This window comes from Cucumis sativus, chromosome 3, assembly GCF_000004075.3.
Source record: "Cucumis sativus cultivar 9930 chromosome 3, Cucumber_9930_V3, whole genome shotgun sequence".
In the NCBI taxonomy this organism is placed as follows: domain Eukaryota; kingdom Viridiplantae; phylum Streptophyta; class Magnoliopsida; order Cucurbitales; family Cucurbitaceae; genus Cucumis; species Cucumis sativus.
In genome coordinates, this window is record NC_026657.2 from 20,353,441 (window position 1) to 20,497,619 (window position 144,179).

At 33.6% G+C, this 144,179-nt stretch overlaps 8 protein-coding genes and 2 long non-coding RNA genes across 12 annotated transcripts in view; 7 read left to right on the forward strand and 3 right to left on the reverse strand.

The window, feature by feature from the left end:
• The first annotated feature begins 22,936 nt into the window (after positions 1–22,936).
• On the forward strand, positions 22,937–47,657 carry LOC101212593 (pentatricopeptide repeat-containing protein At4g04790, mitochondrial). The gene is made up of 16 exons (XM_011653162.2): positions 22,937–23,290; positions 23,532–23,579; positions 24,303–24,929; positions 26,826–27,005; positions 37,575–37,639; positions 38,058–38,165; positions 38,322–38,435; positions 39,338–39,433; positions 39,557–39,655; positions 44,663–44,782; positions 45,706–45,810; positions 45,922–46,086; positions 46,173–46,303; positions 46,419–46,497; positions 46,931–47,148; positions 47,259–47,657. Exons 1-16 carry the CDS (start codon positions 23,062–23,064, stop codon positions 47,425–47,427), a joined length of 2,553 nt encoding a protein of 850 aa, XP_011651464.1. The 5' UTR covers positions 22,937–23,061; the 3' UTR covers positions 47,428–47,657.
• A 4,167-nt stretch (positions 47,658–51,824) lies between these two features.
• LOC101215402 (transcription factor ILR3) lies at positions 51,825–54,871 on the forward strand. The gene is made up of 5 exons (XM_004151914.3): positions 51,825–52,218; positions 52,871–52,933; positions 53,755–53,832; positions 53,949–54,111; positions 54,221–54,871. Exons 1-5 carry the CDS (start codon positions 52,079–52,081, stop codon positions 54,482–54,484), a joined length of 708 nt encoding a protein of 235 aa, XP_004151962.3. The 5' UTR covers positions 51,825–52,078; the 3' UTR covers positions 54,485–54,871.
• A 2,414-nt stretch (positions 54,872–57,285) lies between these two features.
• On the reverse strand, positions 57,286–62,532 carry LOC101215158 (autophagy-related protein 18f). Its single transcript, XM_004151913.3, is given in 8 exon segments — positions 57,286–58,009; positions 58,154–58,317; positions 58,407–59,122; positions 59,125–59,215; positions 59,301–59,537; positions 59,734–60,168; positions 60,279–60,743; positions 61,479–62,532. Coding segments are annotated over 8 exon segments (2,721 nt in total). The 5' UTR covers positions 61,755–62,532; the 3' UTR covers positions 57,286–57,672.
• Positions 62,533–67,288: 4,756 nt separating this feature from the next.
• Positions 67,289–71,741, forward strand: LOC116402602. Of its 2 annotated transcripts, none has more exons than XR_004215048.1 (3): positions 67,289–68,130; positions 69,077–69,809; positions 70,402–71,741. It is a non-coding gene; the product is annotated as an uncharacterized LOC116402602 (long non-coding RNA). The 2 variants fall into 2 exon arrangements; XR_004215049.1 differs by having other exon boundaries at positions 67,295–68,130; positions 69,077–69,127.
• A 1,802-nt stretch (positions 71,742–73,543) lies between these two features.
• Positions 73,544–80,701, forward strand: LOC116402504. Its single transcript, XR_004214903.1, has 5 exons — positions 73,544–73,965; positions 74,725–74,833; positions 75,736–79,685; positions 79,777–80,034; positions 80,122–80,701. It is a non-coding gene; the product is annotated as an uncharacterized LOC116402504 (long non-coding RNA).
• An 11,861-nt stretch (positions 80,702–92,562) lies between these two features.
• Positions 92,563–97,014, forward strand: LOC101214918 (polycomb group protein FIE1). Its single transcript, XM_004151912.3, is given in 14 exon segments — positions 92,563–92,845; positions 93,308–93,373; positions 93,457–93,579; positions 94,237–94,317; positions 94,412–94,504; positions 94,673–94,748; positions 95,172–95,251; positions 95,324–95,395; positions 96,048–96,107; positions 96,223–96,319; positions 96,439–96,477; positions 96,480–96,501; positions 96,588–96,647; positions 96,745–97,014. Coding segments are annotated over 14 exon segments (1,110 nt in total). The 5' UTR covers positions 92,563–92,668; the 3' UTR covers positions 96,809–97,014.
• Positions 97,015–102,105: 5,091 nt separating this feature from the next.
• LOC101214678 (transcription factor ILR3) lies at positions 102,106–105,093 on the reverse strand. The gene is given in 6 exon segments (XM_004151911.3): positions 102,106–102,711; positions 102,818–102,980; positions 103,096–103,114; positions 103,117–103,172; positions 103,984–104,046; positions 104,690–105,093. Coding segments are annotated over 6 exon segments (702 nt in total). The 5' UTR covers positions 104,830–105,093; the 3' UTR covers positions 102,106–102,450.
• A 16,847-nt stretch (positions 105,094–121,940) lies between these two features.
• Positions 121,941–131,816, forward strand: LOC101214437. Of its 2 annotated transcripts, none has more exons than XM_004151910.3 (7): positions 121,941–122,377; positions 123,114–123,254; positions 123,353–123,718; positions 123,824–124,069; positions 125,102–125,194; positions 125,862–126,062; positions 131,182–131,816. In XM_004151910.3, exons 1-7 carry the CDS (start codon positions 122,030–122,032, stop codon positions 131,395–131,397), a joined length of 1,611 nt encoding a protein of 536 aa, XP_004151958.1. In that variant the 5' UTR covers positions 121,941–122,029; the 3' UTR covers positions 131,398–131,816. The 2 variants fall into 2 exon arrangements, with proteins under 2 accessions (XP_004151958.1, XP_031738764.1); XM_031882904.1 differs by lacking the exon at positions 131,182–131,816 and adding an exon at positions 127,204–127,666.
• Positions 131,817–138,466: 6,650 nt separating this feature from the next.
• Positions 138,467–142,796, forward strand: LOC101212346. The gene is made up of 6 exons (XM_004151981.3): positions 138,467–138,813; positions 140,892–141,032; positions 141,118–141,738; positions 141,834–141,926; positions 142,049–142,249; positions 142,351–142,796. Exons 1-6 carry the CDS (start codon positions 138,478–138,480, stop codon positions 142,573–142,575), a joined length of 1,617 nt encoding a protein of 538 aa, XP_004152029.2. The 5' UTR covers positions 138,467–138,477; the 3' UTR covers positions 142,576–142,796.
• Positions 142,797–143,097: 301 nt separating this feature from the next.
• The window catches only part of LOC101212103 (taxadiene 5-alpha hydroxylase), a 4,937-nt gene continuing 3,855 nt past the window's right edge, over positions 143,098–144,179 (reverse strand). Inside the window, exon 4 of the mRNA XM_004151980.3 lies at positions 143,098–143,676. Within this exon, the coding sequence (XP_004152028.1) occupies positions 143,374–143,676 (303 nt within the window). The 3' untranslated portion in view covers positions 143,098–143,373. The remainder of the gene's footprint in view (positions 143,677–144,179) is intronic.

The window sequence follows — 144,179 nt, forward strand, 5'->3', positions numbered from 1 at the left end:
CTAACTAAAATTTGCAAAAGTTTTCATGTTGGAAAATGTAATAGAATTTTAGGAAAATTAAATCCAAAAGTGGTATTTAATAGCTTTTGCACGTTGGAATAAATTCGAAAGTGAGTATGGTAGACAACTCATAACATGACAAGTGATTACGTAACCAAAATTATTAATTAAATTGGATGGAATTTTTTATGTTACAATTTTTAAAGTATAGAAATTAAATTGTAGTATATTAAAGTTCAATCACTAAATTATTACAAATTTACAAGTATAACAACTTATTACTACCTTTCTATGAAAGTTGACATGATCAGAAGTAATTTTTAAACATTAATATTATTTCATAACCTTAAGTAGAAGTAATTTTTAAACATTTATATCATTTCACAACCTTAACTAGGGGTGTAATTACAGATAATTTTGAGATTGTCAAAATCATTTTTTGTTTTGCTAAAATCACTTTTTCTTTCCGCAATCGTAGCATGAATAAATCTTGGTTTTAGAAAAATACAAATTATTTCAAATAGGTAACGAGTGATTTTTGTTGGATGATTATTGTTCAATCACTCCCAAAATGGTTATCTAATATAGTTTTTATGAAAATATTGTTAGTTTGTCATTTCTGAATTTTCTAATAAAACAAACAACTATATATATATTCCTTTGAATATTTACATATATAAACTTACAGTGAATGATGCATAAAAGAATTTGACAATAAATAAAAAGAAATATATCTTTACAATAATTGTTGATGGTTATTAATTGAATAACTCTAAATTAATTTTTTAACAATCGAAAATCAATTATAAATAGACGAAAATCATTTTAAAAAAATTGAGTACCAAACATAAATTTGATTATTTAAAAAAACATTTTTTTTTTTAATCACTCCTAGTCCTACGTATTACTTGAATGAATGATTTTAAACAGACTCTAATAGGGAAAAAAAAGATAGGAATTAATTTAGATTTGATTGGTGTATTTGTGTTTAAAAGGAAATTGAGTTGTATCCTTATTTAAAACAATGAACTACACCTTTCTTCACCAAACCCAACAAAGACAACGACGGATTTCCTTCTGTCATATTCTGTATGACGTTAATGGTGGAACCCCTCCTTTCGCCCTTTTCCTTTCTTTTATTGCCTTCCATATTCAAAACTCATATACAATTCATCTTCCTTTCCTAATCGTCGGTGCTTATTTATTATTGCTTTAATCATACCGAAATTATCCTTCATCATAAAACTACTAAAATTCTCAATTTTATCACCTGTAAACTGCTTGTATGAATCATTTTTGCATCTCATAAACAGAAAAAAGAAGATAAATTTACTTCTAACAATTTGTATTACATCAGATAAACAGAATAATAGATGTTACTGTTGGAAGTCTACAATTCTATAAACTGGTTGATTTTTTTAATTTTTGTATAAAATTTAAACATATATTTGTATTGAAATTTTGAAGATGGTGTAATGGTAGTAGAATAGGTTGTGGGTTTAAGTTTTCGAATTCTGTGCAACTTCATGCTTTCTTAACCACTAGAGTAGCATGCTCTTACAAAAAGGTTATCTCACCTTAAATTTTTTACTAAAATAAGAAAAAATTAATAGCAATTTCTTTTCATTAATATTTTTTATCTTTTTTTTCACTCTCAAATCTGCTTAAAAGATGTTCATTTTAATTAGTATGTATTTATTTTAATTAATTTTAAAGTTGAGTTATAAGATAACTTTTTCGTTCATTGTCAATTATACTATGTATCTTTCAAACTCTTATCAATATTTTTTACTTTTCATTTTTTTCAATACCTATAAGAAATCGTAATACTTTTATGGTTAATACTTTTATAGGAGTTAACTTTATATCAAGATGGATAGGTATTTTAAAAGAAAAGTAACAATAAAAATTACAGTATATGACCTAAATGGTCTATAGTACATGAATAAGGGTTGAGTACTTTATTTTAGGGACACTATAGTTGTGGCCCGCTTTATAGTTAGTACAAACGATATGATTCTGAATAGTTCATGTGGAGACATGAAAGTGGGGGCATCCTATGTAAAGAGTTCCATGAAATAGTCACTTTTACGTTATAAAACATTGATGATTGTATAAAATTGGTTATTTCAATTATTGATGACCTAAGTAACTTAATCTTAATCATGAGCTAACAATAAACTTTTGTTCATGTGGAGTTATCTTTAGATCTGCATAGGTGAGGACAACTCAACAACACTGGCCTATTAAACCTTCCATTTCAGAGGTAAGATTGGGTGGATATCTAGAAACATTGGGTGCAAGAAGAAATTCACTCCTACCTGCTTTAGGGTTAGTAAATAGGTTGTTCCCTTAAAGACTGAATCTAGGTCTTGAACAAGGGGCTCCACCTTCTCATTGGCCATAGAGAGATTCAGTTTATTGGTTAGACATAAGATCAATTGTTCAATAGTAGATTAGTGGGACTTAAGAAACAAGATGTAATCTAGGGATAGAATGGTATTTTGACCCAATCGAGGTTACGAACAACCTGTAAAGATTAACTTACTAATCATGGTTATGTTAGATGGACACAAACATATTTATAGTGAGAGGAGTGCAACTACAAGACTTTAGTGGAATGACCCGTTAGTTAACGGATGTTGATTAGTTCGGTTTAAAAGAGTTTAATCAGTTAATCTCGGATCATTAGAGCCCATGATCTATTGGTCAATTAGATTCTTCTACTAGCTCATATGGAATGAACTTAGAACAATATATTTGATTAGTTCGAATAGTTTGAATTAGGTAATGAGAGAGAAACTGACATGCAAGTATATGTGACATAGTGGTCAGTTATCAGTTTAGAAATAGAGCTTTTATATTTAAATATGATTAAAAACATCAAAATATGAATGCAAATTCATATTTGGAAGTTAAAACATGATGGAAAATGTCAAAGTTGAAAAAATCAAAATGTTGATTTTTTACTTTGGAAAGTCAAACTTTGACCAATTATATATTCAAATGTGATTTGGATTTCAGAAAAATGAATGCGGATTCATGCTCAGAAGATTGAAATTAGTCAAGAGGAACAAAATGATAAAAAATAAAAAATAAAAAAGTCAAAATGTTGACTTTTTTACTTTAGAAGTCAAAGTTTGACTTTGCCTTGAATGGTCAAATGACCATTTTCCCCTTTAGCTAAAGTTAGTGAAAAAATCCAACATCTTGTTGTATAATCTCATTAACACTTAGTGGGATAAGTGACTGCATGAGATGTAAACACCTAGCCCACTAAATCCCACTAATATATGGTTAATGGAATGTGAGGTGTTGAACTTAGGTAGATTTTCACATGCAATAGTTGCATTGCATCTTTTGTCTATTTAAGGCTAGTTTTACAAAACTGTAAAAACTTTTGAGCAATTTTAATTTTTGACATTAAAAAAAAGTGAAAATTTCACCTAAAGTTATTCCAACCCTAATTTAATTTTCATCTCTCGATTTCTCAATTCCTTCACCCATCGACTCCTACAACCTGGTGTTAAGTCTGGAGAATGACGGGTCAACACTAGTGGTGGTTCCAGATTCGTGTTCATAAGAAGATTACGAGTGTCAAAAAGCTTCAAAGGCATAAGTTTTTCTTAACCCTGATTTCATTTAATTAGGGTAATGCATGTTAAGTTCTAAGTAGTTTGGATGAAATTAGGGTAAAATTGTCAACATGAGCTTAGCTCAACTGGCACCTGTATAAGGGTAAAATTGATCTTGTTTTCTGTCGCGTATGTCTCATTTTCCATCATATTATACATATTAATGTTTCATATAATTCAGAAGTGAGTAATTTAAACTTTTAATTTTATTCTAAATTGGTATCCCTTAACATAAAATTATTGCTACGCCACTGTCTATCGGTGCCTATAGTGATAGAGTATGAAAATTTCCTATATTTTGTATATAAAAAAACATCTAATCTTTTTTTAAAAAAAATGAATTAAGGGGAATTTTTAAAAAATATAACAAACTGGTAAAATATTTACACCACATAGAACAATTTTGACAAAAGGAAAAAGCCCACAATGTGAAATAAAAAAAATACCCCTCGATTAATTGGTCACACACACTCGCGAAAAGCTTCTAATCTAAATGATCGTATAATATAGTCTAAAAGATCGTTTAGATATTGATACATGATCGTTTAGATGTTGATAAACCATCGTTTGAATTTATCACTTATCTATCTATAATAGATAATGATAGTGGTCTATTTGTATCTACTGTGTACCAACATCTAAATGATCTTAATACATAATCTTGTACCAAATCTAAACGGTCTTGGTACACGATCTTGTACCAAATCTAAAAAAATCGTTTAGATATTGATAAACAATCATTTAGATTTATCACTCTCTGTCTATTTAGGATAGAGACAATTGATCGTTTAGATTTTGGTACACGATCGTGTAGTGAAAAAAAAAAAAAAGAAAGAAGATTAGAAATGACGAAGAAAGAATAAATTCTGGAAGAGGCAATAAAGAAATCGCAAACAACAAGAAGTGAAAATATGAAGAAAGAGAAATAATAATATGAAGAAGATGTGCAAGAATTCAATACTCGTCCCGTGAAATTCAATGACAAATATGAAATTTATGAAAATACAATGGTGGCTTCATAGGCTTTTATTTTTTGTTACACGGGCCATAAATATTTTTGGGTTTTGTTCTATATATGAAAATTAACCTTGGATTATAGTTTATGACTAATACAATTTAATGTTTCTTTATGAAAATACTCCATGCAAATTAAAATTCAAATAAGTTTTTTGGGGTGCTGAGTTGATATAGCATGTTTGGAGTTCATATGTTTGAGGAGTTTATATGTCTGAAGAATTCAAATATATGTGTTTGGGGTGTTAAGTTGATATTGCATGTCTAAAGTTCATATGTCTGGAGAGAGTTCAAATGTTTGTGTGAAACCCTAAAATTTCTGAAACTTTTGGAATTTGTCAAGCTTAGTCAAGGACAAGAGAAAATCAAATTTATGGAAAAAGAAGGTAAAATTATTTAGAATTCAGGTTTAGAATTGAGAAAAAGAGAAAAGTTGGAAAAATTGGCTAAGTGTCAAAAGGATGGTTTGGAGGTTATCTAGGCGGCAAAGGAAGGCCAAAGAACCTCCAAAAGTGTGGCATTGAGCGGCAAAGAAGAGGCTTGAAAACCTCCAAGGCTAGGCGTTTAGCATGGAGTTGGCGGCCAAAGTAGTGAAACTAACCTCTAAAGGGGATGCTTAGACGTTTGGAGGGCTAGGCGAGAAGGCTTTGGTAGCTAGCCGTTTGAAACTTGTCATTGGGCGTCCAAGGACCATGCGAGGAAGGCTTTGAGAGGTTAGTTGGGCGTCCAAGCTAGGCGAGATAAGCTCGAAAGAGGTTATCTTGGCATTTAGGTGGCTAGGAGAGGAAGGAAGGTGGCGACGCGAGGAAGAGTTAGAGGTTAACAATGCTAGGCAACCAAGGGTATGTGAGGAGAGGCTATGCGGCCAAGGGCTATGCGAGATGACCTGGAGGTTAGCCATATGAGTAGGACAAGTATGTGACATGTTGTAGGCAAGCGGTGTAAAGTTAATCCAAGTATTATAACCACGTCATCATGCATTTTTGCGACCAAGGAGGACGTGGAGGAGTTTTTGAGGTGTTAACAAGAGCTTAAGAGGTGAGTCTAATCAAGATTAAGTGTCACCTAGCAAGAGACTCTATAAATAGGCCAGCTTCAGCAATGAATTTCTCACAACTCATTCGTGAAAAATCCCTCATTTTGATGTTGAAAGTTCAGAAATTGAGTCTAGTTTATGAGAGAGAGCTACTGTGCATTTTGGATTGAAGGAAGTTTGAATTTTGATCAAGGAAAGGTGAGAATGTCATTTATCGGGTGAATCTAAGCAAGGTGCATTCCAAGTGGGCTACAAGACTCGTCTTTTGAAATTTGATTCTAAAATTTTGAGATAATAAATTTAACTCATTTTAGAGAAACTTTGAAGAATGAAGTTTTATCAAAAGAGTTATGGTTTTTCAAATATAGGTCATGATTCTGGAAGCTAATATGTGTCTGAGTAGTGGCCCTGAGTCATACATGTGTGGGCATGATGGGTGTGCATTTTCTTTATAGAGGTTATTTTGGCCAATTTGGACGCACATGGCAAGACCATGGCACAGTCGAGCGGCAAGGCCATGCGCTCAGGTTGCACGCATGACGTTGTCTTAAGAGGTTAGCGCGGCACATGGTGCGAGGAGAGCACCAACGCGTACTTGCCATGCATGCAAGGGGCATTGGGTAGGTGGCAAGCATGTGTCCGGCATACCTCTTGCGAAGTTAGCACACGGCAGGCCCTAAGGCTATGTACACGCGGCCAACCCCCTACACCATGTCAATGGGCACCAATGGACTGTTTTCATGCTATTTTGGGTTGTCTTGATGTTTTTTGGGAATTCTTAAGGAAGTTTTGGATAATTTCATGTTTAAGAAATTAATTAAGCATAAAATATGAATTTTTTAGGACAAGGAGGATTAGGAGGAATTTCTAAGACCACAATTATATTCAAATGACTGTGAGTAACAAAATGTTTTAAATGTTATTTATTGAACATGATTTCAAGCTCCACACGCAATAGCTTGTGAGTAACACATTGATTCCTAAATGTTATTGTTATATAAGTTTTCAGGCTTTACAAGCAATAACTCATAAAATGATTTGCTAAACATTATCTCAAGTTCTTATATAAGCTATGTTATTGATAAATATTTATTGAATGATATTTTCAAGCTACATTATGGTTTCATGATTCAATGAAATATTTCAAACTTTCGAAGAAATATTTCATGTTTTCAAATGTTTTTTATCTATGCACGAATATTCCATGAGACCTATTGTATACATGTGGTTAACTTCATACTCATGGTACGATTGACGAACCTATTTTTAACTATGGACCATCAGAAATGGTATATTATTATGCCTTAGAGGATGAGGATTAGCTACCCATCGACTGTTTCGTCTTCGAACGAAGGGGTAAATATTGCTTGTGGCTATGGAGGATTGTCTTGGAAAAGTTATGCACATTTTCAAATTTCATGTTATGACTGGTTACTGATAAATGTATTTAAGTTTCAGTTTTATATTAAAATGTTTATGAAAACCTATTTTATAAAATTGTTGCTCACTTAGTATTTCGACTTACTCTTTCAAAATGTTTTCCCACTTTTCAGATACAGATTATGGATCTCTGTGTGCTAAACTTACTGTTGTTATGTCAACTTAGTTTTCTTTATGCAAGAGCATTGGTTTGTTTCAAATGAATAATGTGATTGTTCAAATACTTATATTCATGTTTTGTTCATTATCCATGATTCACTTTATAAAGATTTCAAATGGGACACACTACGTTTTTAAAGTATTTCAAGTTAAAAGAATTTCGTCGTTGATTGTTTCACGTTTACACGTCATGTGTTAGTTGAGATTGTTCTGGAAGTGAACGACTTCAGCTGACATCACGTCACGTCTTGGGACAAGCAAGCAAGTGCCTAGGACAAGGGTGTGACAGTTTGTGTTTGGGAGTGCACAATTGTTTTGTTTGAATTCATATGTTTGTGTTTTGAGTGTAGAATTGAGTTCATATGTAGGGGCATTTTATGCTAATGGTGGCTTTTTTTTTTTAACTATTCATAATCAATTTTTGTGATTACTATTTTTGTTTCAATTTTTTTTTTCAATATCTTTGTTTGAATAAAATATGTCTTGCAATTTTTTAAAAGTTTTTTCTTGCTTTAATCTTTTAATAATGAACAGGAAGAACAATTAACTAACTACATTTTTATGGAAGAATATATATCGTTAAGTAAAGTGGAAAACCAAGGAGAAATCAAAACTTTTGATTCAAAATTCTCGTATTTGGATTTCATTTTCAAGTGTTTAATTTAAAAAATAAGTTATTTTGAAGAAAAAAAATTAAAGTGTATGTACGCCACTCAAAATATATTTTTAAGTGTGTTTAAACAATTTTTAGGAAAAAGAGTTTAAACAAAAGTGAATTTCTTCAAAAACTTTTTTGTTATTTCAATCGAAAGAGATCATTCTTCAACTTCTCTATTGTTGGTTTGTACTTTTCCTTTGCCACCATTGATTTTTTCAATGGAATCTCCCACATCTTAGTGGCTAATACAATATCATTACTTTTTTTTCAACAATTTCACTTGATAGAAAATGCTTTAGAAATTTAGAAAACAAATCTATAATTTATGTTTTTTTTTATTTGTTACTTTTGTTTTGAGTTTTTGTTTTTTTTCTAACTTTTTGCACCAACATTGTGCTACATGCATTTTTTTTCCAAATCCTTAACACCAATTTGATATGTGAATTTATTTTCATATAATATTTCACTTAAAGTATAAAAAATTACAACTACTTATATAATCAACCACTCTACCACATATTTTAACAGTCATATAACATATGAATTGAGCGTGCACAAAAAATAGAACCTGAAATTGGCCATTGAAGTTGGTCATCTTGAGGTGGTTATCGAAGCTTAAAATTGGTTGTCGGAGTTGATGTCATTAGAGTTGTCGAAGATGGATATCAACACCAATAATTGACAGTTGCAGTTTGCATCACAAATGAGGTCGATGAAGATGTCATAGGAGTGCTTGTCAAAGTTTGAAATTGGTTGCCAAAATCAATTGATCGAGTTTTCGTTGGAGCGATTGTCGGATCCTGAAATTGATTGTCATAATTGGTCATCGGAGTTATTATCAGAGCGTTTGACGGAGCCAAGAACTAGATGCTAGAGTTGTCATTAGAGTGATTTTTGGAGCCCGAAATTGACCATAGAAGTTGATCACCAAAATTTCCGTCTGAGACACAAGATTGGTCATCAAAGTTAGGCGCATGCAAGTAGTTGTCGAAGTTGGTTCCCGGAGTGTGGCAATGATACTTGTCGACAATGGCCAATGAATAGAAAACATTATTAAGGTAGCCCATTAGCTAAAGAGTGTAAACCATGTAAAAATCTTGTAAATCAAAGCAGTTTAGTTGTTATAATTATTATTATTTTATCCAAGAATGTTGCCTATTGAATCGAACAACCCTTCAATCACATCCTTTAATGAAAATCATATTCTCTTTTTTATTGTATATCTCTTGTATTGAATTTGTTTGATGGTATTAGAGCATCGGCTCAATGATGATGGCATCCTCCAGTTCAACTCAAGTGAATGAAAGCTTCCTAGTTACGAACAAGAACAATGGTGTGATAGTAAACCCTTGGCATCACCTCTCGGTAATCAAACTGAATGAGTCCAACTATCTCACCTGAAAATTACAAATTCTAATTATAGCATACATTCCTTGGAAGATCATATTCTAAGTGATGTTCAATCAGAGAGAAAAATCCCAAATAATGTGACCATAAAAAGAACTGCAAAAACAGTAGAAGAAAGCTCGAGAAGAAACATAAAAAGATACTCACTAGAACTTGTGGATGATACAGAGTACCATTCATAGATGTCACAAGATCCTTTTCTTTGCTCATGGTTGATGGGTTCAATGAACAAAGATATTGTTACATAGATGGTGGGATGTACCACTACAAGAGAAATCTGGGTAACACTTGAACAAACCTATGCTACTTCAAATACGACAAAAATAATGCAACTAAAAGGCCAACTACAAAGCATAAAGAAAGATGTTAGTCTATTAAAGAATGTATTAAGAGAAGGATTTTATTGGTACTCTAAATGAAGTTGGGTGTTTAATCCTTCTGTAAGAACACATTGTGTACATTCTTTTAGATCTAGGTGCTAATTATGAATCAATTATATCAACTATCTCTGTTAAAACAAAAACAAAATCTTTACAAGAGGTTGTATCACTACTATTGAGTCATGAAAGCCGATTAGAAAAAAACTCTTTAGTAAACATGGATGGAACTCAACCTACGACGAATGTTGTCTCATAAAATATGGATAAGAAACAAAATACTCCTAACAGTGATAAAAGAAATCAAGGACTGTCTCAATGGAATAATTCGTGACAAAATAATGAAAACATAGGAGGTAAAAACAATGCTCGTGGAAATCAAGGCAGAGGAAGAAGGTTTTGGAACAATTCAAAATCACAATGTCAAATCTACAACAAGTTTGGGCACATAACAAGGAAATGTGACTCACTATATAACCCAAATTTCCAAAAATAATTCACTAACAATGCAATACTAAGCCTAGGAAACAATCCACAGAGAATGAAATGAATCAGTAACCTCGACAATCAGAATTAATCTAAAAGCAATCCCTTTCAATATCATAGAATAACACTAATGGATGGTATCTAGACACATGAGCCTTAAATCAATAAATTTTACTCCAAGGACATCTCCATGAAGGCTATATCGATTCTCAGTGGTCAAGACTCATCCCAATCTCAATCCAGCACAGCCCACTCAATCCAACAAAAACAAAGCAACTGCTATAATGACTTCCACTACAACATTTTTCCTAAAATTTGCTATACAAAGCCTATGGCACAATCACTTGGCCATCCATCTCTTTCTACTATTAACAAAATTCTACATGATTGTAATATTCCATCTTCAAATAAAAAATAAAATTTTCACTACTATTAACAAAGCCTAAAATCCATTACACAAAACCTATGGCACAATCACTTAGCCATCCATCTCTTTCTACTATTAACAAAATTCTACATGATTGTAATATTCCATCTTCAAATACAAATAAAATTTTCACTACTATTTGTCATTCTTGTGCTATTGGCAAAAGTCACAAAGTACCTTTCTCTAACTCTAAAACCATATATACAAAACTCCTCGAACTAATAGAATCTGACTTATGGGCTCCTCACACCAACTTTCAAAAAATGGCTTTCAATACTATATAACATTTTTTGACATGTACTCTAAATACACTTGGATATACCCCCTTCAATCCAAATCTTGAACTTCAAATTTTTGTAACCTTTAAATCTCAAGTTGAAAATCAATTCAATACCAAAATCAAAGCCTTACAAACAGATGAAGGAGGAGAATTCATGTTATTCACCAACTTTCTTAAATCAAATGGGATTCTCCATCAATTCACTTACCCACACACAACATAACAAAATGAAGTTGTTGAAAGAAAATATCGTCACATTGTAGACACAAACCTTACACTCCTATCCCACTTCTCCTTACCGTACGATAATGCCTTCTCCAATGCTGTCTTTTTAATAAACAAACTACCATCCAATGTTCTGCGTAAAAAAAAGTTCCTTAGAACTATTTTTTAAAACAAAACTATATTATTCTATTCTTAGAGTATTTGGATGTGTGTGCTTTCCATACTTAAGACCATATAACAATCATAAACTATATCTGAGATCCACCCCATGCACATTCATCGGCTATGGTGTTAACCACAAAAGCTACAAATGCTTAAATCAATCAGGTAAAATCTTTATTTCTAGACATGCCATATTTAATGAACATGTTTTTCCTTTTGCATCAAAAGTCAATCCGCCCAAAGAAAACAACCCAAAATTATCTTTCCCATTAACCATTCCAATACATCAAACCTAACGAATCTCACTCATTCGATTACAGAACAAATTTGAAACAATTCACCCTAATCACAAAGCCTGAATTCCAACCCACATATTATTGGAAAACGAACTAGGGTTAGATGCAGTGCAATTAACATAAAAAAATTTCTCTAACCTTAGAACGTAAACAAATCGTGCATATATAAACAATTAAATCACTAATAAAGATACCTTTGTGCCAACTTATCCATATCAAATTGTCTTTGTTCTTGATAAGAATGATCCTCCAATTCGTATCACCAAAACACTTTGAAATTACAAGTGTTCTCTGACAGTATCCACACACGAATTGGAAATCCAACTCCTCGAATTTAGGTCTACTAGAACCTCACAAAGTGAGAATTTCGACTCTTTTTATTCTCTCTATGTAGAACGAATTTTATGTCTTTTCTTGTATGTAAAATACGACCACTAATGACTTATTTATAGACTTTCTAGGACTTTCTAATAAGCTTAGGACTCTTAATAACCTCTCAATTCTTAAATTGAGCTTAATAACTAAGTTTCCTAATAAGTTTCTAATTCTCCAATTTGACTTAATTATGTTTCCTAATAGGATTCTAATTTTTCAATTGGACTTATTAATTACTTAGCCTAAAGAAAAATTCAACCCAGTTCTTTCATGTGCGACCCGTGAAGTTAATTTAATATGACAATGGACTCATAACTCGTTTTATGATCCATAAGTCATAATTGGTCTCTAGCAAGATATTATGGCTACCCTATTGAATTAAGTAGGTGATCTAATATAGCCTAATATAATTATTATTTTAATCCTTTTATCACACGATATCTATAATTGAATATAAGGCATAGTCAAAGTCACCTTATTTAATTTAATTGCTTTCTCGATCAATAAGCATACTAAAATAATAAATGACATTAATACCCTTATTAATTCATTTATAGCACGATCATGCATTTCCACAATCATGCTTAATCAAGGGGCCTAGAGATATATCTCAATGACAAGAGGGATAAATTTCATCTTTGATTAGTCATTGTCAACTACATAATTCACAACGTATTTGAATACAACCTTTATAATTATCCGGTTAAAGATAACATTTGATTACATTAGAATAGATTAATTCTTGTGTTTGACACTACGATAATCTCAGGTCTAAGAATAAAAAATAATCATTTATTTGAGATTATTTATGACATGTATCTATATAATAATCTCAAAAGAGGTCAGTCCAATTTTTATTCTCTTATAAGAAAATATGATTATAAATAATATCTCTACATATATAATCATTATATGATTACAATTATAACTCATACTATTATTCCCACTGACACTAATGGTTTAAGGACATTTAGAATATAACAACATATTCATTAGTATTATTATACATTAACATGGAATTGAATAATAATAAGAATAATAACTTTTCTTAAATAATTAAACAATAGACTAATTATCCATAAAATTATTGCAGAACAGAGTAAAAAAACATAACATATTGACCCAAACAACTAAATAAATAATAATTGTAGAATGACCACCCAAATTAACATACCTACGCCACCAAATACCTCGTACATTTATCGAAACATTATTCAAACTAATGTTCCTACTACACGAACTTGTACTGTTACAATGCTCATAGTAGGGTTGCAAGATCAAAAATATAGTCACAATTTTTATGGCAAATCAAACTCTAGTGAAAAATTAGCATTAAAATAAGCTTTACTGTCAAATTTTTATTAAATTTTTACAACATTTTAGGAGTAAAAATATATTAAAAGTATTTTTAAAAAATAAAATTACTGTGTTGAGATGAAATTGAAGAAATTTTATTAGATAAAATGAAAACTTTTAATAAATTTAAGATTAAAACAAAAAATAAATAAAAATGCAATCAAAATACACAAAACCGACCATGCTCTAAAATTATAAATGGTAATTATAAACATAATAATACCCATTAGCTACAAGGTGATGATTGATAATAATTAAGCATGATTAGATGAATTAATTATTAGTATATGATGATTAGGCATATATTAAGATAGAGAATCAATATAAGTTGACATAATTTGCTGTAGTTTCAAGCATTGCAGATAAGAGGTCCCAAAAATTTCTATGATTTAAGTGCTTTTCCCAAGATAGAGTTTGGTGTGTGTTTCAAATTTTAAAATAATATTTTTGTTTTTGTTTTTGTTTTTTCTACACAATAAGGAATCCTAAGCCTAACAACCACTTTAGGGAAAAAGAAATGGACTATACTATAAATGTATACATTCATATATTTGTAATTCCATCCACTTCCATTAAATAGTTTGCAATTTGTGACATGATTACAATGTTGAATACGTTAAAAATATATATCTATACACAAATTTAGATATATAGCTTAAAACATTAAACATTATCGGAGTGTTATTCGATTCGATAGCATTTTCTTTTTTTTTTTACAATTAAAACAAATAAATGTAATTAGTGACAAAATTGTGATACACTTAACTAAAATCAAAATTATTATAATTCATTGGTTGATCAAATAAATAAACATTTTGTACAAATTTTTTATTCTTGTGATAGGATTAAATAACTTAATTTAATTAGTTTAGTGCTATAAAAAGATTATACTTTGTTTCCCATTTAAGCAAGGCATTATTTGAGATCATGTTGAACGTTCACCTTGTTTCATCATTTTTATAATTGTTATATAATTCTTTTTATTACATCTTGAAATTACTTGTTTTAATAATTTTTCCACATCATCATTTTTCTTAGGTAAACTCATGGTAGCTTCAGCTACATTTCATTTTAAGATTCACATATACTTTCTCTTAAAAATATTTAATGTATATATTCTCGCAACTTTTATACTAAAATGTAAACTCTTATATATACATTTGATTGATTAAGGTAGACTGTATTTTTCCGTTTGCAAACTACATGTAATGAAAATAAAATAAACAAATAAACCTAACCATGTTTTTAGGTGTTAAGAGTGAAACAAACTAGAGATGATCATAAAAATCAAATGTTAAAGTGGGAATGAAAGAAATATTATAGTGATAGAAGACTATCATTGATAGAATCCAAAAATTTTGCTATAACTTGTAAGTATTTTAATTTATTTTTCTATTTTTAAAAATGACCCTAATACAGATAATAATAATATTTTAAAAAATAGAAAAATGCATCGTTCTATACTATGAATGCTTTCAGAAAAATTGTTATGGATAGTAAAAAAATGAAACTACTTACAAAATATAACCAAAAAAAAAAAATGGTTAAATCACTGCTATATCTTGTAAATAGTTTATTTTTGAAATGGCTTCCCTTTTAATAAATACACATAACTTTAGTATGAGGATAACAATTGTATCCACTAAAATATATATGAGTATATATATGAAAAAAAATGAAAATTGGTACAAAATTGGCAACTTTGAAGAATAGGGGTATATTTGGTATATGCATGTGTTAAATATACTTTGATTTTATTCTTAATTTTCAAAATATATCTTTTCAATATATAAGTTTTCTTATGTATAAATTGAAGTTGGGTGATCTAAATTTGAGAACTTTTGTGCTTGACACATACATGTGTTAGAAAAGCTAAATTCTTGTTGGTAATCTATATCTTTTGAAGAATAAGTTTAAACGTCTCTTAAGTCATTTTTATTTATTATTTTATATAATTATATGATATTTGAAAATAGAAAATAATTTTTAGAAAAATATGAAAAGAAAAAGATAAATTGTTTTATATTTTTGTATTCATAACCATTTCTCTTTTTATAACTGATTATTGACTTACTCGTATTTATTATAAATGTAGTCAATATCAATTTTTTTAAAAAAATCTTTAGGCCATGAATTCATCAATTGGTATTTAAACAATTAATTAATTATTGGTCCGTATTTGGAGAATTTTAGAGTGATTTGTGAATAATTTTTCTTTTTTAAAAAATATTAAAGAAAACGTTTCCTAAATATATAGAATGAAACAAAAATGAAAGATGGCAAAGGAAACAAATTGATACAAATTCACTTATATATATATATAAGGTGCCTAAATAATGGTTCGTCAAAATAATCTCACCAACAACTATAATATTACTTTAACTAATTAATTTTTTGTTACTAAGATGGATTACAAAGAAAATAAATAAAAATATATTAGGAGAGAATATAAAATTAAAGTAATAAGTAATAAAAGGCAAATTATGTTATATATATATATATGAGAAAAATTGGAGTGGTGGTAGATTGGATATGATGTCTTATTATTATGTGGGCCGAAGAGGGCCAAAAATTGAATTGGGGTCAACCTGAACCTCAATTCAAATTCAGCCATATTCAAAAGCGCTAACAAGAAAAACAAGCTCATACCCAAGAATGTACACATTAAAAGGTTTATTTTGCGAAATAGCAAATTTATTTTTAAATTGTTAGAATAGCAAAACTGAAAATTTTGAAAAATAAATAAACGGAACAATGTCTCAAAGGTCTCTACCCAATTCAAAAACAGTTCTAAATACAATTGTTCACCTGAAATTCAAATATCCTGTAATTAAATAACACATCCTCGTTGAAATTGTGCATGTTTAAGTATTCAAAGTCGAAGAGAATTCAGCTTCATTACCTTTCATTTTCGTAGATTCCATCAAATCTTCAAAGTCTTCGATCATTTGTAAAAAAGATTGGAGCTTCAAGTTTCGTTCTTCTCGAAACCTTCAAAGTCTTTGTACATTCAATGCAAATCAAAGAATTTTCTTCTTGTCAACCTTCTTCTTCTCATCAAACTGATTACAACCATCTTCTTCATCAAACCGATTATAGATTCTTTTTGGTTTCACACAAATGTGAGCTTCTTTAACGGATTTTCTTCTTTGCTCATTTAAATTACAACAACAATATATCCACTTGATTTTTAGAAAAGATATAATGTATGTCACAATACCCCAACAACAACAAAGTCAATAAAATCTGACGACTAACAGTGGCTGAAAGTTTTGGCATAATCGGTGAACGAATGCAGACGAAGGAGACTGATGCGGTTGGGTGTGCGACGCGCGAAGGAACAATCGGCACAACAACGCTCGACTTCAGATGAAGTAAACATGCAACTAGCGGCATGCCGCGGAAGAGATGTTTCCTTGCGGCTTAGTTCTCGATCAACATAATGAAGAAAATGGCTACAAAGGTGGAGATATCGACTAGACAAAGAACGCTCGAACGGAGATGGAGGTGTCGGCGACGGCTAGGGTTTGGTGAGAGTGAAGAAGATGATGATGAATAGTAATAATAATATTATTATATTATTATTTTTCCTTAAATAACTTCCTTCTCCTTTTTTTTCTTTTCCAATTTAAATAAAACAAACCTTTTTTTCTCAATTAATTACTTTAAAAAATAAAATATTTATTTTTTATAAATATTTTGGAATATAAATAATTCGAAAATGTTAAATTTATGTTTGCTATTATTTTGGAAATATAAAGATAATTTTAATGTGATTTTAGGGATGATAAAATTTTAAATTCAAATTGTTATTAACAATCACTATTTTTATAAATTTTTAAATCAATTTTAATGTTTCGACGGTTTCCAATCAAAATTTAAAATCTATTTTTAAATAAAAATTATGAAAAATAGATACAAGATATTAACAAGATAATTCTAAAATTTTGAAATTATGTTTGACTTATTTTAGGAAATCAATCAAGTACCACGACTATAGGAGAAGATCAAAATTTTCTTAGAATACTCATATATACATTAAATGCATCATAATTATAGGGGTAAGATATGATTTTAATTTTAACGACCACAACAAAATAAATTGTTAATTACTTGATTTGAAACCTACAAACAAGAAAATCTGGAATAAATTACGTTTAAATCTAGGGGATGTTGATTCAATTAAATTTATTTCGAAAATAAATATTTATTTAATATTTTTACACAACTGAATGATTTGTAAGTACAATGTATTCGTGATTCTGGGTTATATTTCATCATGTTCCATCATTTTAACCCACACAAGTACACTGTATCTATCGGATAAGAATTTTTCTCTATACAAGTAAAATCGGTTAAAAATATAAAAAAGTGAAATTGTTGTATTTATATTTGACATAATTTTAGGGAATGATCTAAAATTTAAATTCAAATTGTTATTAAAACTATATCATGTATTATTTAATAAATTGTACAAAATAACATGTTTAGTTAAGATTTACCAAATTTGAATGTTATTTACAAAATACTGTCAGTTTGTGTTATTTTCAATATCATGTCTCGTTTTTTTAACCTATTGAAATAAATTGTATTTGGAATATGTGAAATCAAGATGTAGTAGGTAATGATACTACATCTTGATGACCAATTTTTTTTAATCTTTTTTTGTGTGTCCCAAATATGTTGATTGGAATATGTTTGTATAATAGATGACTATAAGATTTGAAAGATTGTGGATCACAATTATGATGTATTTGAGACTCTTACCATATGAAAATAAACGTAGATATTAATGTAATTTAAAAACACGTCTCAAAATAATTATTCCTACCATTGGGCACCATAAAACAATTTTTTAAAAATAAAAATCAACCAATTAGCACGATTTTAGGGGAACATAAAATTTTAAATTCAATTTGTTATGAGCAATACGTATTTTGGAGGTATTTAAATACAATATTTAAATTCAATAATTTTATAAATATTTTGAAATATAAATAATCCAAAAATGTTAAATTTATGTTTGTCATTATTTTAGGGATATCAATCCAATAACACGATTTTTGGATAATTTACAAAAATTTAAAATCAATTTTTAAATGGTAGTAAATAATATCTATATAAAATGTTCATAATTTAATGATAATTACATAACAAGATTGCATTTCCGTTATGTTGCAATTTATTCCCTAAAATAATGCTTAACAATTTATTATTATTAATATGATCAATCCGAATATGAACTATATGCATAATTATAGGGAAGATACACCATTTATATGAAGTTGTTATTATATAAAAGGTATAATTTTAAGTAAAATATATTATTTTAAATTCAAAATTTTAAATCTTCCAACGAAACCTACAATTAAGCAATAGGATAATCTGTTATAAATTTAAGGCATGAATCTATAATTTAGTTAAATGAGATCAATAGATAAAATAAATATTTATTTAATATTATTATAAAATTGAATGATATCTAAATACATCGTAATCGTAATTATGTTTTACGGTTCACAAATACATTGTAATTAACAAAATGATATTCATTCTATCAAGGGTAAAATCGGTTGAAAAATTCTCAAAAAATATATACCTTTTACAATTTGGCTAAAAATCAAATTATTTTTTAAGTTTGCTATTTTTCAAACTGCACTCTATTATTTTGTCATTCTCACAAATTTCTCAATAACATAGGGTTGACGAGATAAATAACAAATTAGGAGGTTTATTTCGTAAAAATAACAAAATTATTTTTAAATGGTTAAAATAGTTAAATTGAAAATTCTAGAAAATAAATAAATAGAAAAATGTATGAAATGTCCATACTCAATTAAAAAACTTAGTCCTAAATACAATTTCACCTAAAATCTAAATACCGTGTAATTAAATAACACCCTTGTTGAAATTGTGCACCTTCAGATATTCAAACGTTATCACTGTTCACATCTTGAAACCTTTGAAACTTTTCAAAGTCGAAAAAAATCCAACTTCCCTATCTTCCACTTCTGTAGATTCCATCGAAAAAATCCTACAACTCTTTGTCCTCTTCAAATTTTCAAAGTCTTCAATCAGTTATAGAAAAGATTGGAGCTTCAAGTTTCGTCCTCCTCAAAACCTTCAAAGTTTTCATACATTCGACGCAAATCAAATGATTTTCTTTCGAACCGATTACATATTCTTTTTTGTTTGGCGCAAAGGTAAGCTTCTTCAAGGTTTTCTTCTTCACATTTCTTTTCGTTCGTTTGAACTCTGCTTCTTAAGGAATTTTATTCTCAACATGATTGTACTTCTCAATTGTTGCACGCACATCCGGTGATCTCTGAAATTTTGTTAAGGTCATAATTTAATTGTAGGTTATAAATAGATACATTTGTGAATATAAATTATTTTTTTTATTATTTGATTATCCTTTTAAATTACAACAACAATATGTCCCATTGATTCTAGGATAGATACAATGTAATACATCCAAATACATTGTATTCGAGATCGAACATCAACCACATACCTTGTATTCTACGTATTATATCACGCATACGTAGTGCTTTCCCTTTCCGTCTTCTATCCTCTTTGACCTCTTTCCAAAAGATCTAAAAATTCATATGATTTTAACTCCAAGGGATAATTAAGGAAAACTTCAACAAGATCCCAACAATCACAAAGTCACTAAAATCCGATGATTGACGATGGTTAAAAGTTTTGGTAGAACCATCAAACGAATGATGATGAAGGAGACCGACGCAACTAGGCGTGCAACGCGCGAAGGAACAAGCAACACAAAGGCGTTCAGATTTGGATGAAGTAAAAACGCGTCTAACGACATGCAGTAGGGAAGGTGTTTCATTTCGGCTCCATTCTCCATCAATGGAACATAGGGGATAACTACGAAGGTGGATATCTTGATTGGACAGAGAACACTCGAACAGAGATGGAGGTGTCATCGGCGGCTAGGGTTTGGTGAGAGTGAATAAGATGATAAATAGTGAGATGGATGAAGAAACGGGACTGAGAGGTATATTTAAAATAGTAATAATATTAATAATAATAATAATTATTATTATTCTTTTCCCTTAAATATCTTCCTTTTCCTTTTTTCCAATTTAAATAAAACAAATCATCTCTTCTCAATTAATTCCTTCCGAAATAAAATATTCAAATTTTTTATAAATATTTTAGAATATAAATAATTCGAAAATGTTGAATTTATGTTTGCATTATTTTAGAGATATGGAGCAAATAGCACGATTTTAGGAAATGATAAAAATTTTAATAAAATAAGTGGATAATCATAGTACAATTTTAGGGATGATAAAATTTTAAATTTAAATTATTATTAACAATACATATTTTAGAAAATAAATAATTCTTAAAATTTGAATTTATGTTTACTATTATTTTAAGGATATGATAGTCTAATTCAAAAGGTTATAAAATCTAAATTCAAATTCTTATTAGAAATAAGACAAATATGTATTATGTATTATAAAATAAAATATTAATAAATATTATGGGAAACTTTATTTAACAGAGAGTGATGAAATTATATTAGCCATCAATTTAGTGGTAGCAAAAAAAAAAAAAAATTGAATTCAAATATTTATTACTAGATATATATTATGAATTATAGAAATAAATTGTTAATCAATCGATTGGAAACCTAAAAATCCGAAAATTTGGTATATCCGTTAATAAATTGTTTTTGCAAATACCATGTATCCGTGAACCTGCGATATCCTGCATCATTTTTAACCTATACAAATACACTTTATCTGTTGTAATCGAATTTTCCTCTATAAAAGGGTTAATTCGTTAATAAAAAGTCAAAAAATGTCCACAGCTAGCGGTTTGCCATTAATCTTAATATTTTGGAGATTTGCTATTTTTCAGTTTGTCATCCATTATTTTGCCATTCTCACGGTTATCTCTTTTAGAAAGTTAATTTTCACAAATATAACAAAATACCAAAATATTTACGGTCAAGTAACAAAATCAAAAAATTCATGAAGCTGACAATTTTTTAAATATTATAAATAGTTGATAAAACTATTTAACTTCTACGACTTTTAAAACTCTAAAATAAATTGAATTTAAAGTTTTTATTATTGTAATGAATTTCTTATGACAAAATTGAAAAGACTAATTTCATATTTCTACCCTTACACATTGAATTACCTTTAACTATAATTAATAATTAGATTCAAATAAAAGTTACATAATTAAAACACAATAAAAAATTATTAACCATACTTCACCATTTTATCAATAAAACAACTATAATAGAAAACAAAAATTAATTAAATTAAAAAAACTATGAGCAAATAATGTATTCTTTTAAAATGTTCAAGATTTCCTATTGTTACGTTCTAAAAAAAAATCTTCATGGTTACACAACTCAAACATATCTCATGACAAAATGCATAAGCATATATTTAGATCATAGGTTTACATTCCACCAAAAAAAAAATCTAAGATTACATGATTTAAACATCTATGAAGGAATACATATATATTTTTATATAGAAGTTTTAATTACAACAAAAATGAAAAAAAGAAAAAAGAACATGAGAATGATAAATTGATTTCTTCTTCACATCCTAGTTTTTTTTGTTGTAACTTATGATCAGTTTAAAGGGAATAAAGGAATAAAATATTTATACTAAAATAATTGAAAGAGGAGGAAATTGAAAGATGGAGAGATCGTGTAGAAGAGTTAATAAGAGAGAAGAGGACATGAATATTTGGAAGATAAAAGGTTGAGAAAGATGAAAACAATCAATGTGGAAAGTAGAAGTTTTAATAAGAGAATTAATTAATTAAAGAGAAAAGGTGAGTTTTTTTAGATATGAAGATAATTATTTTTTTACTTTTAGGAAGAAACATTAGAATGGGAGAATAATTAATTAAATAACATAAAGGTAAAATATAGACCATCAAAAGATTGAACAATGATATTAATAAAACAACTTTGAAAAACTAATTTAATTTATCAATTAACTATATTAATTTTTGTATTTAAACGACAAAATTGCCTTATAATGAAAGGACAAAGTTAGAACAAAAAAATGTCTTCTCATCCATGCGTTTATCTATACTATAGAAAAAAAATTAATAGAAATTAAAGAGGTTAGCTTCGTGTGAGTAACAAACTCTATCATCCTCTATTCCCTATGTTACTTATGGAAATAAGAAAAAAACCAAGTAATAAATAATGTTGTCTTCCTATGGAGTATGCATAGCTAGAGCCTAGGGGTGTCAAGAAATTAACTGTATCTTTGCCTCTTTACCCTCTCTTTATATGTATTTGATATTTTTCAAATGAATTTTCATCTTTACATGCTAAATATTGAACTTTTGAAGAAAAAATAGGGAGAAAAAGAATAACAAATTAATGGAATAAAATAGGGTAGAATGAAATGAAGAAATAGTTTATATAGTAAAGAAAGTTGAATAAATGTAAATAAAAAACTAATAGTTTTGGTAACTAATTATATTATAAAAAACAAAATTAAAAATGAAAAGATATTTTACCAGTAAGCTTTCGTAATTAACTATATTATAAAAAGAAATAAGAATTTACCATAAAACCAAAAATTGAATTGAAAGAACCAGCCAAAATCGGAAAGTTGCCCTGGCCGATAAACCCCGAAAACCCAGCTGAGAGCGGTGCAGCTCAATTCGCCGGAGACCGGGAAGTTGCGGACCTCTTGGAATCTGATTCTCCAATGCGTTCCAAACTAAGCTCACTAGTCCGCTCCGCCATCATATCTTCAAAATCTTCACAGAATGCCCAAGATGCCGCTCTTCAAAACTACGTTTCCACTATTGATCCTTTATCTCCCAGCACCTCTCTCTCTAACGCCATCAACTCCCCGACCTCCAAGAAGCTTCCTCAGAACCCCAATTCTGACGTTCAATTTCCTGCTCTCATTCTAGAAGAGTCTTCGGATTCTGGTACGTGTATTGCATTTTATTACTTTGGTTATGTTTACATCATGTTTTTGTTATTTTGGTTAATGTGTCTATAGTTAATCTTCAATCCAGCTTAATTTTGCCGTAGGCTTCGTGGTTTAGTGTTTTGTTGAAGCTGAAAAGAAGTTTTATTTTAATTATATTTCATTTGCATTGAAGGGCATGTGAATGACATTTGATTTGTCTTGTTTTACTTATCCCAAAAGTTCATGTTTTAATGCAGGGGATCCTACGAAGCATCTAGCCAAGGCCATATCTTCCGTTCTGTGCGGTACGTGTCATTGAATGTTTGTTGTAGGAATTCAATCTCAATTTGTTTTAGATTTATTATAACTCATTAGTTACAATTTCCTTCTTTAAGTTGTTAATAACCTAATAAGCATATGGTAAATATTGAAGGTCAACGGCTAAAATATCTAATGAGTTTCTTTGGCTACTAAACGTAGGGTCAGGCAATTGTCCAATCCTCGAAGGTTTGGTCCAGCTCACGTATTAAAAAAAACATGTAGTGCCTTAGAAATTTTAGAGTGTATTCCTCTTGATGTATCTTTCAGCATTAGTCTCTTTTCATTTTACTAGTTTTCTTTAAAAAAAATAGCCACCTTTTGGATCTTACGTTTCAGATTTTTATGTTGTCTATTTCATCATACTGAGAATGAAGGGATGTGAGTAATCGAATTAATTTCCTGTCCAGTTATACAAGCTGATTAAATAAATTCTTATGTAGTAATACGTTCTATAAATTATAATAATTTTGATGATCAAACTGTAAACTAAAAATTTGGTTTCTTACATGGGCAGGTTTCACCATCCTAAACAGGTTTTAAAGTTGCATTTACTATTTATAATTATTTGATTTGTAATTTTCATAGACATTATTTCATATGTTATCGTCTTGTTTTGCCTCCAATTATGAATCTATCTTAATGCAGTTCTCAGTTTTTCTGTTTTCTCCAAGTGAACTGCTTTAGTAACGTATTATTTCCTTTTGCAGAAGGCTCATCTGTTATGTCTCCTGAAGCACAAGGAAATTGTGTTGAAGAATCTTTGGAAAAATTATTAGATATACCATGGTTTTCCATCAAAACAAATCATAGCTTAACATTACATCGCAAAGAAATATCCCGGGAAAGAAAGCATAACTGGGTATTAAAAAATACCCAGAGCGATAGATTTAGACGATTAGTTAGAAGTTGCGCAAACAGGCTGGGGAGTGATGTTACTCTAGAAGTCTTTGGTAAATTGGGACGAGAAACTGGTGTGAAAGAATACAATGCACTAGTAGGCATATGTTTAGAGAAGGCTAAGGCAAGTAAGGACGTGGAGGTTGTATTGGAACAGATTGGGAAGGTTTATCAGCTATTTAAACTAATGAAAGAACAGGGTTTCTCATTAGAAGATGAAACTTATGGCCCAGTGCTTGCGTGTTTAATTGACATGGACATGATGGAAGAATTTAATTTTTTCTGTGAGGCTATAAAAGATGGAAATCCAGGCTCAATATCAAGGTTGGGTTACTATAAGATGTTGTTCTATATTAAAATCAATGATGAAGAAAAAGTTCAGGAGCTTTGTTACCGTGCTACAGTTGATGATGGAGTGGACAAGTTCAGTTTACAAGGTACGGCCAACTGTTTATGGATACACAAACCTCAGCTGCACCTTTTGTCTTCTTGCTCTGAAATAAACAATGGGGAAGTTTTGCTTATCGGGAAACTCTATTTTTGTTTAAGATAATTGTTAAATTGGCGCCAAACCTAGAAGTTTAAGCTGATGGGTTTGGGTAAAGTTAATTATAATTTATACAAATACTTTTAACCATAAGAAATAACCTGTTGATAAAAGCATGAATAACAAGGGATCTTTTTTTGGCTGAGAAATTAGTAGAAAGCTCTCAATCAGCTATAGTAAATAACAACAAGAAATAACTAAATGTCTTGGTTGCAGCCTAAAAGAAATGCATATAGTCAGGTGGCGAGTCTTTGATGTAACATGTACTATGTTTGAGACTTAAGGCTGACGAGTATTATGTATTTTAAGCTTCTCTGATTTGTAGGTCCCGTTTGGTAAGCATTTCATTTTTGTTTTTGGTTTTTGAAAGTTAAGCCTATTTCCTTTCATTTTATTACCATGACATTAATACGTAAGAGTTGCATTTATAGTTAGACTCTAAAAACAAAAATGAGGTTTTTAAAAACTGTTTTATTATTATTATTTTTAATTTTCAAACTTCGATTTTGTTTTTAAAAAAAGGGTAAAAAGTAGATATATCAAAACAACAAATTTAGAGGTGGAAGAGGTGTTTATAGGCTTAATTTGCAAAAATCAAAACAAAAAATGAAATGGTTACCAAAAGGGACCTTAGTATTTATTGTTTTTACGACAAGTTATTTTTTCAAGTTGTTTTTGCAGCAAGTTAAATTTTCAAGTTTGGTTTAGTTACTCCTTAGTTCATTATTTTAAGTTATTCTTTTAAATCTCTCAAAGGCTGGTTTGTAGCCTTGAAATAGGGATCCCCAGGCTGTAAGAGGCATTAGTTCTAAGCGAGTTCTTCAAGAATTCTCTAGATTTTGTTCAAGAAATTAGTTCTACACCAGACTCTCTCCCACCTCTTTCTATACCCTGGAATATTTTAGCTTTCCTTTTGAGAATAGGGTCAGCAATGATATAGGACAATTCTTGGAAATTATATTGAGGTTTAGAGTTCAATTTTGAAGTTGTGATAATTTTAAGGCTTTAGGGACAATCAAACTTGAAGTTGAATTCTTATTTAGCGTTTGCAATGAAAAATAACAAGCTATGTGAAAGAAATTTATAATAGAAGGAACCTATAATAAATAACACCTTTGGCATCCTCCTTGGGCAGCCCATAAAAATTCTTTGAAGTGATTAGAACAGTGTTTTCTCTGTTTAACTATTTCTGGAAAAAGGTTGTAGCTATTGTTTTAAAGATAATGCAGAGTTTAGCACATTTATCAACTGGGTACATACCAAAGGGAATATGACCGAGTTTCCCACTTTCCCACCCTTCGTTACCTGTACGGATAAAATGATAATCTCTCTAGATACTTTTACATATTATATAGTAGCACACACTACTTCTATCCACTCCTTCATCAGGTCAGTTAGTCTTACCAGTCATGATGGATATGATCTTCTACAGGAGTTCAGTAGGTTGTCATGGTTGTTTCATATGATTTCAGTACTTTCTTACACATTAAATAAGAACACACCCACACCCACACCTACACCCACACCCACACACAACTTCTATCTAATCCACTCATTCATCAGATCGGTTAGTCTTATTGGTCATGATGGATATGACCTTCTACATGAGTTCAGTAGGTTATGGATGTCCCATATGGCATAAGCAATTATAAAATTGAAATTTACATTCACAAACTTTTTTTATCAGCTATGTTCATGTTTTTGGTGAGGCATATATCTTACGATGAAATGGATACATTTCAGAGATAAACCTGTTTGGTTAAAAATTTGGAACCTTTGGTTACAGAAAATTATTTGTTGGCACTCTGTGGAAGTGAGCAGAAGAAGGAACTTTTACAGATGCTGGAAGTTATAGACATCACAAAACTTTCGACAACTGTAGTTGCACCTAACATCTTCAAATCCTTAGGGAGGCTATCACTTCACACTTTTGCAGAGAAGTCACTTTTGGCGTTTAAAACTTCTGGTACGTTGATGATTGCCTTAAAATTTTATTGACAATGAATTTGAAGCAGTCATTTCTTTGTTTTGGAGTGTATATTGAATAAAGTCAAATGCATTGATATAGAAATGTTTAGAATTAGTGGACTTGACCCTTAGGGTATTTATGGAAAGATTATGGAAATATTTACCCTAATTCCTAAATCTTTTCATTTTTTATTCCCTTATGTATTACATTTATTCTCCCTCATTATAACTATCGTATAATTCAATTTAGAAAATAATAAAAGAACAACAATATCGTGGTTTTTCTCCCGGTACTCGGGTTTCCACGTAAGTCTTGGTTTCATGTTTATTGCTTTCAATATGGTATTAGAGCAAAGCAACAACAAAACCTTAGAAAACATTTTAGGAGGAGCCTAGACCAAACCAGCCGCTGCCGCCGCCACCATGGACGCCGTCATGAAAAAATTAGTCCTACAACTTCAGGAATCGTCGATCTACACAGTGGGACCACCCTCGTCGCCGTCCGTGCAACCCTCCGGCCAGAATCTCTTTCACTCGCTGCCATCTGTTTGCCTCACCGCCAACCCAATCTCTTCTACTCACTATCGGTTGTCCAACAGTCATACCCTTCTGGACAGTCGCAGCCCCACACACTGCCCATGCTCTCCGATTATGGACAGCCACCACAAAAACTGTCAGATTTGTTCGTTTGCGCGCTGCTATCCGTCGACCCTTATTTATAGTAACGAGATTGATGGTAGATCAAGGGTTGAAGCGGGTGAGTCTTCGGCACATTCCAAACCAACCGAGTTGTCGATGTATTCCAAGAACCCAGTAATTTCGCTCCTCAATTTGCCTTTGAATTATATAACTGACTTTGCTGCTGCCTTTAGTGCTCGATCCTTGACCCATGATAATGAAAAGAATAGTGGAAAACCAATCCTTGTAGCTAGCACTGCAAGAAACAATGGCACACCAAGGATCAGTGTTGGAAACTCCACGATTGTTCCCCACGATGGAAGAAACGTTCCTACAATGACAAACTGAACTTAGAACGTGCCTATGTTAGTGAGATTGCTAACACCTCTTAGTTAATTGGCCCCACTGCAAGCTAAACCAGCTTTCCTACTCTGGGCGCCATTGCTCAGTCAGGTATGCTTCAGTTCCTTGGCCTTATTAGTGTTGATGGGAAGAATCCTGGATTTTAGACTCGTGGGCTACAAATCCTTTAATAGGTTCTTCGGAGCACTTTGTCTCTTATACCCCTTGTGCTGGTAATGAGAAAATCCAGATAGTCGATGACTCTTTAGTCCCGATTGTTGGCAAAGGACAAATAGTTCTCTTCAACGGTCTCTCTCTCCATAATGTTTTGCATATGCTTAAGCTTTCTTACAATTTGTTATCTATCAATAAGATCACTCGTGAGTCGCATTGTAAAGTTATTTTCTTACCTGAATCTGTTTGTTTCAGGACTTGAGCTCAGGGAAGACGATTGAGATTGTCATACATAGCAAGGAACTTTACATCCTTGATGATGATACCTCTGGTAGTAGTATCTCTAGGACTAGTTTACTGCCTTCCTATTTTAGCACTTTTCTAAACATGACTTTATGTTGTGGCATTTTCGGTTGGATCACCCGAACTTTACTTATTTGAAATATTTGTTTTCCCATCTATTTTCTAAAATTGATGTCTCCTTACTATCTTGTGATGTGTGTATTCGGGCAAAACAACATCGAATTTCATTTTCCTCACAACCATATTACCCTTATCCATAGTGACGTTTGTGGTCCTTCCAAGGTCACCACCTCATCTGGGAAATGATGGTTTGTGACTTTCATTGATGATCATAACTGTCTTACCTGGGTCTACCTTATCGCCAATAAATCTGAGGTTTCATCTATTTTCCAAAGCATCTATCACACCATTGAAACACAATTTCATACAAAAATTTCCATTTTTGAAGTGATAATGATCGGGAATTCCTAAACCATAACCTTAGTGAATTCCTAGCCTCCAAGGGGATTGTTCACCAAAACTTGCGTGCCTACACTCCTCAACAAAATGGGGTGGCTGAGCAAAAATACCGTCATCTTCTAGAAGTAGCCCGTTCCCTTATGCTATATACTTCCCTTTCTTCATACTTGTGGGGAGATGCTGTTCTTACAGTAGCTTATTTAATCGATAGAATGCCTTCTCGTATCCTCCACCTTCAAACTCCCTTAGATTGGCTTAAGGAGTCCTATCCTTCTACTCACCTAATTTATGAGGTTCCCCTTCGTGTGTTGGGGTGTACCGCTTATGTCTATAATTTCAGCCCTAATTATACCAAATTTACCTCGGGCTCAAGCATGTGTGTTTGTTGGGTATCCCTTTCATCAGCTCAGTTATAAATGTTTCATCTACCGTCCAGGAAATACTTCGTCACTATGAATGTTACTTTTTGTGAGGTCCGACCCTACTTTTCTGTTAGCCATCTTCAGGAGAAGAGTATGAGTGAAGAGTCCAACTGTACCTTAGAGTTTACTAAACCTAGTCCTAGTACCGTGTCTGACTTCGATCCTCATCTCATTATACTACCCACAAACCAAGTTCTTTGAAAAACGTATTATAGAAGGAATCTTAGAAGGAAGTTGGGTAGACCTAAACATGTGATAGAACACCAAGTAGTGTGTTCTACTAATTTATTAAACAACCAAACTTTTACAGAAAACAGTACTAACACAGTCTTGAAAACAAAGTACAACACAAGAACTAATACAAAGATAAATCAAGTTCAACATAAAACATCAAAACAGTAAAGTACTTCACGATAATGGAAATAACTTGCTACAGACTACAGAAACTGAACACTTTCTGCATTCCCTGCTCTCCAGGAAATTACAGCCCTCCACTTCCAGAAACTGATTAACCACCCCCTCTCTTCCCTTCCTTCTTTCCCTTTTAACTCCCTCCCGTGTAACTAATCGTGGTCCCACCAAGGTGGTCTCCATTTCTTTCTCCATTTCTCTTCTCTTGTTCAGGTGCAACTGCTCCCTTTTTCCTCCTACTAAATTGTAAAATAATTGGTGGTCTATCAACATGTTGAGATTGATTGACATTTCATCAAAGAAAGACTTGACAGTGGAGCATATGCATTCCGTACATCCCTTTGAGCCAACAGGTTGTTGATGTTCTCACCAAGGGGCTTCTCAAACCAAACTTCGACTTTTGTGTTAGCAAGTTGAGCCTCATTGATATTTACGTTCCAACTTGAAGAGGAGTTAGAATTAGTGGGCTTGGCCCTTAGGGGATTTATGGAAAAATTATAGAAATATTTACCCTAATTCCTAAATCTTTTCCTTTTTTATTTCCATGTGTATTCTATTTATTCTCCCTCATTTTACCTATTGTATAATTCAATTTAGAAAATAATAAAAGAACAATAATATTGTAGTTTTTCTCCTGGTACTCGGATTTCCACGTAAGCCTTGGTTTTGTGTCAATAGAAACTAAAATCAATATCTTTTTATCCTTAATTTTTGAAATGGAGAAAGATTGATCAGAAGCTACTTCATTGATGCAAGCTCACTATTCACTATACTTACTATTGACTTTGATCACGTATGATTTCTGTTGGAATTAGTGGGCTTGGCCCTTAGGGTATTTATGGAAAGATTATGGAAATATTTACCCTAATTCCTAAATCTTTTCCTTTTTTTTATTCTTTTGTGTATTCTATTTTTTCTCCTCATTGTACCTATTGTAAAATTGATAAGAAAATAACAAGAAGAAAAATATTGTGGTTTTTCTCCCGGTACTTGGGTTTCCACATTAGTTTGTGTGTTTTTTGTCTTTACTTTCAACATGTTTTCAGAGCAGGACATTAAACAAACTTTAAACAACCCAAGTTGTGATGGAAATTAAACAGATGAGATAGCTGCCGGTTCTAATGTCTCCGTTGTCGATGCTCGGATCAATGCTGCCATGGACGAATGGCTACGCTGCCTTCAGAAAACGTTGGAAAACATAATTCAACAGATTTTCTTGTCGTCCGCGTCGCCAGAAACCACCCACGTGACTCCATGCTTTGGCCCATTCTGTTTAGATGCAGTGGACCAACCTAACTGTGCCACCCTCGTCATCATTTGTGGCTTGTAGTGTTCCCCAAGTGTCGATTCATGTTCTGCCACCTAATTCCGACCGGCCACCATTGCTTCTATAGTCAAATCGATATGCCCTGCCACCCATTAATCTTAGTTATTATCCCGATGTTAAGAATCCTCAAATTCACTTGACATTTGAGGTTGGTGAATTTTCGGCACATTCCAACCTTAACGTGCAGGCTTCCTCTTCGGGAATAACTCAAGAACAACTGGAAGGGCTTCAACAACAAATTGTTTCTTCCTTATCTTGTGATGTGTACGTACAAGCTAAACAACACCGAGTTTCGTTTCCCTCGCACCCTAAGCCAACCTGACCTTTTACTCTTGTCCATAGTGATGTATGGGGACCATCCAAGGTCACTACCTTCTCTGGAAAATGATGGTTTATGACCTTTATTGATGACTATACTCGTCTTACTTGGGTTTTTTCTGATCTCCGACAAATCCGACGTTACCTCTACATTCTAGGACTTTTATCACACCATAGAAACACAATTCAATACAAAGATTGCAATCCTGCGAAATGATAATGGTCATGAGTTTCAAAACCACTTTGTCAACGAGTTCTTATCCTCTAAAGGAATTGTTCACCGAAGTTCCTGTACTTACATCCCCAACATAATGGGGTTGCCGAACGAAAAAATCGTCACATTTTGGAAGTTGCTCGATCCCTTATGTTGTCCACTTCTCTTCCTATCTTTGGGGTGATGCCATTCTCACTGCCACTCATCTCATCAACCACATGCCTTCCTCGCACAAGAAGATGTCGTACCCGAGAACTCAAAAGTCAAAGAAAGGTCTAAACTGTTGTTCTTCAGTTTTAGACACCATTAGATTGCCTCAAAGAATCGTATCCCTCCACTCGTCTCATACCTAATGTTTCCCTTCGGCTGTTCGGATGCTCTGCCTATGTCCTAGCCATGGTCCTAACCAAACTAAATTTGTCCCTAGGGCTCAAGCTTGTGTGTTTGTTGGGTATCCTCTACACCAACGAGACTATAAATGCTTCCATCCATCTTCACGTAAGTACTTTGTTACCATGAATGTCACCTTTATTGAAGATCGCCCTTTTTTTCCCGTTAGTCTACTTCAGGAGGAGAGTATGAGTGAAGAGTCTAACTATATGCTTCCCTTAGAGTCTACTTGTTCTACTGTGGTTACCTTAATTGATCCTAGCCTTCACAGTACAGTGCTACCAACAAATCAAGTTCATTGGAAAACCTATAATAGGAATCTCAGAGAAGGAGTTAAGTCTCCTGTTGTTTAGACGACTTCAGTTCAGGATTATCAACCAATAAGAGATCAAGGTATGGCTGATTCCATTAACTCACATAGTAATAACATAATGGGTGAGAATGACAGATCTAAGACGAATTCAATTGATTCACATATCAACAGTAAGGCAGGTGAGAACGACGTGTTTGAGACAGTTGTTCTGGAAGATATGTGTGAGCAGGGCAGTATTGATGGAGTCATTATAGACGGAGAGGACAAGATTGATGAGAACGAGATTGTTGCTGAACATACTGAAAACAAAACTAAGTCAAACCATTATGGAAATACTAGTAAGTACGATCCATCTCTTAATCTTCCTATTGCACTGAGGAAAGGTACTAGGTCCTGTACAAAGCACTCCATATCTAATTTTGTGTTATACGAGAATCTCTCACCACAGTTCAGAGTTTTTACTACCCCTATTGACTCTACCACAATTCCCAAGAGTATCCACCTTGCCTTAGAGTGTCCGAAATGGAAAGCTGCTGTCATGGAAGAAATGGGAGTCTTGGAAAAGAACAAGGCTTGGGATCTCTACACACTCCCTAAGGGACACAAGATTGTTGGATGCAAATCGGTGTTTACACTTATTGAAAAGAGAGACAACGAGTTCACACCAATTTACGTGGAAACCCGAGTACCGGGAGTAAAACCACGATTGTTTGTTGTTATTATTTTCTAATGAATAAAACAATAGGTATAGGGGAGAATAAATAGAGTACACAATGGAATAAAAAAGGAAAAGATTTAGGAAAATAAGGAATACATTCCCATAATCTTTCCATAATTATTCTAGGATTCTAACAAGGAAAAAGCCTAGAAAAAAGGAAAGAATTCCAACACTCCCCCTCAAGTTGGGACGTAAATATCAATGAGGCCCAACTTGCTAACGCAAAAGTCGAAGTTTGGTCTGAGAAGCCCTTTGGTAAGAACATCAGCAACCTGTTGACTCGAAGGGATGTACGGAATGCATATGCTCCCACTGTCAAGTTTTTCTTTGATAAAATGTCGATCAATCTCAACATGTTTAGTTCTATCATGTTGAACAGGGTTGTTAGCAATACTAATAGCGGCTTTATTATCACAGAAAAGCTTCAATGGTGTCTCACATTCCTGATGAAGATCTGTCAAAACTTTCTGAAGCCAAATTTCCTCACATATTCCTAAACTCATAGCTCTTGTATTCAGCCTCAGCGCTGCTCCTGGCCACAACACTTTGCTTCTTACTCCTCCAAGTTACAAGATTGCCCCAAACAAAGGTACAATAACCAGAGGTAGATTTTCTGTCAACAACAGATCCTGCCCAATCCGAGTCAGTGTATGCCTCAATGGTCTTTCTGTCTGTTTTTCTAAACATCAGCCCTTTACCAGGTGTTGATTTTAAGTATCTCAAGATTCTGTTGACAGCTTTCATGTGTTCCTCATTAGGGGTCTGCATAAACTGGCTGACAACACTCACAGCAAAGGAAATATCAGGACGAGTATGAGATAAGTAAATTAATTTACCCACGAGGCGTTGATACTGTTCTTTATCAACTGGAACTTGATCATCAGAGTTTCCTAGTTTGCAGTTGAATTCAATAGGAGTGTCAGTGGGACGACATCCTAACATACCTGTCTCGGTTAACAAATCAAGGATGTATTTTCTTTGAGATACGGAGATACCTTCTTTAGATCTGGCCACCTCCATTCCAAGGAAATATTTCAAATTTCCCAAATCCTTGATTTCAAACTCATCGCCCATTCTCTGCTTTAGTTGACTGATTAAGCTATGTCCCAAGTACAGAGCATATGGTACAATTGACAGACATAAGGCCAGACTAATTGCAAAAGGGTTCACTCAGATCTATGAGATTGACTATTCTGAGACTTTTTCTCCTATTGCAAACTTGAAAACTATTAGAGTTTTGTTGTCTGTGGCAGTGAATAAAGATTGACCCCTATATCAACTTGATGTTAAGAATGAATTCTTGAATGGAGATCTTAAAGCAGAAGTGTATATGAGCCCGTCTCTAGGATTTAAAACTCAATTTAATAATCAGGTTTGCAAGCTTCGAAAGTCCTTATACTGGTTGAAACAATCATCAAAGAGCGTGGTTTGACAGATTTTCCACTTTCATCAAGTCTCGGGGTACAATCGGGGGCACTTGCCACCTTGTTCATCAAAGTATCAAGGTAGGGAAAATTGCAGTATTGATTGTCTATGTCGATGACATTGTACTATCTGGGGATGATACTGATGAGATTGTTCAACTAAAGAAAAAGATGAGGTTTGAGTTTGAAATCAAGGATTTGGGAAATCTGAATTATTTCCTTGGAATGGAGGTGGCCAGATCTAAAGAAGGCATCTTCGTGTCTCAAAGAAAATACATCCTTGATTTGCTAACTGAGACTGGTATGTTGGAATGTCGTCTGACTGACACTCCTATTGAATTCAACTGTAAACTAGGAAATTCTGATGATCAAGTTCCAGTTGATAAAGAACAATATCAACGCCTTATAGGTAAATTAATTTGCTTATTCCATACTCGTCTTGATATTTTCTTTGCTGAGTGTTGTCAGCCAGTTTATGCATGCTTCGTATGAGGAACACATAAAAGATGAATTACTATAAAGCTGGCCCATTGGGAAACAAAGAAGAAAAACTACCCTTTTTAAAGGGGTGTTTAAATTTACAACAATTCAAAGCATGAAACAAAATTATGTCTACAAAATTATAGAAGTTTGAGAAAAAATGTCCCTTTTTTATATCTGGGAGTGTTCATGCCAACTTTTTTATATCTGGGAGTGTTAATGCCAACTTACACGCACCTCGAAAAATCGTAGGAAATTAATTTCTAAGTAGGTGACCGTCATGGATCAAGTCCATGACCGCTTAGTCATATTTTTTGAGACCATGTCTTCTTTTTTACCACTAGGCTAATAATACCCATTGTGTTTGAGAAAATGTCCTTGAAATTCCTTCCATTCCTATCACACTTCAGAATCTGGAATCTGAAGGAAAACTTGATTAAGAACTAACCAAGAGGACTTTTTTCGATACCATGGAAGTGACCCACAAATTCTGAATCAAGAATAGCAAAGATACTGTTTGTCAACACTACATTCCATTCTAAAGCATTCAACACTCTTGACCTAATTCAACAACGTGACCCAATTCCTTTTCTCTCTCTCTCTCTCGTGAATATTCTCAAATCTTATATTGTGTGCAATGAGGAACACAAAATTTTAAAAACCAAAAGCCCCAAAACCACATAAAACCCATAGAAAGGGATCCTCCATACCACAAGGAGTCAAACGAATGTTTCCCAGTGTAGGCTGATGACGAAAGCAGAGTAGTTAGAACCTAACTGTTGGAAGGTAAGTTCTCTCTCATCTGTCTCCTTTCTCTCTCTTTTCTCTTTCTACCTGTTTGCTATTCCCCTTCCGTCGATTTCAACTTTTTGATGCCCTCCCTGACATTCTCTTTGTTACTCCATCCGCTCGGCATTCGCTCTCACGAGCAGTCTTCATCAACACTCCCACAAGTAGAGCAATTTTCCGAGTTTGGGTTGTAGTCACAATGGAAGTAGAAAGCTGCAAGCTGCTAAGTTCTTTTTATTGTATTTGGTCAGAGAACGGTTTTTTTCATAGAGAGGATGTGGAAGCTCAAAGGGATGCAGTCTCAGAAGCTCAGCTGAAATGGTTTTTGGTTGCTATAGCAGAGCTAACAAGTGGCTGAAAGGATCACTTCTTCCTTAAAAATGGGGGTGGACCGTGGAAGAACAAAACTTTCAAAGTTTAGAACTGAAGAGGGATGGATTTTAAGTTGTGATTTAGGGTGGGGTGATTGGATTGGTTGTGAGATAGGGAGTCTCCCCTCTTTTTATCTATGCCTCCCTCTTGGTAATAATCCAAAGAGCGTTTCTTTATGGGATCCAGTGGTGGATAAAGTCCGCAGGAGGTTGGCTTCGTGGAAAAAAGCTTCTTTTTTAAGGCGGGTCGTCTCATTTTGATTAAGTTTGTGCTAAGCGGTTTTTCAAACTATTCTTTTCCTTTTTAAAGCTCCGGAGGAGGTGTGCATGTGTTTGGCGGGGTTAATGCGGGATTTGAAGGGCTGTGTGAAGGAAAAGCTCTTATCTCATAAGGTGGGAGTTGATTGAGAAACCATTGTCTTTAGGAGGTCTAGAAACTGGAAACCCAAGAATCCCTATCAAAGCCTTTTAAGTGTTTGGGGTGTCAACCTAGTTGAGATGCTTAGGTGTGCCTCTTGGTCCTTAGGTTTCCTTGTTTTGGTGCTCTTTCTATAACTCTTTTGTACATTGAGCATTAATCTCGTTTTATTTTTTTATTAATATATAATATAGTGGTTGTTCTCCTTTTCAAAAAAAAAAAAAAAAAAACACTGTGACCCAATTCTGTGAACTAAATGAACAAGAAGCTTACATGGAAAGGAGAAATGATTTTGAGAAACAGTCCCATGAATGGAATGGTTGGAGTGTCAGGTAGCTGAATGAACTTAAAAAGTACACATAGGTTAAGCTATGTCCCAAACTTTCAAGTTTGTATCTATTTGGTCTCCAAAATTTAAAATGTGTCTAATACATCCCAGATTTTCAATTGTGTCCAGTAGGGCCCTCAACTTTTAGTTTAGTGTCAGGTAGGTCCTTTCAAAAGTTTTAAAAATTAACTGAACTAATAAAACTCTAAACTCTCAATATTTTGTCTAGTGCATGTACGTCCATCAATTTTTAAAAAGAATGCTGATTAGGTAAAATTGAAAATTCAGGGACTGTTTGGGCATAAAGTTGAAAGTTCAATAATTGACACTTTTTGATGTTTAGGTACTAAGCTGAAAGTTCGAAGAATGAACTTATAGTTTAACTTTTCAATAAATAGGCATCTTAAAGCAAATTCTTTTCTTATATAAGGTGGAGAAATGTCTTAGGCTTTTGGATATTCGTTAGTTGTTTCCTAAAAGAACCAGATATTAGCACGTCACTAAAACATTTTAATATGCATATGTACTATTTTTAATTGACTTTCTTCAGCCGTATGATCTATTGTCTTTTATTGTTCTCTGTTCAAATCACTTTCTTCCAGCAAGAATTGTGTTTTTGGCTCAGTAGTCATTGATAAGCACATCGTCATCTGAAGGCCCATATTGTATTACTTAATTAAAATTGCAGGGAATGGAGCAGATGATATCTCATATCTTATATATAATTATGCTGTCAGCATTCCAAATTTAGCGGTGAGATTCCCATGAACTATGCTGGTAATGTCCTTGAGTCTACCACCTCTGCTTCTCAGGCAGTTGGATTGTTTTTAGAAGTGGGTGCTCTTTAACTTTTCCAAAGTTTTATTTTGGAAGTCATTTTGTTTTTTTCCATCTTGTCACATTAGTTTTTAAGATTTATACAAATTTAATAATAAAGCAAAAGAAGAAGAAAGAATTGGTTTCAATAGTAACACATCGTGTTTGATATAAATTTTAAATGAGCAAGCTTTTTTTTTTTGTGGGGGGGAGGGTCTTTCTGCATTTGTTTGGGTACTGTTGCTGTACATGCACGAGAGTTTTGATGGATGTTCAAGATTTTTTCTTTTTAAAGGAATTGCTTTTTTATTCTATTATTGATTTATTTCTCAATTTGTTTTTGATAACGTGGAAGATTGAGGATGTGGTTTCAAAGTTCAAGAGCATGCACTTCGAGTTAGTTATCAATCCTTCATCTGCTTCATATGAGAAGCTCATCTGTTATTGTTGTGGTTTATTTAAGGTATGATATTGGTGAAAAGACTGCTAAACAGAAATTTCTTTTGAACTTTTGTGAGACCCTTTATTTATTTTGAATAAGACAATTTAAGTTTGTTTTCCTTATTATTTTTTTAGGTGTAGTTTGTGACATTGGCTTTCTTTTTAAAATCCGATGTAGGTTCACATGGCCCTTGACATAGCAAATGAAATGTGTGATGCAGATTTCACACCATCAACAGGTGTCTTGCACTCCATTTTGCATGCTTTGGATGAAAGCTGTGAATATAATTTGGTAAGTGTTTTGTCGATTCTATTTTTTAACCAATATTTAAAGTGAACTTGATACTGTATGTCACGTGGTTGCTAATGCTCACATCTTTCGCTTTTGCTTCTGATCATCTTGATATGTGCACTTTATATTTTGAATTTACACATTTTCTTTAGGTAATAGAATAAGTTTTGAATGTTAATAATGTGATTTTGTGGTTAACTGTAAATGTATATATATACTATATGGTAAAAGACAATGTGGCATCTACTTGGGTTTGCCCCATGATTAAGGGGTGTCCTGATATCTTTTGGGTTTCCAACTTCTACCTGCCTATTTAAGATATTAACTATTCTATGAGTTACATAATACCAAATATTGTAGGCATCTGCCCCTTGTTTTTATATTCAATCCAATTTTCGGATGTTGCATTCATTTTCCAGTTATGAGGAAGTTCACGCCTGCAGAAATGGTGAAGAGCAGTGAGGAGAGGTATTATTAACAAGAAAGAAATAGATGGTAGATGATAAGGAGGAATAACTTGAATACCGTTTAACTCATACTTAAAAGTTTGTCATCACTAGGATAATTCAAAATCCTTATCTTGTTTTGCCACATATCATTATTTGCTTGGCTTTTTATATATTGTCAATTGTTATGGAGGATCATGATGAACTTCAGTGAGATTATATCTTTTGATCCATTTATGTGTGACTGATGTTGCGATTATGCTTCCATGTGATTTCCTTATTTTCTTGTTTCAATTATCTTCCCTGTGTTCTTTTCGAGACACACACACACACACACAAAGGTTTATTTTGTGTGTGCTGGGTTTTTTTTCTCCATATCAATATTGTTTAAACACTAATCAATGAAATGAATTATTGTTATAACACTAGATGCTTCTCTTTCTGCTTATTGCCAAGGTTCATCAAGTGTATTCACTCATATGTCGCCATAACTTGAAGCCAGATAGTGAAATCTTGAGGGGCATGATAAATCTGCACGTGAAGATGAAAGATGTAATTCCTTGCTCAAATTTTGTTTTGTTTTCCCTTTTGGCTATTTTGCGTGCTCAAATCTAATTGCATTTAAAAAAAAATTGAACTTTCATGGATATAAAATTTTAAATTTCTTTTTTGCAGTTTAAAGGTGCCTATGATATGCTTAAGGAGTGGGAGAAAATGAACGTAATTCCTACAACTAACTTGTACAATGCTATCATGGCAGGATACTTTCGAGAGGTACCCAACTCCTCAGTTCTATCATCTGTGGTCTTCCTCTTTTTCTTTGCTCGCTGATTTCTCTCCGTAGCATATATCTGACATGTGAATATAGTTAGTGTATGTTCTATTGCTCGCAATCAAGAATTTCCACTACATGTATTTGTTCTCTTATTTTCATTTGATGATGTTATGTTATGGAAGTGCTAGACAACAGGTGGCTCTTGCTTCTTCTAGATTTGTGTATAACAAACACAATTGTGTTTAGATTAAACTATTATTCTTTTATTTTTTTTTCCTTTTATAATCTCTTTTCTTTGGTAGAAATTTCTTGTCTTACATTTATCCTTTATTGGGTCTTTTGTTTTATGAGTAATCAAACACTGAATCAGTCCAAACTACTAAAATCAACTAGGCATCTGAGAAGGAGCTCTTATGTTCAAACTCCTTGTTAGTTAACTCAAGCTGCAAGTCTAGTTTTAGTAGTTTTGAATTAGCCCAACGTTCAAATGTCTAGGAAAGTTGTTAAGTATCTATATCCAGAGTTAATGGCCAGTTTTGTGAAGTTCAATTAGTGGACATTGTTTGATGGAAGAAGAATTGGGGTTAATTGGGTAATTAGTTAATATTTTAGGTTAGTTCCTTTTTTACCCCACTTGTAATAAAATTCTATTAATAGGAGTCTTTCCCTCTTGTATGAAACATATTATCATTTTAATAAAAGATCTATATTCTTAGTTCTTGGAAACTACACCTTGAGGTTACTTGGTGCCAAAATAAAATAAATTTCTGTATATTTCGCAAAGAGAGAAGAGTTTTCTTAAATAGAAGAACAACCCCCTACAAAGATGAAAAACATAAATTTGACAAATATATTTTTTAGAAAAGGATGCGAGTCTCACTATTATTAGTATTGAAAATAGAGAGACAAAGCTCAATGTACATGAGAGATATACAAAGAGCAATAGGGGGAGGGGAGGATTAGCAGGCGCAGGCATCTCAACTAGGCTGACACCCCCTTAGCGCCCTCATCACATCCAAAATGCGAAAATAAACTCACATATCAGGTTAATAAAAGCAATACAACAAAACAATATCAAATTAAAGGCCACAATACAAGGCCAAACAAGATGATAGAAAAAAAAACTATCCAAAACAGAATCACAAGGCACCAAGCTGAGTCCTTGATTGAGCAAAAACATATTGAAGTAGAAGGCTGATCCGGGAGACATGATAATCTAGAACTTCAAGGTGGGGAGACTATAAAGGCTGGCCAATTTAGAACAATCTCCTGCGAAGAGTAATCTTGAAAATATTTAGATAATGAGCACCATGAAGATGCATTCAAACAAGCAGAATCATAGCGTTCCATCCAAGTCAATGAGTTATCATGGAAGACTCTTTGGTTTCTTTCAAACCAGATTTCAGCTAAAAATGCTTTTACTGCATTTGCCCACAAACATTCAGCTGTCTTCTTCTTCAAGTCTGGACCAGCAAGAATTTGAGACACATTGTTCTTAAAAACATGATAGAAAACCCAACAAAAATTGAATGCTTGGAGAAGGTGGACCCAACATTTAAAACCAAAGACACAATCAAATAAAAGATGCCGGATGTTTTCCATGTTATTAACACAAAGGGGGCAGACATAAGGTGAGAGGGCATGGGAGGAAAGCTTTCTTTGAAGTACTGAGGCACAGTCTAAATTTTCGAAGAGCATAATCCATATGGAAATATTTATCCTTCTTGGACTGTTAGATTTCCAAAACTTTTTGTACAAAAAACTTTCCAATGGAGAAGATGTCGAAAGATGCTTAACCAGTGATTTTACCAAGAAGGAACCTGAGGTTTCAAGGGACCAAAACCTTTGATCTGGAAATGAGGCTGACTGTGAAGGAGAAATCTGACTCAACAAGATCTGAAAATCTAAAATTTCCTCATCATTTAGCGATCTTCTGAAATAGATGGACCAAGAGTTGGTTGAAGAGTCCCAATGATTTGAAACAGACCCATTTGGATTGAGTGCGATCCTAACCAATCTTGGAAATTTACGCTCCAAAGTGATAATGTCCATCCAAGGGTGCTTCCAAAACAATATTTTGCTGCCATCACCTAATTTGAAAAGAGCCAATGAGTCAATTTTGCGCTATTGCCTTGATATGCTAAGCCAAGGACTTCTTTAGACTCACGGTTTCTTTTTCATTTGAATGCCAGTTGAAAGTACTACTTCCATGGATGCTTATGATCACTTGACACCAAAGTGAATTTTGTTCTTTTGAGAAACGCCATCCCCACTTAGACAATAGGGCCATATTCTTGTGCTTCAACTTGCCCAAACTAAGTCCTCCATCTTTGTAGGATTTAATTACAGCATCCCATTTTACTAGGTGGTTTAGCTTTCCTACCTTGTTTCCTTTCCAAAAGAACTTTCTCATGATTCTTTCCAAAGAGCTTAGAGCAGATTCTGGCATGAGGAAAACAGACATATAGTATGTAGGGAGACTGGACAAAACTGATTGGCATTGTGTAATCCTCCCACCCCTAGAGAGATTGTATCATCTCCGTTTATCTAGCTATCCATGGACTTTGTCAAGAATGGGCTGCCAAAATCGAGCACTTCTTGGGTAACCACCCAAAGGAAGACCGAGATAAATGAAGGGTAGACTTTCTACCTTGTAGTTTAAAATGTTTGCTGTTGAAATAACCTAGCTGTCGTCAATATTTAAACCACAAATAGCTGTTTTCTCCCAATTAATCTTTTGACCGGAACACCATTCAAAGACTAGTAATGTTTTCCTAAGATTTTCTATCATTTCCTCGTCAAATTTCCAAAACAAGAGTGTATCATCCACAAATTTGAAGATAGGAATGTGAATCCTATCTTTTCCAACTACAAAGCCTTCAAACATTTCTTTCTTATGAAGGTTGAAGAAGAGACTGCTCAAAACTTCACTAACCATAAGAAAAAGGAAGGGAGAAAGAGGATCTTCTAAATACAAAAACACTGCTAAAGAAAGGGTTCCAACTAGGTAAGATATTGAGTGTAATTACAAAATATCTTTGAAATTGAAGCCCAAAGAGAAACATGAAACCTCACCAAAGACTAAACCTCACTAGGTCCCTCACCCCATGAGCACTCTATTCTTTCTCTCCTCATAGATCCCACAATATAGCACACACCCCAGCAAACAAAAGAGTGCACCTTTCTATTTAAAAGGTAGATGAAGAGGGAACTCCTTGATCATCAACCAAACGTCCCACTGGCGAGCAAGCAAAAAATCAAACTCTTGCAAGAAATAGTTCTTAACAAATCTCAGATACTAACACTCCCAGAGAAGATGATCCAAATTTCCCTTCCCTTCAGTCAAAGAATTCAACAAAAAGGATCCATTAACGAAGACAACTTTCTCAAAATCCTATCCATTGTATTCACACAAGACAAGCAAAACTTGCTAGGCGAAGAGCCTTGCTAAAACATCAAAGACCAACTCGACAGTAGGAGAAGGATCCACTAAAATCCAAAAGAATGACTGATAGAACACTGATATAGTGTTTCTATTTTATTGATACCTTCAACAGAATTACAATATAAAAGAAGTAAAAGAACAAGTAAAAGAACTCCAACCCTCTACCCTTCCTCCCTTTCAAGGAATGTTGCGGTCCTATTTCTTCACCAAATTCTTCATGTCCTTCTTCCCTCCCCAACTGCCTATTTATAACCAACTAACTACCAACAAATCTAATTACCTTTCTACCCCTACCCTATATTAATCTAGGTATCTAACAATGACTTACAAGAGTAGCTCTCCACCAGTTTAGGACTCCAAACACGAACATTCCTTCTCCCCAATCTAAAGTCAAATCCCTCGATCAAGGAAAGAAGAGACCACCTCCATGTTTCCCTGTTGGACAACAGCCAACAGAATGTAAAAGAGAGGGAAACAGAATCCCTATGGGATGGGTTCATAGCTAGGGCTTGGGATTGCCTGACTATTGGCAATGTCGAAGCGTGGGAATTTGGTAGTAAGCTTTTGGAGAAGACAGATGAAGTTCGGCAGTGATCTTTTTTGAAGTGATGTAAAGCTCGAGGGGAATGTACGGTCTTGTTTTAGTTCGAAGTTGTAAGGGAATGTTTCAGATGTTTTTAGAAGATGGAGTTGATCGACTCCTGCTTTGTCTTTCTCTCAATGTCTCCCCAAGGCCCCTGTTTTGGCTTCAACTTTTAAGCAAGTCAATCAGAAGGTTGAATATGAGAAGCAGAAAACCTTGTGGATGTTGTAGTTGGATCAAGAAAGTCGGAGGTTCATGGGCCAGTTTTGAAAAATGGAGTATGAATCAGCGATGAATATGGAAGTTGATGTTTCCATTTATTGTGTCACAATGGTGAACGTTTAATGGGGTTGTGAGGTTATGTGGTATAAGTATAACATCAAAGAATGCATTCAGGACTTTGACTTTGGGCTTGTCTTGAAGAATTTTTGCATGATATCTGTGGGTTTATGCAAAAGTAATAAGGAGAGTAGGTAAGGTTGTTAGTAGTGGAAGACGATCAGAGTCCAAGAATTTTTTCTATCCATATGTGGAATTTTCGTAATTGAGGGCTGGAGATTGGGCAATCTCTGAAGGATGGTTCACGAACTTGTAAATTATCCTTCCTTAGAACAAAAGGTATTATCTCTTTGATGATTGACTTAGGCGTAAGGCTTGTTGTGTTTGAAGAAGATGATGGAGAGGTGTTGTGGATGATGTCTTCTTTATTGGACGAAACCCATTTGCTGGCACTTGGATAATTGGAGATGTGGTTCGGTGTGAACGAAGAAGAGGAATATGCAGTTGAATGTATAATTGTGTTTAGTTTTTAATATGAGTCTTTTATATTTTTTTATTATTTTTTGCCAATGATAATTAGTTTCCTCTAACTTATATTTACCTAGATTTTTGTTAATGAGAAATAATTCCCCCTCCAAAAGTAACGGTGTTAGGTTTGGACTCCTATAGGCTATAACTAATTCTTCCAATACTCTGCAGAAGAACACCTCTGATGGATTCATGGTTCTTAAGCAAATGGAACTTGCGGATGTAAAACCAGATTCCATAACTTTCAGCTATTTGATCAGCAATTGTGAATGCGAGGAGGATATTATCAAGGTATCAAGGAACTCTTCAAATTTTATTTCTAATTTTATTTGTGACAAATTTTAAAAGCATGATATTATTTGTCGTTTTTATGCCAGAAGTGGCTGCCCGAAAATCAGTTATTGTTCTTGAATACTATGGTGAAAACTAGTCTAATATCACTGAAGCATTTAACATTCTAAAAGCCTTTCAAAATGGTAGGGAGAATAAAACTGTAGACTACAGGAAAATGTAAGTACCAAGGATATTCGTTCTAGTTTAGAATCACAACTAGCTAGCATTCCTACAAAATTCTGCAATATGGATAATTTGAACTTTTGTTTACAGTATACCATGCCTGGTATGGAAGAAAATTTCAGAGTATTTGTGATTTAGAGTTTTACTTTTATTTCACGAAGTAATTTAATTCTATTGTTGCCAACTTTGTCACAAGACATACTCTTGACCAGAAGGTTAGAGGTTTGAATCTTCCATCTTTCAGTTGTTGTACTCGAACAAAAAGAAAAATGAATTGTTGTAAGTTTATATACTTCAACCCGTGATTGTGCATCGGGTCTCTTTCCAGCATGCATAACATTTTTTATTAGCGTTTCTTTTAAGTTGATGGATATTAAATGAGACTTTATCTTGACCTTATGCATTTGTTAATTTCAATCCTTTAATTTTATCCATAATATTCCAACACTAGTTCCAACCTGCACCTAGTAAACTCCTCTTCCACAGTTGGGACTCTGATAAGCTGCCGACTGACCATATAGTTAATCCTTGTATTGACTTTGCCGTATAACTAACCTAAATGCCTAACAAACTATACTTTGTACCAATCACTCAGTACGTTGTTTTTACTAATCTAATATTATTCACTTTACTCTTTAACCTATAAAAACCAAGTATTATATGAATTTAGAAATAAGCCACCTTTCTTCCTGCTGCAGTATTACAAAGAACTGAATCATTCTGGAGTTCAAGCAACAAAGCATGTTTTTATGGCACTTATAAATGCATATGCTGCTCATGGACAATTCGAGAAGGCAAAACAGGTACTTCATCTGGAGGTCCATGCTTGTATTCATATGAAGATTTTCATTAAGAGTCGCCTGAAGTGTGTGGTTTGCAATGTAAGATTATTTAGACGTCATTTTATCTTCTAGGTTATATCAGATGAAGGAATTCCAGTCAAGAACTTGAATGAAGTTAGATGTGTGCTAGTCTCTGCTCTTGCATCAAATGGCCAAACGGCTGATGCCCTGAAAATTTATGATGAAATGAAACAAGCTGGATGTGATTTGGATTGCAAAGCTGTTTCCAGTCTTATTGTAAGTTGAACGGCTGTTACTGTCCTAATGGATGATTATTTCCTCTTTAGTTTTGTAGACTAAAAGTCATTCCCTTTTGTTTCCAGGAGCACTATCCATTCGATGGGCCATTGAATAGAATGCTTCAGTTACTTGGTGATTTGCATCATGATCTTAATGGCTGGATACATTGTTGTAGCAGGATTATCTTATTTTCTGTAAAACACAACGATCTGAGGTTCATCCTGAAAAATTCCTTGCTTAGTTGGATATGATTTGATTTAGATTTATTATTCTCCCATGATAGAGAATTTGATATATGAAGAATCATTGTTTTTTTATCATTTTTGTAGTTCAACTGTTGATCTATTGAAGCAGCTCAGTTACAGATGCACTAATGATGAAACCATAATGGGAGTGACTTTTGATGAGGTTGGTTAATTCCTTTCCGGTTTGTATTTGCAATACAAGACTCTCCACTGAAAGCGATTTTTGATATTTTCGTTGAATGACCTGACTTCTCAAAAATGATTATAGAAGCGGTTTCACCCAAAACACTTTTTCAAACATCTCCTCAATCTGGCGAAGTAATGAATTTTCGTTGAGTGACTTGACCTCTTGAATGATTATAGGAGTGGTTTCATCCAAAACACTTTTTCAAACATCTCCTAAATGTGACGAAGTAATGAATTTGGTTATATGCTTGTGTGCCCTTATTACTATCTAAGAGGCAAACACAGACGATTCAATACAATTAACTAATTCTTCCTTTGTAAATCTCATTCAATTCTTATAATCATATTATGAGTTCTACAATCTGACATAAATCTCCCAGCTTAACTTACAACTCGTTATATATCTCCAGGTTTTCTGCCTCATTGCAAACTCTGAGCCTACATATTTAGAAATAGGCTTACAATTGCTTAAATTTATAAAGAACGATCTTGGTCTTTCTCCGCCGCGGAGATGCCTCGATTTTCTCCTTGGCACTTGTGCTAATGCCAAAGATGCAGAAAGCTCTCGCCTTATCTGGAAAGAATATGAAAATGCTGGCCTCCTTTACAACACCATTAGTTACTTGAAGTGAGCACTGTGATGCTGTTGGTCATTATGTTTCTTTCCTATGCGTCTTTGCTCTAACTTGTTCTTATTGCTTTAAGTTCGCCTAACCTGTACATGGGGCATTTTTGCAGGATGTATCAAGCTCTTTTAGCATCTGGGGACTCAAAATCTGCAAAACTTTTGCTTGGTAAAATTCCAAAAGATGATGCTGATGTTTGTTACATAATTAAGGAATGTGAACGGGTTTATTCTTCTACAGCAAAGAAGAAAAAGGTGTTGAAAATGAGCAGAAATAAGTGAGAGGCTTGAATAGGAAAGTAGGATGGGTTTTAAAATTAACTTGTAGGAGTAAATAAATAGAAACAGGCAGAGATGAATGACAAACCCTTTTGTTTGCTGAATCCAATGCCATTTTGGACTGAATGGTGGAAAAAAAAAATGAAACATACATGTAGATAGAGATAATTGAAAAGTTGTAATGAAATATTTGTTATCAATGAAATCATAGAGAAAAATTAATTAACAAGCCATTTTCTCTTCCCTCAGGTTTAATTTTTACAGTTTTATATCAATTTAGATGCTAACATTTGAATTTCAACAAATTGGATGTTAAGTTTTAAATAGTGTTGCAATTTTATCCCTAGTTGATTTTCGAGGATTTGTCCACTACTTTTATGTGTATAAAAGAACAAGTATTCGATCTTTACAAAATTTATTAATATTAATAAAATAAAGTGGGGGTTTTTTATTTTTCAATGTCCAAATTAACAATAAAATAATTTTGATATAATTTATAAAAAAAAAAAAACTTCAATAAAGTGGAACTATAGAATAATTTTAATAGTTGAACATGTTTGTTAAAATTGATTGTTGATTAATTCACCTAATACCATTTCTCAATTTCTTGTTATGAGCAAAATTGTGCGCCTAATTGTTGTTTTTTTACATTTTTTTTCAAGCTGATGGATTGACTATTGAGAAATAATTGATTCTTTGAAAAAACTCTTTTTGTTTAGATTTTTTTTGAAAACGGTTTAAAATACTCTTGAAAGGTGTTTTTTTTGAAATAAAACACTTAAAAATATATTTCAAACACACTCTAATCATAAATAATATTTGTGATTAATTCAACCTTGCATGATAATTTTGTTGTTTTACTCTATCGTTATTAAATAACTTATAAAATTATTTTTAAAGTATATCACAAAAATATTTATAATATAACAATATAACACTTATAAATGTTGATAGACATTGATAGACTTATCATTTATCACTAATAAATGCTAGTGAACACCGATATAATTGACAGACTATACATTTTGTTATATTTGTAAACATTCTCAATAGTTTTGTCATTTAAAACAAATTTTGTGATTTATATCAACAAACTCATGTATCATTTAAATCATATTTAAATAATTAAATTATATTAAAATGGATGCATCCTTAATGTAAAAATAAGGTTAAAAAACACTTTTAGTTTCTAAACTTTAATATAAGTAATAATAATGGGGAAATAAATAAATATGAACTGAGTGCATTAATAAATTCAATGCACGTCAACTGTGAACATACACTTAATTTACTTAATTTATAATAATTTTTAAGTATTTATGATTTTTAAAAATATTTATAAATATAACAAAATATTACCATCATAATATTTTTCTATATTACATATATTTTTTATATTTTATAAATATTTTTATTTATTTTGGTATATTTAAAAATAGTTAATTGAAAATTTTAAGTAGATTTATTTAGTTTTTCTTGTTAAAATATCATTATATTGCTCATATTTGCAAGATTTTTAATTTTAGTTATCACTCATTCATGTAGTTCCAATCAATCTTACTTTTTAGTCCCTCATAATTAATTTTTATTAAATTTAGTTACATAATAATACTAATTTTAATGTAAGAAAATAAAATTGTCTGTATGGAGTTTCTTTTTAAAATAAAAAATCAACAATAAATTATAAGCAGGACGAACCATTCAATTAATGCAACTATGGTATGCCTAGTCAATTTCCGTTAATTTGGATAGATATAATAAAACATCAAAATATTTATAACTTATCTAACAAAATATAAAAGTTTACAAAGTTTTTATAAATTTTAAGTTTATCTTTGAATAATGCAGACGACTTTTCATTTTTTTTTCTTTTTTTTTTTGCGATTTATTTATCTTCTCTTCATCTTCTTACTTCTTCTTCATGTTACAATATTATGATTATTTATGTAAATATTTATCAATTTTTTTATTTTTTTTCCAGAATTTCTCCCTTCGTCATTTTTCATCTTCTTTTTTTCTTCTTGATACAAAATTAAAATGGTATTGGTATAGGACCTAAACGAATTGTGTACCAATATCTAAATAATTAGATTTCTATCCCAGATAAACACAGATAGACCACTATCACTAATAAAATCATTTAGATTTGGTACACAATTCGTTTAGATTGTACGTACAAGTAGTTTAGATTTGATACAAGATAGTTTAGACTAGTACAAGATTTTTTAGACTAGGTACAATGGTACAAGATCGTTTAGGCTGGGTACATGATCGTTTGAACTTGGTACAACAGTACGAGATTGTTTACACTTGGTATGCGATTGTTTGGACTATGTACAAAACCATTTTTCATGCATGTGTGATCGATTAATTGCAGAGGTATTTTTGTGATTTCACGTTGTGGGCCTGTGAACTTTTTCCTTTTTCAAAATTGTTCTATACTATAAAACATTTTCGTGCTTTATTCTATTTTTGAAAAAACCTCTTTTATATATTTATATTTATTATATATCATTCTCCTTGTATATAAAAGGGAGTTTTTTCAAAAATAGAACAAAACGCGAAAATATTTACACTGTATAAAATAATTTTGATAAAAGAAAAAGCCCACAAGCCTATAACATGAAATAATATTTACATGTTAAGTTTCTCTTCTTTAGGTATCAGACGTTGAGGACAAGTATAGAAGGGTAAGTTGAACTGCTACGCGTTAAGTCATGCAAGTTAAATGTTTAGTTGAAGAAGTTGTGCTAAGTGTTGAAGACCCAAAGTTTATGTTTTAAGCTTTATTGTAAAGAGAGCATGTTCATTGTATTATAGAACGCATGATGTTAAGTTAATAATGAGAAGTTAATTGTTTATTATGTTGTGTTGTGTTTATCAAAGTTAAGTTGCGTTGAGATTGGTGGTTAAAGTGTCGCTTACTAAGCATTCAACATGCTATCTTGCGGAGAGATATGCATTGAGTGTCTAAGCAGCACATGTCTCCACTTGGTCATGTAATGTGACATTTGGAGTAGGGCATGCCATTGTTGTTGTAAAGCAAACTCTACCGGTGACAAGCATTAATCCTAACTTCCTTCAAACTACAGAATACAAGCTATAAGCATATCCTCCAATGTCTGAATAGTACTTTCAGATTGACCATCTATTAAAGGATGAAATGTAGTGCTAAAACGCAACTTAGTTCCTAATGCTTCTTGCATCACGTGGATGAAATGGAACCTTGTTATTCAATTTAAAAGAGGACTTTGTACACTCAATAACCACCCAAGATGTTACTTGCCTATGATCATCCTTGACAATGTTAACAACACATTGGTTCATTTGTGAATTTATGGACCACTTATACACCACCTTTGTTATAGAACGATGCACGTAAATACCAACAAGACAAATTCTTACAAGAAGCATATAGTAAGTTCATAACTATTATTCAGAGCAAGCAAATAAATAGCTTTTCTAGAACATATTTGCTCCTAAAAAATTCACCTTTTTTAACGAGGATATCAGATTATGGGATTCAAAAGCTTCAAACTCAATTATTTTGAAATTCAGCTCTGACTGATGGACACAATGTTTTGTTCTTGATAAATTAGAATTCAAATACACGACATTTTTCAAAGTGTCTGACATCATACAGTTAACAACAACATATAAATCATTCACTGTATTTTTCGAAGTTTCTGACATCACAGAGTCATCAACAATAACCATAAATCATTTTGAGGGAATTTTGATAAAACCAACATAAGCTATGTGACATCCTTATCTTCAACAATTTGAATAAGATTAGAACTATTGTAGCCCAGCCATTAAACCATCAAATGAGACATAACAGGATTGGAAGAGGGAAAAAGTTTGCCTTTAATACAATCAACAAATTGTTGGAATGAAGAATAAGATGAAATGTAAACATCAACAAAATGAAAATCATGATATTGTGAACTTTCATTCTATTTACCATAAAAAAAAAAAAAAAATCAACATTATTTGTCGTAGAACCATACCAAACAAGAAAAAATTGAAAAAGAAGATAGAATCTTATTTTGTAAAAATTAAGAAGAATACAAATTTTGCTACTAGTTTGAAATTTAGTTAAGAAATATATTGTTTTCCAAAATAATCAAAACTTTTATATTCATGAAAAAATTATTTTGATATTTTAGACAAATTAAACTCAATCTAATAAAACAATTTATTGAATATGTTTTTCCTCTGTAAAGGATTATAATCAGTAAAAAAAAAAAAAAGTTGATAGTTGACGATTTTGCCACTAATCTTAATAGGTTTGAAAATTTGCTATTTTTTAAGTTTGTTATTAAATATTTTGTGATTGTGGTTGTTATCTCTTTCAACTTAAACTTTGAAAGCCCACAACCAAAACTACCCGTTTGGATGACGTGCTTCTCCCACTTGCTCCTAACATTGGTCGATCATCTGCCAGCGCTACCCTCAAATCCCTAATCTTCTTCATTTCTTGTCGTCCTCTAAAATTCACCTTCTTCCGTTTTCTCCCTCCTCAATCCTTCCAGCCCTAACCCTAACTCTCCTCTTCTCAATCTCTCTTCAATTTTCATTTCCATCTTTTTTCCAATTCTTCTGGTTCTTCTCCCACAATCTCGCCTTCTTTTTTCCAATAATTCTTTGAGAAATGGTATCCCCCGAAAATCCCAATTGGTTGTTCGATTATGGTTTGATCGAAGACATCCCTGTGCCCGATGGGAATTTCCCGGTCACGAGCTCAAGCTTCTCTTGGCCTATTCAGCCCTTTAACGGCTCCCATGATTCCGGGTAATCTCAGATTTCTCTCAATTCTTCTTTTAAGTTTTCTTTTTCCTTCTTATTATCGAATCTATATTGGGGAAGACATAATACTTTCCGGATTTTCTTGTGCATCCCGAATTGTGGGAGCTGGGCCTTTCTATCGCTGCCCAGATTAATTTTCGAGAGGATTTCTTTTAAGCAAGTTCTCAACCTGGTTTTGAACATTTTTGGATTGAGTTAGTTATTGGTTCAGACGTCCGACTTATGAATGAAAGTTTAAGAGATTTTGGGTGGGAAATAGGGTGTACAGATACTATACTTCTGATTATGTTTGGTGAAGTATCATGCCGTTGACCGAATTAATTTAGTATCCACGGGGATGATGGGTGTAGTTAACCAGAGTTTCTTTCTTTTTTTTTTTTTTTAGGGCGAAAACTATTTGTTATTGTATTTTAGAAACTTTAAGATTATAAGGATGATGAGCAGAGAATGTCATACCATTGTGCATCTTGGTTTCGATGTTTATGTGAATTTGTAAGTTGACCGTTTGGAAAGAATTCTGATGTTATTTTTAATCCTTTTGATATACGAAATAATACGTTTACTAGTTTGCTTTCATGGACATGTTGATATGAAATTTGTGTGTACTTATTTCTTTTGTCCGTACATGTTACTGCAGTGTAGAAATTGATGGATCGTTGGCAGATCTGGATGGCCATCTAGAATCAGGCTCGAAGAAGCGGTATGAACCTATATTGTTTCTTTTTAATCTATTCTGTATGGATAAAATTATCCTTTTACTTCCTCCCACCCAACCTGTTGTTGAACTCGAACAAAGATCAGCCTTTTGCCTCTTAAATAATATGTCAGATTTGAATGTCTTTCCATACGAACAGATATTAGCCATGGGGCTGTATTATTGTCACAAGTAAAGCAGCATGGTGTGAATAAATCACAAGACTTCAGGACTTTTTAATGGACTTTCGGGAAGCATTTAATTAAGCATCACTTGTATTTTTGAGTTCCTTTAATTTAAAATTGCCTGAAATTTTCATTAGTTTTATGTTTTGATGGGCTTAAAATTTTGTACAGGCCAGTTACTATGATAATTAGTGGTTTTTGGGGTAATATAGGTAGATATTGCTTTGGTTTACGTGACTAACAGAATTTGAGTATCTTTTTGCTGAGATGCAAGGCATTTGCCCCGTGCACAGCACATGGTATAGATGTTTCCTTATTTGCTATGAGTTAACTGTAGAGTGGAGAGCACTTGGTTTTGTGGCTTAGATGGGGAGTTAGCGACAGCCACGATTCTTCATAGTTTGTCCAATTTGAGCTTCAACCCAATTTATTTTTATTTACATTTTATGAGAATTTTTATAATTATGCTGTGGATCCATTTGTGTTTGCTTTCATGTATGTTCTCTGTGTGAAATTTGGTTATACATGTTAAAGATATTGAGGTGGTTAAAGTAAACCTAGATAGAGAATAATAACAGATTAGAAATTAGAAAGGAAAATTCCATATGGCATTGAATAAAGTACACTTGTTTTCTGTTGCAGGGTCAGATCTGATTCATGTAGTGCATCAAGCTCCAAAGCATGTAGGGAGAAATTGCGGAGGGATAGGCTCAATGACAAGTACTTACTCTGACCCAAACCAATGTGCAACCAACATATTTCTCCTTCATTTATGTTTATAAGGATTATATGTTGCCCCAGCAAAGTATGATTTTTATGATGAATCCTCAAAACAGGTTTCTGGAACTGGGCTCCATTTTGGATCCTGGAAGACCACCCAAAACTGACAAGGCTGCAATTTTAGTTGATGCAGTTCGAATGGTGAATCAGCTGCGTGGTGAAACGGAGAAACTAAAGGAATCGAATTCAAGTCTCCAGGAGAAAATCAAAGAGTTGAAGGCAAGTCTCCATGGATTTCTTTGCCAAATTTGTTTGCATTTTATGCATTTGCATGGAGAAACATAAACCAGCGAATCGTAACATAATTTCCTTTCTTCCAATTGTGTAGGCTGAGAAGAATGAACTTCGAGACGAGAAGCAGAGGCTCAAGGCAGATAAGGAGAGGCTAGAGCAGCAAGTAAAGTCCATGCCTGCACAACAACCTGGCTTCTTACCTCCACCAATACCTACATTTCCTGCTCAGGGTCAAGCTCCCGGTAATAAGTTATTTCCTTTCATTGGTTACCACCCGAGTGTTGCCATGTGGCAATTCATGCCACCTGCTGCGGTGGACACGTCACAGGATCACGTACTCCGGCCACCCGTCGCCTAACTTGGTGGCAACCAAGGTTGCCAAAAGGAAACCATTGGGCAGGACCCGATTCTTGGGATTTCCCCGAATAATCCCAACCTTCATTTTTACTGTGCCATTGTCAACTAATATATATTAGTATTTTTAGTTAGTAGGCTGGTCTGTCAGTTGATTTTGAGGGCTGCCTATGTTATTTGTCATTGGATACTTGAAAGAACCCTACCTGTTTTTCTTAAGTTTTGTAATTGTAAATATGAATAAGCGAGTGATTTGGTAATTGGTTGTCTTTTCAGAATTCTTGAGATGAAGTTAGGAATGGCATCAACTTTTGGGAAAATTTCCAATGTTAAAAACAAAAACTGTCAACCAAATGCTTCTTTAATGTGAATGATATTTGCATTCCTAATATATATTTAGATGATCAGTTTTTTAAGAAATTTTGGAGTTTTGGGGAAGTTTGAACTTAGATTCTCGACTATTGCCAACTTGTTTAGACTATACGTAAGAAAAAAGAAATCGTAATGGATTTGTATTCTCATTCAAATTAAGTTGCCTACTGACAGATGATTTATTTATTGTTTTGTGATCCACAAACGTGAATGTTAGATCAATCATAAGGATCTGTTCAAAGTTCGAGAAAAAAGGGAGAATACTACTATTTAATTATGATGGTTTTTCTTTTTCAAAAACATAGGAAAAAGAAAACAAATTACCAAACAAACTGCTCTCTCACATCTCATAGAGAGTTTACAAATAAAAACAATACTTCTTTCTAGATCAAAAAAACAGCTTTAAGAGAATCCCAAAACTCCTATGACACAATGATATTTATTTTCCTCTAAAAATATGACAAAAACGACAAATATTAACTGTATTTCCAACCTCTTTTATTTGCCATACGAATTTACTGTATTTTTTTGTTTTCTAAATTAATATTTTATTTCTAATAAAAAACAACAATTTTTTTTTAAAAAAAAATCTTCAAAACTTTGACACAAATTCTTAAAGAAGTATTTTTTTGTTTTCTAAATTGGTATTTTATTTCTAATAAAAAACAACATTTTTTTATAAAATTAAAAAAAATCTTCAAAACTTTGACATAAATTCTTAAATAAAGAATAGTACAAAGATTAAAAAAAATTATCAAAAATAGAACATTTAAAAAATTGTATTTTAGCGATTTTGTTGTATGAAAGTAAATAGTTGTGTCAAAATTTTTTATTTTCGAAAAACTCGAAAAAAAAATAGTGTTACTAAATTTAAGTTTCAAAAACCAAATTCTAAAAAATAAATAATTAACAAACACAGTTGTCTTAGATATAAAACATCAACAAAAACTACTTTTATCAGCCTATTAAATACAAGGTTACTTGCTTTCTCAATCAACTGGTGAAAAAAAAAATACAAATTGACCTACTCTATTTAACTCTCTATTCATTTTACTTATGCGTTGAAATTATCCATAGACTGATTTTTGTTGAGTGAGAAATTGTATTGTAACAAAATACATACATACATATATATATTTGAGATAGACCTAATAAAATACATAATAAAGTTTCATGAGACTAAATTTGTAATTGAAGGTTGCAACTTTGGCATATTTTCAAAAGTAGAAGGCCATAATCCGAGATGTCAATCTTGGTTGGTTGCACTAGAGGGAACTAACACTCACATTTTCCTACCTGCTCATCATGTAGCCAAACTCTACTCATGATAAGGTGGATGTTTGGCTCGACTAAGTAGCATTACATTGGTCAAACTTTTTTTTTCACAGAAAAATGTTGAACAATTTGAAGGAATAATGAACAGACATTAGTAAAAAAAAAATTAAAAAAATATGTTCAAATAAAATGAAGACTATATACATATTCTTAAAAACAAAAATGCAGGCCATCGACGCATAAGAGAGATTTGAAGCTAACAATGTACAATACTTTGAAGGAAGCACCTGGGGACGAGGCTCTCAAAGGCAAATGGAGTTTTGTCCATGAGTACTAAAGTAGGAAGTTGCATTAGTCATTTGAAAGGAAAAGTCACTTATTCATGTGACAATTTGATGAACAAAACCTCGAAAGGAAGAGTGTGAAAGGCTATTTTGAGTAAAACCAGACTCTGACCAACCAACACTGATTGTTGGATATTTTGCTGGTCATTTGTGTAAAACCAACTTCAACCATGACTCACCTATTAGATGTTTTGTTGGTCATTTGTGTTAGAATCATTGAATCCTTCTTGAACTCATGTTCACCTTTACTATATCAATAATTAATAAATATCAACAATATCGTTAAAATCGTATCGTTAAAATCGTTATCATCAACACCTTGCAAATGTCTCAGACAATCTAAATCTTTAAAAGTAAAGGTGCTTTCCACCCTAGAGAAAAAAAAGAAAGGCCGACAACGTAAAAGATAATCGTCTTCCACTTTTAGTGGATTTCTAATGATCTCACAAGACAACTTGCCTATCCTATATCGTTTGGGTTCCAAGGAATATGATAAAGAACCTAGACTAGTCACCATAGATTAAAGAACCTAGACTAGTCACCATAGATTGAACCAATTCGCTTTCAAGTACTTAATTGACCCATTAACTTCTATTTTCGTAGATAGATGATAATCATGAATTTAAACTCAATTAGTTTAAGCCCTAAACGTATCCCAACAATGATGGTTCTGGTGGTCCCTATTCATGTAGGGGCAATGATGGAAGGTGATTCTTCAACTAAAAGGTCAGAAATTATTCAACCAAAAATTGACACCATAATAGAAAAGAGAAATCATAGATAAAATGAGACAACTCTGAAATAGACCAGCACATAACATAAATGCTCATGTTCACTGTCACAGTGAATCGCATTCAAATGATTCATAATTTCATATCCAATCAGTTATAATGGCAGTTCTATTATTTACATTATAAAACTGCTAGTTGGAGTGGAGATCGTATAACTGTGTTATTTACAAAAGGACCATTTAATGAAAAGCCATTAAAAACACTGTATCCACATTTCTCCATCTTAACTCCTCTACATTTCCCTTATATACCCATTAATAAGACTTCCAGGAGAAATAAAAGAATAAACTGCAAACCAGAGTGATGATTAGAAAAAAAACACCATTGTTATGGGGCCAACACTTCATCAACAGGATAGAGTATTAACTAGAGAGATGAGAGTTGACCAAAGTTTCTAGAATTATTTACCTCTACTCAAACTCATCACCTAGGTCTTCAAAATGATTCTCCACCCTGAGACCACTTTTATGATGATTATTTACAGATTTGGGTTGAGACTCCATGCTTATGCTCTCTGTACAACTATTTACATTACTGAACTGGGTTTGTGACCTTGGGCACTCAGGCTCATTTACAATGCCCTTGGTTTCTGTCACCCTCTTGTAACCATGCCTACCAGTTACTTCACGTCCATTCCCGACAACAGAGTCATGGGGATTTGCAGCACTCCTCCACGATTGCCTTCCATTTTCAAATTGGCCAGATTTCTGTTGCAGCAACAGCTGGTCACTGTTGCTATTTAAATACCTAGATTTCAGGGAAAAAGTTTATAAGAACCAAAAATTCTTACATCGAGCATTGTGTATTGGTAAGCATTATTGGCAGGATCTTCGGGTTCCCCACAAGTCAATTAAAAATAGGAAGCTTGAGAAATTCTATAACTTAGCTCACCTTGGCTGTGAAATTTTTGAGGACTGAAGATAGTCAAAAACTGGAACTAGGTCTTTTGACCTAGCTTCAATCATACGAGTGGGTATCCTTTCAATATCGAGTTCACCTGGATGGTCAATTTCATCAATTTTGACTCCATCTCTTGCCATTACTTGAAAATATATCTGATCATCAGAAACAAAAAATACAGGCATGTAAAACTCCAACAAACATAGAGATGCCTACTTAAAAACGGGAGTCGAACAGTATATACCTCAGGTTTTGTCCACAGTGGGGTTCGAGCAGCATGCATCTGCAGTTCTGCTTCTGAAATATACAGGTGGTATTGTTCCTCCCTGCAAGCCTTTGTCTTGAAGATATTGCCACCAGCTTCAAGGACAGGGTTCCCATTCATTTCCTCGCAATAATTTTTATTGCAATTGAAACCTCCATTGTCACCGTATATGTCAATGCTGTTATCTTGAGATCTACGGTTTTGCTTCTGAGATATATTCCATTTCTGGATAGCTTCAACTACTAGTCTTGAATCCAACTCAGAGACTAATTCAAGAGCTGTGCTAGATCTCGGCAAAACTACGGTTGAATCTAAACCCACTCGCAATGCATACTGTATCATACTGCCAGATGGAGAAAAAACTAATATGTGGTACCTAACCTCAGAAGATCCATTGTCCACATGCACAGTGTTTCCCTTGCACTCATGGAAAGCTGAAGCAATAGCTCCCGAAACAATACCCATTTTACCAGTTGCAGCAGCTGCAGCACTACTAACAGTGCCTCGCCAGCCATTACTTCCATGATGTATTCTAGTAACAGCAGAAAGTGTAAGTGGACTACCAGTAGTGCATTGGTTCTGTTTACTAGGCATGTGCAAACCAGAATCAACTCGTCGAACAGTTTGTCGTGCAGGAACCACTGGCCCTCCATTTCTAGCAATAATGTCAGCAGATGGGAAATTCACCTGTCCCCAGAAGGGTTTATAGCAAAAAGATGGCTTGTCCCTCTAGAAGAACTTATCATGATCCAGTTGCTATCGTAGCTGAAACTGATGTCTTGTATGACCTGACAATAGATCCAGAGATATGATAATGACAAAAAGTGATGACTTAGTCAGTACAACAATGGAATAAATTTGCATCATTCTTACTGCATTAGTGAAGCCTCTTTGGAGTCTGTACAAATGGCTATAAGAAGCAGCAGTACTAGATATAGATGACTTCGAACAGGAACTTGGCATAATTTTGAAGACATTTATGCTATGACCCTGAACAGAAGCAGTCACCAAAATAGTGCCACTTGGATCAAAGCATAAAGCAGAAATTGGGCTCTTATGAGCCTTAAACTGGGTGATGACCGCTTTGCTGATAATATCTTTCACAATAGCCTGAAAACCAAAAGTAGAAGGGAATAACAAGGTCAAACATTGGCAAGAAACAAAATTAGATCTCATTAACTATCATAACTGAATCAGTTCAGCTGCGTAACTGAAACATAGTCAAAATATAAATCATTAAAAGGAAGAAAAGAAAACAAAGCATTAGGTAAAGAAAGTAAGAAACAAACTAAAGATCAATACAGACCATTCCAATGCTATCTGCATCTGCCATATGGCCGTTAAGAGTTCCAATGCCCTTCAAACCTTGAGCACCTGATTGAAGAGAATTATTGCTTTCTGGTAAAAGCTCGGAGTAATATCTTGATAGCTTCTTAATACCCTTGTCACCAAGGGTAACAATACCTGCTGCAAGATGCTTACTCGACTCCTTTGCATAGTGAGCAACTAAACTTCCATTTGAAGAAGAATGAGAAAAACTTGCAGAAGGTTTTAAATGCTGCGGAACCACTCGTCCTGTATTTGACAACAAGATCGGACTTCCACTATAAGCCAGCCATCTGGGTCCCAATGCGAGGGGTCCATAACCCATACCTCCTCCAGATCCAGGAAAACCAGAAACCACAGGATTTGTGAGAATGATATGTTCCTTCTCCAAAGTTGTAGCATTGATGCAGTGTATCTGTTATACAAAGGGCTCAAACTCTTACCAACTATACGGTTTACAGTTTTTAATGTATTAGATTAGAAACAAATAATAAGACTGCAATTGCTTTTGTGCAGAAAACATACCTGAGTTGCCAGAGAGATGGCAACAACCAGGGGGCTGCATTTCACTGAATAAACAGCTGATCTAAATTTAAGCTCGTGCACGTAAGTCTGAGATTTCAAGGAATAAAACCTAACAAATGTAGGCATAAAATTCCCATCTACTACTTCCTGGCTCTTTGGGATGGTGGCATTGCCAGAAGAGGCTAATCGATCCTGAATGTTAAAATTAGCCGCAATGGAACCATATGCAGAAAGTACAATCAATGGCCTACTTTCTGCAAACTTATCTCCTGATCTCATTGATGGTATTAATCTGGGTAAAACTTGCATGTACGAAACAGAACCATCATACCGACAAACAAGTTCTTGGACATTATTTGCTTCCTCAACATCCCAAACTTGGAAACCAGAACGAATACCCAACAGAAGAACCTGTCTAATGACATTGTCGTCCCACTCTAACTTGTCAAAGCCAGCCCAATTCACCTTTATCATTTAGCAATGGAGTTAGGAATCAATAATCACCCATTTATTAAGATTCAAACACTAGAAACTAAAACTAAAACTAAAGAGTCACAAATTTACAGTTCCATTTTAGACTGATACAGACACAAAAGACCAATGATCATTTATCATACAAGGATGAAAATACAATTGGAACACTGAAGCACAACTTATTTCTAATTCCCAGAAAATTTCACAAAGCTTCCATTGCTTAATCAATAAAGCTTTTAAACTAACAGCTTCTTTTTTGTTCAACTATCATATACTAGAAAAATGGCAGGAATTCCCAATTTCGAGCTATCAAGAACATGGAGTAGTATTGCGATAGATTGTGAAAATCAAGGTCAATACATGGATGAGCTACAACGTTGACAATAAAGTAACAATATAAATTCCAAAAGACAAAGTCATTGTAGATGGGAGCTGCAAACGAAGAAAAAGTTCCAGCAACCCATGTGTGATGATCGTGCACGTTTCAATTTCAAATGCCGTATTAAGATAAACAATTTTCGATCAAATAAAAAGCAATCAAAACCTTGTGCCCCTCTATACAAGCGTCAGCCTATTATAAACTTGTACCAAATAACGTTCTCTCAACCAGAGAAACAAAATAAACCACAAAAATCAAAATTTTCCAACAAACTAGATAAATAAAACACAAGAACTCGTCACAATTCCAAGTATTAGATAGAAGTTTCATTAAAGTTGGGCACATACCTGGGATGCATTTGCTTCATCATCCTTATCCACCAAAGAAGATGCCACTGAAGCAGCCGACCGAGCAACAGTGGATGCACCAGCAGAAACAATCTTCATGTAACTAGAAAAAGCACGAAAGGAAGTTGATAAGAACTCATGAGCCCGGCCAGAGCGGGCTACAGTTCCCTGTTGTTTCAGAGTTCCATCATTCCTCATCCCCAGAATCAAAGTAAGAAAAATAGCCAATACCCAAAATACAAGAATCACCAATTCTCCAACATCCACTTTAATCATAACCCCAGGCTGTTTCTTCTTCAATCCCCAGCAATTACTGAAAGGAAAGAAACAGCCCTTCTAAATATCAACACATTCAATATCCAACTCGCTCTATCTGCTTCAATCATCAGACCCCTTTTTGAGGCCTCACATATAAAACCAAAAAGAAAGAATCCCCAAACAAAATCGGTTCAATTCTCTCTGATCCTGTAGCACCCCAGTTTTAAACAAAAAAGAATAAAGGGTGGAAAAATCTCAATAACCCAGAAAAATAAGGCAACAAAGATACAAAATTGGAGGTACCCTTTTTGTATCCTGGAAAGAGGTTTTTAAAGTTGGGAAAATAACGAAAAATAAATCAAATAAAAACAGAAAGGAGATAAAAATCAAATGAAATCCGAAAAGATTTTTTGAAATAATGAAATCAATCAAATATAGTACAAAGAGATGAAGATTAAGTTGAAAACGGATTTAGAAAGGGAATTTGGAGAAGAAATCATCCTGGAAAAAGATCTGAGAAAAGAGAGAATAAAGGGAAGATGAAAAGGGTATTGGGGGTATTTGGATAACGGAGAAGAAAAATGAAGAAAAGTATTTATCTTTCTATCTCTATCTCTTCGAAAAACTATATATAAATATAACAAAATCAGGACTTTATGAGTTGGGTTTCTTTCTCACAGCCGAAATCTCGAAAAACCAAAACGCCAATTCCCTCGCACGTCTCTTCGTTTTCTTAGAGTTTCTCAAATTCTCTCTCTAAAAAGATCGTAACTTGGAGGCCAAGGAAGAGCAAAACCTCCACACAAACAACTAATAAATGAACCTCCCAATGTTCAACTAAATTTTATGGCAAAAAATTATTATTACTTTTTTCGTCCTTCCTTTTTTTTCTGCTCCACTTTCTATTTTGTTATTATAACTCAAATAAACATTAACTAATAATTAATTATATCCTATTATCCATTTTTACGGTATACTTACATCCATTTTTAAATTTTGAGATTTTCAACTATACACATTTTCATAAATAAATATTAAAACTATTTATAAAAATATACTATACATAATTAGTTTCATTTTTTCTATCAATAACAATTTTCACCTAAATTAATACAACTTCAAACTTATCTATTATTTTTCTATTTGGTTTCAATTTAGTCCTATATTATAATTATACTTTTCATTTTCAATATGTAACTTTGTTGTTAAGATTTTACACTCAAATCTTTTATTTTTCATCTTATAGTCACAGTTAGATGTAGTTTAAAACAATAAATAAATGGATATAAATTAATTTTGTTTGTACTTATAATTTCTTTCTACTTTCAAATTTGTAAACTAAATTAGAATGAAGCACCAACTCAAAGGTTGAAAGGTAAATTTTAAAATGACATTATTTCATGTTCTCATTCTATTTAAGTTTTGAAAGTAAAAAGTTTGAAAATAAAAATTATATTAAATTAATATAAAAAATATTTATACATTTGATATTCATATTATAAACACAAATACTTTTCAAAAAATAATATGAATTATAAATTATGTATATAAATAAATCAAAAATATTTTATTGTCAAAATATTAATAGGTAACTATAGTTGTTATAGTCTATAAATATTAAGAGAAAATTTTGAGAAATAGTAGCTTTTTTGTTTTATATTTCAAAAGTAGCACAATTTTAGAAAACTTGTAATTTTAGCTTTCTCGATCAATCTCGACTAAGATCGACCCTAAGATTCATCCCAAATTTTAAATAACTCTTTGAAGAAAAATTTTCAATCCCTCTCGGCTGAGTGCATCACAGATTTTTTATTAAAAATTTGAAAATAAAAAGATATATCAAATGACCAAAATATCCTCGATAATCCAAACGTTACATATTCTCCAAAATCACAAAACTCCAAACATTGTGCTCATTTCGATCGAGAAGTGAACAATTTCGCTCTACAATTCAAACGACTTTCAATGATTTTTCCTCCATTAAACTTTTTTATCTCATTTGTCCTCTTAAATCTCTCAAAGTAAAGCATGTTTTTAACGATTTTCATAGTTTACAGTTTAGTTTTTAGTTTATGTTTTAAGTTTTTAGTTTTTAGTTTTTAGTTTGAAACATGAGGGGATGGAAAAATTTATAGTTAGTGGTCTGATGTAATTTTATAGATGTACAACATTAGGTTTAGTTAATGCATGTGGTCTCCTTTAATGAATCTCGACCATTTAATCAATCTGGGCTGTGCAAACGAAGAATCTCAAGCGAGATCTATGAAAATGCCTTGAGATTTGTTGAAGGAGTCCTGAGATATGATGCGTTTCACATGCAGTTTGTAGGGCAATCTCGAGGTTAATTTTACCCAAGATGGGTTCGAGATTACCTTACAAAATTCATATGAAACCTATATCTTGTGGCATCTCGAACAATGTTGTCCAAGTTCAATTGGTGTTTCATGTGATTTTCGACCGAGATTGCCCCAAGATTAACCCGAGTTTTAACACATAATATTTATTTTCTTCAAAATTTTCTATTTTGCATGTCTCTTATTACCAAAATCAATTCCAAGGACTTCATCCTTGTAAACTTGAGTTGCTGTTCACATCTATCGAAGATCGTGTCAAGTATAAAAAATAAGTTAACATCAAGGAAACTTCACATGTTTAGGAAAATTGTCTTTGGACACTTCTTGGATGTGAAGTTGGTGTTTAATGGACCTCTCTTGTCATTACATTTTGTTGAGAGCGGTTGAGAAGGGACGGGAGAACATTATTAGTTTTAAGTTGCAAGGTGAGAAGATCTCCTTCGAGTGGGAGGACTTTGACATAATAACGAGGATAAGGTATAGGCCCATATGTGAAGTCCAATTTGAACAAGACGAGACCCTTCGATTAAGAAGGCTATATTTGGGGGATAGGACTAAGCATGAACAGGTCTAAGTTCAAGAAGAATTACACAACCCTTTAGTTTGAAAACAACGAGAATGCGGTGAAGATGTCAGTATTCTACTTCATCGAGCTTGTGATGATGGATCAGGAGAGGAGAGCACATGGATTGGATGATGTTGGTCTTGATTGACGACTAAAAGGACTTCATCAGCTACAACTGAGTGAGTTGGTATTGACTGACCTTTGTTAGTTTGAAAGGGACACTTTATGGAAAAGTAGCCTTGCACAAGAAGAAACCTGTGAATAACAAGTCCCTGAAGTGATATAGCCTCTACGGATTTTCCTCCGCCTTTTAGGTTTGTGATCATATGCTCACTGTGTTTTATTGTAACGATTCAACTCTTTGTACTAAGATGGTGTCATTATTACTAAAATAAATAAAGACTTTCTTATTAAAATTAAAAGAAGACACTAAATTTTAAATGAAAAACTTCAAATACTCATTTATAAATCACAAATAAAGTATGTAGAGATAAAACAGTAGATAAAATGCTAGTTCAAGCGCTATTTAACTTTTAAAGAAAATAACATAAAAGTAAAATATAAGTTCAATAAATCTAAATAAAATACCAAAAGTCAAAATATTGTAAACATAAGGTGGAAGCAACATAAACTTTTCCCTATGGCGAGTCACAATTACTTCTTGTCATTCGCCATTTTTCCTCTACCTCTACATTTACCTTTGCTTGAAAAATTAAACATAGAAAAAGATGAGTATAAACATATACTCAGTAAGAAACCCAATACAAGTGTCGTTAGGTGTCTATTAACTTTCCATTAGGATTTCGTTAGGAAGTACTGCATAACTATCATGCTCCCGAACAGACGTTATCTAGTGATCCCGTAGGAACACATCTGGTCTTCGGTGAACACGAAAGAACACCTCAAAGAATGGGGCTGTAAGTGACCTCGTCGAATCATGCATAAAAGTTATCATAACAAACTAGTGGTTCTGTCGAATACATACAATCATAAAAAGGTGGTGATCCCGAGGGACACCCATATAGGTACGACCCTAATAGACAAAGTTAACAGAACACCACAATCCATAGCATGTAATATATCATTAACATCCTATCATGACATGAATATTAATCATAACGTCCTTATCATTTTATTAACATACCATGTATCATGACATATCAGTCATCTCAATCAATACATATCTCGGTCATAACACATCAATCACAACATATCCGTCGTAACATATTGGTCATAACATATCAATCATCTATAGTAGCCATCTATACCAATCATCCATATCTGTCACATTAAGCACCTTAGGTACATCATGCATAATGGAAAAATACATGCAAGCTCTTAATTTTATTTCAAAAGTTTAGCACTAGAATCTCTTACCTCGAAATTAGCTAAAAATCTTGTTAACATTCAGAATTCAAATAATCAAATACTAAGCATAGACAAAATTAAATTAATAATTTTGTCAATCAAAACCAACCAACATTTTATTTACAGTTTTCAAAATTACGAACAAAGAGGTCAAACCAATTCAACCTTTGATCGGAAAAACTTTCGCAGCTCAAATCTTCCAATTAAAGTTTAGCTAACGTTCCAGCACAATATAATTCAACTAAATTCCATTATTAAATTATTCCAAGCCAAGAATTACCATTTGATGGAAAAATCAAAACTCACATCAAAACTTACCAATAAAGATGGCTAAAAGTATGTGGCTTGGAGCAAACAGTGGCTCAGCTTGGGTGCAATTGGAGAAGAAGGTTGACTCGGCTTGCAAAAAGGAGAGAGGGCTCAGACGGCTTGCAGCCAAGTTTAGATAGAGAAGAATGGCTTGCATCGACTGGGTTACTTGCAAAAGAAACCGACGGTGACGAGGTATTATGGTGTTGACGACGATTGAGACTGAGATACTTGGTGATGTTCGATGGAAGAGATGGAGACGACTTGGGCGCAACTTCAAGCATGGTGGCTCACGAAGAGAGAACGGACGCGCGAAGACCGAATGATGGGTGGAACGGCTTCATGGTGACAGACAAACGGAGGAGCGACCGATAGCGTGACTTAACGGACAGAGATAGGTAATAGAAAGGGTGGCGGTGGCTAGGGTTTGCTGTCACACCCCACTCCGAGCACCTGCTTGCTTGTTTCGAGACGTGGCGTGATGTCAGTTAAAGTCATTCATCTTTGGAACAATCTCAACTGACACATGACATGGAAACGTGAAACAATCAACAATGGATTTTTTTAAACTTGAAATACTTAAAACCTTAGTGTGACCCACTTGAAATCTTTTATAAAATGTAACATGAATAATGAAAAAATACATGACTAATTTGAATAAAAAAAATATCCTTGTTTGATGAAAAAGTAAGTTGGCTTGGCAGTAGTATGCTCACGCGGAGATCCACAATCTGTATCTGGAAAGTGGGAAAATATTTTTAAAAGAACAAGTTAAAAGACTTAGTGAGCAACGATTTTATAAAACAAGTTTTCATAAACATTTTAGTATATAACCAGAGCTTAAATAAATTTAACAATAAATAATCATATCATGAAACTTGAAGATTTGCATAGCTTTTCGAAGACAGTCCACTAGAAGAAAACTACCTTACAATGACAGTTATATATCTCAAAAAATGAATGGAAGAAAAAAAAACTGTCACGAAATATAAAATTTCGCGTTTTTGGCGGGAAAAGACGAAATTTTTCGGAAAACACTTCTCGCGACAGTTATTAACTGTCATAGAATGTTAGGGTTAAAATTTTTTTCTTTTTTCCTTCTCTTTTCTTTTTCCTTTTTCTTTCTTTTCCCTATTTCCTTCTTCCTCCCCGTGCGTCCTTCCCCTTCTCCCCAGCCGCAACCGCCGCGCCTCTTCTCCTTCCTCCCGTACGCCGCGACGACTCCACCGTCTCCTTCTCCCTTCCCTTCCGTTTCCTTCCCACCGCAGCCCAGCCGCAGCCAGCCGTCTTTCTCTTCCCTTTTCTTCCCGCCGCAGCCCAGCCGTAGCCCGCGATCTGCCGTCTCCATCTCCGGTTCGCGAAGCAACCTTGCAGCAGTCGTCCGCGCGCCGATCTGCCGTCTCCATCGCCGGTTCTGTCTTCGTCGAAGCCCGAGCCGCCGTGTGAACCAGTAACCGCCACGTTCGCCGCTCACAACCGCCGGTCGTCGATCCACATTCTGTTTTCCTCTTCATTCAATTTCCCTTGAAAAAACCCTCACCCATCGGATTTCAAGACAATCGAAGCAACCTCAAGAGGGAAATCAAGACAATCAAGCCGTCCCGATGGGTGGTGCCTGTTTTTGATTGGTTGCAACGCGAAGGGGCTTTGGCTTTGGGCCCTGAAGGCCCTTTGGTTGAGGAATTTTGGGATAATGTTAGAAGATACGCAATTTACGCCCTTACTGTGAGTACCGGTGCTATATATACTATTCTTCACTTTATTTTGGAACTGATTTTTGGGGGTGCCATTCTCCAAGGTAAACCACATATTGCCTTCTCTTTCTTCGTTCTTTTCTTTCTGCGTTGGAGTTTCAGAACTGACAATTTTATAGTTTGTAGTTTATAATTTCTCATTGAAATTGGATAGTAGTAGAAAGAGAGGTCTTCCGATTAAGATGGATAAAGTTTAAACAATAGTAGTATAATATTATTGTTTATTTTTTTACCATATTAGTTTGATGTCACTGTCAATTCACGAATGCATTTGATGCTTGTAATGGTTGAAGAATTAAACATATTTTTCTAGAAGAAGAAACCATTGTTTAAATAATGATCTCAACGAAGTTCTACTTCCTATGTTTGTTTCAGTTTTTTGAAGTGGAATGAACAAAACTACAAATGTTTATCAAACTGCCTTTCAAGTGTATGGTATTAAAAAGTGTAATGGAATTGGAGGCTCTGATGAAATGAAACATCAAAAGATAGACATAAACTTAAATTTCTTTAGGTAAAATTCTGCGTTAATTGTATTTACTAGTTGAAGTGAAATTTACTTTTCATTCAATTGCATCAGTGTCTGCATGAAATATTGTGATGTAGCTTTGATGTTCCACACTGATATGTTAATTTTGACATTTTGAATAACATTGAGAACTTTCCACTTTTCAAACCTCTATTTGGTTTGTATCTTAATTAACAGTTGTTGAATTATGAAAATGGTCACCTACACTTGTAAATTATTTAATTATCGTTTATTTCTTCTTTTCAGTGAAATATATATTTTGCACCTATTCTTTGGCAAGAAGTTTAAAGTCACACTCATATTTATTGTGCTAAAAATTTCTGATGTGTTGCCATAAATATTTTGTCTTTTTTCTACTATTTACTTTGAAAGAATATTTGCTTTTTTTTTCTTTTTTTTTGTAATGGGTGTTTAATGATTCCTATGAGTTACCACATTTGTGATTTTCTATGTTTTCTCAGGTTTGTGAAGAGGCATTCACCATTTACCTATATTATTGTGGACAATAAAACGTAAGTATTTGGATTTCCATGCTCCTCCTCTGTAATTGAGTGTAAAGGTCGTCTTGTTTTTGGCTTGTTTTGGTTTTCATCTTGCCCCTGTATATTCTTTATCTCTTTTTTTTCGTTACTGGTGTTAAACTTTACTCTAAAAAAATATGGACGGTGTTGGAACTTTGGAAAAATGCAAATGCAGTATCCTTTGATTTTGATTGCATAATTTGGATTTAGTGATAATCATTGAGGTAGCCTTGCACCGTTTGGATTTTGATAGCATATTGCAAATGTGTGTATTTTGTGGCGAAAAATCTATGTGAGAATATGTATGGTTATTCTCTATTGTCCTTCATTTTTTATGTTTGTTGTCCTTCAATTTTAGAAATTTGTTATTTTCTTAGAAGATCATCATTGCTAAACATAACTTTATTTTTTAGAAGATCATCATTGATAAACATCATCGGCCATGTTTATGATCATAGAAAACTTATCTTCTGATGCATGCTAATATGATTCTTGTACCAAGATTTTCAATATCTTCAACTCATGTAGCATTTTTTTTATGTGAGATCTTAAGACCCAGATATGCAAGCAGCTTTAACTCTCCTTCAAACGCTGTTTGATCGTTTGTATGTTGACAAGCAAATGCAATGGGTCTTAAACCCTTTTCTTCCATTTCTCTAATCTTCTTTTCCAGGTTTAACCTCTTTGTTTACTTGTAAAATAACATATTTATCTTTAATCTTTAAAATGTGTTGATTAATTTTTGCCATGTTTTCTAGTGGATTACTTTGGTGAGGAGACATGCTGAAGTTGTATTGAATGATGAAATAATATTCTTCTCTTTATGAAATTTTGTAAGGTGCAGAATAAAAGTTTCAAGTAGTTCAATTTAAGCTTCGGTTTAGTAGCTATTTTTGTTTTTAGGTTTTTAAAAATTAACCTAACGATTTACATCTTTCTAAAGTACAAAAGTTAAACTTTTAGCTAAATAAAAAAAAAGTTCAAAACAAAAACTGTTTTTTCATGGTTTTAAAACAAAAACAAAAAACCAAATAGTTATCAATGGAAAGTATTTTATATTGTAAGAACGTTTGATATCCCAAACTATGGACCTAAGTTTTTGATAGATGATATGTTCTTATTCTCAAATAGTTAATATTAGTTTCTACTGTAGTTCAAAACTCTAAATGCAAAGTTTTTTATTTTCTTTGACATTTGTTGTATGGTATTGTAGTTCAAAACTCTCTATTGTAGTTTACAAAATGTAACTTTTGCGTTTTTATTAGGTTTTGCATGAATATGATCTACTATAGTGTTGAAGCTACCAAGTAAGTGATTATATTTACACAACAATTATGAGGGTCTTTTTACAACGAGTTATATTGTTATGTTTAATGTTACTCTTATGAGTTTTTATTGATATGTTTAATATTACTTTGTTGCTTCATACCCAAGTTGTTGATTCGTATCTCTCTATTGTTTGTCCCTATTTTGATATTGATTTTTCCTTTGTTTTTTTGTTTATTACCTAAATTGTGCTATTTGCTATCATTTTCCTTCTTTTAAATATTATTTGGCATTTGACCTTTTGATTTTGTTTGGGCACTTTTGGTGTCCTATTTGTTTTAGTTTTGTTATAAAACAGAAGTTTTGACTTCTATGGTCAACATGAAAGATGAATACAAAGGTCGTTGGTTCATAAAGCTAAGGTTTGTTCAACTAGTTATGAATGTTGATATATTGTTCTCGTAGGATCAATTGATTTTGGATGATTATCTGCTTTTGGGTTCTTATAAAATGATTTGTACTAGTCAAAAATGATTTTTAATCCTCTGGAGACCACTCTCCAACATTCTCTTTTTTTGTGTCTTAAACAGCTAAATTGAGATATTGAGAGTGTTGTTTTTGGCGACAGATTAGAGCGATTTTCAGGTGAGTTTCAGTTGTGTGTGTTCTGTTTTAGTTGTGGGTTCTTTTAGGATTCTTCTAACCTGTGCACATTTTTAGCAGTTAGTATGATAAGCATACTATCTATACACCTAAAACCCATTGTACTATTTATTATATTGACGTATTCAATATTGATTGTGGACTGTGTATTCTAGAGAGAAAGAGTGAGTTGGGTATGTTTTTGGTATGTGTATCCTAGAGAGAAAGAGTAGCAGTATGTTTTTGTTTGCTGTGTTTGCCTAATATAGTCCTCATGGTCTTCTCTTTTCATTTCATGGAATCAAGTGTTGAAGTTCTTGTTTGTGTTCTGTATTTTGTTGAGACGATGATTTAGTTATTCATTGACTGTACGTATGTGTTATGGATTCTTTGTAGGTTCAACTGGAGTCGACAAGTTCATGAGTTTTGTTTCAAATATCATTTCCAGAAACGAACATTCTTGGTTGGTCCAGTCAAATATATTCGAATGCTATTTAAGATATTTTTTGATTAAGGGTTAGTATTTCGTACATGTGGATTACTGAAACTTGTATTAAGATGTACAAATATTATAAATCGTATTATAGTGTATAAATATTAAAGTGTTGGCTATTTTCTTGTACATTGGTGTGAAACTTGTATAATTTCAAATTTGTCATTCTCAGCTACATTATTGTCATTCTAATGGTTCGTGTAATGGTGGAGCTGCATGGAGAACAAAATAAAACTATAGGAAATTGAGAAATGTGATAGTTAATAGTTGTTGTAAATTGGAGAACGATGACAGATATTTAACAAAATAAATTGTCACGATTGCTCTATATGTGACAGAAATAACATGTCGTCATAAGATAAACAATGACAATTTTTTTTAAAAAAAACTGTCACGATTGCATTATATTTGACTGGAAAAAAATGTCGTCAATGGCAAAACAATGACATTTAATGTTATCGAAAAACTGTCACGATTGCACAATCGTTGACTGGAAAAAAATGTCGTCAATAACTAAACAATGACATTTTTACAAAAAAAAACTGTCGCGAGAAAAACATATTCATGACAATTAATACATGTCACGATAATAGAATTCGTGACAATTATTTAACTGTCGTTAATAAAGAAATGATGATAGTTATTGAATGTCATAAAATAAATTATGACAGTTATTGAATGTCGTTGAATGTTGATTAACGACATTTATTTCATGTCATAAAACAACCTATTGCGACAGTTTTCAAAAACTGTCGTCGAAGGCCTTTCCATGACTCCCGCTTCTATGACTGAAAATAACTGTCGCGAAATCCGTTCGCGACAGTAAATAACTGTCGTCGTAGCCCACTTTTGTACTAGTGGTCCTCCATAGCCACAAACATTATTTACCCTTGGAACAGTCAATGGGTAGCTAACCCTCCTTCTTTAAGGCATAACAATATACCCTTTCTGATGACTCATAGTTAAAAATAGGTTCGTCAACTGTACCATAAGTATGAAGTTAACCGCATGTATACAATAGGTCTCATGGAATATTCGGGCATGGATAAAATCATTTGAAAACATGAAATATTTCCTTGAAATCATAACATAGCTTGGAAATATCATTTCAATAAACATTTATCAATAGCATGGCTTGTATAAAAACTTGAGATCATGTTTATTAAATCCTTTAGAAATCATGAAATTATAACATAGCTTGGAAATATCATTTCAGTAAACATTTATCAATAGCATGGCTTGTATAAAAACTTGAGATCATGTTTATTAAAGCCTTTAGAAATCATGAAAATATAACATAGCATGGAAATATCATTTCAGTAAACATTTATCAATAGCATAGCTTGTATAAAAACTTGAGAATTGAGATCATGTTTATTAAATCCTTAAGAAATCATGAGTTACTCACAAGCTATTGCTTGTAGAGTCTGAAAACATGTTTAACAAAAAATCACTTTGAAATCATGGTGTTACAATAACACCAAAAAAATTAAGGTAATTTTAAATTTAATTATCTTACTTAATTTAATTATGTTGGAGTTAATTGTGTGTTATTTTTGTAGATAACTAATGAGATGGTTGATTTTATGGAATTTGGGTTAATTAAATATTTGTGGATAATTATTGTTTAGGAAATTAAGATTTACTAGATATTCATTGGAAGAATATATAATTAATTTGAACATTTAGAAGTAGATTGATTAAGTTGATGATGGATTGGAGGGAATTAAGAATAATTATATATGTATGTATGTATATGTATGCATGTGTGTATGTATGTATATAATTAAATGGATTTTTGGATTGGAAATAATTATATTAATATAATATAATTATTTAAGGAGTATTTATTTTTTGAAAGATTAAAAGAGATGATGTGATGGGAGGATTTAGTGAAGGGAGAGATTAAGATTATTGAGTTATTTTGTAAAAGAATTAGAGAAGGTGAAAAGAAATAATAATAATAATAATAATATTAAATAGGACTTCTTGCACTTCACCTTCTCCAATAATCTTCCCCACACCAAATACCCTACCCGCCGCCCATCATAGTACTCACCAACCATCTTCTCTCGAAAGGCTTCGTCTTTACTGTCGTTCGTCCAACCCATTCTGCCCAAGTCATTTGGTTGTCGTGCGTCGTGGAGCACATTTCGGTCATATCTCTTTGTCTACAAGCTTCGTTCGCCATCGTGTCTTCGTTTTGCCAACCGTTCGATCTTTGCGCATTTTCACCGTCGCACGCATTCGTCGACCATTTCCATATGTTTGTCTTAGGTGAACCCGAGATGTTCAGCTTCGCGAGCCGCATCCTCCATTCGTGCAAGCAAGCTGATTCCTCTCTACTTCAAGCCGCATGCATACCTTCGAGCTGTTTCCTTGCAGTGAGCCAAATTGAGCCAATTTCCTATTTTTGGTTATTATTTTGGTAAGTTCTTGATTGAGTTTAGGTATACCCATCAAGTAACAAATTTTTGGCTTGAAATAATTTAAATTATTGATTTGAGTTGTATTATTTTTGCTTGAGGTTGGGTTGGGATTTTTATTTGGAGGGTTTGAGCTGTGAAATCTTTCCCCAACCAAGGTTGATTTGGGTTCAACCTCTTTCGTTGGTGAGTTGGAACCTAAGTAATGAATTGTTTGATGTTGGGTATCAAACTATTTATTTAAATTTTATTTATGTTCATCTGCTTGAAAATCTTTGATTGTTGCTGTTAGGAATAAATATTGTTTGAGCTAATCTCGAGGTAAGAGATTCTAGTATATTGAAGAGCTTGCATGTATGTTTTTTTTATTATGCATTAATGTAGCTAGGATACGTAATACGTAATGTGACTGTTAGAGATGACTTAGATATGTTATGACTTAGATATGATCACCTTTGACAGTATATTGAAGAGCTTGCATGTATGTTTTTCTTATTATGCATTAATGTAGCTAGGATACGTAGCTAGGATACGTAATGTGACTGTTAGAGATGACTTAGATATGTGACTTAGATATGTTATGACTGGTATATGATATGTAGACATGTTATAGGCTATGATGTTATGTTAACTTTGTCTATTAAGGTCGTACTCATATGGGTGTCCCTCGGGATCACAATCTATTTATGTCTGTGTGGCTAACTTTTAGGAGTGATTTGATCGGGTCAATTTCTGTTTGATTCTCTTATGCGTTCCTTCAGGTCACTGAAGACTAGTTCCTCTTAGGAGTCCCTTCAGGATCACCGAAGACCATATGTGTTTCTTGAGAATCACTAGATAGCGTGCATTTGAGAGCATGATAGTTATGAGGTACCTTCTTACCGGACACCCTAACATGAAGTTAACAAATATTTAGTGAAACTAGTAGTGAGTCCCTTATTGGGTATATGTTTGTACTCGCTCTTTTCTGTGTTTAATTTTTCAGGCAAAGTAAGAGATAGAAAAAAGTTAGCGAATGACAAGAAATGATAGTGGTTCACCATAGGGCCAATTTATGATTGCTTCCGCTATTTTCAGTATTTTGTTTTACAGGATTTTATTTAAAATTTCAGAACTCATGAGTACTCTTATGATATTTTCTTATTTATTTTAAATAGGGCCCGAAATAGGATTTGACTTTTATTTTTATTTCTACAAAATTTATTTAGGACTTTATAAATGAGTATTTAAAGTTTTTTAATGAAAAGTTTAGTGTCTTCTTTTATTTATTTATTTTCTTTTAGAAAATCTTTATTTAATTTAGTAGTAACGATCTCAGCTTAGTGTAAAGAGTTGGATCGCTACAATTGGTATCAGAGCTTCAGTTTTTAGGTTATGTAGAATGACTTACGATGTAAGTCTTTGATTTTATCCCTATGGCTAATACATTCCTTTGTCACTCACTAGGTATGTTTTATGATATAAATTTATGATTATGCATACATGATCTTGCCTAAATTAAACTAGATACGTATGAATGTTATGAATGAATTTGTTGTAAAAGACTTTTGGTGGTAGAATTTAGGAAAAATGTCGCCATGTAGAAGTGTTCGTAGAGGTGGTAGGGGAGGTAGAGGAGTTAGATGTAACCAACTTGAACGACAGCCTACTACACACACTGTCGACCCCACTTGTCACTCATGTAAACCTTGCTTCCATAGAGCAAAAGTACAGAGATTTGTTATTCGAAGCATTGGCACAATGTCAACCTGTCTAACAGACCCCAACTGCAGGTGTTCAGATCCTGACTGCAAGAGTTCAGGCCCTAGTTGTAGCCCAGAATGTACATGATCAGTTGTCAGCAAAAGCCAAGCACTTTAGGGATTTCAGGAAGTATAACCCTTGAACTTTCGATGGATCCTTGGACGACCCTACCAAGGCACAAATGTGGTTGACCTCTATGGTTATATTTCGCTATATGAAGTGTCCCAATGACCCAGAAGGTTCAGTGGGTCGTGTTCATGTTGATTGACAGAGGTACGACCTGGTGGGAGTCTACTGAGAGGATTTTAGGTGGAAATATAAACTAGATCACCTGGGAACAATTTAAGGAGAATTTTTATGCTAAATTCTTCTCTGCTATTCTAAGGGATGCCAAGCGCCAGGAGTTCTTGAGACTGGAGCAAGGCAATATGTCTGTAGAGCAGTATGATCAGGAGTATGATATGTTATCACACTTTGCTCTTGAAATGGGAAAGATCAAGCCTGACAGAGCCGACAAATTCGTTGGAGGCCTTAAGTTGGAGCTTCAGGGTTTCGTTCAAGCTTTTAGGCCAGCTACCCAAGCTGATGCACTACACCTTCTTGCTCGTCCCAAGACATGGCGTGATGTTAGCCGAAGTCATTCGCCTCTTGAACAACCTCAACTAACACATAACATGGAATCGTGAAACAATTAACAACATAAGTCTTTTAACTTGAAATACTTAAAACCGTAGTGTAACCCACTTGAAATCTTTTATAAAATATAACATGGATAATGAACCAAACATGAATAAATAAGTGTTTGGACAGTTACATGACTATTTTGAAACAAACAATGTTCTTGTACAATGACAAACTAAGTTGACCTGACAGTAGTATGTTCAGCATACAGAGATCCACAATTTGTACCTGGAAGGTGAGAAAACATTTTTTAAAAGGTAAGTCAAGAGACTTAGTGAGCAACGATTTTATGTAGCCATATAAAGAAAAAATATGTCATGTGCAAGAACCTCTCAACTGTGCCATGACCTTGTCATGTGTATGTAACTTGATCCAAAATAACCTCTATAAAGAAAAAATATGCCCATCTTGCCCACACATGCCTAACTCACGGCCACTACCCAGTCAGTATTTAAATATATTCAGAAACATGACTCATCTTTGAAAAATCATAACATAAAATCCACAACTCTTTTGACAATCCTTAATTCTACAAAGTTTCTCTAAAATGAGTTATCTTTCTTACCTCAGAATTTCAGAATCAAATTCTAAAAGCCGAGTCCTATAGCCCACTTGGCATGAACCTTGCTCAAATTCACCTAAGAAATGACCTCACCTTCTCTGGATCAAAACACAAAATTTCTTGAATCCAAAATGCATAGAAGCCCTTAATCAAAAACTAAACACAAATTCTTAACTTTCAAGACTAATTTGAGTAATTTTGCACAAATGAGTTGTGAGAAATTGATTGCTTGAAACTAGCCTATTTATAGAGTCCCTTACATGAGATTATTGTGACACTTAATTCGTGATTAGACTCACCTCTTAACCTGGTAATTACACCTAATCACCTCCTCCATGTCCTACTTGGTCGCAAAATGCATGATGACATGGTTGTGATACTTGGATTTACTTTACTTCGTTTATTCACAACATGCCACATACTTGATCCAAACGCCTAGCTACACTAAAAATTTTACCTTTGCCGACGAAACGCATGTCAACGCCCCTAAATTTCGTCGGTAGAAGTGGTTTACACCAACATATTATTTTGGCTTTGGCAATAAGTGGAATCGTTGATAGTCTATTTTATAGCGTTGTCATAGATAGGTTTTGTCGACGACATATTTTTGTTCTGTCGGCATATTTAGACATATGTTGACAATGTATTATCACCGTATGCTTAAGTAAAAAAAGGCCAATGAATTTAAAATAACCGTTGGTAGTTCGTTTAAAACAAAAAATTTCCTAGTTCACGATTTTCCCCCAAATCTCCTTCTTCTTCTTTCTCTTATGCTGCCACCCCTTCCCTTCCCCTTCACGGTTTTTGCTCTCTTTTCTTCCTCCCACACACGCCGACCACCCCTTCCCTTTCACCATTTTCCCTAATTTTTCTCCTTCCCACATAGTCACCCACCTTTTCCCTTCCCCTTCACCATTTTTCCTCATCCTTCTCCCTCCCACACAGTCGACCACCCCTTCCCTTCCCCATCGCCATTTTCCTCACTTTCCCACGCACGAACTGCCCAGGCTTAACTTTTTCTAGACAGTGTGGATGATTGTGTGCCTAACATTTTTTTGGACAGAGTGTGGACGGCTGCCTCCCTCCATCGCACCCTCTGCCGCCCCCTTTTTTTTCTAGACAGTGTGGACGGTCGCCCCTTCATTTTTCTCATTATCCTTTTTATTCTAATTAAGTAAGTTTAACTTAGATCTATTTATTTATTTTACATGTTTTATATGAAAAAATAATAGATCTGCTATGATTTACATGTTTTTATAAGGAAATTATAGACAATTATTTTGAAATGTATAATCCAAACATACACATGTTTCTTATTTCTACGCTCTATGACACACTTTTGGAGGTGACTTTACCTTCTTTTGCTACCCACATAACCTAAATATCTTAAGACCTAATTTTGACACTTAGCTAAATTTTTCCAACTTTTCTCTTATTCTTAAACCTAAACATGAGTTGCAAATTTTTTACTTTATTTTTTCATTCTCTTGTCCTTGACCCATCCTAGCAAATCCAAAGGTTAAATAAATTTTAGGTTTCACATTTACAAAAGAAGAAAAATTGGGGAAGATGATGAATAGTGAAAGTGCACGCTTTACGAGATCCTTGATACAATAAAATAATAATAATAACTATTACTATTATTAACTCATTTTTACTTTCCCAAATATTTTCATCTACCCTCTTTAAATTTAAAAACTAATAAATCTTATTCTTTCTCCTCATTAAATTCTCTATCATCCAATCAACTTTTTCTCTTTCCCACACTATAACAATATATTATTCTTAATAATTATATTATCCTCAATAATATAATTGTTCTTAACCTTTCCCTATTAACTATATATATATACATACATATATAATTAATCAATATCCTTAAAACTCGCCAAATCAAATTACCAATTTCAATAATTAATTAAATATTCTTCCACTAAATAGTTAATTAATCCTAATTTTCACAAAATCAACAATTACCATCGATTATCTAAAATAACACCAAAAAATCCAACATAAATAAATTTCACTAAGATAATTAAATGTAAAATTAACTTAATTTTTAGGGTGTTACATTTATTGATTTCATTAGTTATATGCTTGTGTTAATGATATCATTGTATTTGTAAGTTTGGGCCTACGAGATAGTGTTGTCCATCAGTGGTCGAGTTGTCTATAGGGAGTTATCATCTACGATACCACGCATCATGCAATGAAGTTGCACAAACTCACCTGGGTTGAAGGTGATTAGGTCTCAGGTTTTCGAGTCTTAAATGGTACATTATGATTCATTTTCTTCCTCCACATTCAATATAGTATTCTAGGGTTTTGTATCTTAATTAACACAAGTTGATGTTCCAATTCCAACCCATATACATGAGATTGAACCTACAGATGACTAACGTACTTACCTTGATCGGAGTCTTAAAATTCCTAGCTACAAGGAAGGCCCGCATGACCCTCATCCTCAGCACTTCGAGCATGCCTCACCACGCATTCATGTCGAGCATCCCCCCTCCTCCTCATATCCAGCATCCCCATTCTCTTCCTTGGGATGATGGTTACCCCTCCACATCTACGAAGCGGCCTATTTAGACTGATAGACTCTGGATGATGTGTGATTGCAGCCAACATATACGTCACCTAAAAGGGAGATTAGATTAGATGAAGGACTTTTTAAAACGAATGGAGTCATCAGTGTTATCAATTATAAATGAGCTTTTGATGGCATTGATTAAGGTATTATTATTATTCACATGGAACTTTTTTATTATTTTTGTCTTAATTAAGTATTAGTCCTTACTTATGTTTCTACTGCTTCCTTAATAAGGTAAGGTAGTTGACTCCCAACCATGCTATGATGGTGGTGAGAGTACGTCCTTCAATGCATCAGAGGCTCAAACTCTGGTTGGCAACGTATTCATTAGATGTTCCTACTTTTATCAATGATGAACAGCCTACTGACAAGGAGACAGGAACATCCGTTAGTGACAACCCCAAATATGGTATCATATCGATCGACGTACCATCAAGGGGCGAGGATGTGCGACCACTACCTCCCCAACCCATGCTAGAGCCGAAGGATGAGGTAAATGATTTCAAATTTTGCATTCCTTTATATAGTGACTTTAGTAATAATAAAACTAACTAATAAACTGAATTGCAAATTGTGCAGTCTATTGAGTTTGATGTGGAGGTCATCTCACCTTTAGTTTTTCCAGATGTCATACTTAAGGAAAGGACGACAAGGAAGAGAGGTATACCCTGGAAATTGTGATTCTCAATTATCGAACAAGGACAAGGGGCTAAGATAAGAAAGAGGGTGCGCCCCTACAATCCTGTTTGCAAGATCCTCATGAAGTTTGATAAACAATTCTCGGCATACCTCACTGACCCTTGGAGAGAGGAGTTATAGAATAGGGTTAGATGCTCGAGGGCCCTTTTATGGTTCCTAGACCTTCTAACCCCACAAACATTCACGGACGACAACGTATGTATTTAGGGGTGTAAATGAGTTGGGTTGGGGGACATTCTCAACCTAACCCATACATTTTGGATTGGTTGGGTTGGCAACCCGAATTGTATTACAAACCTAGCCCAACCTAACCCTTAAAATATGGGTTGGGTTGGGTTTTGAGTTTTTGTTTTTTTAAACGACGACTTTCAAATTTGATACATGATCTTGGGGTCTTAGTTGCACCAAGATACCTCGAGATGAAAGAATTATATCTTTAATTTATTCAATCTTGGACATACATTGCCCCTAAATGCCCTATGATGAAAGAATTCTTCTTTTAGTTATTGGATCTCAAGCCTTAATAACATCGAGAAAGCTCGAGATAAAAGAATATATTCTTCTTGAAGGGATAAAAAACTATGGCAGCAGAAGATTTTACAGAACCATTCCTCAAATTAATTTGGAAATTCCAAAATACCAGTATATTGGCAAAAATTTAGAATCAAAATTTTAAATAAAAACTAAGTATGCTTTTAATTTAAAAGATACAAAGAACTTACTTTTGTTGACGTCTCTGAATCTACAAACCACCGAATTGGGGGACACCACCCGTCGGAGACCTTCCTAGGATGAGATTAGTTTGTGGAAAGCAATTGAAATGGGAAAAGGTTTAAAGGTATATTTGAGAGAAACTTGTTTCTTTTTACGGAGAGCAGCAAAAACGCTAACTTTTATTTTTTTTATTAATTCGTTAAAAAAATTGTTTTCTTCTAGATATTTATAACTTTTTTTCATTCTTGGAATAAGAATTGGAGTAGGAAAGAATCATGAGATTCTATTAATTTAAAAAACATTAAATCAATAGAAATTTCAAATCTACAAATTAATTAACAATTAATCAATTAGTTAATAATTAATTAATATTTTATTTAAATCTTATTTAATGAATATCTCTCCAATACCTTATAGTTTTATATTAATTTAATCAATCAAATTTAATTAAATAATATTAAATTAAAATATTAATTAATAACTAAATTAAATATCTTATATTTAACCTAAGTTAAATCTGAATCATATTCAAATGTAAATTTCTCTCGTAACCAATAATTTTAATATGAATCCAATTCACATTAAATTAATATTTGAACTCATTCAACTATTTTATCTCTCATAAATTAATTTTGAATCATATCCAAAATTAAATTTATACAATAAAGTTGGATAAACTTTATATTATAATGTATTATTATACATTATACTAATTCCTAAAGTAAATTTAAACATTTCAAATTATAACCATTATAAATAAATCTTATTACCCTTTACGAGCTAGGAAGGGGACTTAATGAACCTACAGATAAGAAGCTACAACGATATGAGATTAACTGTGTGTAGACTCCACTAAAAACTCACAGTTGAACTCTTCTCACTCTAGATATATTTATGTGGCCACGGAGATGGACGATTAACAGTAAGTTGGTCTTTTACGAGTGTTCGTAATACCAGTTAGGTCAAATTACCGTATTAACCCTAGGTTACCTCTAATCCTTAAATACTAGTGCTCCTCTAATGAACAACCTGTTTACGATCCTACCAATAAATAAAAACCCCTCTCGTGTCATAGAGAGGGTACGACATTTTGTTCAAGTCTTGGAGAAACCATTTAAGGAAACACTCATCTACTTACCCTAAAGTAGGAAAAGAGTGAATTCCATCTTGTGTAATTATGTTTCCAGCTCCTCACTCGGTCTTGTCCCTAAAATGATAAACTTATTGAGTAAGTGATCTGGCCACTTTCACCCGTACAAATCAAAGGACAATCCATCACAAATAGAAGTTCATAATACACTCATAGGATTAAGACTAAGTTACCTAGGTCATCCTTGTGAAATAGAAACCTAACTAGTTAACGAGAGTTACGTCTAGTGGTTACTATTTTGTAGTCCGATTTTATGCAAACTCATTGCATAGGATATCCTCACTCGCATGTCAACTACACGAACGTGTTGGATCATTGCGTTTGTATTAAATACAAAGTGAGTAACATCCATAGTGTTACCAGGATAAGGTACCCATCCCTATCCTTATACTATAAACTCTTTAAGCTGATCTTGAATATTGATCCTTGTATGTCTCTACATACTGTTCAAGACTCATTAAACAACTTAGGATATTAGTTTATTGGATTTGGGTTATATTTAAGACAAAACTAATAATATAATTAATAACAATTATTACAATAATAACACTTTATTAATATCGGTCAATAGATTATATTTACAATCTACGAGTTTGAGGACATAAATCCCAACAATATGTGGCATGTCACATCATCTCCAACTACCATTCTTGTCTTCTAGTGAATCTTCCTCGGATAATAACATAATTCCTCACCTAGAGATTGTTGGTCGCCAAACAAGTTCCCATTGCGTAGCCTTTGCGCGAGATGTCTCCTGCGATTCACTAGTTTCTTCATTTCTAAACATCTTGCATTAAGACATAGAAATTGCGTAAAACAGACATGATGCTTATGTAAGATGTATTTCTAAGTATTTATGAATTTAGAATATAAGTTGCGCATTTTGGTCCTCTTCTTATGTGTTTTTGACCTCATTATTCTAATAAAAGAGGCTATAATAACGAGTGTTTATACACGTTATGATCTTCATTGGATATATGTTTTTAAAGATAGTTATGCAAAAGTCTCATGTCGGGAGTACTATTGTTACAAGATTCAAATAAAAGATTCTGACAAATCAATTCTTTTACAATTTGGTCGCCTTTTACAACAATACATAGTTGATATTGCAGAAAAAGGTAAGTGTTACCATTGTGGCCAAAACGGGCACTGGTTAAGAAACTGCCCAAAATACCTTGCAGAAAAAAAGGCAGATAAGGAAACACAAGGTAAATATGATTTACTAGTTGTAGAAACATGTTTAGTGGAATATGAAAATTGTACCTAGATACTATATTCAGGAGCCACTAACCATATTTGCTTCTCATTTCAGGAAAATAGTTCTTGGAAAAAGCTTTCAGAAGGCGAGATCACTCTCAAGGTTGGAACATGAGAGATGGTCTCAGCTTCAGCAGTGGGAGATTTAAAGTTGTTTTTTAGAGATAGATATGTCATACTTAAGAATGTCTTATATGTACCTCAAATGAGAAGAAATTTAATATCTATCTCTTGTATTTTGGAACAAATGTATAGAATATCTTTTGAAATTAATGAAGCGTTCGTTTTCTATAAAGGTATTCTAGTTTGTTCTGCTATACTTGAAGACAACTTATATAAGTTAAGACCAACCAGAGCAAATTTTGTCTTAAATACTGAAATATTCAGAACAGCTGAAACTCAGAATAAAAGACAAAAAGTTTCTTTTAATGCCTATTTATGACACTTAAGACTTGGTCACATAAATCTCAATAGGATTGGGAGATTAGTTAAAAGTGGGCTTCTAAGTCAGTTAGAAAATAATACTTTACCTCCTTGTGAATCTTGTCTTGAAGGAAAAATGACCAAGAGATCTTTTACTGGAAAAGGTCTAAGAGCCAAAGGACCCTTAGAGCTCGTACATTCGGACCTTTGTGGACCAATGAATGTCAAAGCTCGAGGTGGATATGAATATTTCATTAGCCTCATTGATGATTATTCAAGATATGGTCATATTTACCTAATACATCATAAGTCTAATAGTCTTGAAAAGTTCAAAGAATATAAGGCTGAAGTAGAAAACGAATTAGGTAAAACAATAAAAATACTTCGATCAGATCGAGGTGGAGAGTATATGGACTTACGATTCCGAGACTATTTAATAGAAAATGGAATTCAGTCACAACTCTTTGCACCTAGTACACCTCAACAGAACGGTGTATCAGAAAGAAGAAACCGGACCTTGTTAGACATGGTTCGCTCTATGATGAGTTTTTCTCAGATGCCAGATTTTTTTTGGGGATATGCTTTAGAAACAGCTGCTTATATTTTGAATAATGTTCCCTCTAAAAGTGTTTCAGAAACACCTTATGAGCTATGGAAAGGGCGTAAAGGAAGTTTACGTCATTTTAGAATTTGGGGTTGTCCAGCACACGTGTTGGTACAAAATCCTAAGAAATTGGAACATCGTTCAAAATTATGCTTTTTCATAGGTTATCCAAAAGAATCAAGAGGTGGTTTGTTTTATGATCCTCAAGAAAATAAAATACTTGTGTCAACAAATGCCACATTCTTAGAGGAAGACCACATCGGGGATCATCATCTTCGTAGTAAACTAGTATTAAAAGAAATTTTCAAAAGTGTTATAGATAAACCTAGTTCATCCACTAAGGTAGTTGATAAGACTAGGAAATCTGGTCAATCACATCCACCTCAACAGTTGAGAGAGCCTCGACGTAGTGGGAGGGTTGTTCATCAGCCTGATCGCTATTTGGGTTTAATTGAAACTCAAGTCATCATACCTGACGATGGCATAGAGGATCCATTAACCTATAAACAGGCAATGAAAGATGTAGATCGTGACCAATGGATCAAAGCCATGGACCTCGAAATGGAGTCTATGTACTTTAATTCTGTCTGGACTCTAGTAGATCAACCAAATGACGTAAAACCTATTGGTTGTAAATGGATCTACAAGAGGAAACGAGACCATGCCGGTAAAGTACAGACTTTCAAGGCTCGACTTGTGGCAAAGGGTTATACCCAGAGAGAGGGAGTAGACTATGAGGAAACTTTCTCTCCTGTTGCCATGTTAAAGTCAATTAGAATACTCTTATCCATCGCCACTTTTTATGATTATGAAATTTGGCAGATGGATGTCAAGACAACTTTTTTGAATGGTAATCTTGAAGAGAGTATCTATATGTCTCAACCAGAGAGGTTTATAGAACAAGATCAAGAACAAAAGGTTTGTAAGCTTAAAAAAACCATTTATGGATTAAAACAAGCTTCTAGATCCTGGAATATAAGATTTGATACTGCGATCAAATCTTATGGCTTTGAACAAAATGTTGACGAGCCTTGTGTTTACAAAAAGGTCGTCAATCCCATTATAGCATTTTTAGTCTTATATGTAGATGATATTCTACTTATTGGAAATGACGTAGGATATCTTACTGATATCAAGAAATGGCTAGCTATGCAATTTCAAATGAAAGATCTGGGAGATGCACAATACGTTCTCGGAATCTAAATTGTTCGAAACCGTAAGAACAAAACACTAGCCATGTCTCAAGCATCTTACATAGACAAAATGTTGTCTAGATATAAAATGCAGAATTCCAAAAAGGGTCTACTGCCGTACAGATATGGAATTCATTTGTCAAAGGAACAATGTCCTAAGACACCTCAAGAAGTTGAGGATATGAGAAATATTCCATATGCTTCCGCTGTTGGAAGTTTAATGTATGCAATGTTATGTACTAGACCTGACATTTGCTACTCAGTAGGGATGGTCAGTAGGTATCAATCCAATCCTGGACGTGATCACTGGACAGCCGTTAAAAACATTCTAAAATATCTTCGGAGAACAAAAGACTACATGCTCATGTATGGTACAAAGGATAAGATCCTTACTGGATACACTGATTCAGATTTCCAAACTGATAAAGATGCTAGAAAGTCTACATCAGGATCAGTATTTACTCTAAATGGAGGAGCAGTAGTTTGGAGAAGCATAAAGCAAACTTGTATAGCTGATTCCACAATGAAAGCTGAATACGTAGCGGCTTGTGAAGCAGCAAAAGAAGCAGTATGGCTAAGAAAATTCTTGACAGATTTGGAAGTCGTTCCAAATATGCATCTACCAATCACTTTATACTGTGACAACAGTGGTGCAGTTTCAAATTCAAGAGAACCTAGAAGCCATAAAAGAGGAAAGCATACTGAACGCAAGTACCATCTTATCAGGGAAATTGTACATCGTGGTGACGTTGTAGTAACCCAGATTTCTTCTCAGCAAAATATTGCCGATCCTTTTACAAAAGCCCTCACGGCTAAAGTGTTTGAGGGTCACCTACACAGTTTAGGTCTACGATGTTTGTAAACTAGGACAAGTGGGAGACTTATTGGCCATGTGCCCTAGTTTCATATATATTCTCTCACACCACATCTCTCATACCACTAGGAATTTTAGTCCAAGTGGGAGTTTGTTGGAATTTTTTGTCCTAAAACTCGTAGTTTGTAAATCATATTCTGTTCAATAAAGTTATTATTGAGAAATTAAATATTATAATCTTAAATCCAATAAATCAAGTTCCAAGGCTATTTTTGAATAAACTTGAACTTTATGTGTAAATATAAACGTGGATCAAGTTCGAGTATATAGCCTAAATAGTCTATAGTATATGAAATAAAGGTTGGGCGCCTTATTTAGAGAAACTATGGATGCGGCCCACTTTGTAGTACAAACGAGGTGATCCTAATCGTTCATGTAGAGACATGAAAGTGGGGGCATCCTATGTAAAATGTTTACATAAGACTGAACCATGAATTAGTCTTTTTTACATTATAACACCGTTTACTGTTTAAAACTGACTATCTCAATTATTGATGACCTAGGTAACTTAGTCTTAATCCTGAGTTAACTATGAACTCCTGTTCACACGAGATTATCCTTAGATCTGCATAGGTGAGGGCAGCTCATCAGCGTTGGCCCACAAGCCTCCCATTTCAGGGGTAAGATCGGGTGGATAGCTGGGAACATAGGGTACAAGATGGAATTCACTCCTACCCGCTTTAGGGTTAGTAGATAGGTTGTTCTCTTAAGCACTGAATCCAAGTCTTGAACAAGGGGCCCCACCCTCTCATTGGCCCGAGAGGGATTAAGTTTATCGGTTGAACCTTAAACCAATTGTTCAATAATGGATTAGTGGGACTTAAGGAGCAAGATGTAATCTTGGAGGTAAAACGGTATTTTGACCCAGCCAAGGTTACGAGCAACCTGTGAAGGATTAACTTACTGATTATGGTTTTATCAAATGGACACAAATATATCTATAGTGATGGGAGTGCAACTACGAGACTTTAGTGGAATGACCCGTTAGTTAACAAATGTTGATTAACTCGGTCTAAAAGAGTTTAGCTAGTTAATCTTGAATCGTTGGAGCCCATGATCTATAGGTCCATTAGGTTCCCCTGCTAGCTCATATGGATTAAACTTAGAACATTGTGATGAAATAAGTCGAATTGTTCGAATTGGGAGAAGAAAGAGAAACCGACAATATATAGTGATATAGTCGTCGGTCTTCTAATTAGAAATAGAGCTTTATGTTTTACATACTATAAGTATGAATGCGGATTCATACTAAGAAGCTCGGAATTGATGGAATTGGTAAAAAATAGTAAAAAGTCAAATTGTTGACTTTTGACTTTGAAAAGTCAAACTTTGACCGGCCTTATATTCAAATGTGATTTGAATTTTGGAAAAATGAATGCGGATTCATGCTTGGGAGGTTGGAATTAGTCAAAGCGGACAAAATGGTAAAAAGTCAAAATATTGACTTTTGACTAAGAAAAGTCAAAGTTTGACTTTTGACTTGGAATATTTAATGACCATTTTACCCTTGGACTAAGTTAGTGGGAAAATCCAACATTTTGTTGGATAATCCTACTAACTCTTAGTGGGATATGTGGCTATATGAGATATAGACACCTAGCCCACTAAGTTCCACTAATTGTTAGTGGAACATTAGGTGTTGAGATTTGGCAAATTAATTACATGCATTTTTGCATGTAATTAGGTTATAAATAGGGGTGTTTTCAAATTGTTGAAGACTTTTGCCTTTTTTAATTATCCTTCAACATCTCAACAAAAGAAAAATTTTCTACCTTCCAATCCCATTTTATCTCCATTTCTTTCTACACCAAATTGGGTCCCACAACCCGGTTCTTTGTCCAAGAGGATAGTAGTTGAGTACTAGTGGTGGTCTCGGTTTGAATTGACAAGAAGGTATCAAAGTTTTTTGAAAGCTTCAAATGTAATATTTCCTAAAACCCTAACTTGATTAGTTTAGAGTTACATGTTAATTGTGGCAATTAGGGTAGAAATTCGATTTTTTTTTTCCGCTGTGCATGTCTTAGTTCTATCACCCCTAACTTGTAACATCATTTCTATTCTTTATATTTTTGTATTTTTTACATTGTATGTTGTTTATATTGTATAATGGTCAAAGGCCTACATTCTTTAATACAATGTATACTTATACCATTTTTTACCCATCCACGTCTTTGCTATTCACTTGTCTTTATGTTATTTGTAGTTCAGGTTTGTGATTAGTTATTGACAAGAAGCCTTGCTTATAACTCTTATCACGTTTAGCTGAGCTATGTTTATCATTTAACCAGTGTATATCGTCAACTACACAAAAGGACAAGTAGTAGGGATAAAGCTACCCTATGCAAAGAGGTGTTTGGAGACAAACCGCATCTTGGTGAGATAACTTCCATCATTTGTATCCCGACATTAGGCATGATAGGTTACTTCCCTTAAACATGGAGATTTATAAGTGTTATACGTGATTACTTTTAGATATGCCACGTTTAATTAGGCTTAGTCATTTGGATCCCGAAAGAAGACTAAGTGTGATGTTTAATGACTCCAAGAGGAGTGCGTTTTAATCATAAACTAATCAAGCAAGTTATATCGCGTCAAGGTTTTCATATAGCTTAGTTGCTTGATAGCACTAGACCTTCCTTCACCCATTCTTTCATACAAGTTAGTTCATCCACGCTTCAACCATGCATCCTCATTAAATCATCTTACAGATTCTCTAGGTGTACATTAGTAGGTATAGTCTTTCTTACATTCTTTTATACTATATATTTTATTTTTTTATACCACCTAATTGACAAGTAAAACCCTAGAACTAAGCTTTGATATCAGTTTCCAAGTGTTCGACCGACCTAAATCACCCAGAAAACTTATTATTTCGCTTACACTTGGACAAACAATAGAAAAACTTGTGTACAATGATGACTTAGATATATATGATGGAAGATATTGAGAGTATTTTGCATGCAATGATCATATCCACTCGCATGATGAAGAGATTCATGAAGAGCATTTTGCATGCAATATAATGATCCTGAATCAATGTCATATCATATGGAATAAACTTAAAAGCACTATACCAACATAGGCAACATCACTATTTCTCATGACCCTATGTTGTCTAGAATTAAGAGTTATCACTAAGTCTGTGGAGTTGACCAACTAGGTCAAGTTGTAGGCATGGTTTAGTTGGATGGACTTGTACAAACCCACAAATCAAACATGCAAACAGACAAACTACAACGAATCAAAATAGACTAGGTTGCGCAAGATCGACTCTCAACAAGCGTTGATCTTACCAGAATTGTGCAATATACTCCACCCTAAGTCTAAAAAAGTACTAAGCATAATGCTTCTCAGAAATTTAGACCCATCAAATGATCTTTGTAATGGGACAAGAATGGTGTGTCGAGACTTTGGAAAACATGTGATTTTTACTGAAATAGCAATGGGACAACATATTGGCAAACATGTCTTCATACCACATATACCTTTAAGTCTTACAAATGATGAAGGGTATCTATTCAAATTTAAGAGGAAACAGTTTCTAGTACGCTTTAGTTTTGTAATGATCATAACAAGGCATAAGGACAAACAATACCACATGTTGAAAATTACCTTCCACAAGATGTTTTCTCACACGGACAATTATATGTTCCACTTTCCAGAGGCATCTCTAAGAAAATGACAAAAATTCTGTTGAACATAAATGTTGAAAATGTAACAAAAAAAAAATTGTATATAAAGTACTCATTTAAGCTTTATTATATGTCTTTAGTATTGTTATTTTTTAATTTAGCACTAAATACTATTTATTCATTTTAGCAAACATATATATTAACAAGGTTCTCACGTGCAATGCACGTTTTTAGTTATCTAGTGTACTTAAAAGACTTCCTAAATATGCGTAAAGTCACTCCAAAGGACTTAAGAGAGACATAAATTCGATTTTGGAATGCAAAGTAAAGGTTTGGAATGTGCGAGATGTGTGCGAGATGATACATCTCGCACATTTTAAAACTTTCACTATGAATTTTGAAATTAAATTTATGTCCCTCTTAAGCCTTTGGAGTGCTTTTACGAATGTTTAGGAAGCCTTTTAAGTATATATATATTATCTCACACACATCTCACACACATCTCACACATATTTAATTGTAAGGAAATTGTAACATATTTGAAGGACTTGTGTATTATCTCACACACATCAACAACATATTTTATGGGTTCCTTTGGTCCTTCATGTTTTTTGCTCTTGTTTTTTTCCTGGTATATACTCACCAAGTGTGGTTGAAGAATCAAATAAAAATTATAAAGTATACCTTTTGTGTTTGTATTAGAACTATCTGTGGTGACCTATCTAAAATGGGTCATGTGTTTATGAATCAGCTATTGGAAAAACAAAATTCTACTGTAAAAAATGGTGCAGTTTTCAAATTGATTACAACCCAAATTAAGGCGGAAGCTGGCTTGGATAGGAGTTAGTTTTAGTTACTGATCTACTATAAAAAAAAAAACAGTACCAAATTTAATGATTAAAGTCCCAAATTAATGCAGAATCTGTACATAAACTGGAATTTGAGGTCTATAAAAACATAAATTGGAACTTATATTCCATACAAAATTGGAAGCTGAAAATGAACTTATAAGTAAATTAATAATTAATGTATAATAGTAAAATATATTCTCCAGATCTGACTTATAAGCCCAAAAATTTCAATGATATTCATTACAGATTCAACCCGACTTATGTACAGATTTTGCAACATATATGATATACAACTCCTAAAGATTTCACAAAATTGAATTCATAGTAGTGTTGGACTATAGTTGGAACACCGATTGTTTGCCCTAACACCAAATATCAAAGAATTTAGTACTATCTCACAAATCTTGCATCAACTTATTACGCGATAGTTTACCCTCTTATGTGATCATTTAACTTTCTACCTTTAAACGATTGTTTACTTCTTATACGGTCGACTAATTTTTCATACGATTGATCGTTTAACAAAATACCTCTTCAAAACTGAAAACATAATGATAATGATTTTGAACAAATCATTTCAAATTAAAGTGAAAATTATGCTTGGGAATAAGATGTCTAGGAATTAATTATAATTATGTTTGGTTGTGAAGGAATTTTATCACGATCGTTAGCCCTACAACCTTCTACACGATCGTTTAGTTTTTCACATGATCGTTTAGCTTTCTATCTTCAAACGATCGTTTAACTTTCTACCTTCAAACGATCGTTTACTTAGCTTCTTACACGATCGGCTAACTTTTCATACGATTGTTTAACAAAAATTATTGCTAGTTTTAAGTATAAGTAGAACAGGAGAGCTTTCTTTTCATCTCAGACATATTTTTTTCATCTTCAAAGGCAAAAGCATGGCAAACCAACATACAGAAAATAGAAAAATTGTTATAATCAACAAACAATAAATCTAGTAAGCCATCCCATTTAACACAAAACCAGCATCCATGGACAAGCAAAATATATAAAATCCCTCACAAATAAAGAACAATAAAACAACTCCATAACCACGTGGATAGCCCGCCAAGACTTCAGTGATGACCAAGCCTAAACTACTGAAGCTAGAAATGAAAATTCTACAAATTACCAATAACTGCTTCTTTTAGAATTTTTAACAAACATATGGTGTCCACAACAAATTATTCTATAACTGAACAATACCACCACAACCAATTAACATAACTTCCAAACATCATAATAAACAGATGAAAATGGTGGGGGAAAGGGAATGAGGAGGTGTGGGGGAAAGGGTAGGTAAAATGGTGGGTTTTTGTATGTAGAAGTTTGAACTGGAGGTCATTGAAGATGGAAAATGAGAAAGACCTTGAAAAAGGTGGAAGGGGAAAATGAGTTTGAAATGGAGGTCACCGAAGATGGGAAACGAAAAGAACAAAGGATAAATTAATGAAAATGTGTAAAATGAGAAATTGCCTCACAGTTGCCGACGTTGCAAATGTTCACTGTTGATGTTTTAAGAAAATTTCGTTGAGGACAAAATTGACTAACAGTTTGTCTTAAAATTAAGTTTTTTTTTTTTTTTTCAAACTCAATTGTAAAAGTTATTAATATCTCCAAAATTGGCATATATTTTGCGATGCAGTTTTTACTTAGTGAAAAGTCCTCTTCTTGCTGCCTGCTTAACTAAAGTCTCCGTCCCTATCTCGGGCATTTCCCGCTAATGGCAAAATATGCTTTAGGGTCTGAACCAGTGGTGGGTTTGTTAACGCCATCGAAGAAGAAGGAGTATAGGGTCACCAACCGCCTTCAAGAAGGGAAAAGGCCTCTTTATGCTGTAGTTTTCAACTTCATCGACTCTCGATATTTCAATGTTTTTGCCACTGTTGGCGGCAATCGGGTCAGCCCTTCATTCATATCTTCTACATTTGTTTTCTTTCGATTTTGCAGTATTCAAGGGAAAATTCAAGAGTGACCCATCTTTTCTCTTTGAAGTTTTTGTTGCCTTTCGATTACTATTTCCTTCTTGGTGTCGGGTACTTCAGATCTTGTTTCTCTCTTGATGTCTTGCATTTCCAATTGTGATACTGCAAAATCTGCTACTTCTATTAATCCATTTATCATGATTCTTTAGTAAAAAATTGCCTTCACGGCTCCCCCCAAACTCTGGTGCTAATGGCTATGAAATTGTCTCCATGAAAGTTTTGGTTGATGAATTTCAAACTTCGATGCTGTTTTCTTTTTTTTCTTTTTTTACATCCGTGGGTGTCCTGATCAGTTAGGCACTGAGTAATTTCAGGTGACTACCCGCCTGACCTTATAACATTTGGTGCAGTTTTAGTGATGCTTAATACTCTTGCAGATTACAGTTTACCAATGTCTTGAAGGGGGTGTTATAGCCGTGTTGCAATCTTACGTCGATGAAGATGTGAGTGACTGTGTTGTAGTTTAATCTCTGATCCGTTTATATTCTCAAGTTACATTGAGTTCTCCATGTACTTTGTAGATCAGAAGGATGAATCTTTTTACACTGTAAGCTGGGCTTACAACGTGGATGGCTCCCCTTTTGTTGTTGCTGGTGGAATCAATGGTATAATCCGTGTTATTGATGCTGGCAGTGAAAAGATATATAAGGTATTGCTTTGGATCATAATCATCAGATTTTAGTATTTTCATTTTCCAACGAGAAGTTGGAATATAGTTTTACATACACTTAAAGAATGCATATGCATATCAGCATACGAATGAATGCCTGTTAATTTAGTTATAGGAGATATCTTATTTTTCTCAGTTGTTATATGCATTTTAATGACAATAGTAATTATAGAAAAAGAGGAGGGGGGAGGGGGGTGTGTCAGGGGGACCAGAAAAAAAAAAATCGAAGAGGTTCCAGAGGTAGAGAAGAAATCCACTCACGGAGCAGCACAAACTGAGCATATTCAGAAAGTCAATAATTGAGATAGAGAAACAATTCACTCAATGAGCAGTATCCAATGCCAGTCTATATACATTAGGGAAGTGAATAATCCATCAAATTGCAAGCACCATCCAATTGGTAGCCAAGGGAAAGAGAGGATGGAAGGCTTATAAACATGAAAATGGTTGATGGTCATAAAAAAAAGTTGAAGTTGTCGAACATGATATTTGCTTATCTGTCAGCTAGGTGAACTTGCCATGGAGTTGAACGTGCATTGATTATTTGTAGTAGTTGTACATAAATTTTAATTGTATGATTTACTCTCAGGTATTTAACTTGCTTCCATTCCAACTTTGATCTGCTCTTCTTTGCAGAGTTTTGTTGGTCATGGTGATTCAATAAATGAAATCAGGACTCAGCCACTGAAGCCATCACTTGTGATCTCTGCAAGTAAAGTACGGTGCTGAATATGTTCTTAGATTTGTTTAGGATAAGATATATTCTTACGATCTTTTCAAATTACCTTGATTAATGGTTTTAATTGTCCAGGATGAGTCTGTTCGATTATGGAATGTTCATACAGGTATTTGCATTTTGGTATTTGCTGGTGCAGGTGGTCATCGTAATGAGGTCTTAAGTGTGGTAAGGATTAGACTATATGCATTTATCTCTTTTAATTTTCTTAATTCCTACTCGATCTTCCAATTCTGTGTTTTTTTTCTTTTTGAAGAAATCTTCCAATTGTATGTTAAGTGAACTTTTTGCTTTGAAACCTAGGACATAAAGTGTACTGACGTTATATTTGCTTAGGATTTTCATCCATCAGATATTTATCGCATTGCTAGCTGTGGAATGGACAACACTGTAAAAATTTGGTCAATGAAAGGTAGGGCATTGCCTGTTATGTATTTGTTTAAACCTATTGCCAATGTATATTCTATGAAGATTAAAGTATTGAGACTTGGTCTAATTTGAGTATTATTCATAGTTAACCCAATTGAACCTCAACATAATTTTATGGAATCCTCATTCTATCTTAGTAATCAATCTCGAGATATCTCTTTTCATGCCCTGTGGCATTTTTCCATTCAAATTCAGTGGTCATGAATTGTTCATTGTCCATGTTGTTCCACACTCTTGATTCCGAGCTTTTAATGTCCAAAGGCTAAGTTATGAGTTTTCATTGCATCAATTAAAATTTTTGTTTTTGTTTTATTTTTTATTTTTATTATGTCCAAAGGCTAAATTCCAGCTTCTGTTGACTAGCTCTTTATAATAATTTTTTTCTCTCTATTAATGTTTGCTTCAGAGTTCTGGACATACGTGGAAAAATCTTTTACCTGGACAGATCTTCCATCAAAGTTTCCCACCAAGTATGTCCAATTTCCAGTAAGTATCACACCTCTTTATGTTTCAGATTGACATTTATCTTCTGAATCTAAATTTACTTTGTGAATTCAGGTGTTCATAGCATCAGTTCATTCAAATTATGTTGATTGCAGTAGGTGGCTTGGTGATTTTATTCTTTCAAAGGTGAACAAGCTTCTCTTTCCATTGATAATGTGTTTGACAGTTATTGGTTGATCATGAGAGTATGATGGGAATGGTTTTGCCATGGGTAAAGCACTACTGCCATACCCAAGCGTACATTTCTCTCAAGATCATCTTGTTTCATTTTTGGAAGTATTATAGAATTGATTTTGGATAAGGCTTAGATTACTCTATAAACTAGAAACCTCCCAACACATCCTGAATACGTTTTGCTTATTTGTTTAGTCAAAATCATATTTGTAATATAGGGAGTGCATATTTTGCAGTACCAATCAGAAAAATATTTAACCTACCACGTTGGTGTGCACTCTTAGAAATTTCTGCACAAACACACACGTTTATGTATGTTTGTGATTGTTTGCCGTGGCCTCAACCTACCATTCCACAGAGATGCACATCCTCTAATGTCTACTTCGGGAGACATCTAGGATTTTCTAGTTTTCTACTAGAATAATGAATCTTAGGATTCTAAAACTTGGACACTCGACTCCCTGAACTGCAAGCCATAAGCCTGTGTGATTATTCCCTTGGCACCAAAAAGAAAGTGGATAAATTTTTTATCATGTTTTTTTTATAATTTTTAAAAACAAATTATCATCCGGAGTATAATAAGGACTATCTCTGTGCATTTCAGAGTGTTGACAATGAAATTGTGTTGTGGGAACCTAAAATGAAGGAACAGTCACCTGGAGAGGTATGATCATCAACCTTATTTATTTCTGAAACATCAATTTATTATATTTCTTCCATTTGTGCTCAGCACGGCAATTTCTGTGGATCTAAGTTTACCAATGTTTTTTTTTGTTTAGGGTACTGTGGATATTCTTCAGAAGTACCCTGTTCCTGAATGTGATATTTGGTTTATCAAGTTTTCCTGTGATTTTCATTATAATGCAGCTGCTATAGGTAACTCCATCTCATGCCTAGCGACCAATTCATGCCAAGCCTTTGCAACATAGTCCTTGTAAATCCTAACTACCAATTGATCAATTGAGATCTCACTGTTTCTATTCTTTGCACACCAGGAAACAGGGAAGGAAAAATTTTTGTTTGGGAACTTCAGTCAAGCCCCCAGTTCTCATCGCAAGGTTTGTTCAACATTTTATTATGTTTTTACAGTGGTTTCTTAATTATTCCTCTGACTCGAAGTTTTCTTGTTCATTTTCTCATCTAGGTTGTCTCATGCCCAGTCGAAGTCTCCCATCAGACAGACAGCCATGTCCTTTGATGGAAGGTTGGCAATTTGCGTGTTTATTATGAACCTCTCTCCATTTCCGTTGACATCAAAACATGTAAAACTTAAAATGAATACATTGTTTTCATTGTTTCAGTATAATTTTGAGTTGCTGTGAAGATGGGACAATTTGGCGCTGGGATGCTATGACAACCACTTGAGCCATTTAGCGCATGTACAGATAACTTCATCAAATATTATTTTTCTTCTAATTAGTAATTAGTAATCAGTCATTTTCTTTCAGCATTACTATATCACATTATGGAAGCTAGAAACCCAACTAACCTGCTTATGAAATGAACAATTTGTAGAAAACGTTATAGGTTGCTGAATGAGACAGAGGAACAGTTCAGTTTTTCTTGTCCTTTTCTTCTTCTATGTAGTTTAGGTTCATACTGGTAATTAGTCCATTTCTTCAGCTTATAGAGCTTACAAAGAACCAGTGAGGTAGTTCTTGCTTATCCCTTTTTATCTGAAACAAAACAAGCCGTGATAGCAATCTCACGTTATGGTCACAACTTTGGTTAGCAGTGAAAAGATGTTCCTATTAGAATTTTGATTTGAACAAGTGCATGACTTGTGATCAAATAAGTTGGATGCGTTTTGTAATTCTAGGTGATATTTGACATTATTCCTGCAACTTGTAGTTTATCTAAACATGTATACCTTGGATGTTGAAATTTGGAAAAAGAGACCAAAGTTGGAATTATTTGGCCAAAGAAAAAGGCTGAGAATCTGTACTAATCTTTTGAGGTTAGGAGTTGGGACTGCCAAAATAATCCCTTGCTAAGAATATAAGCATATATACAGATAAAGTTAGTCTAGTTCTTCTAAAATTTAAGTTCGATTGTGTCTATGTAATTGTTATTTATTTCATTATAGGTTTTTTTATTTACATTTACTTATTAAATATGATTAATGAAATTTAACCAATGATGTGACTATGATAGTTTTTATTTTAACAAAATACATTTTTGGTACATGAGGTTTAAGGATCATATCTATTTGGTTTACGGAATTTAAAACAAGCACTTAGTTTTTTACCTTTGTAAAATACTTCGGATTTAATTTTAAATGAATGGAATGCTTATTAATCTAGATTGGAAGGTAATTGTACAATGACATGTTAATTTCTTTGATTAGTTGGCAAAAATAGATTATAAATTAATTTTAAAAAAAGTTAAAATGTTAAAATATCTCCTAAACCATGTTCTGCCATGGCTTCCTCATACTCCCATTTTCTCTCGACTCCAAATTCCATTCTTGTTTTCCCTTGATCTTACCCACTTTCACGAACCATCACAAATTGCATTGAATTAGACCTTTCAATCTTCAGATTTCTTCCAAAAAAAAAAAAAAAAAAAAACTCATTGAATGTATTGGACTATCATGTACACCGAAGTTATCATCAGAGCACATCCGATTTTGATTCCAGCCACATAGCTTTCGAAAATCAGAAATCTATAATTAGTCGCCAATCCCATGGAAGCCAAAATCGCATAGAATAAAGTGAATTTGTTTGTTTTAGATTTTGGGCTTGGCTGAGTGTAGTAAGCTAATTGAATGTTTTGTCTGACGACAAATGGAAGGGTTGTTGTGTTAAGAGTGGAAATGGAGTTTGCTTGGATGGCATGACTAATATATTGTAAGGTTTGGTTCGAGTTGAAGAACATAAAAGAGGGATTCTTCACTATGATGATGATTGCCGGCTTTTAAGTTTTTAAAATTAATTTATAGTTTATTTTTGCCAATTAATCAAAGAAATTAACGTCATCCTACAATTAGCTTTCACATCATGACATGTCTGTTTGATATAAGTATTTCATTCCCTTCAACTTAAATCTAAATCAAATATCGTTTAGAAGTATTTTACAAATCAAATATCGTTTAGAAGTATTTTGCAAATGTGAGGGACTAAAGTATTTATTTTAAAATTTCGAGGGCTAAGTAGACGTAAACCTCAAACCTCGAGGAATCAATGTGCATTTTGCCCTTTTTATTTGAAGATATATATTTAAAAGTTCGGTAAATTTCTTGTTAGGTATAATTTTAGTATAAAGTCATTTTCAAATGCGGTTGTTGTCAATCACGTCATTTACCAAATTATTATAATTGGATTTAGAACTAATTAAAATTTGACATGTGTTTCAAATTGAAATTGAGGACGTAAATTAGCAAATCTTCATGAAGCCACGTGTTTCATCATAATTGTTTGATCAAGTTAATTATTTTTTGTACAATTAAATATTGTTTATTTGGACTAATGTTCAATTGAGCCAAAGATAAGTTTAATGTAGTCCAAATGTTAAATAATGCCCAAATCCATATGACTGAGCTTAGGAGTCTGGTCCGTGAACCAACTAAGCTCAAGCCCATAAAGTCCACCATTGAACCAATATAGTAGAGTTCTCTTAATTTATGGGGTTCATAAATTTTAATTCCAGAGAGCCTAGAGAGAATTCTCCCAACAACAAAAAGACTCAATAGCTCTTAAAGGCGACATCGTTCCTTGAAACTCAAGTTCTTTGGATCATAAATCTTCTTCCAAGACTCCAACTTCAAGAACATCAAACGCTCCGCTTTCATATATCAAGTATAAGTATTCAGTCAAGAGATAATTAGAGGATCAAGTACTAGTTTTGCTTCCATACATCAAGTGTAAGCACTCAGTCGAGAGAAAATCAGAGGATCGAGAACTAGAGATCGAACCACATCACATCAAATCAATACAAACACTGTATACACAAGTTTAACTCCACGAAACACATTTCTTCAGAAATCTCGTGCTTACAAATTGACATGTCTAGTGGAACATTTCTACCTCTCATCTCTCTCTTGAAATTCAAATCAACAAACCAACCAATGATAAAAAAAAAAAAAAAAAAAGTTGCATCAAAATCTTCTGTTGCAAGCGACACTTATACAAGACTTGTCACCTGTAGTTGTTCAAAGGAGATCATCGTGCATAGCATCCTCAAGCAGTTGATGGAATCTCCTAAATTGTTGGGTTTGTCTTCAAGGAATATCCTTTGTATGATAACTTTGATTCTGCCTCTAACAGGTCAAAGAGTGAAACACTTCTGATGTGATGTCTATCACGATGGCTGATGTAACGCTCAAGACCGTCATGACGAAGATGTTGAGAAAAATTAATCGCCTGATGAAAGCGCTCAAGGAGAGAGACCATGGAATCATAACTCTGAGAAAATAAATGCATACTCGTGAAACCACAAAGTTAAGTCAAACTCCTATTGTCAAAGCCATTAAAAGGGAAATAATGTGGTGTAGAAAAACCAACCACAACAACAATCCACTTGAAAGAACAACCCAAAGCAGCACATCGCCATCAATCAAGGTGAGGTGAAGTTGGCTTGGATTAAGGGTAAACAAAAGAGAATAAAATACACTAGAAATCCACTAAAAATAGAATACATGATTATGTTGTTGTTGATTTTTTTTCTCTTTAGTACAACAATCGTGGGATGAGGGATCAAACTTCCAACCTCTAGAGTGGAAGACACCTTTAACCTTTGAACTATTACTTTTGTCATAAATTTAGATTCTCTTTGGACATTTGCAAGGTGTTGATGATGATAACGATTCTAATGATATATTGATATTGATTAATTATTGAAATAGTAAAGGTGTACATGAGGTTCAAGGAGGATTCGAGCTCCCTATGGTTCCAATACAAACGACCAACAAAATACCCAATACGGAAGAGAGTTGGTTTTACACAAATGACCAACAAAATACACAGTAGGGATGAACATCGGTCAGTCGGTCGGAGCTGGTTTAACCCAAGATAGTCTTCCCCACTGTTCCTTGCATATGTTTTAGTCACTCAGATCAGAGGTTTTGTTCATCAAATGATCACACGCATAAGTGACTTTTCCTTTCAAATGACTACAGGAACTTCCTACTTTAGGACTCATGCACAAAACTCCCCTTGCCTTTCTTATCAAGTACTTCTAGCATTGTTTTGTTAGTTCCACTAACTGAATAATATCCACTAACTGAGAGCTTTGTCCCTAGCTAAGTGCTTCGTTCAAAGTATTCTTCCTTAGGTTCAAATCTCTCTTATGCGCGCATGGTCTGTATTTTTGTTTTTAAGAATATGTATATTCACTTCAAGTTAATTGAAGACACACATATATGTAGATATATATATTTACAAATGTCTCTTTATTATTCCTTCAAAGTGTTTGATCAATGTTTCTATGAAAAAAAAAGTGTTTGACCAATGCATGCTACTTAGTCGAGCCAAAAATCCACCTTATCATGAGTAGAGAGTTTGACTACTTGATGATCTGGTAGAAAAATCTGAATGTTAGTTCTCTCTGGTGCAACCAACCAAGATTGACATCTTGAACTTTGGCCTTCTACTTTTGAAAATTTGCTAAAGTTTCAGCCTTTTCAATTACATTTGTGCTAAATTACAAATAAATAAATAAATATATATACATACTTGTTAGAATATAATTTCTCACTCAACAAAAAGCCACCTTTAATAGTAATTTCAGCGCACAAGTAGGATAACCATAGAAAAAAAAACCAATACAAGAAAGAGTTAAATAAAGTAGTCCAATTTGTTTTTTTTTTTTTTCACCTTAACTTAGGTGGATTGAGAATACAAATAACCTTGTATTTTTTAGGCTGCTAAAAAGTGGCTTTGCTCAAAAACATCTGGGTTTGTTAACTATTTATTTTTTAGTTTTCTGTTTTTGAAACTTAAAAGTTTGTAACACTATTTGCTTTTACTTTTCCTTTTTGTCTATGTACTATTTTTTAAAAAATTTAAGTCGACTTTTGAAGACTTCTTTTTCATCTGTTAAAAAATTAAGTTTGTTTTTTTTATTTGAATTAAAATATTAATTTAGAAAACAAAAAAATATAGTAAATTTGTATGAGAAAATAAGAGGTTGGAAATACTGTTAATATATTTCTTTTTTGTCAAGAGAGAAAAACAAATCTCATTGTGTCATAGTAGACTAGTCGTTTTCGCATTCTCTTATAGCTGTTTTATTTGTTAACTCTCTATGCGATAGATTGGTTTGTTTGGTCTTTTGTCTTTTTTTTTCTCTGTTTTTGAAAAAGGAAAACCATCGTTATTAAACAATAGTATACTTCCTTTTTTTCTCGAATTTTGAACAGATCCTTATCATTGGTCTAACATTCACGTTTGTGGATCACAACAATGAATAAATCATCTATCAGTTAGCAACTTAATTTGAAAATGAATACAACTCCATTTGGATTTCTAACAAATTGGCAATAGTCCGCTATCTAAGTTATTTAATTCATAATTTGAAAATGAATACAACTCCCAAATTTCTTTAAAAACTGATAATCGTAAATATATATCAAAATGTTATTTAATTCATTGCACTTATAGGAAGTTAAACTAATGATTGATTAAAAAGCCAGGATTGCAAATATCATCCAAATTAAAGATGTATTTGGTTGACAATTTTTATTTTAAAATTAGAAATTTTCCCAAAAAATTAATGGCATTCCTAACTTGACCACGACTTCTGAAAAGACAGAACCAATTACCAAATCACTCACTTATTCACATTTACAATTACAATACTTAAGAAAAACAGGTAGGGTTCTTTCAAGTATCCAATGACAAATAACATAAGCAGCCCTCAAAAAATCAATTGACAGGCGAGCCTACTAACTAAAAAAACTAATATATATTAGTTGACAATGGCAGGGTAAAAATGAAGGTCCAGGGAAAAATCCCAAGCAATCGCGTGCTGCCAATGGTTTTCTTTTGGCAACCTTGGTTGCCACCAGGTTAGGCAACAGGTGGCCGGAGTACGTGATCCTGTGACGTGTCCACCGCAGCAGGTGGCATGAATTGCCACATGGCAACACTAGGGTGGTAACCAATGAAAGGAACTAACTTATTGCCAGCTTGACCCTGAGCAGGAAATGTGGGTATTGGTGGAGGTAAGAAGCCAGGTTGTTGAGCAGGAATGGACTTTACTTGCTGCTCTAGCCTCTCCTTATCTGCCTTGAGCCTCTGCTTCTCGTCGCGAAGCTCGTTCTTCTCAGCCTACACAAGATTGAAAGAAATGAAATTATGATTTGGCGTTTTATATTTCTCCATGCAAATGCATAAAATGCAAACAAAATTGGCAAAGAAATCCATGGAGACTTGCCTTCAACTCTTTGATCTTCTCCTGGAGACTTGAATTCGATTCCTTTAGTTTCTGCGTTTCACTACGTAGCTGATTCACCATTCGAACTGCATCAACTAAAATTGCAGCCTTGTCAGTTTTGGGTGGTCTTCCAGGATCCAAAATGGAGCCCAGTTCCAGAAACCTGTTTTGAGATTCATCATAAAAATTATGCTTTGCTGGGGCAACATATAATCCTTATGAACATAAATGAAGGGAAAATGTGTTGGTTGCACATTGGTTTGGGTCAGAGGAAGTACTTGTCATTGAGCCTATCCTCCGCAATTTCTCCCTACATGCTTTGGAGCTTGATGCACTACATGAATCAGATCTAACCCTGTAACAGAAAACAAGGGTACTTAATTCAATGGCATATGAAATTTTCCTTTCTAATTTCTAATCTGTTATTATTCTCTATCTAGGTTTACTTTAACCACCTCAATATCTTTAACATGTATAACCAAATTTCACACAGAGAACATACATGAAAGCAAACACAAATGGATCCACAGCATAATTATAAAAATTCTCATAAAATGTAAATAAAAATAAATGGGTTGAAGCTCAATTGGACAAACTATGAAGAATCGTGGCTGTCGCTAACTCCCCATCTAAGCCACAAAACCAAGTGCTCTCCACTCTACAGTTAACTCATAGCAAATAAGGAAACATCTATACCATGTGCTGTGCACGGGGCAAATGCCTTGCATCTCAGCAAAAAGATACTCAAATTCTGTTAGTCACGTAAACCAAAGCAATATCTACCTATCTTACCCCCAACCACTTATTGTCATAGTAACTGACCTATAAGTAATTTTGAGCCCATCAAAACATAATACTAATGAAAATTTCAGGCAATTTTAAATTAAAGGAACTCAAAATTACAAGTGATGGCTAATTAAATGCTTCCTGAAAGTCCATAAAGAAATTCTGAAGTCTTGTAATTTATTCACACCATGCTGCTCTACTTGTGATAATAACACAGCCCCATGGGTTAGCTGTTCATACGGAAAGACATTCAAATCTGGCATATTATTTAGAGGCAAAATGCTGATCTTTCTTTGAGTTCAACATGTTGGGTTGAAGGAAGTAAGAGGATAATTTTGTCCAAACAAAAAAGATTAAAAGGTAACAATAAAGGTTCGTACCGCTTCTTTGAGCCTGATTCTAGACGGCCATCCAGATCTGCCAACGAACCATCAATTTCCACACTGCAATAACATGTCAAAGGAAAAAGAAATAAGTACACACAAAATTTATATCAACATGTCCATTGAAAGCAAACTAGAAAACATATTATTTCGCATACTAAAAGGATTAAAAATAACATCAGAGTTCTTTCCAAACGGTCAACTGACAAATACACATAAACATCGAAACCAAGATGCACAATGGTATGACGTTCTTTGTTCATCATCCTCACAATCTTAAAGTTTCTAAAATACAATAACAAATAGTTTTAGCCCAAAAAACAAAACTCTGGTTAACTACACCCATCATCCCCGTGGATACTAAATTAATTAGGTCAACGACATGATAGTTCACCAAACACAATCAGAAGTATAGCATCTGTACAAAACATTTCCCACCCAAAATCTCCTAAACTTCCATTCATAAGTCGGACGTCTGAACCAATAACTAACTCAATCCAAAAATGTTCAAAACCAGGTTGAGATCTTGCTTAAAAGAAATCCTCTCGAAAATTAATCTGAGCAATGAGAGAAAGGGGTCACCCACCTCCAACAATTCGGTATGAACAAGAAAATCCGGGAAGTATTATGTCTTCCCCAATAGATTCGATAAGAAGAAGGGGAAAAAAGCTTAAAAGAATAATTGAGAGAAATCTGAGATTACCCGGAATCATGGGCGCCGTTAAAGGGCTGAATAGGCCAAGAGAAGCTTGAGCTCGCGACCGGGAAATTCCCATCGGGTACAGGGATGTCTTCGATCAAACCATAATCGAACAACCAATTGGGATTTTCGGGGGATACCATTTCTCAAACAGTTATTGAAAAAAAAGAACGCGAGATTGTCGGAAAATAATAAAATTTTCCGACCAGAAGAATTGGAAAAAAGATGGGAAAGAAAATTGAAGAGAAATTGAGAAGAGGAGAGTTAGGGTTAGGGCTGGAAGGATTGAGGAGGGAGAAAATGGAGGAAGGTGGATTTTAGAGGACGACAAGAATCGAAGAAGATTAGGGATTTGAGGGTAGCGATGGCAGATGATCGATCATGTTAGGATCGAGTGGGAGAAACACGTCATCTAAACGCGTAGTTTTGGTCATGGGCTTTCAAGGTTGAAATTGGTAAAAGTCCTATTAAAATGAGGCAACTAGTTAAATACCAAACTAACTACTTTTGTTTGGATAAATACTAAAATAAATAAATAATTATACATATGCCAAAATCTCAAAATTCATTTAAAATGAATAATATAAATTCACAGAACCAATCTCACTTCAACTAAAAATCCAACCTTCAAATAAAGCTTCATGACACTTAAAAACTCACTCAAATACACCTTAATAAAACATATACCAACCCAAGTAATTAATATATTTATCAATCCTCAAATCAATCCAAATGGATAGATTTGGATTCCAATACACATTCCACCCAAATTTATTGTTCATGAAGCTTTTTGGTTGAAAATCTGTGAAGACATGAAGCTCTCTAATATCTATTCATTACAAATTTATCTGATATCTGTTCATTAGAAATACTCGCAGTGGAGAAAAAAAAATCTTTGATCAAAATTCGTGTAGCCGTGAAGATTTTCATTGACCATTTGTTCAAAATTCTTGCGGTGGAGAAGAAATTGTTTGGTTGAAATCCATGAAACTGTAAAGGTTGTGGAGGACAAACAAAATCTTGATGATGAATGATAGAATCTCCAAACTTTTCAAAGCAAACAATGGTAGTCTTCAAGCAAATGAGGTATCGGGCATTTAAATAATGTGCATAGTTTAAAAGCTAGGGTTTTTTTTTTTAAAAAAAAAGAATTAACAAATGGTTTAAAAGGCACTATTTTAAATCTATGATATACAAACCTACCACTTAAAAAATATTTTGTAAGGTTATAAAAAATAATATATCAAAAACATGAGAGAGAAAGTTGTTAGAACAAAAATAACTTAAATTAAACTTATGAAAAAATGAAAATTGTGCTATGTAGGCCGTATTAATGTGAAAAATGTCACTCGATGGATGGAAGACATTTAGAAGAGTGAATTTCATCACTTTCTTGATATTTGAAAATTCTATAATATATCAAAATACCTTATTTCAAAATAGATTTCAAATCTCAACAAGTTTATTGGAAAAATTATTATTTAAGAGAATAAGATATTACTGAAATGGTAGTAAATTACACTTCTTCTATTTTGAATTACACATAAATTATACATGATACATTAATTAATCAATATTTGGTAAATGGTTATCACTGAAATGGTAGTAAAACAAAAAAGTCCGTGAATGAAGTTAGTACAACCAATATATAATCATATCAATTACTTGTAAACATTTTAAATTGGTAAATGATTCAACAACTTAGAAACAAATTTTGAATTTTAATTTACGAGCGTACTAGACACAAAGTTTAAAGTTTACGTTGAAACTTTTTTATAGTTGTGTTTCATTTTAGTATCCTTCGTCATTCTAATAATAATCAAAAGCCCTCCCACTCTATCACACATTTCCTTTGGAAATGGACTTAGTACCACTTGTTACAAACTAGAATTAATATAAAGTAATAGTTTTATTTTAGATCGTACGTCAACCCGACCAATAGATTTCGATATTTTTATCGTAGTTTAAAATGAGGTTTAAAAATGCTAATAATAATAGAATAAAGAAAATTAATTGTATAGGTTTTCTGGGAGCTAATTAATAATCGAAATAATAATGCTATTAAGAGGTCGATCATCTTCAAATATATTTTACCGTGGCCAATCTAACATATATGTATCCATTTAAATGGCCCGAGTTTGATATTTAAGTTGCGCTTATATAGCGAGACGAGGAAAGCAAATCAAATTCGACTAGAGTTAGCAGTGAACATAAAGAATAAAATTAAATAGAGAAGCCCTTAAATTAAATAGTCATTCACGTACAATATAATGTTTGAAGCCTAGAAGGCAAGAAAGTTACAACACACGTAGAACTCTCAGGCTTAATAGAAATGATAATCATCAAAGGAAAGGAAAAGACAATATAGCCTTTGATTTTTGTTGTGTCGTGTATAAATGAATATTCAAATATGTCCATTGTAACATATCAAATATGGTGCAGAAGGTTTTGTTTTTAGTTGTGTGGAATGGGGCATAATAATTAAGAGAAAGGCAAATTCTTTGGAAGAGTAGATAAAAGTTAATGTGGGAGGATGGGCAACTCAGGTAACTTAGGGAGTTCTGGTTTAGGCAGATTTGGCAATTTTGGCAATTTAGGAATCTGGGGTTTAGACAAGTCATCAGAAAGTTTACGCTTTTCCAAAGGTGGAAGGTGGGGCAGTGAAGGTAACTCAACCTTTGGTAGGGGAAGAAGCTCGGACATTGGCAAAATAGGTATTTGTGGTTTTGGAAGCTCCTTCGGTTCCTTAGGCAATTGCAGCTCTAAGAGATGCCTTGCGCTCGCTTTCGTGATCAAAAACTCAAAATTCATCAACATAACGGCACCAAGGATCAGAGGAATTGCAGAGATTGAGAAGCGATGAGTGGCCATTGAATTTTGAAAGTCAGGTAAAGGAATTGACACTAGATTATAGATGATTGATACAAATTTAGGTTAATTTGATTGTGCAAGTGTTGATGATCTCCCTTTATAGCATGCAAAAACTATTTATAGGTTAAAGGAGAGGGGTGGAGGAAAGCATATATGGGCTGTTAGATGAGAAATGATTGGTACAAAAAGTGTTAGTTCGGCTTTCCCACCGATGCATATGATTATTCAAAGCTAGTTGCAACTAAAGTTACCCCCCAAACCTGTACGTACACACTACGGATGTGCAAACCTTTGTCCAACCTGATGAATCGGGTCGAATTGACATGTTCAGTCTTTTCTTTTCTTCTTAATTTACTTGTTTTCTTTGTTTTGGGCATGAAAGTCGTTGACTTATCGTGCAACTCTCCCACTGCGTTGAAGACGCATCTTGTTTGATCCTAAATGCATTTGATGTTCAAATGATTAACAACGTTTGCCAACTATTTAGTGGATTTACTTGGACCCAAAAGATCAAATTTATTTAATCTATGTAAAGGTCCGTAGTCTTCTATTTGACGTTCCTTAACGACGAAGGATGTTTTTCATACAAATACCTCATTTTGTTATGGATAGTATAAAAACGACGACCGTTTCCATTCCTCTTCCAGGACGACCTACTCTTAGGCATATCTTTGAACATATATATATATATATATATTCCTTCTGCATGCACATCTTCACATACTCAAATCAAGAAATTTGTAAACTTGTTCAACACCATTTCTATAGTCTTACAACAAAGGATCTGTAAAATCTCACGCACTCTTCTTGAAGAAAACAAAGATAAATACTTTGTAAGATATATTGCCAAGAGGGAGAGAAATTAAATGGAACTTCTTGCTTTATTCAATTTGATGGACTAATATCTATAGTCTAAAAAGAAGCAAAAATTAGTAACCCACTAACTTAGTGCTTGGCTAAAACTTGAGATGATTACTTCAATGGCCAAAACATTAAATAGTTCTTCCACCAAGATCATGTAAATTAATCATAGTCCAAAATTCTCTCCCAAGCAGTTTCGAAGGGAACGACGTTTGCAGTGCTATCTCTGTTGCATGTCTCAACCAAAGTTCGACACCGACCTAGGAATTAATTTCCTACGAGTTTCCTTGAAACCAAATATTATAGGGTCAAAAAAGTTGTCTCGTGCGGTTAGTCCAAGGTGAACGCAATTCTTTGAAATGGACTAGTAGAAAGTATATTCAAGGTAACAACCAAAGTTGATTTTAAACAACAAAATCGTCGTTTTAAAAATTATATTGATGAGTGGTGTTTCGAATCGTTGACTAATTGTAATTGATGTTTCGGAACAAACGACGAGGGAAATAGGTTATCCAAGACGAAAAAACAAAACAAAAACTTTGAAGTTGATTAATTTGATAGTTTGTCAAAAGAATTGTTTCTTATACATATATACGAATGAATGTAGAGTTACTTTTTTCTTTAATCCCCAGTCTCTAACGTTCGGGGCACAAACTAGAAGTCGGTGAATGAAGTTATTACAACCGATGTATAATCATATCCATTACTTGTAAACATTTTAAATTGGTAAATGATTCAACAACTTAGAAACAAATTTTGAATTTTAATTTACGAGCGTACTAGACACAAAGTTTAAAGTTTACGTTGAAACTTTTTTATAGTTGTGTTTCATTTTAGTATCCTTCGTCATTCTAATAATAATCAAAAGCCCCTCCCACTCTATCACACATTTCCTTTGGAAATGGACTTAGTACCACTTGTTACAAACTAGAATTAATATAAAGTAATAGTTTTATTTTAGATGGTACGTCAACCCGACCAATAGATTTCGATATTTTTATCGTAGTTTAAAATGAGGTTTAAAAATGCTAATAATAATAGAATAAAGAAAATTGATTGTATAGGTTTTCTGGGAGCTAATTAATAATCGAAATAATAATGCTATTAAGAGGTCGATCATCTTCAAATATATTTTACCGTGGCCAATCTAACATATATGTATCCATTTAAATGGCCCGAGTTTGATATTTAAGTCGCGCTTATATAGCGAGACGAAGAAAGCAAATCAAATTCGACTAGAGTTAGCAGTGAACATAAAGAATAAAATTAAATAGAGAAGCCCTTAAATTAAATAGTCATTCACGTACAATATAATGTTTGAAGGCTAGAAGGCAAGAAAGTTACAACACACGTAGAACTCTCAGGCTTAATAGAAATGATAATCATCAAAGGAAAGGAAAAGACAATATAGCCTTTGATTTTTGTTGTGTCGTATATAAATGAATATTCAAATATGTCCATTGTAACATATCAAACATGGTGCAGAGGGTTTTGTTTTTAGTTGTGTGGAATGGGGCATAATAATTAAGAGAAAGGCAAATTCTTTGGAAGAGTAGATAAAAGTTAATGTGGGAGGATGGGCAACTCAGGTAACTTAGGGAGTTCTGGTTTAGGCAGATTTGGCAATTTTGGCAATTTAGGAATCTGGGGTTTAGACAAGTCATCAGAAAGTTTACGCTTTTCCAAAGGTGGAAGGTGGGGCAGTGAAGGTAACTCAACCTTTGGTAGGGGAAGAAGCTCGGACATTGGCAAAATAGGTATTTGTGGTTTTGGAAGCTCCTTCGGTTCCTTAGGCAATTGCAGCTCTAAGAGATGCCTTGCGCTCGCTTTCGTGATCAAAAACTCAAAATTCATCAACATAACGGCACCAAGGATCAGAGGAATTGCAGAGATTGAGAAGCGATGAGTGGCCATTGAATTTTGAAAGTCAGGTAAAGGAATTGACACTAGATTATAGATGATTGATACAAATTTAGGTTAATTTGATTGTGCAAGTGTTGATGATCTCCCTTTATAGCATGCAAAAACTATTTATAGGTTAAAGGAGAGGGGTGGAGGAAAGCATATATGGGCTGTTAGATGAGAAATGATTGGTACAAAAAGTGTTAGTTCGGCTTTCCCACCGATGCATATGATTATTCAAAGCTAGTTGCAACTAAAGTTACCCCCCAAACCTGTACGTACACACTACACGATGTGCAAACCTTTGTCCAACCTGATGAATCGGGTCGAATTGACATGTTCAGTCTTTTCTTTTCTTCTTAATTTACTTGTTTTCTTTGTTTTGGGCATGAAAGTCGTTGACTTATCGTGCAACTCTCCCACTGCGTTGAAGACGCATCTTGTTTGATCCTAAATGCATTTGATGTTCAAATGATTAACAACGTTTGCCAACTATTTAGTGGATTTACTTGGACCCAAAAGATCAAATTTATTTAATCTATGTAAAGGTCCGTAGTCTTCTATTTGACGTTCCTTAACGACGAAGGATGTTTTTCATACAAATACCTCATTTTGTTATGGATAGTATAAAAAAGACGGTCGTTTCCATTCTTCTTCCAGGACGACCGACTCTTAGGCATATCTTCTTTGAACACATATATATATTCCTCCCGCATGCACATCTTCACATACTCAAATCAAGAAATTTTGTAAACTTGTTCTACAGCATTTCTATAGTCCAAAATTCTCTCCCAAGCAGTTTCGAAGGGAACGACGTTTGCAGTGCTATCTCTGTTGCATGTCTCAACCAAAGTTCGACACCGACCTAGGAATTAATTTCCTACGAGTTTCCTTGAAACCAAATATTATAGGGTCAAAAAAGTTGTCTCGTGCGGTTAGTCCAAGGTGAACGCAATTCTTTGAAATGGACTAGTAGAAAGTATATTCAAGGTAACAACCAAAGTTGATTTTAAACAACAAAATCGTCGTTTTAAAAATTATATTGATGAGTGGTGTTTCGAATCGTTGACTAATTGTAATTGATGTTTCGGAACAAACGACGAGGGAAATAGGTTATCCAAGACGAAAAAACAAAACAAAAACTTTGAAGTTGATTAATTTGATAGTTTGTCAAAAGAATTGTTTCTTATACATATATACGAATGAATGTAGAGTTACTTTTTTCTTTAATCCCCAGTCTCTAACGTTCGGGGCACAAACTAGAAGTCGGTGAATGAAGTTATTACAACCGATGTATAATCATATCCATTACTTGTAAACATTTTAAATTGGTAAATGATTCAACAACTTAGAAACAAATTTTGAATTTTAATTTACGAGCGTACTAGACACAAAGTTTAAAGTTTACGTTGAAACTTTTTTATAGTTGTGTTTCATTTTAGTATCCTTCGTCATTCTAATAATAATCAAAAGCCCCTCCCACTCTATCACACATTTCCTTTGGAAATGGACTTAGTACCACTTGTTACAAACTAGAATTAATATAAAGTAATAGTTTTATTTTAGATGGTACGTCAACCCGACCAATAGATTTCGATATTTTTATCGTAGTTTAAAATGAGGTTTAAAAATGCTAATAATAATAGAATAAAGAAAATTGATTGTATAGGTTTTCTGGGAGCTAATTAATAATCGAAATAATAATGCTATTAAGAGGTCGATCATCTTCAAATATATTTTACCGTGGCCAATCTAACATATATGTATCCATTTAAATGGCCCGAGTTTGATATTTAAGTCGCGCTTATATAGCGAGACGAAGAAAGCAAATCAAATTCGACTAGAGTTAGCAGTGAACATAAAGAATAAAATTAAATAGAGAAGCCCTTAAATTAAATAGTCATTCACGTACAATATAATGTTTGAAGGCTAGAAGGCAAGAAAGTTACAACACACGTAGAACTCTCAGGCTTAATAGAAATGATAATCATCAAAGGAAAGGAAAAGACAATATAGCCTTTGATTTTTGTTGTGTCGTATATAAATGAATATTCAAATATGTCCATTGTAACATATCAAACATGGTGCAGAGGGTTTTGTTTTTAGTTGTGTGGAATGGGGCATAATAATTAAGAGAAAGGCAAATTCTTTGGAAGAGTAGATAAAAGTTAATGTGGGAGGATGGGCAACTCAGGTAACTTAGGGAGTTCTGGTTTAGGCAGATTTGGCAATTTTGGCAATTTAGGAATCTGGGGTTTAGACAAGTCATCAGAAAGTTTACGCTTTTCCAAAGGTGGAAGGTGGGGCAGTGAAGGTAACTCAACCTTTGGTAGGGGAAGAAGCTCGGACATTGGCAAAATAGGTATTTGTGGTTTTGGAAGCTCCTTCGGTTCCTTAGGCAATTGCAGCTCTAAGAGATGCCTTGCGCTCGCTTTCGTGATCAAAAACTCAAAATTCATCAACATAACGGCACCAAGGATCAGAGGAATTGCAGAGATTGAGAAGCGATGAGTGGCCATTGAATTTTGAAAGTCAGGTAAAGGAATTGACACTAGATTATAGATGATTGATACAAATTTAGGTTAATTTGATTGTGCAAGTGTTGATGATCTCCCTTTATAGCATGCAAAAACTATTTATAGGTTAAAGGAGAGGGGTGGAGGAAAGCATATATGGGCTGTTAGATGAGAAATGATTGGTACAAAAAGTGTTAGTTCGGCTTTCCCACCGATGCATATGATTATTCAAAGCTAGTTGCAACTAAAGTTACCCCCCAAACCTGTACGTACACACTACACGATGTGCAAACCTTTGTCCAACCTGATGAATCGGGTCGAATTGACATGTTCAGTCTTTTCTTTTCTTCTTAATTTACTTGTTTTCTTTGTTTTGGGCATGAAAGTCGTTGACTTATCGTGCAACTCTCCCACTGCGTTGAAGACGCATCTTGTTTGATCCTAAATGCATTTGATGTTCAAATGATTAACAACGTTTGCCAACTATTTAGTGGATTTACTTGGACCCAAAAGATCAAATTTATTTAATCTATGTAAAGGTCCGTAGTCTTCTATTTGACGTTCCTTAACGACGAAGGATGTTTTTCATACAAATACCTCATTTTGTTATGGATAGTATAAAAAAGACGGTCGTTTCCATTCTTCTTCCAGGACGACCGACTCTTAGGCATATCTTCTTTGAACACATATATATATTCCTCCCGCATGCACATCTTCACATACTCAAATCAAGAAATTTTGTAAACTTGTTCTACAGCATTTCTATAGTCCAAAATTCTCTCCCAAGCAGTTTCGAAGGGAACGACGTTTGCAGTGCTATCTCTGTTGCATGTCTCAACCAAAGTTCGACACCGACCTAGGAATTAATTTCCTACGAGTTTCCTTGAAACCAAATATTATAGGGTCAAAAAAGTTGTCTCGTGCGGTTAGTCCAAGGTGAACGCAATTCTTTGAAATGGACTAGTAGAAAGTATATTCAAGGTAACAACCAAAGTTGATTTTAAACAACAAAATCGTCGTTTTAAAAATTATATTGATGAGTGGTGTTTCGAATCGTTGACTAATTGTAATTGATGTTTCGGAACAAACGACGAGGGAAATAGGTTATCCAAGACGAAAAAACAAAACAAAAACTTTGAAGTTGATTAATTTGATAGTTTGTCAAAAGAATTGTTTCTTATACATATATACGAATGAATGTAGAGTTACTTTTTTCTTTAATCCCCAGTCTCTAACGTTCGGGGCACAAACTAGAAGTCGGTGAATGAAGTTATTACAACCGATGTATAATCATATCCATTACTTGTAAACATTTTAAATTGGTAAATGATTCAACAACTTAGAAACAAATTTTGAATTTTAATTTACGAGCGTACTAGACACAAAGTTTAAAGTTTACGTTGAAACTTTTTTATAGTTGTGTTTCATTTTAGTATCCTTCGTCATTCTAATAATAATCAAAAGCCCCTCCCACTCTATCACACATTTCCTTTGGAAATGGACTTAGTACCACTTGTTACAAACTAGAATTAATATAAAGTAATAGTTTTATTTTAGATGGTACGTCAACCCGACCAATAGATTTCGATATTTTTATCGTAGTTTAAAATGAGGTTTAAAAATGCTAATAATAATAGAATAAAGAAAATTGATTGTATAGGTTTTCTGGGAGCTAATTAATAATCGAAATAATAATGCTATTAAGAGGTCGATCATCTTCAAATATATTTTACCGTGGCCAATCTAACATATATGTATCCATTTAAATGGCCCGAGTTTGATATTTAAGTCGCGCTTATATAGCGAGACGAAGAAAGCAAATCAAATTCGACTAGAGTTAGCAGTGAACATAAAGAATAAAATTAAATAGAGAAGCCCTTAAATTAAATAGTCATTCACGTACAATATAATGTTTGAAGGCTAGAAGGCAAGAAAGTTACAACACACGTAGAACTCTCAGGCTTAATAGAAATGATAATCATCAAAGGAAAGGAAAAGACAATATAGCCTTTGATTTTTGTTGTGTCGTATATAAATGAATATTCAAATATGTCCATTGTAACATATCAAACATGGTGCAGAGGGTTTTGTTTTTAGTTGTGTGGAATGGGGCATAATAATTAAGAGAAAGGCAAATTCTTTGGAAGAGTAGATAAAAGTTAATGTGGGAGGATGGGCAACTCAGGTAACTTAGGGAGTTCTGGTTTAGGCAGATTTGGCAATTTTGGCAATTTAGGAATCTGGGGTTTAGACAAGTCATCAGAAAGTTTACGCTTTTCCAAAGGTGGAAGGTGGGGCAGTGAAGGTAACTCAACCTTTGGTAGGGGAAGAAGCTCGGACATTGGCAAAATAGGTATTTGTGGTTTTGGAAGCTCCTTCGGTTCCTTAGGCAATTGCAGCTCTAAGAGATGCCTTGCGCTCGCTTTCGTGATCAAAAACTCAAAATTCATCAACATAACGGCACCAAGGATCAGAGGAATTGCAGAGATTGAGAAGCGATGAGTGGCCATTGAATTTTGAAAGTCAGGTAAAGGAATTGACACTAGATTATAGATGATTGATACAAATTTAGGTTAATTTGATTGTGCAAGTGTTGATGATCTCCCTTTATAGCATGCAAAAACTATTTATAGGTTAAAGGAGAGGGGTGGAGGAAAGCATATATGGGCTGTTAGATGAGAAATGATTGGTACAAAAAGTGTTAGTTCGGCTTTCCCACCGATGCATATGATTATTCAAAGCTAGTTGCAACTAAAGTTACCCCCAAACCTGTACGTACACACTACACGATGTGCAAACCTTTGTCCAACCTGATGAATCGGGTCGAATTGACATGTTCAGTCTTTTCTTTTCTTCTTAATTTACTTGTTTTCTTTGTTTTGGGCATGAAAGTCGTTGACTTATCGTGCAACTCTCCCACTGCGTTGAAGACGCATCTTGTTTGATCCTAAATGCATTTGATGTTCAAATGATTAACAACGTTTGCCAACTATTTAGTGGATTTACTTGGACCCAAAAGATCAAATTTATTTAATCTATGTAAAGGTCCGTAGTCTTCTATTTGACGTTCCTTAACGACGAAGGATGTTTTTCATACAAATACCTCATTTTGTTATGGATAGTATAAAAAAGACGGTCGTTTCCATTCTTCTTCCAGGACGACCGACTCTTAGGCATATCTTCTTTGAACACATATATATATTCCTCCCGCATGCACATCTTCACATACTCAAATCAAGAAATTTTGTAAACTTGTTCTACAGCATTTCTATAGTCCAAAATTCTCTCCCAAGCAGTTTCGAAGGGAACGACGTTTGCAGTGCTATCTCTGTTGCATGTCTCAACCAAAGTTCGACACCGACCTAGGAATTAATTTCCTACGAGTTTCCTTGAAACCAAATATTATAGGGTCAAAAAAGTTGTCTCGTGCGGTTAGTCCAAGGTGAACGCAATTCTTTGAAATGGACTAGTAGAAAGTATATTCAAGGTAACAACCAAAGTTGATTTTAAACAACAAAATCGTCGTTTTAAAAATTATATTGATGAGTGGTGTTTCGAATCGTTGACTAATTGTAATTGATGTTTCGGAACAAACGACGAGGGAAATAGGTTATCCAAGACGAAAAAACAAAACAAAAACTTTGAAGTTGATTAATTTGATAGTTTGTCAAAAGAATTGTTTCTTATACATATATACGAATGAATGTAGAGTTACTTTTTTCTTTAATCCCCAGTCTCTAACGTTCGGGGCACAAACTAGAAGTCGGTGAATGAAGTTATTACAACCGATGTATAATCATATCCATTACTTGTAAACATTTTAAATTGGTAAATGATTCAACAACTTAGAAACAAATTTTGAATTTTAATTTACGAGCGTACTAGACACAAAGTTTAAAGTTTACGTTGAAACTTTTTTATAGTTGTGTTTCATTTTAGTATCCTTCGTCATTCTAATAATAATCAAAAGCCCCTCCCACTCTATCACACATTTCCTTTGGAAATGGACTTAGTACCACTTGTTACAAACTAGAATTAATATAAAGTAATAGTTTTATTTTAGATGGTACGTCAACCCGACCAATAGATTTCGATATTTTTATCGTAGTTTAAAATGAGGTTTAAAAATGCTAATAATAATAGAATAAAGAAAATTGATTGTATAGGTTTTCTGGGAGCTAATTAATAATCGAAATAATAATGCTATTAAGAGGTCGATCATCTTCAAATATATTTTACCGTGGCCAATCTAACATATATGTATCCATTTAAATGGCCCGAGTTTGATATTTAAGTCGCGCTTATATAGCGAGACGAAGAAAGCAAATCAAATTCGACTAGAGTTAGCAGTGAACATAAAGAATAAAATTAAATAGAGAAGCCCTTAAATTAAATAGTCATTCACGTACAATATAATGTTTGAAGGCTAGAAGGCAAGAAAGTTACAACACACGTAGAACTCTCAGGCTTAATAGAAATGATAATCATCAAAGGAAAGGAAAAGACAATATAGCCTTTGATTTTTGTTGTGTCGTATATAAATGAATATTCAAATATGTCCATTGTAACATATCAAACATGGTGCAGAGGGTTTTGTTTTTAGTTGTGTGGAATGGGGCATAATAATTAAGAGAAAGGCAAATTCTTTGGAAGAGTAGATAAAAGTTAATGTGGGAGGATGGGCAACTCAGGTAACTTAGGGAGTTCTGGTTTAGGCAGATTTGGCAATTTTGGCAATTTAGGAATCTGGGGTTTAGACAAGTCATCAGAAAGTTTACGCTTTTCCAAAGGTGGAAGGTGGGGCAGTGAAGGTAACTCAACCTTTGGTAGGGGAAGAAGCTCGGACATTGGCAAAATAGGTATTTGTGGTTTTGGAAGCTCCTTCGGTTCCTTAGGCAATTGCAGCTCTAAGAGATGCCTTGCGCTCGCTTTCGTGATCAAAAACTCAAAATTCATCAACATAACGGCACCAAGGATCAGAGGAATTGCAGAGATTGAGAAGCGATGAGTGGCCATTGAATTTTGAAAGTCAGGTAAAGGAATTGACACTAGATTATAGATGATTGATACAAATTTAGGTTAATTTGATTGTGCAAGTGTTGATGATCTCCCTTTATAGCATGCAAAAACTATTTATAGGTTAAAGGAGAGGGGTGGAGGAAAGCATATATGGGCTGTTAGATGAGAAATGATTGGTACAAAAAGTGTTAGTTCGGCTTTCCCACCGATGCATATGATTATTCAAAGCTAGTTGCAACTAAAGTTACCCCCCAAACCTGTACGTACACACTACACGATGTGCAAACCTTTGTCCAACCTGATGAATCGGGTCGAATTGACATGTTCAGTCTTTTCTTTTCTTCTTAATTTACTTGTTTTCTTTGTTTTGGGCATGAAAGTCGTTGACTTATCGTGCAACTCTCCCACTGCGTTGAAGACGCATCTTGTTTGATCCTAAATGCATTTGATGTTCAAATGATTAACAACGTTTGCCAACTATTTAGTGGATTTACTTGGACCCAAAAGATCAAATTTATTTAATCTATGTAAAGGTCCGTAGTCTTCTATTTGACGTTCCTTAACGACGAAGGATGTTTTTCATACAAATACCTCATTTTGTTATGGATAGTATAAAAAAGACGGTCGTTTCCATTCTTCTTCCAGGACGACCGACTCTTAGGCATATCTTCTTTGAACACATATATATATTCCTCCCGCATGCACATCTTCACATACTCAAATCAAGAAATTTTGTAAACTTGTTCTACAGCATTTCTATAGTCCAAAATTCTCTCCCAAGCAGTTTCGAAGGGAACGACGTTTGCAGTGCTATCTCTGTTGCATGTCTCAACCAAAGTTCGACACCGACCTAGGAATTAATTTCCTACGAGTTTCCTTGAAACCAAATATTATAGGGTCAAAAAAGTTGTCTCGTGCGGTTAGTCCAAGGTGAACGCAATTCTTTGAAATGGACTAGTAGAAAGTATATTCAAGGTAACAACCAAAGTTGATTTTAAACAACAAAATCGTCGTTTTAAAAATTATATTGATGAGTGGTGTTTCGAATCGTTGACTAATTGTAATTGATGTTTCGGAACAAACGACGAGGGAAATAGGTTATCCAAGACGAAAAAACAAAACAAAAACTTTGAAGTTGATTAATTTGATAGTTTGTCAAAAGAATTGTTTCTTATACATATATACGAATGAATGTAGAGTTACTTTTTTCTTTAATCCCCAGTCTCTAACGTTCGGGGCACAAACTAGAAGTCGGTGAATGAAGTTATTACAACCGATGTATAATCATATCCATTACTTGTAAACATTTTAAATTGGTAAATGATTCAACAACTTAGAAACAAATTTTGAATTTTAATTTACGAGCGTACTAGACACAAAGTTTAAAGTTTACGTTGAAACTTTTTTATAGTTGTGTTTCATTTTAGTATCCTTCGTCATTCTAATAATAATCAAAAGCCCCTCCCACTCTATCACACATTTCCTTTGGAAATGGACTTAGTACCACTTGTTACAAACTAGAATTAATATAAAGTAATAGTTTTATTTTAGATGGTACGTCAACCCGACCAATAGATTTCGATATTTTTATCGTAGTTTAAAATGAGGTTTAAAAATGCTAATAATAATAGAATAAAGAAAATTGATTGTATAGGTTTTCTGGGAGCTAATTAATAATCGAAATAATAATGCTATTAAGAGGTCGATCATCTTCAAATATATTTTACCGTGGCCAATCTAACATATATGTATCCATTTAAATGGCCCGAGTTTGATATTTAAGTCGCGCTTATATAGCGAGACGAAGAAAGCAAATCAAATTCGACTAGAGTTAGCAGTGAACATAAAGAATAAAATTAAATAGAGAAGCCCTTAAATTAAATAGTCATTCACGTACAATATAATGTTTGAAGGCTAGAAGGCAAGAAAGTTACAACACACGTAGAACTCTCAGGCTTAATAGAAATGATAATCATCAAAGGAAAGGAAAAGACAATATAGCCTTTGATTTTTGTTGTGTCGTATATAAATGAATATTCAAATATGTCCATTGTAACATATCAAACATGGTGCAGAGGGTTTTGTTTTTAGTTGTGTGGAATGGGGCATAATAATTAAGAGAAAGGCAAATTCTTTGGAAGAGTAGATAAAAGTTAATGTGGGAGGATGGGCAACTCAGGTAACTTAGGGAGTTCTGGTTTAGGCAGATTTGGCAATTTTGGCAATTTAGGAATCTGGGGTTTAGACAAGTCATCAGAAAGTTTACGCTTTTCCAAAGGTGGAAGGTGGGGCAGTGAAGGTAACTCAACCTTTGGTAGGGGAAGAAGCTCGGACATTGGCAAAATAGGTATTTGTGGTTTTGGAAGCTCCTTCGGTTCCTTAGGCAATTGCAGCTCTAAGAGATGCCTTGCGCTCGCTTTCGTGATCAAAAACTCAAAATTCATCAACATAACGGCACCAAGGATCAGAGGAATTGCAGAGATTGAGAAGCGATGAGTGGCCATTGAATTTTGAAAGTCAGGTAAAGGAATTGACACTAGATTATAGATGATTGATACAAATTTAGGTTAATTTGATTGTGCAAGTGTTGATGATCTCTCTTTATAGCATGCAAAAACTATTTATAGGTTAAAGGAGAGGGGTGGAGGAAAACATATATGGGCTGTTAGATGAGAAATGATTGGTACAAAAAGTGTTAGTTCGGCTTTCCCACCGATGCATATGATTATTCAAAGCTAGTTGCAACTAAAGTTACCCCCCAAACCTGTACGTACACACTACACGATGTGCAAACCTTTGTCCAACCTGATGAATCGGGTCGAATTGACATGTTCAGTCTTATTTTTTTTTCTTAATTTACTTGTTTTCTTTGTTTTGGGCATGAAAGTCGTTGACTTATCGTGCAACTTTCCCACTGCGTTGAAGACGCATCTTGTTTGATCCTAAATGCATTTGATGTTCAAATGATTAACAATGTTTGCTAACTATTTAGTCGATTTACTTGGATCCAAAAAAACAAAATTATTTAATCTATGTAATGGTCTGTAGTCTTCTATTTGACGTTCCTTAACGACGAAGGATGTTTTTCATATAAATACCTCACTTTGTTATGGATAGTATAAAAACGACGGCCGTTTCCATTCCTCTTCCACGACCTACTCTTAGGCATATCTTTGAACATATATATATTGTACTACGTTGCCTTTCCTCACAACGCACAGTCCGATTCCTTCACCCTTCACCCCTTTCCTCATGTTATCTCCAACACCTACTCAAGTTTAACTTCACTAAAAAAATTAATTTACAAGAAACCCTTCCATTATGACGCGGATTTCACAATGTTGGCGAGAGAAAATTGAAGTCATATGAAGTTAAGGAAAGAAACAAATATATAAGTTAAAGGAAACAAATAAATACATATACGATCTATATCAAATAACAATCATACATCAATCAAACAACCATCGGATAACAAATAAGAACAATTAGACAACAATGAATATCAAATAGCAATTAGACGTGTCAAAGAATAAAATTACAACCAAAAGGCAATCAAACAATATAAAAAATTATTATGATAGAAAAAACTAATCAGATGACAATCAAAAGGCAATTAAGTGACTATCTCAAAAGTTTAACTATAATTGAAAAAAGAAGTAGAAGGTAATCATATGTAATCAAAGGACTATTTGAAATAACTTATTAAAATTGAAATAACTTAGGTGACCGTTGTATTCAATTAATTTAACCCAAGTTGGAATGAACTGAGCTTGAATAATTCAAACTAAAACAAGCCTAAAAATTGAACTAAAAATTTGCGAAATAAACAAAGGGCAAGAGATGAAGTCGAAGATCAACGACCAGTATCCCATAAGAAAACAAAGGATTGGATAAATATGAAATCACTACAGAAGGAAATACCTCTCCCATGACTTCAAATTTATATGAAAAAAGATGGTGTGAACTTCTAATAATTTATCAATAATATAATCGATTCCATATCAAAAATAAAAATAAAAATAAAAATAGTTGACTTAAATAAATAAAAAGAGAAAAAAAGAAAAAACCAAGAATTATTCAATTTCCCCAATCTTTTTGTAAGCCATTGCGTGTTCTTATAATTCTCTCGACTCCATTTCTTCAAAGTACTCTCTCTCTCTCTCATTTCTCAAACATGTCATCCATGGCTTTTTCTTCTTCCTCTCAATTCTTTTCTTCTTTCATTCCCAGAACTATTCTTCTTGTTTCCGTCGTGGCTTTGCTTCTCTCATCACAACCACATGCTCTGAAATCACCTTTTTCCCCTCTCGACCTGCTTCCTTTGCTACCCAGACAGGTCTCATGGCCGGTTCTCAACTATCTCAACAACGCCGCTGACCTTCTTCCTACTTTCGTTGGAGCTGTCACTTCTCCTGACAACTCTATTCAGTGGCAAGGGGCTTGCTTCTATAAGAACACTGCTTGGATTGAATTTCATAACAAGTCTGGCTCCGAATTTGGCGGTGGTACCCTTCATATAAAGGTCTGTTCCAGCTTTGTTTTTTAGTTTCTTGGTTTGTGATATTTCGGATTGAGTTTTGTGGGGGTTTGATCTTTTTAAACTAGGAGATTCTGATAAATTGCTGTGCTGTGGACTGTGTCGTTTATTGATTGTAGTGTAGCTGATTTTTTTTGCTTCCTGATAGAGTAGGGTCGTTAATTTAATAAGATAAGTCTAATTTGAGCTTGTGGGGTTTTGGATTACATTTATAAGTTTGATGGCAGTTGGTAAGTGGGAAGAATGAACCTAACGTTTACTCTGTGGATATCACATATGAGGTCTTGAATTGATCCCTTATGATTCGTATCACTTGTCTTGCTAGATTGAATTAATCGACGAGAATTTTTTCCCTTTGGATTATTTGTTTGTGTCTTTACGAGCTGTGAGTTCCAGGTGATCCTTATCTATTTGTTTTTTTGTGTTTGATCTTTATAATCTGATTTCATCTTTATTAAAAATGTAAATTTTTTGTTCTGTTTTTTCGTATTTTGATTTCATTTTTTGAACGGAAAGAGGATTCTGGGTTTCTGAGATGTGCCATGTTTGAGGTTTCTTTTCGCGCAAATTATTGACTATCGGAAAATAATTAAGCGTTAGGTTTGACAAGGATTGTTTTGATGCTGTCCTCTAGCATGGTTTTACAAAACAGATGTGAAAGAATTTGACTGCCGGTAGAAAGTTTTATGTATCTTCAACAATTAATATATGTCCTATGCAGGCTAGTGATGCACATAGTTGGACGTGTATGGATCTTTATATATTTGCAACTCCATACCGCATAACATGGGACTACTATTTCCTGTCTAGAGAACATACTCTTGAGATTGAAGAATGGGAAGGAAAAGAAGAATTTGAATATGTAAGTTGCTTGCATGATGGTACAAGATGATCTTTTAAAAGTTAGCAACTCTTTTTTTTTTTTTTTTTAAATTTGGTGGTTTCTTATTCTGAGATCAGGTTAAAAGGGCAGGGGTTTCCATTTTCCTCTTGCAAGCTGGAGTGTTGAAAACCCTTCAAGCATTGATTGATGTCCTCCCTTTGTTTGCAACTTCTGACTGGGGTGAGCAATCTAATATTAAATTTCTTGAGAATCACATGGGTGCCACTTTTGAGGAACGTCATCATCCATGGACTACAACTGTTGATGTTGATGATATTCACTCTGGAGATTTTTTAGCACTATCCAAAATTCGTGGTCCATGGGGTGCTTTTGAGACTCTACAGAAGTGGGTTACTGGATCATATGCTGGTCATTCTGCTGTTTTCTTAAGGGACTCTGAAGGAGAGTTGTGGGTTGCTGAATCTGGGCGGGGAACTGGAGTGGTATGTGTGCTTTTATTCTTCTTGCAGAAGGGTGATATGATATTATTATTCTTGCAGCAGAATGATATTATTTAAAGCTATTGTGTTCTTTTTTTCTTCTTGCAGGAAGATGATATTATTGATATTTTACCATGGGATAAGTGGTGGGACTACACACTCAACAATGACTCATCCAATCCCCATGTTGCATTTCTTCCTTTGCATCCTGATTTACGGGCAAAGTTCAATGAGACTGCTGCATGGGAGTATGTAAGGAGCATGGTTGGGAAACCATATGGTTATCATAACTTGATATTTAGTTGGATTGACACCACGCATGGAAACTATCCACCGCCCTTGGATGCACATTTGGTATTGTACTTTCTTTTCTCTTTTACTAAGAAACAACTTCCCAATTATATGATAAAAGGAACAAGAGTTCAATGATACAAACTCCCAAAAGGAGTGAAAAAAAAATACAAACAACAAATATGAGTAAATAGATATCAGCCATGAAAATAAATAAATATTTAGAGAGCTAAGAACTTTTTGAAAATCTTCATCTGAAATACCTAGAGAGCATGGGAATGAATGATGAAACTATGAATAAGACCTTCACCAAAGATTGAGAACCAGTAGCTACTTCAATTGTTTCAAAGAAGACCAAGAATCAACTACTAACAAACATAAAACCTTCGAAAGCCCATCATAAAGCAGCCTGATGCAACAAAACTAGAAAACTTCTTAATACTAATGAGATTGATCCAATCAAACTCCCGAACTTCAATCCATCTCTACACATGACACCTAAAAAAAACCTTTCCCCATCTCAAGGTTTGGAGCTGTTAGTAATGATGCATCATTTTCCAGTATACTGTGCCTTATCATTGTAACACTAATAAACCACTACTTTCTTGGTAATTAAACAGATGCAAGTCTTATTTGTTCTCTTATTCACTATGCCGTTCTCGAAAAACTTTTGGAACACCTTAAGCAAATCCACTTTAATGGTGTTCCAATCTTTTCTCATTAATTTTTCATTGGAAACGTCAGGCCCGGGGATTTGAAGTTTCCATAGAAGACCTAGCTGCAAAAATGTCCCCCTCAAGTTTATTGAATGCTTATTTGATCTGTCTATTGCTCTTTTAAGTGATGTACCTTATAAACTTGAGATGTTATTCCATCTAGTAGTAGTTATAGATTTATTCCATCAACATGAGTGAAAAGGGGTTGTGAAAATTGAGATTGAAAACCTATATGATATTAAATGTATAAACTTGTCTCAATGATGGTTATATATTTAGCTTACCTCTCAGCAATCAGTATGAACCTTGCCATGGAGGCTTCTAAAGAGTTTTATCATTTAATTCTTTGAGTTTGATTGTTGGCGCTATTTGACTATAGGTTGCTTCTGTTATGACAATATGGACACGAGTGAGGCCAACTCTCGCAGCAAACTTGTGGAATGAAGCTTTGAACATACGACTTGGAACAAAGGTAGTTATAATGCTTCTCTGGTTAAAACAAAGAAATCTTTATACGATTGTGTAGTTGAAGAAAAAATGGTGGAAAGGTTTCAGAGAGAACTTCTGTATTCTGTGTCCTTTAAGGCATCCCCTTACTACATATTGATAAAGAGACGAAAGTCAAGCCCTAAGGGATATAAAAACTCCTATCTGATTAGAGATGGCTTGTAATTTTTCTTCACTTCTCTATTGCAACAGCAAAATGTGTGAAAGAAAACATTCCTTACTCCCAAATATATATCAACCCACAACCCACAACCCACATTCCATGCACTATGTAACTAGCTTTTGGAGGGGATTCGTGATTCTGCCTCTTATATTATTAATTGGTGTAATAACATTGGGATAGAGAAATGACAAACAAAACTGATTCTTAGATGCCTTGAATCAGATTTGCTCAATTAGATAGTAAATGTCAAGCGCACTTGGATCACTTTCGGTGAAAAAAGTGCTATACATATATCTCAACTTTGTGTATATAAAATTAAATGAACGACACTTACATGGAGGAAAAAAAATGAAATAATACAAGGGCCTAAGAAAAAGAATCAAGTCCAATATCATTAGTGACGTATGAAATTGGTCCATAGGTTTCTGATCCAATTTTCATTACCAATGTTTTCCCCCCTCTTTCGCAGGGCCTTGACCTTCCTGAGATTTTAGTTGAAGTTGAAAAGCAAGGATCATCTTTTGGCGAACTACTGGCTATTCCTGAACAGGATGACTGGGTCTATGCTGACGGGAAGTCAGCATCATGTGTTGCTTTTATCCTTGAAATGTACAAGGAGGCTGGGCTTTTTGGTCCACTTGCAAGCTCAATTCAAGTCACCGAGTTCACAGTAAGTTTGCTGAGAATTTTCTGCTATATGTTGACTTTTTTTTTTCTATGAAAGGTTGGGTCAATCAGTGTCATATTCCTATTACTTTGTGCTATTTTTGGTCTAGAGACGTTGAAGAAACTAGAAGTTGATGGTGGAGGATTATTTTTTTGTTTCATTAGCCATCAATGGAGTGAATATAGTTTATAATCATTTTATTCGACCTCCAATCCTTCAGTCTTAGATAGTATCGAAAGTAACAATAAAGAACAAACACAAGATTTAAGTGAAACCATAGTGCAGGGAGAAAAACCACGAGAGTGAGTTTCTTATTATTTTCTGATGATGATAAAAGTACAAGGGGAAATATTTATAGACAACACGAGCCTCATTAAAAGAATAAAGATTAGGGCAAAGTAAATTACACAACTACCCTTAGGCTTTCAACATGACCTAAGCCCATTATTTCTAACTTTCCCCTCAAGTTGGGACATAAATGTCGAAAAGACCCAACTTGCTAACACACGAATCAAAGTTTTGTTCGAGGGGTCTCTTTGTAAGTATATCAACAATCTATTGACTTGACGGTATGCAAGGGATGTAGATGCTATCATTGTTCGGTCTCTCTTTGATAAAATGTGTATCAATCTTCACATGTTTAGTTTTGTCACGTTGGACCGGTTATTGGCAATGCTAATAGCTGCCTTGTTATCGTAGAATAGTTTCATGGGCACCTCATAGTTCTGACGAAGATCAGACACCTTCTGGATTCAGATTTCCTCAAAGATTCCCAAACTCATGCCGTGTATTCGACTTCAGTGTTGCTTCTAGCCACAACTCCTTGCTTCTTACTTCTCCAAGTAACAAGATTGCCCCACACAAAGGTGCAGTATCTCGAGGAGAATTTTCTATCTACAATAGACCCTACCCAGTAAGAATCAATATAAGCCTCAATACACCTTCTGTTAGTCTTTCTAAACCTCGACCATTTACCAAGAGTTGCTTTTAAATACCTAAGAATTTTGTTAACGGCCTCTATATGGTCTTCACCATGAGCTTGCATGAACTGACTAAGAATGCTCACAACATAGGAGATGTCAGGCCTAATGTGAGAAGTAAATCAGCTTTCCTACCAGGCGCTGATATATCTCTTTTTTAACAGGAATCCCATGACCTGAATTTTCAAGTTTGACATTGAACTCAATGGGCGTATCAGCAGGACGACATCCCATCATATCTGTTTCAACTAATAAACCAAGGGTGTACTTTCTCTAGGACACGGAGATGTCCTCTCTGGATCTAGCAACCTCCATCTCAAGGAAGTACTTCAGGTTCTCCAAGTCTTTAATTTCAAACCCATCCCACATCTTCTTTTTTGATTGGATGATCTCAACGATGTCATCCCTAGATAGCACAATGTCATCAACATAGACAATCAATATTGTAACTTTCCCAGCCTTGGAGACTTTTGTGAATAAATGTGATCGATGTGCCCCTGATTGTACCCGTGAGACTTGATGAAAGTGGTAAATTTGTAAAACCAAGGTCTTGGTGACTGTTTCAACCCATACAAAGACTTCCAAAGCTTGCAAACTTGATTATCAAATTGAGCTTCAAATTCTGAAGGACTCATGTACACTTCCTCTTCTAAATCTCCATTCAAGATCACATTCTTAACATCAAGTTAATGTAGGGGTTAGTTTTTATTCACACCAACTGACAACAAGACTTTAACAGTGTTTAACTTTCCAACAAGGGAAAGGGTCTTAGAATAGTCAACCCCATAAGTTTGAGTGAACCCTTTTGCGACTAATCTAGCTTTATGTTTGTAAAGGATAGCATCTTCTCTGTTCTTGAGTGTAAACACTCATTTGCATCCCACAGTCTTGTGTCCCTTAGGGAGTGTGTAGAGATCCTAGGCCTTATTCTTCCATGACAACATTTTTCCACTCAGGCATGCTAATGCAAGGTGGATATTCTTGGGTATCATAGTAGAGTCAAAACCGGTAGTGATGGCTCTAAACTAGAGTGAAAAGTTCTCGTACGAAACATAATTAGAAATGAAGTGCTTTGTACAGGACCTGATATCTTTCCTTAGGAAGATCAAAAGATGAATTATACTTATTGGTGCTTCTTGGATGGTTCTGCTGGTTTCGTTTTTAGTAGATTATGCAACAACCTTATTCTCATCAACCTTGTCCTCTCTATCTATAATGACCTCATCAACGCTGCCCTTCTCAACCATATCTTTAGGGACAGTGTCTTAGACCTGTCATTCTCACCCACCTTACAGTCGATATATGTATTAGTGGAATTCGTCTTAGATCAATCATTCTCACTCATTCTATTATTAATATGTGAGTCAATGGAATCAATCATACCTTGATCTTGTAAAGGTTCAAAATCCTGGTTTAGAGTTTGGTGAACAGCAAGAGTCCTAACTTTCTTTTTGAGATTCCTCCTATAGTAGGTTTTCCAGGGAATTTGGTTTGTAGGTAGGACTGTTGTAACCAGGGTAGGACAGGTAGACTCTAAGGAAACTACATAGTTAGACTCTTCACTCACACTCTCCCCCTGAAGTAGGCTACGGGAAAGAAATGACAGTCCTCAAGAAAGGTGACATCCATGGAGACAATATTTACGTGAAGATGGGTGGAAGAATTTGTAGCCCAGTTGGTGCAGAGGGTACCTAACAAACATGCAAGCCTGAGCTCGAGGAGTGAATTTAGTTTGGTTAGAGCCAAGGCTATGAACATAGGTTGTGTAGCTGAACACTCGAAGGGGGACATCGGAGATGAGACGGATGGAGGGATAGGATTTCTTGAGACGTCCTAAGGGGGTCTGGAGGATACGGGTAGGCATTCGGTTGATGAGATGGGCTGCATTGAGAACACCACCACCCCATAGATAGGAAGGAAGGGAAGTAGATAACATAAGTGAACGAGTAAGTTCTAAAAGGTGGGTTCTTTCTCTGAGCAACCCCATTTTGTTGGGGTGTGTAAGCACTAGAACTTCGGTGGACAATTCCTTTAGAGGACAAAAACTCGTTAAGGGTGGTTTTGAAACTCATGACAATAATCACTTTGTAGGATTGCGATCTTTGCATTGAATTGCATTTCTACGTGTGATAGAAGTCCCAGAAGTGGAGGTGACCTCGGATTTGTCGAAGATAAGGAAAATACAAGTGAGACGGGTATGGTCATTAATGAAGGTCACAAACCCCTGTTTTCTAGAAGAGTTAGTGACCTTGGTCGGTCCCCGAACATCACTGTGGACAATAGTGAAAGGTTGGTTGGCTTATATGGTTGTGAGGGAAATGAGACTCGATATTGTTTAGCTCAAATACACACATCACATAATAAGGTAGAAACATCAACTTTAGAGAAAAAGATGAGCAAAGAAGTATTTCATATATTGAAAATTTGGGTGGCCTAAACGGAAATGTCACAACATATAGTATTTTTTAAAAGTAAAGTATGAAGATAAAAGACTAGTCCTAGAGATGCTACTAGAGGAGGTGTCATCATCATGCAGGCAGAGCCCCCCACTGTGTTGGATAGTGCCAATCATACTCCCTGAGCTCAAGTTCTAAGAAGAAACAAAATCAGGTAAGAATGTTGCTTTGCAGTTTAATTTATGAGTAATCTTGCTTAGAGATAGTAGATTATAGGAAATCCCTCGACAGTGGAAGCCAAGGATCCATTTGCAATTTTTATTTCCTCATTACCAGCACATGAATGTAGGACACAAAAGATTTAGAGAAACCTGTCAAATGATTTGTGGTGCCGGAGTTCTAGATTGAGGGGTTCTTTCCATCAACACTAATAAGATCGAAAGACTGAGGTATACCTAACTAGGCAATAGCTCCTAGTGTAGTTGGGTTGAGATCCTTAGGTGGCTGAGAAAGGCTGGCAGTCTCACTCACATAAGCTTGCTTCGTGTTTTGTTTGTCACTGGAAGAGCATCTCTTACCTCTTGGGGGACGACCGTGTGACTTCCAACAACTGCTCTTTGGTATGCCACTATTTCTTACAATGTTTACAGGTAGAGATTGGTCGAAGATAAGGAAATTTTACGTGGGAACCCTAGTGCGAAAAACCATAGGAGAGAGAGTTTCTTATTATTTTCTAAGGATGATAAAAGTACAAGCAGAAAGTATTCATAGGCAACACGAACTTCACCAAGAGAATAAAAATTAGGGCAAAGTAAATTACACAACTATCCTTGGACTTTCAACATGATCCAAGCCCATTAGTTAGATACCGATCTAAGTCTGTAAGTTTTACTAGGAAACTAGAAGGGGAACTGTAACTTCCCCAATCAGTTGTCATATATATTTTATTTCTGCATCTGCTTTAAATAGGAGTGGGGAGTGCTTTTTATATTGAAGTTAACTTTGTAATAGTTTGGGCGAGAAGTTTGACTCTCTCGAATTGTCACCAGTTGATAGGTTGTAATTTCTATTTGTGTAGTAAATAAAGACACTTGTCACATTCCTTGGAGTAGGAATAGCCCATATTTATTACTTTCAACAATGTTTGGTTAAATCGTAAGTTTAGTCTTTGGATTTTTATATTTGTGTCTAGTAAATCTAAATTCTAAAGTTAGATTTTTATACTTTAGAGAGTTTGTATGTCTCTAAATTCTAAAATTGTCTAATAGATTCACAAACTTTTAACTTTGTGTCTAATAGGTTCTTTTATGTATTCTTTTGAAATTAACTATTAGACATAAATTGAATTTTGTGTGAAATAGGACCCTATGTTGTGTACAATAGATGTGTGAATTTTTAATAATGTGAAATAGGTTTAACGTTTAAGGACATATTCAAGGATTTATTAGATAATAAATTGAAAGTTTGTTAACCTATTAGATAGTAAGGGGCATTTAGGCACAAAATCAAAAGTAATCTATAAGAACCTATATCTCCGTTGTCTTGAGAATGGAAGATGTGCTATCTTTCTCTGCTTCCTTTTGTAGACATGGTTACTAACAGTGAAGATTTGTTTCCTATCGGGTAAATAATTTTGGTGAAAAAAATTGTAACATCGATATATTAGATTTTAACATTCTGCAATATATACCTTCAATCTTCTTGCTGTGTTTTGGGTCTTTAATATACAATGGATAAAAAATGCAGATTAAAGATGCATACAGTCTCAACTTTTATGAAAACAATTCATCCCGCCTTCCGAAGTGGTGTCATGGTAGGGACGACGTCAAGCTTCCATATTGCCAGATTCTTGGGAAGTATCGAATGGATTTACAAGGATATAATAGCATTGATCTTTATAAACATATGAATGAAAAGTGCCCTTCTCTTCCAACCGAGTACTTCCGTCCAAAGAATTGTTAGAAATGTCGTGAAAGTTCCTTTCCTGTGGGGTAGAATGTGTAAGTAGTCCATCAATGTAGCTGCTAGAATGTTTATAATACAAATTGTAAATACACCTCCTGATGCCCGATGCCCGATGCAGAGTAGCTGTTATTAATTTAATGTACATTATATGCCTTAAGTGAGACATCCGTATCTGTATTGAGTTTCAAGTATGAGTCTGATGACTTTCATTGTTGCTGTAGCTTTTACATATTCAGCAATACGTACTAATGTGTAGCACATAACGTTGCTTCAGTACTGTTCCAACTTGTCATTCCCATGGAAAATTAAAATAAGGAGATATGTCTCTCAAACAGAAAATAGACTACGTTAACATTTTTCTGTATCTATGGAAAATCAAGCAAACCTATAAAGTTACAAGCTGATGTTTGGGTTAACATTTTTCTGTATCTATGGAAAATCAAGCATACCTATAAAGTTACAAGCTGATGTTTGGTAAATCTCGGTGAAGTCAGCTATTTATATTTATTGAGCTTCTATTTGATCAGGCTCTGTGTAATAACCTGCATTCAACACTAATCGAACATAGCCTTTTCATATTGACAATGCGTAAGTGAACACCCTCAGTATAATTTATAAGTGCATGTTTAGATTTTCGATTTGGTATTTGAATAGTATGGATTCAATATGAGCCCGCGCAGATCCTCAATAACTTCAAGATCAAATTGGTTTGGACTTGTGTTTAGTTCATGGATGGATATAGATCATGAGGCTTGAATCCATGGGATAGATCACGAGGTTTGAATCAATAAGTATCAACATTTTTTCCTACATCAATAATTTCTCATGGGAAGATTCTGGCTGCTGCCTGCCTTGATGTTAGATTTTCAGATGGGTTTTTACACCTTTCTTCATCCATCGTTCCCTCACACTACTTTGGATATTGAAGGTTGAAGAGTGGAACAAGAGCTGGTAGCCTGAATGGTACAAGTTGATGGTATAAAAACCATGGGTTCGACCCAAACATGTCGGGGCTGAATGGTTTGCTTGGCTCAATTTTAACAAACTAGCTTTTGATGTTTTGATATTACTGAAATGGTCCGTTTGAATCGTAGATATTGTTTCATGTGTATAAATATTACAAATATGAGATTCAAATGTCTAAGTTTTAAATGTTTAGAAAATTAATGTTCGTGTTTGGACATGCAGGATAATTAATGTATGAGAATTAAGTGTGTTTGTTTTACAGGTTTTTATGTATTGAAATTTGCATGTTTTGTAGAATATGTTTACGAAGTTAACCAAAATTTAAAGATGTGTTCGTATGAGGTTTTCAAATAAATGTGTTTTGTGAAGTTGAACTTGTGTTGATGTTGCATTTGTGTTGACTTGAAGTGGTGTGGTTCGATTTTTAGTACTTGATCCTCTGATTTTCTCTTGGTTGAATGCGTACACTTGAGATTGAATGTGTACAATTTGTATGGAAGCGAAGCGCTCGATGTTCTTGAAATTTGAGCCTTGGAGGAATATTTGTATCTTCAAAGAACTTGAGCTTCAAGGAGCGATCCAGTCTTTAGAAGCTACCCAGTTTTCTTATTGTTGGGAGATCTCTCTTAGGTTCTTTGGCGTAAAAATTTCTAAACATCTACAAATGAAGAGAGTCTCCCTGTTTATAAAATTTTCTGGTAGATTTTATGCAAGTTTGGTTGGTTGTGTCGTCTAAAAATGTTTATCACTTATGAAGTTGCCAGTTTGCGGTCTTCAGCTCGGCGAGGTGCTCCTAAGATTGCATTTTCAATGGAAGGATAAAGACACATTAGTTTCTTTGTTGTCCTTGTGGGGTAAGTTTGTCATCCAAGTGGATCATTGCCCATATAAAATTTATGGCTCGATTGTTGTCAATATAAAATTTATGAATTTGCCACTAGTGATACAAAATCTTCCAACGTATTTAATAAACAAGCAAAATGAAAATGAATTCTGACACATTCAAACAAACTTCAAGGCTTACTAAACAATTGCCTTTTGGAGCTGAGGCACAAATTCTTTTAGTGCCATACAACAATTTGATCGTCACCAAGGGCAGAGGCTGATTGCACATGAAGACCATAAAACCCAGCTATCCACTCATCCACTGTGAAAAATTGTTCATATCAACTAAAACAAACTATTTATATATCTATAGACAAATATTGTTGCGTTGCAGTGTCTAAGCCATCATAATACACAATAGAAGTGTTGAGGGTTCATGTGTAAGTGTCAAGCTAAAGTTATTTAATTAGCTCTGTTGCAATTGATATAACATTTTTTTTCTAAGACTGAAGATTTGATTCTTCTATCGTCCATACAATTATTATATTAAAAAAACAATATAAATTCACTGTGTTGTGGTTATGATATGAACACTACTAGAAAAAGGGACTCTCTTGACGTTTGTGATTTTAAATACTCAACGGTTTTTGAAAAAAACGTGGGGTGATTTCAAAGATAAAACGTCAAATTTTTTTATGGAAAGCAAAGGTAGGCCAATTTTTAGTTTTCTTGACGTTTTTAAACGTCAAGTGACGTGTACTTATTCTTTCTTGACGTTTTAAAAACGTCAAGTAATCTCTATTAAGTTCTTGACATTTTTAAAACGTTGAACAATTTTATGAAAAGTAGAAATAACCTAATTTTTCTTCTGACTTACTTTACCTCCTCAAAATTTTCACAAAAAAATTAGAAAAGAAACCGTTTTGTATATTTCCCTCTCTCCATCTCAGTACTTTCTCTTCTATCAAACCTTCATCTCCTATCTGATCAAGACTCCTCCTACGGGATCCCTAATGAAGTAACTTGACAAAGACGACCAACGAAGTCACTTTGGATACTATAGACAGACGCACCTCACGAACGGGGCAGCTCAATCAACTCTTTGGTGATTCATATAAACAAATATTTCTATCTCGTGTCAAACATCATATAGCAATTTCATGACTGTGAAAATGGATGACATTGCTAAAAACTAATCAAACGAAGCATGGAGTTTATATATTAACTAAAAAAAAAACTCTATGTTCATTCATAAACAAATATTTCTATGTTTGCTTATCAAGAGTGATGTAACATCCAATACAATTATTTGGTGGCCATCAAGGTGGATGCCGCATTACTCTAAACACTAAGTAATCAAACCAAAACTAATACCACTCATCCACCCACTATGAAAAATTGAGTTCACATCAACTTAATAATTCTATCTCCAACAAATATTTTTACGTTGTGCCGAACACTTTTAACACCCAATTTAATTCTATCGTGGCCATCTAGATGATGGCACATTGCTTTACACCGTTCAAACCGAAACAAAGCTCCACTCATCCACCACTATAAAAAATTGATTTCATATCTACTAAAACGTTATATATTCATTCATAAAAAAATATTCCTATGTTGTGTGTAAAGCATGATAACAAGATGGATGATACATTGCTCTTAGCTCTAGCTCTCAAAACTAGATCCTTACTCATGTACCATTGTGAAAAATATAATTGTGTTAATCATCTCGTAACAGTACTTCAAATATAATTGTGTTCTTTGGCATTGACATTGATATATAACACATTTTCATATGATCATAACCTATGCTTGATTCGTTTCATCACTATGAAAAATACTTTTGTCTTTGAAAAAATTCACAAGGCTAGAGTTATCAAGAGTTGTAACGCCCCAGGCCCAGGATTTAGACCAAGATTTGGAATTCGAATCTCCGATATTCTCTTCATCCTCTACGACCTAGCAACATCATCCTTACTGTCTTTAAGGCTTATTAGAGTGAAAATTCTTCCTACAAACCAACACGAGTCATTCCAACATGCTTTGTCCTCACTCACATGCATCTTAGGAAAATTCTCAAGAAGGTCACTAAACATAGAGTTGTTCCAAGCTTAAGCACACTTCACTTTAGAGTTCCTATTATCGAGCCATCGAAAAGGAAGGCGCATACACCTTGTTGGTATAAATAGTAACTTTTAATTCTTTTAAGTATTTCTTAACATTACTTTCAAATTCTCATTTTATGTCCTCAGGATGCCTCTCATTTAGATGTGATACCGATTCATTTATGTCTCTCTCCTAAACTCAGGAGCGTTACAAGGGTGCACTAAAACATCTCAACTAAGTTGACACCTCTATAACACCCTCATCTTTCTCCAAAACCAAAAGCAATGTCATTGATCAATGAAAAAGTACAAAGTGAGCTAGAGAGAAGCTTGAAAAGTTGTGAAAATATTACAAAAACACATGTCGGTTAAACAATATAGAAGTAATTCTATAGCTACAAAAAAGGAAATTTTGGAGCACCAAAGAGCATCAAGATTAAGAATATCTTTCTAAATGTGATTATCTAGAAAACTTTCCATCATTTTTCAAAGAACGATCATTTCGTTTCAATCATGGACACCACAACAAAGCTCCAATAAGGTAGCCAAATAAAGTGTTCCCTTATTGAAAAAAAAAACAGGTGGATCTAACTGAGGAACAATGTCAAGTACAATGTCACTGATAATATATCAAACAAGAGGGTTGATACAAAAGCAAGCAGAAAAATAACACAAAAATTGACAACCCAGTTTAGTGTAGAATCACGTACCGTCAGGGAGAAGTTGTGTCCGATGAAATGAAACTTCACTATATAAAGAGTTTAACAACTACAACGAAAGTACTTATCTGTTAGACTTCCTCTACGATTACTCCCGCATATAGCTTGCTCTTCCACGCTTCAACTTAGGCTCTCGCTAAGTTTGAGCTCACTTCACTTTCACATAAAGCATCTTCATAAGTTTTGTATGAGATCCCCTTAATACAATATATTTAGGCTCCCCCTAAGAGTGAGATCTCCTCATATTCATAGTTTCCCCCCAAGATCTACTATATGATCAAAAGGGAACAACCTCTCAACATCTACAATGACAACTCGAAAAACAACCTCAATGAGGAACACCAAAGATACTCAATAACAATACATGAAGGTTGAGACTTAGACAAACCCTAAGCTCAAAATGTTCCTGCACACACTTTTATCACAAGGTGACTAATGCACTACTACAAAAACAAACTCTCTTGACGTTTTTTAACTGTCAAGAATTATTATTCTTGACAGTTCTAAAACTGTCATTAAAGCCAGTGTCAAGAAAGTCAAAGTTCTTAACGGTTAATAAAACATCAAGAATAGTGAATGTAAACGTGAACTATGTATATGTTCATGACAGTTAAAACCGTCAAGAGAATGAGTGTTCATGACATTTAAAAACCATCAAGAGTAAGTGTGTTCATGACATTTAATAACCGTTAAGAAATTGATGACATATAAACTGTTAAGAAATTGATTGTTCATGACATTGAAAAACCATCAAGAATGTACTTGTTTATGACATTTGAAAAACATCAAGAATGTACTTTTTCATGACATTTAAAAACCATCAAACTTGTTTTGGATTTTTTTAAAAAAAAGTTGTAATTCAATTATATTTTTGTTTTTGTATTGTGCTTCAATAGTCCCTGTAGAGTGATCTAGCAACAGCTCCATAAATATATATATAAACAATTATATTAATCAAATACAGTTTCGAAACTTGAAAATAAATATGAACGAGGACAATTTCAAAACATTAACATATAGTAACATTATTTCCCCATATATGTATGAACATTTTGAAAACTTTACATATTTGTTCGATATTGTCATATACAAAATATTATTTCTATCAACTCCAACCTAATATGATAATTTCAAAATTACAAAACCAATTCCAAGCATGCTATTTCAAAATTCACAAGACTACAATTTCTAATTCAAGAAACACAAACTTAACTAAAGAAGTTTGAAACTCAATGACATTAGATGAACTTGGCTTCAAATACAAAACTTGCATTCTGCATCCTTTATCTCCAGTTCTTTCTGGCTTATTTCAAACATAAGTGGTTTCAACATGCAAATGAAGAGCAAATTTGATTTTCCAAATAATGCTTAGTGAGTTTGACTGCAAAAATTTCAGTGGGATATAAGAAAATGAAACAAAGCAACAAACTATAGGAGAAGAAGAAAAGAGAATTGAACATCTTTTGTGTTTGAAGACATTAAACATGCAATCGTAAGATGTTGGTTGGAGAATTTATGGCTTTATATGATATCCCAATTCTACCGATCATTTAAAATGTTATTAGATTAAGTGTAAGTTTGCACCTGAATGGTAAAATTTCCACGAATTCTTTGGAACGATCGAACATATGATAAACTTGCCGAAGCATGAACCTAGAAACTTCAGAATATAATTTCTTTTTGGAACGAACATATGATAAACAACTGATGACTTGATAATAAAGCTTATTCGATTAAGTAACTTGTTCAACAGAAAGAATAATGACTTTCTTGAATGGAAGCAAGTAAAATATATATATGACTAGCCTTTAGAATATGAATTTTGCAGATCCACGAAATCTGCAAAATAATCTTTCATGTATTGGAAAAAATTATTTTGTTGAAGATACTGCCGACAATTCCAATGCTATTACCGATCTTTGTAACATATAATAAAATTAAGCATCCAAAGCAGTAACATCTGTGTGTTTGTGTTATTTAAATTGATGAGCTTTAAAAGAACAAAACCCAAAGAAGAGGGACGAAAGATATTACAAGAATCGGACATGTATAAACGACACCAAATTGCAAGAAATGAATAAATGATGGAAAGTTTCAACGTGATTCTCACAAAGGACACACTAATGCAAAGCACACATCACTGTGAAAAATTTAGTCGTTCATATCAACTCAAAAAATACTTCTTTCATTCATAAACAAATATTAATGTCATTGAGCATAACACCCAATACAATCATTCATGGCATTGAGATGGATGACACATTACTTCTAAACTCAAATTATAACCAAAACCAACTCCCACTACCTTACCACTATGAAGAATTGAAGCAATCAGAATAAGGCAACGTTGAAATTTCATCATCATAACCTAATCTCCCAAAATTTACCATGTATCAAGCATATGGTTGGATGAATGAGAAAGAAAAAAAAAAACGAAAACTAAAACACTATAAAAAAAAATGCACATTTCCTCAATCTCAAACATACCAGCAATGGCTTCTTCTTCACTTTTTCTTATTTCCATTGTCGGGTTTCTTCTTGTATCGCAGTCGGAAGCCCTGAAAACGCCATTTTCGCCTCGTGACATGCTTCCATTACTACCAACAAAGGTGTCATACCGGATTCTGAACTATTTCAACAGCGCTGCCGATCTTCTTCCATCTTTCGTTGGAAGTGTCTCATCTCCTGACAAATCTGTTCAGTGGCAAGGGGCTTGCTTCTATCAAAACACTGCATGGCTGGAGTTTCATAACAAGTCTGGCTCTCAATATGGGGGTGGTACTCTTCATATAAAGGTATGTGTATGCAACTATGCATTACATTAACTTCACAATAAATAAATAAATATAGCTAATTTGGACTTTCACTTTATTGAATGAAAGCGAGGATGTCAAATTGAACTGATGGAGTTAACTAACAAAACAGAAAGCAATGGCGGTTCCCATAGTTATTTCTTGTCATCAACAGGGTCAAAGGGACGTATACAACGCGTTATCAGCACTTTGTTATATTTATTAACTATGGTTAACTCTGTTCAGATTCTATGGATCCATTAAAAATGGAACTCAAACTCAAATATTGATGACCACAGACGAAACAATGTCTCCTTTCAAACTCCCAATGACCAAAATAGAAAATAAATTCAAATACAAAATGACAAAACTATTAGTTTCTATATTGAAATTAAATATAGTAAAACTATCGTTGATAAACTCGTATGATCTATCAGTGATAGACCAATATTTACAATATAGTCTATCGGTGATAGACTTGTATCATTCATAGAATTTGACAAATTTTGCTATATTTGTAATTTTTTAAAAATATTGATATATACTAAATTATTTTAAATCTAATTGCTAAATTTGTAATTATTTCTTTTATAAAAGGAGGGTTGCCCCAAATTATTCTAAAAACTAAAATAACTCTAAACTAAGGCTTCGCTTCCGATTGTGTGCTAAGCTTTAAAATTATTACTAGTAACCATGTCCTTAAGAAATTCAGCTAATATATGAATAATATTAGTGTGTTGCGGGAAATTTCAAATTTGAAAATAAAAACACTTTAAACTAGATTTGTTGTGACTTAGCTAGAACGGTGAAAAATAGCAATTTTAATAAAGTATTTATAAGTTAGAGCAAAATTTCAAATTCTATCCATAAAAAATATTTGATAGTCAATGATATATTTCTACCAGTGACGTTGATAACAAGTGATAGAAAGATATCACTATAAAATCTAAAAGTTTTGCTCTAACTGATAAATATTTTAATTATTTTTTTCTGCTAGTTTTGGAAATGCAAGATTAAATTGAATATAGTATAGGTTGATACTTAATATATGAATTTCATAAGTTAATTATTTATATATAATTTTTAAATTTTAAATAACAAATTATATATTTATACTTCTTTAAAATTATATAAAAAAAGTCTATAAAAAAATCATTGCAATAGAAAATTGAAAAGAAATATTTTAATATAAGCCTTTTCTAATTACAATATGTAAATTCTAAGATTGTTTTTAATATAAATGATCTAATAAGCTTAGGATGAAGTAAAGGTAAAAGAACAAAATTAAAACGATCTATAAAAGGATGAGAATTATGTATAGATATATTGGAGTGACGAAAAGTTTAGAGAATTAAAGTTGCAATTACCATTTAAATTATACGTTTATTTAATTATAGGAGTGTTTAGTTGAACTTTACAAATATTTAATTTTGAAAATAGATGCTTTTGAATAATAAATTTACAAGTATTTAGTTTCTAAAATAAGTGATTTTGAATAATAAATTAAAGGGTTTGATAATGGTTAAAAATAATTTTGAAACAGCCTATTTTTATAACAATTTTTATTAAAATGTTAAAATAAAAAGGAGGATTTTTAAAATTTTTTTTTTTTTTTTTTTTTTTGCTTTAGTCGATCGAAACAACCACTTCACCTCTACGTTTGAGATGAAATAAATAATTTAGTAAAATAGAAAATTTTAGGGTTAAATTTGATTAGTGGAGAATCAAAATTGAGTTTTTTTTTCTTTTTTCCTGTAAGTTTATTATAAAATATACGGGAGGATGTATTTTTTTTGACATTTTTTAAAATAAAAAATAAACTAAAATATTTAGGAGCGGTAACTAACATAACTTTATCACTGTCTATTAATGTCACTAATATAAACATATCAATATGTATCAATATCTATAATCGATAGAATTTAAAAATTTTGGTGTATGTTAGTAAATATTTTATCAAATTTACACTTTTTCACCATTTTTTTTATAAGTTTTTTATGATATAATTTTAATTATTTTGATGGTGGGTTGATCTCATATCCTTGCATGGTTAATAACAATAATAATACTATATAACACAGGTTAGCGATGCACATAGTCCAACATGTATAGATCTATACATATTTGCAACTCCATACAGATGGACTTGGGATTTCTATTTCTTTTCCAAAGAACATACTATGGACTTTCCACAGTGGCAAGGAAAAGAAGAATATGAATATGTAAGCATTTGAAATTGAATTTGAATATGGAGAGTTTGCATTTAAATTCAATTGATTAGTTAATTAATTAATAATTATGGGTCAGGTTAAAAGGGGAGGTGTATCAGTGTTCTTGATGCAAGCTGGAGTCTTGAAAACCATAGAAGAATTATACAATGTATTGCCTTTGTTTGTTAACTCAGAATGGGGAGAGCGATCAAACATAAAGTTTCTTGAGAATGAAATGGGTGCCACTTTCAAGCAACGATCTCGTCCATGGGCTACCAACAACATTAATCCCGATGACATCCATTCTGGAGATTTCTTAGCTCTTTCTAAAATTCGTGGCCTTTCAGGTGCCTTTGAAACTTTAGAGAAATGGGTTACTGGCTCTTATGCTGGCCATTCTGCTGTTTGTTTAAGAGATTCTAAAGGCAAATTGTGGGTTGCTGAATCTGGGCGTTCAAATGGTGAAATGGGTGGTGGTGAAAATATTGCTGTTTTACCATGGGATAAATGGTGGGACTATGAACTTAATAAAGATGATTCAAATCCACATATTGCATTGCTTCCATTGCATCCTGATTTAAGGGCAAAGTTTAATGAAACTGCTGCTTGGGAATTTTTGAAAACTATGGTTGGGAAGCCTTATGGTTATCATAACTTGATTTTTAGTTGGATTGATACCACCCAAGGAAACTTCCCATCTCCCTTGGATGCTCATATGGTAATTAATTAATTAATAATCTTATTTTTATTTTTGTGCAATAATAATATTGATTTACTTTGATAATTTGGAAACATAATTAAACGAACAAACAGGTCGCATCTGCTATGACAATATGGAATCAAATGCAGCCAAGCTTTGCAGGAAAATTGTGGAATGAAGCTCTGAACAAACGACTTGGAACAAAGGTATGCACGTCGTAGCTGGAACGATGATGTAGCTAGTTTTAATAATATAATCAAATATATATAATAAATTAAATTAATTAAATTTTGGAGTTCATATATATTATTCGTTTAATAAATGGTAGGGGCTTGAGCTTGCTGAGATTCTAGTGGAAGTTGAGAAACAAGGATCATCTTTTGGAGAACTACTGGCCATTCCTGAACAAGATGTGTGGACTTATAGTGATGGTAAATCAGCAACATGTGTCGCTTTAGTTGTTGAAATCTACAAGGTTGCTGGTCTTTTTGGTCCACTTACTTCCTCAATTCAAGCCACTGAATTCACTGTAAGTACTTAATTAATTAAACCTCTAAATAATCCATTAGTTTTTAATAATTCACAATAGAAAAACTAATAGAATTACATATCATATAATATATAATGCAGGTAAAAGATGCATACACACTAAAGTTTTATGAAGACAATTTAAGTAGGCTTCCAAAGTGGTGTAATGACGGTGGTGATAATTACGAGAATAAGCAACTTCCATATTGTCAAATTCTTGGAAATTATAGAATGGAATTGCCTGATTATAATACCATCCATCCCTATCAACATATGAATGAAAAGTGTCCTTCTCTTCCAGATTACGCCCATCCAAAGAATTGTTAGAAAAGAAAAAACCACTCTCTATAATTGTATGTATATTTGATCATAATAATAAGCAGTCCATCAAATATATGATCATAAGGTTTGGTTGGATCCATTACTTATATGATCACCTGTGTCACATAAATAAGAGACTTAATATATATGTGTTTGGTTATGTATGGAGATAATTGTCAAAACATATGATCTTTCATAGAAATAAATGATTTGATTGTGTGTGATTACTTTTACACCTACAAATAAATCTAATTACAAACATAAGATTAATGATAGCATTCAAAAGCTAAATGGAAATAAATAAACAGTGTAGATTACAATTTAAGTTGTGTTGGAAATCAAGCATGCCGATATAAAGTTGGGTAGTTGTTGTTTGAAATTGAAAATATTTAAATGCACCAGCATCACACTATACTGAATATTATTTTCATAATTTATGGTAAATATAATGTTAATAGATAGGAAAAAAATTATATAAAGACTAAAATTCAACAACTTCAAGAGTAGAGTTAAAAAAGATAACATTTTATAATTATAGTACACATTTAGATTTTCAATTTTCAATGAGACGGGCAAAGTGAATATATGAAAATGAACCAGAACCAACACTTAGCTTAGGCTGCAACTTTATAGACAAAACTTAATTACAAAATAGACATTGAAGAAATTAAAATTATAAATATAATGTTGACCCACACATAAACTATTGGATTTGTGCTCAAGTTTGTAGCATTTCGAGAGTCTAACAAATCTCCATTACATTAATATGAGACTTGATACGACATATATATGTGATTGAGGTTTTTATGATTTGGGAAAAATTTGGATGGGGAGGCCTTTGTTAGGCATCAAAGTTGGATCTCTAGTCAAGAAATCTTGTGAACAGGAGAGGTTCCAAGTGAATTGAGTGATTAGGTAATGGATAGTAACAAGTGTTTCAAGCTTTGCAAATTCATAGCCAGGGCAGATTCTAGGTCCTCCACCAAAAGCAATGAAAGAAAATGGTGGAATTGGTGTTTGGTTTTGATCAAATCTACTTGGTTCAAACTTTTGTGGGTCTCCAAATATTGTCTCATCCAAGTGTGTCATTGGTGCTGCCCAAAAGATCTGAATTATGCATTCATAACACATTAATATTAGTTTAAATTACCTATATATTTAAGCACAAAATTTGAAAATTCGAGAACTAACCTATTGGTGATCATAAACTAAAATGTTTCAGGACTTATTAATTAATATATACTTTTTACAATTTTAAAGAACTGTTGAATAGTAAATTAAAAGATGGAGAGGTATGTTATTAGTCATGTTTTAAACTATAGGGTTACTTAAAAAAAAAAAAACTTTCAAATAATGGCATATACTGTACAATGATAAAACAATGGGATACATAGCACAAAAGAATTAATAGAGACTAATATACTAACGTTTCACTAATAGTTTTTCACATCAAAAGCTATCACTAATAGCTACAATTAGTGAATATCACAAATAACTGTTGTTGGTTGTTATCATTGATGGCTACTATCAGTTATAGCTTGTCATCATTACGAATATTTTTTTTTCTTTTTTCTTAAATTGAATGTTATTATTGATAACTATTAATAACT

Excerpts from the sequence above, each read along its gene's own strand:
- LOC101212593 (XM_011653162.2), top strand. The coding sequence starts at position 23,062 with ATGCGTTCCAAACTAAGCTCACTAGTCCGCTCCGCCATCATATCTTCA. Across the intron at positions 23,291-23,531 it reads AGAAGAGTCTTCGGATTCTG|GGGATCCTACGAAGCATCTA; the intron begins GTACGTGTATTG and ends GTTTTAATGCAG. Across the intron at positions 24,930-26,825 it reads GGACAAGTTCAGTTTACAAG|AAAATTATTTGTTGGCACTC; the intron begins GTACGGCCAACT and ends CTTTGGTTACAG.
- LOC101215402 (XM_004151914.3), top strand. The coding sequence starts at position 52,079 with ATGGTATCCCCCGAAAATCCCAATTGGTTGTTCGATTATGGTTTGATC. Across the intron at positions 52,219-52,870 it reads AACGGCTCCCATGATTCCGG|TGTAGAAATTGATGGATCGT; the intron begins GTAATCTCAGAT and ends ATGTTACTGCAG. Across the intron at positions 54,112-54,220 it reads AGAAAATCAAAGAGTTGAAG|GCTGAGAAGAATGAACTTCG; the intron begins GCAAGTCTCCAT and ends CCAATTGTGTAG.
- LOC101214437 (XM_004151910.3), top strand. The coding sequence starts at position 122,030 with ATGTCATCCATGGCTTTTTCTTCTTCCTCTCAATTCTTTTCTTCTTTC. Across the intron at positions 123,719-123,823 it reads CTGGGCGGGGAACTGGAGTG|GAAGATGATATTATTGATAT; the intron begins GTATGTGTGCTT and ends TTCTTCTTGCAG. Across the intron at positions 125,195-125,861 it reads ACATACGACTTGGAACAAAG|GGCCTTGACCTTCCTGAGAT; the intron begins GTAGTTATAATG and ends CCTCTTTCGCAG.
- LOC101212346 (XM_004151981.3), top strand. The coding sequence starts at position 138,478 with ATGCACATTTCCTCAATCTCAAACATACCAGCAATGGCTTCTTCTTCA. Across the intron at positions 141,739-141,833 it reads CTCCCTTGGATGCTCATATG|GTCGCATCTGCTATGACAAT; the intron begins GTAATTAATTAA and ends ACGAACAAACAG. Across the intron at positions 142,250-142,350 it reads TTCAAGCCACTGAATTCACT|GTAAAAGATGCATACACACT; the intron begins GTAAGTACTTAA and ends TATATAATGCAG.